The 144,179-nt window shown below is 35.2% G+C and overlaps 7 protein-coding genes and 1 pseudogene across 7 annotated transcripts; 4 read left to right on the top strand and 4 right to left on the bottom strand.

The window, feature by feature from the left end:
- The first annotated feature begins 28,223 nt into the window (after nucleotides 1-28,223).
- On the top strand, nucleotides 28,224-39,185 carry LOC116144440 (bystin-like). The gene is made up of 6 exons (XM_031429889.1): nucleotides 28,224-28,369; nucleotides 36,678-36,824; nucleotides 37,274-37,346; nucleotides 37,454-37,529; nucleotides 38,368-38,480; nucleotides 38,972-39,185. Exons 1-5 carry the CDS (start codon nucleotides 28,224-28,226, stop codon nucleotides 38,445-38,447), a joined length of 522 nt encoding a protein of 173 aa, XP_031285749.1. The 3' UTR covers nucleotides 38,448-38,480; nucleotides 38,972-39,185.
- Nucleotides 39,186-49,911: 10,726 nt separating this feature from the next.
- LOC116144404 (9-cis-epoxycarotenoid dioxygenase NCED1, chloroplastic) lies at nucleotides 49,912-52,149 on the bottom strand. The gene has a single exon (XM_031429847.1). The coding sequence runs from the start codon at nucleotides 52,033-52,035 to the stop codon at nucleotides 50,209-50,211; it is 1,827 nt and encodes a 608-aa protein (XP_031285707.1). The 5' UTR covers nucleotides 52,036-52,149; the 3' UTR covers nucleotides 49,912-50,208.
- A 13,741-nt stretch (nucleotides 52,150-65,890) lies between these two features.
- Nucleotides 65,891-70,521, top strand: LOC116144397 (ethylene receptor). Its single transcript, XM_031429840.1, has 7 exons — nucleotides 65,891-65,964; nucleotides 66,723-67,671; nucleotides 68,271-68,639; nucleotides 68,768-69,034; nucleotides 69,129-69,256; nucleotides 69,457-69,648; nucleotides 69,761-70,521. The coding sequence occupies exons 2-7, from the start codon at nucleotides 66,766-66,768 to the stop codon at nucleotides 70,116-70,118; spliced, it is 2,220 nt and encodes a 739-aa protein (XP_031285700.1). The 5' UTR covers nucleotides 65,891-65,964; nucleotides 66,723-66,765; the 3' UTR covers nucleotides 70,119-70,521.
- Nucleotides 70,522-74,936: 4,415 nt separating this feature from the next.
- LOC116144409 (polyadenylate-binding protein-interacting protein 9-like) lies at nucleotides 74,937-81,186 on the top strand. Its single transcript, XM_031429850.1, has 10 exons — nucleotides 74,937-75,745; nucleotides 76,458-76,568; nucleotides 76,673-76,717; nucleotides 77,681-77,753; nucleotides 77,863-77,975; nucleotides 78,126-78,185; nucleotides 78,375-78,422; nucleotides 78,534-78,602; nucleotides 80,743-80,804; nucleotides 80,906-81,186. Exons 1-10 carry the CDS (start codon nucleotides 75,443-75,445, stop codon nucleotides 80,961-80,963), a joined length of 942 nt encoding a protein of 313 aa, XP_031285710.1. The 5' UTR covers nucleotides 74,937-75,442; the 3' UTR covers nucleotides 80,964-81,186.
- A 1,683-nt stretch (nucleotides 81,187-82,869) lies between these two features.
- Nucleotides 82,870-86,480, bottom strand: LOC116144439 (exopolygalacturonase-like). The gene is made up of 7 exons (XM_031429888.1): nucleotides 86,103-86,480; nucleotides 85,336-85,425; nucleotides 85,212-85,225; nucleotides 84,955-85,075; nucleotides 84,434-84,748; nucleotides 83,524-84,036; nucleotides 82,870-83,097 (listed from the first exon to the last, which is right to left on the bottom strand). The coding sequence occupies exons 1-7, from the start codon at nucleotides 86,478-86,480 to the stop codon at nucleotides 82,870-82,872; spliced, it is 1,659 nt and encodes a 552-aa protein (XP_031285748.1).
- A 2,071-nt stretch (nucleotides 86,481-88,551) lies between these two features.
- On the bottom strand, nucleotides 88,552-89,549 carry LOC116144437 (annotated as a pseudogene).
- Nucleotides 89,550-96,699: 7,150 nt separating this feature from the next.
- Nucleotides 96,700-98,176, bottom strand: LOC116144416 (pentatricopeptide repeat-containing protein At3g25210, mitochondrial-like). The gene is made up of 2 exons (XM_031429861.1): nucleotides 98,079-98,176; nucleotides 96,700-97,864 (listed from the first exon to the last, which is right to left on the bottom strand). Exon 2 carries the CDS (start codon nucleotides 97,846-97,848, stop codon nucleotides 97,348-97,350), a length of 501 nt encoding a protein of 166 aa, XP_031285721.1. The 5' UTR covers nucleotides 97,849-97,864; nucleotides 98,079-98,176; the 3' UTR covers nucleotides 96,700-97,347.
- A 24,899-nt stretch (nucleotides 98,177-123,075) lies between these two features.
- LOC116144391 (VQ motif-containing protein 1-like) lies at nucleotides 123,076-123,687 on the top strand. Its single transcript, XM_031429837.1, has one exon. It carries the CDS (start codon nucleotides 123,280-123,282, stop codon nucleotides 123,592-123,594), a length of 315 nt encoding a protein of 104 aa, XP_031285697.1. The 5' UTR covers nucleotides 123,076-123,279; the 3' UTR covers nucleotides 123,595-123,687.
- The last annotated feature ends 20,492 nt before the right edge of the window (nucleotides 123,688-144,179 follow it).

The raw sequence follows: 144,179 nt of genomic DNA, 5'->3' as shown, positions 1-144,179 counted from the left end.
AGGTCCGATCGGCTAGACGTTAAATGTTTCATATGCATTTAGTTGCATTACATGAGTTATGATGTTATTTACATCATGAGATGATTTATACTCATGTTAGATGATTTTAGATGTTATGTCATGATATGTGATGTGTGTGTACACATTGATGTTTATATAGCCATGGGATAAAATGATGAAAAGCATATGAATTAGTAATAAAAGGGGAAGTATCCCTAGATGTAAAAGATAAGTGATGTGTTAATAAATATGTTTAAATAAAGATCAAATAGTACATTCAGAATGAAACGGATCATTCCTTACTGAGCGATTAGTGCTCACCCTTTCATTGTTGATTGCTTTGCAGGTAGACTAGAAGCGAGGGATGCTAGAGACAGTGGGACTACACGTGAGGGGAGATGATTTATTGTCATCTCGATGTTTTTATCTTGATGTAAATAATGTAAATGATAAATATTTGTGAAATACCTTTAGAAGCTTCCACCCTATAAATATGTTTTGATTGTATAATTTCTTAAAGTTTACAAATTATAAGTTTGGATCCTGCGTGACATTTTATATGCATGTTTTGGATATTATTATTATTATCCTTACATAGATTTTTTCTAAATACAACTCGTTCTCCAGACATGTATCATCAGGATTCTCATTGAGGGATACTCAGAGGATACCTGACTGGAGGGGGGTTTTACACACTCCCGCACTTGGTTCCCTGGTACCGAGAAGAACTTCCTTTAACACAAGGTCACCGACCTGGAAGTCTCTTCGCCTAACCTTTGAATCGAAGAACCTCTTCGCGCGTTGCTGATAGGCTGCTATCCTTAGCGAAACCTTGCTGCGATGTTCTTCAACAAGGTTTAGGCTTGCTCCCATAAGTGCTTCGTTGTCGGCCTCATTGTACAAGTCCCTCCGAAGTGAACCAGTTCCTACCTCTACAGGGATCATCGCTTCGCATCCGTATGCTAGCGAAAAAGGTGTTCCTGAGGTGGAGGTTCTTAGAGTTGTTCTGTACGCCCATAGGACTTCGGGGAGGTCGTCGGCCCAATTCCTTTTGGCTGTGCCAAGTTTGGCCTTCAGAGTGTGCTTGATGGTTTTGTTGACAGCTTCAACTTGGCCATTTGCTTGCGGTCTTGCGACTAAGGCGAATTTTTTATGGATGCCCAACTCGTCACAAAATTGCTTGAATTTCTCGTTGTTGAACTGTTTCCCATTATCCGAGATGAAGGTATGAGGAATTCCGAAGCGGCACATGATATTCTTGAAAACAAAGTCTTTGAGCTTTCTGATCGTGATCACGGCTAGCAGTTTGACTTCCACCTATTTGGTGAAGTAATCTACCGCGACCACAACATATTTGACTCCCCCTTTACTAACTGGCATGGGACCAATGAGATCGATCCCCCACATGGAAAAAGGTCAGGGGCTAGTCATGGTTATCAGTTCGTGGGAGGGAGCTCGCGGTATATTCGCGAACCGCTGGCACTTATCACACCTTTTGACAAAGTTGTTGGTGTCATCTTGGATTCGGGGCCAATTGTACCCCTGACGAACAACCTTGTTCGCAAGAGATCGCGCGGCGGTGTGATTACCGCAGATCCCTTCATGTATCTCCCTCATAATGTAATCCGCTTCTTCGCTAGTTGCACATCAGAGGAAAGGGGCACTAAACCCTCGCCTGTATAACTAGTCTCTGATGAGGGTGTAGCGAACAGATCTTGTTCGCAGAACCCTTGCCTCGACCTTATCGTCAAGCAAGATCCCATCCTTGAGATACCGAGTAATGGGGGTCATCCATGAGTCTGAGCCCGTTACATTCACGGCCTGTTCGATTGGGCTGATACTGGGGATTTAGATGAATCGAACAGGAATGTTCTCTGGTACATTCGAGTCTAATGATGAGGTTATCCTTGCCAAGGCGTCCGCCACAGAATTGTTTTCTCTAGGAATCTGAGTGATCGTGAAGTGCTTGAACGGCTCGAGTGCGGCCTTAGCTTTCTTCAAATAATTGATCATGTTATCTTCCTTGGCTTGATACTCTCCCAAAATCTGGTTAACAACCAGCATGGAGTCACTGTGGACGCTGATTGCGATTGCGCCCATTTCCCCTAGCCAACCTGAGTCCAACGAGTAGAGCTTCATACTTGGCCTCATTATTGGTTGCTTTGAAACTGAACCAGAGAATGCCATGAATGCGGGCCCCTTCGGGACTTAACAAGAGAAGACCCGCTCCGGCCCTCTTTCTGTTTGATGATCCATCGACGTAGAGGTTCTAGGTCAAGAGATTTTGAACAGTTTCCTGGATGACTTCATTGGGCTGTTCTGACTCGTTCGCTGGATGATGCGAGAACTCTGATATAAAGTCAGCAACAGCCTACCCTTTAATAGTTGCTCTTGGTTTGTAATGGAGATCAAACTGGCTGAGTTCCATGGCCTATTTGAGCAATTTACCCGATGCCTCCAGTTTTTGAAGGACTTGCCTGAGCGAGTAATTAGTCAATACGTGAACTGTATGGGCATGGAAGTAAGGTCGCAACTTTCGGGAAGCGATCAGCAGGGCATATGCTAATCGCTTCATTTTTGGATACCGCATCTTGACATCCAACAGACGCTTGTTCGTGTAATATACTAGCCATTGCGTTCCGTTCTCTTCCCGAACTAAAGTTGCACTGATCGCGAACTACGAGACGGACAGGTACAAAATGAGGATCTCTTGTGGGAAAGGTTTGGACAGAAGTGGTGGCTTCCCGAGGTGTTCCTTTATTCTTTGGAAGGCTTGTTTGCACTCGGAAGTCCATTCAAACTTCTTATTGGCCCTGAGTACATTGAAGAATGGCAAGCAGCGATCTGTTAGCCTCGATATGAAGCGACTCAACGCCGCTATACGCCCGTTCAGGCTCATAACTTGTTTTTTCTTGGTCGGCCTCTTCATATCGAGGAGAACTTGGATTTTTTCGGGGTTGATCTCAATTCCCCGCTGGTTAACCATGTACCCTAGGAACTTTCCCGAGGATACTCCGAATGAACATTTGACAGGGTTTAACTTCATTCGGTACTGCCGGAGGATGCCGAACATCTCAGCGAGATGTGCTACGTGATTTGAAGCGACATGCAACTTCACCAGCATGTCGTCTACGTAGACCTCCATCGATCTGCCTATATGTTCAGAGAACATTCGGTTAACCAGTCGCTGGTAAGTTGCACCAGCGTTCTTGAGGCTGAATGACATAACTTTGTAACAGTACAATCCCCGATCTGTGATAAAAGATGTATGTTCTTCGTCTGGCTTGTACATCAAAATTTGATTATATCCCGAGTACGCGTCCATAAAACTTAGTAGCTCGTGCCTCGAGGTGGCATCCACGAGCTGGTCAATTCTTGGTAAGGGGAAGCTGTCTTTAGGACATGCCTTGTTGAGGTCGGTGAAGTCGACATAGGTCCGCCATTTGTCATTAGGCTTCTTTACTAGAACCGGGTTGGCAACCCGAGTCGGATAGAGTGCTTCTCGAATGGATCCATTTCAGAGGAGGTTGTCCACGTCAAGCTTCAAGGCAGCATATCGCTCCGGGTCCATCGCTCTCTTCTTTTAGCGAACTGGCTTGGCTTCACTGTCAATGTTTAATGCATGGCAAATAACATTCGGTCTGATCCCGACCATATCTGCGTGTGACCATGCGAACACATCGATGTTTTCCCTGAGGAAGCTGGTCAGTTCGGTATCGAGCTGGGGATTGAGATTTTTACCAATTCTTAACACCCTGCTTGGTTCGTTCTGGTTGACCAGTACTTCAGTCAGGTCCTCAACTGGCCCACTGGAAGGGCAGTCCTGAATGTGAGGATCTATATTATCCTCGGCTGGGCCAAGCTGTGGCTCGATCCAACTAATCACCATTGTCTGGTTGTGATCGTCGCGTGTGGTGCCTTTGCCTTTGCACGCCATCTGTACTGCTTTCACATAGCAGTCCCGAGATGCGCACTGAGACCCACTAACTTCCCCAATCCCCATCGGGGTGGGGAACTTTATCTTCAAATGGTATATTGAAGTGACCGTCTTGAAGTGTCTCAGCAGAGGTCGGCCTAGGATTCCATTAAAGGCAGCCGGGCAATCCACTACCAAGAACTCAATTACCCTTGTTACCTCATCGAAGTCACCCAGCGTGACTGGGAGTGAGATCGTGCCCTTGGGGAGCAGGTGGTCCCCTGTAAAGCCATATAGAGGGAACGAGGCAGGCTTCAGGTCTGCCTCGTCCAAATTCATTCTTTCGAAAGTTGAAGCGAACAAGATGTTCACAGCACTTCCGTTATCCACTAACATTCTCTGGATATTATGGCGCCCTATGAGGGGCGTGATCACAAGGGCATCATCGTGAGGATGATGCAGTCAAGCTGCATCTTTTTGGAGAAGAAAATTTTCTCCTCTCGGCAAACCTTCTGTGGTCGTTATGCCACGCTCATCGTTCTGATGGGCTCGTGATGTGCCTCGCGAGCATACCTTTCTTGGGCACCTCGCGAGTTCACCGCGAAATGCTGTCCCCCGAAAATTAAATTGAGGGTGCACACTCCTTTCTGATCGCGGCGCTTCTTACTTGGTTCCCCCTGATTTTTCTCGTGAGGGAGCAAAGTCATTAATATACTCCTTGAAATGTCCCTGCTTGATGAGGTTTTCGATCACCTGCTTGAGAGCTCGGCATTCATCGGTATGGTGCCCATTGTCCCGATGATAGCGACAATATTTTTTATTATTTTTTGCTGTCGCGGGAGTTTTCATGGGCTCAGGCTCTCCGAGCGGGCTGGCCTCCTCGGATTTATCAAGAATAGCCGATACAGATGCGTTCAGTAGAGTATATTGGTTTCTGTCGCGATCACGAAGAGGGACGGGAGCATAGGACTTTTTGGGCTCGTAACGAGGTTTCTTCCCTCTTCGCTGATTGTCTACGTTCCCCCTGCGATCAGCTCTTCTACTATCTCGCCGACCAGGTGTACTGCCCGAAGCACCGGGGTCGCGACGGCGGAGTGCTGCCAATGAATTTTTCTATCCGGAGGTACTTCTCTGCAAGGTTGTAGAATCCAGTGAGGGAAACATCGTCCTCAGCCTGTAATTCTTTCCACAGGTCAGTCTGTGGACGAACTCCGGCTATGATGAGAGTCCGAACAGACTCTTTGGGAGTATGAGCCACCTTTTTGAGTTCTCTGTGGAAACGGTCAATGTAAGACTGGAGGGATTCATCCATTTCTTGCCTTATATTGCTGAGGTAGCTCAAAGGCATCGAAAACTTTCGATTTGCTTGAAAATGCCTTAGGAACGTCGCGCTCATCTAAGGCCACGAACTGATCGATCCCGCTGGGAGCAACCTGAACCACCGTTTGGCATGAAAGGTCAAAGTCACTGCCAAACAAAAGCATTTTGCTAGATCTGAGACCTTGTGAAGCTCCATTAGGTCGTTGAATTCATATAAATGCTCCTGCAGATCAGAGTTTCCATCAAACACCTGCATGTCGGGCATCTTGAATCCTGGTGGGAGTGGAACGACTAACACTTCGGTAGAGAAGGGGGACGCAGATGCGACCTGCCCCTGCTCATTTTGCTGAGCTCGTAGCCTGTCTAGAGCTCGTTGCAGCTCCTCAATTTGTGGCAATGGAACCGCTTGGGGATTGATTTCACCCATGCGAGTTCGACCCTCGCGATTATGATTGAGGAAAGTCTGGAGGTCGGGTTCCTCTTCGCCTTGGCCAGCGGTTCCGGCCACTCTCGACACACGCTAGCTAGAGGTGTGTGATGGCGATGAAAGGTGCGATGTATTTTCACGACCTTCGCAGCGGTAAGAACCACCCCGCGAAGTGTGGGACCCTCTCGCATGGTGATGATCAGGATCGTTTTGCTGGCAGTGATAAGAATCGCCCCGTCCAGCACTTTTATGGGACAGCTCGGGCTGCGTCTTTTCACCGAGTCTCAACGAGACTGGTATTCTACTTAGGGCGCGGTCGGTGTTTGTTGGCCCTTTCGAGCCCGTGGGCTTGTTTTTTGCCACTTGCTTACCCTTTCGTCTACGCGCTGCAGTGCTTGCGACCTGGGCTATTTCTCTTTGCCGCGCTTTCGCGCGACCTGCAGGCGTTTTTTGCGGTTGCACCATCGTAGCTGACTTGGATGGCACGTCTTGGTCCAAACGGTCTAGCCTTTGGTTGACCATCTGGAGAGTATTGTCAAACCTCTCCAGGTAGCTTCTAATAGCGGGGTCAAGCTATGAACTTGATGGGATATCTCCTGCAGCATTTTGCAGGGCTGAAGGTTTTTGGGAAGAAGTGTCCCCCTGAACTTGGGGGAGCCCCTCAGCGCCCTAGTTGGTTTGCTCAAGTTCTGGTTGGCAGGCCATTTGTTGTTGTAGGACCAGTAGGTTGGAGATTCTCCTGATGAAGGATGAACACTAAATCGGCCCTCTTTCTAGCGCCAAACTGTTGATGCATGATTTTGACACCAACGAAACGCACATGTGAAATGTTGAGTTGGCCCAAAAGACACACGTGAATGGAAAGGAAAATGACAGTAAATGCAGTGAGAAAGGAGTTTTAAAGTGGTTCGGATGCTAATGAAGCAAGTCCTACGTCCACTGATGTTTGCATTAATGATAAGGGTCAGGTCGTTTTAGACGACTGACTTTACACTGATAATACAAGGTATCAAATGTTGTCTATTCTAGAGAGAGAGAGTGGCTGGTCAAGAGTAAAAATGTGCGAATCCTCCTTAATGAGAGAGGAGCTCTCAACTTATATTGGGATGCATTGAGGTAATGATCACTGAATCTGTAAGTTTGTGGGATGATCCGTGCAAATCCTTCTTTATGTCACATTATCCATCTTCTAGAGTAATTCACGTGATTTGCTACAGGGATTGGACACGCGGGATCATCACAGCTCCTAGCTGGCTTGACGTGCACCCACTATTCTGACGGAAATAGGCTATGGGTGTACCCATGATCACACGACGCGGTTGTGCCAGAATGTCAGTAAACTCTTCCCGAAGTCCGACCTTTCGTAGCTAACTGGATGTCACGTCAACCCTATTTTTCGAGGCATAACAAGATTGATGATGATGCATTGCAAAGAGCCTATGACATCAGTTTACATATTAAATCAATTTTCCGATGGAAATTTATAAATCTAAATCAAACCCGGCCAGTAAATTAAGTAAAATAGATATACTAATTGCCGTTCGGTGCATGTCCTTCTCCGAATATGAAAGTTGATGTAAAATATCTAATGAGCATCTATTAATGTGTTCAGTGAAATTAGTTGACCCGAAATATTTGGGAAAACTCTAGACCACACATGAAGACGAAAATTAGATTTTGGCATCTGCACGAGGGCACGTCATAAATCCCTATGCATGACATTGAAAATCTCAGACCAAGCTGGATTTTGAAAGTTCAAAGAAATTGTAGACCACCCATTTAACGTTATATTTACTAACACTTTTTACTAATCTTTTCTTACTAGCATCACATGTTAGGTCATAATTCATTAATTTATATAGAGTTTGTCTCTCTAATAATAGATCTCACCTAATTAAACTAATCACAAATTCTTATATAAGATTAGTAAAAAAGGTTAATGAGAAGGATTAGTGAGGTTACTATTATTGTTTTTGATAAATATGCATATTTCAACTATATCCATGTCAAAACTGAGAACCAATGTTCTAAAAATCGGATCGAGAGTTGACCCGGCCAAATGGCCAGTTCTCGGTTCGACCAGTCTGACCGGTCGGTCCAACCGATGACATCAGTATGATGTCATGCTGACATCAGCATACTAAAATAAGCAAAAACGCAAAAATGGCAAAAAATTCAGATTCTCCACCTAATTAATGTTTAAAAACCATCAAAACCAAGATAAAAAACAGAAAAAGTTATAGACTGGAGAGTGGAGGAGATCGCGAATGTTACTGCAAACCAAGATGAAAAAGTCAAAAGTGATAGACTGGAGAGTGGTGGAGATCGCGAATGGCAGACTGGCAGCAGCAATCTAAGATGAAAAACTGAAAAAGCTGAAGAAAGGGCAAGACCGCAAGAGTGCAAGACGGCTCTGTATCTGATCTGTAGCTCAAAACTCAAAAGCAAAATAGCAAATTGAAAAACGAAAATTAAATTTGTTAAAGTCTGACACTTTGACTTTGTGAGTTTGTGTGTGCGGCTGTGAGCAATTGAGCATTGAACAACTGTAGTTTTTAATTTTTTTAATTTTTTTTTCTCATTTCATGTGTTAAACCGGATGGGGTGTAGATCGAAAATTTGTTAAATATCGATTGAACCGTCGGTTTGCTATAGTGAGACGGTCCAACTACGGTTTGAAACGGTTTGACCGTAAATTCTGGTTATTTGCTCTCTTTAAATTAAAAATACAAGCAGGTGACAATTGGATCGATTCAACTGCCCGGTCCGAGTTTCAGAACCTTGCTGAGAACGTCGACCATGCACGTGAGCATAGTATTTCTCACTGATAATTAGAGTTTTGAAGTTCGGCGTAATGCGAGTCAATGTTATTCTATTTTCCACCAAACGACAGTGTTGTCTGTAAGAAATTTATTGAGTATTGCTCACTAGAGGAGTTTAGATGGTGTAATCTGGATAAAAAGTATGGATGTCTATTCTTTTATAAGAAAGTTTGTCGATTAATATGCCATTTTATGTTCCAATCACTTGTTCTCAACTAATTGTTTTCACAATACATATTAGAAAAGAGTTGTGTTTCATTGAATCTGGATTGGACAAGTTTAATGAGACCTCCTTTCTTTTGGACTTGGTGGCAAAACCCAGAAAGAAAAAATACCCTAAAAAATGGATTGCGTGGTTAAGACTTTAAACCATTTAATTTTCATTCAAGGGATGAGGAGCAACTTCGTTGTTTATTAAGCTATAATGGTCCAACAGTGACTTATAATTTATAATTTGATGAAAAAAAAAATATGTTACCACTGTCACTAAGAAAATATAAGTAATGTTTTAAAACCCAACCGGGGGTGAAACCCAGCAAAGTTTCCGGATTCCCAGGTTGACTGGTTGACAAAAACTTTTAAATTTATGCAAATATACCCTGAAACTTTTAAATTATTTGCAAATATGACCCTAAAAATTACATGTAAGTCTATGTGTTTGAACTTTATCAAACACACCCCAAATGCAAATCGACCAGCGACTGATTGGCAGCGTCGGCACCCCAGATGCAACCCAATCGTCCCTTAAGCTCATTTCCATTAAAATCTACCCAAGATCTGGCCGAAATAGGTTCGATTTCGGCCAGATCTCACCGAAGCCGGCGTCGGCATTCCGAGCCAGATCTCATCCACGTTGGCGTTGACAACCTCCCCATCACCAGGAAACACTCCCCTATTCCTCCGACCAAAACCCACCTCACCCAAACCGTTAGCTAGCCAATCGCTGGCAAAATCCCATTGTTGCGGCCAGATTTATCGATTTCCGATCGATTACTCATTGGAAATCAACGTCGTCACACCATTACATTCACCGACACTTAGTCTTCAAAAGCCCAACCTTCCGGCTGTCGATTGTTCGCTGATCATCCTCCCAAATCTTAGGGTTTGGGGTGAATCAGAAAAGTTAAACCCGGCCCGTTGAAGCTTCCGGGTCCAGTTGAACCGGCCAGGCGGGTTGGGTTTTAAAACACTGAATAAAGCTATAGCTTTTTGATAAATGAACTAGCTTTAAACTCTAAAATTAAACTGACAGTTTGTTTATAACTTTTTTGAGCTATAAGCAAAAAAAAAAAAAAAAAAAAAAGTTGGGGGGAGGTACTTTATTTATTTTATTTTATTTTTTATAAGTGTTTGACCAAGTATATTACCATATATCTGTTTAATTTTAAAATTTCATAGTATATCCTTGTTTAATGTAGTACATTTTTTAGTCATTTTATAATAAATGTACTTATAGCCACATTTACCAAACACGTCAACAACTTATCATTCACTTATAAGTACTTTAACCAAACACGAAATTGCTTAAAATTTCAAGTTATAAGTTTAAAAATTAGTTTATAAGCACTTGTTGCTTATAAACTAATTTTCAAAACTAACAAAACATCCATTTACAAACATGGGATGCATGATTGGACACAAGAACAGCACCATCCCTGTTCCACATTACCTCAAAAGGGTCTCTTTTTATTTCATTTCTTATCATTTTCTTGCATTAGCATTTACAATCATTTAGAAGCTAGAAGTTTGAACTCCATATCTTTAACATTATGATCTATAAAAGTTCAGTTATAAACTGACATTTTATACTCCTTTTGTTTTTATATCAATCCACTGATATAACCAGTCTGGCCTTTTTATGTCTTGGATGGCTGCATTTGATTTTGATGCTTATTGTTTATCTTACTATTAATTAAATCCAATCCCAATCACAGTATTATTCTTTCTGGCCTAAGAGTTGCCACGTTGATCACTCAATTATTAAAACTCAGCATCATGATTATATTATATATCACCATGAAACAAAAAATTTTTTTAAATGATGAGCAATCAAATACAAGAAACGGAGGAAATGTAATGTAGATAAGGTGATGTAAAGAATATATTTTGGGAATATTTGTCATGGGGTGAGGCATGCCTGAAGTCATCAAAATATAAGCAAAAGTGAGTTGGATTTCGAACAATCACTAGAACTTATACACGTAGCACTTCTTTCAGTAAAAAGACCAAAGTTCTCTTTCAGTATTGCAAAAAATATGTCACAAATCCTTCCAAAGGGGACCGTTTTTCCTTCCATTGACACGTACACACTGTTTGTCTCTTTTGTTAATCTTTTTTCGTGGATTCTTTGCAGCTTTCAAATGTTTTCCGGTGAAAACAGCTGGTATATGCATATGCAATGAGTCCAATTTCAGTGCTTTTGAGGTTGAGAATTTTTATGGAAATTTTTTTTTATTTTGAATGGTCTTGTGGGCCAAAAATCTTTAGATTCTCTCATAAGAGAGTGTGGATGTGAGCAGTGAATATCTATTAATATTGTTTGGTACATCATCATTCATTCACATGTCTCTGAAAAGGTATTTCATATATTTACCATTCACACTGCTTGATTTATCAGTTTTTGTTTCTTCAGGGATTCATTGGAGTCAATAATATTAAGCTGAAATGTCTTTACTTGTCACTTGCATGCGCCGCCCTTTTGGTAATGCAAATGCAAGTAACTCAATTTGTATCTTCCTGTGTCGGCTAACTTGTTTGACTCAAGTTCATGTGCATCTGATTTGATCTTCTAGACTTGCAACTCTCGCCTTGTTGGTGCTTCAAGGCCAAGAGTTTTTAAAACCCATGTGAACTTCATAAAACTACAGCTGCTGATCAAATCAAAACACGCCCATAGAAAGCTTAGGCTTTACGAATGAAAAATACTTCTAAAAGACATACAAAGGAGCTATAAAGTGACATACTAAGAAACAAACAAAAAGGAAAAAAGAAAAGAGAAATCAAAGATGAAGGTGAAATTGTCTTTGTATGACCTCTTGTTTTTGTCTTGTAAGGTAAGTGTATTCTTACGAATATATTATTCTGTGGCTGAACATCTCTCAGTCACACCTGTTGCTTTGTTTCAAAGTTGACACTATTCCGACTCTATGATCCCAGAATATATATTTTCGTATCCATATACAATTTTGGCTGACGAGAAGGTGGGGGTTTAAAGTCAAGCGTGATTGTGTTTATTTATTATTTATTTACTTGTTATGTATATAGCTAATGTTTTCTGTTTTTTATGAGGTGTTTTTATTTCTTAATATCTTTTCCTTTTACAGAAAATTGAATTTAATTGTCAAATCTTCTTATTTATTTTATTTTTTTCCTTTAAAGAGATTTCTTCAGAATTGCTCACCATTGTAACCTATTATTTATGTCTTTTTATTCATAAAAGTAGTCATATAAAAAATGTTGGTTTCTTTCATACTTTATTCTTTATTTTTTCATGTATTTGAGCGGGGTTTAATCTCTCTTTGTCTCTATCATCAAGTTTTTACTTGTTATCTTGTATCAATAGATAGAGAAAGAAGGCCGAGAAATCACGTCTCTGCAAGGAGCCATCCCTTCTAAAGCAAGTTGTTTAACAAGAGCAATGGGGCGTTCAAAAAAATTTGTCTCCTCTTGTCAGCTCAGTCACAACGATTCATTCCAACCATGTCATTGGTACGAAACTTGACTTACAAAGATAATTTTTTTAGCGCATTTACTGTGGGTTAGAAAGTAAAAAACCTTGGATTGTGGACTCAGGAGCATTGATCACATGAGGGAGATGCAAGATGTTTGACACATAGCCCATTCCAAATAATTTAAAGGTTCAATAGTGAATGGTTCGCATCAAAGTTATCAGTACAGGTTCAGTTGTGCTATCAAAGGACCTTACTCTCAACTCTGTTCTTTTGTTCCTAACTTGGAATGTAATCTATTGTCAATTATAAACTCACTAAGGAAAAAGAGGTGGGTTATTAATTTTTCCTCACTCATTTGAATTTCGGATTTGGATTTGGGGAAGATGATAGCATGCTGAGGAATGCTCTGGACTCTACATCCTTAAGAAGCGCACTATCACAAGAACAACCTCAAAAGCAATTAGTGGTAATTCTTTTCTGTTTCTTGTCAAAATAACGTATATGAAATCTGTTTGGCACTATCGCTTAAGTCATCCAAATTTTATGTATGTCAAGCATTTATTTCCATCTTATTTAACAAAAATCCAAATCCTTTGAGTGTGAAATCTGTCAATTATCAAACATGTTCGGTCTCATTTCCCATTCAACCCTCAAAGCGTCTAGTCCATTCTCTAATTCATAGTGATATTGGGGTCCATTAAAAATAAAAATGAAAGGTGCAGGTGGTTTGTCTCATTCATAGATGATCACATTAGATAACCGGGTATTCCTCATGAAAAAATCAGAAAACGTTCAAATATTCAAAAGTTTCAAAATAATAGACTCAATTCCAATAAAAAATACAAATCCTAAGTCTGATAATGCTGAGTATTATTTCGACTTAGCCTAGGAGAATTTCGGAAAAAAGAATAGTTCACTTAAGTTCATGTATAGATACCCTACAACAAAATTGAATGTTGAAAAAAAAAAATATACATTAATAGGGTGGCTAATCGTCATGTTGCAACAATGTACCAAAATATCTTGGGGGAAGCAGTTTTACGCAGCTTACCTTATCAAAGAATGTCGTCTAGGTTCTAAAATTCAACACACCTTGTCACACCTCCTAAAATCCTTTCCAACAACTCACCTATTTCCACCATCCCACCCAAAATTTTTGGGTGCTCTGTCTTTGTCTAGTCCATCAACAACATAGAAGTAAACTTGATCCTAGTCCTCAAGTGCATCTTTCTTGGGTATTCCTCAAATCAAAAAGGGTATAAGTGTACTCTCAGTCACATGAAAATTCTACCATTCGATGGACGTCACCTTTTTTGAAAACAACCTTACCCAAAACTGATATTCAGGGGAGAATTCAACTCAGGAATATCAATTTTGGGACTTTGAGTCACCCATCACCAAGAAAATCACATTTCTCTAGACTCCTAATCAACTCCTACCTATCAAAAAATTGAGTTTATTGTTAACTTTCGAGATAAGGAGCACATCCAAAAGAAAACAGAGGAAGGAGCACTTCCTCAACAAATCCATGAGAGCAACCAAGTCCGAATTCGAGCAAAATTCCAAGTAACAATATTTCTGACTTAGATAGTGTGTTGATTCCAAGTTAGAAAATGATATCCTGAATATGCCCATAGCTTGGAAAAGGAGTTAGATCATACATCACATCCCATTGGGAATTTTATTTCATATGATAAACTATCACCTTTTTTCTGCCTTTACTGCTAGTATCACAAGGATACAGGTTTTGCATACATTCAGGAAGCTTTCAAGTGTCCTAAGTGGAAAACTGTGGTTGATGAGGAAGTTCAGGCTCTTGAAAAGAATGGTACTTGGGAATTATTAACTCCCGAGAGGGAAGAAACCGTTGGGTGTAAATGGATTTTCACAGTAAAGTACAAGGCAGATGGGAATGTGGACAAATACAAAGCGAGGTTGGTGCCAAAGGATTTACTCAATCATATGGCATTGACTATCAAGAAGTTGCTCCCGTTGCCAAGCTCATACCAGTGTACTGTTATCCTTGGTGGAAATCTTGATTGGTCATTCACAACTCGATGTAAGAAATGTCTTTCTCAATGGTGACAAGTAAAGCGAGGTTGGTCGCCAAAGGATTTACTCAATCATATGGCATTGATATTAAGAAACGTTTGCTCCATTGCCAAGCTCAATACCATTGTTGTATGTTATCCTTGGTGGCAAATCTTGATTGGTCACTTCACCTACTCGATGTAAAGAATGTTTCTCAATGGTGACTTAGAAGAAGAGTGTATTGGAAATTCTTGCAGCCTAGAATCAAGATTCAATGTAAAAAGGATGTCATCTCAAAAATCCTTGTATGGCTTATAAAAAATTCCTTGCCTGTTTGAAAGATTCACTAATGCAGTGAAAAGGTATGGGTACTCTTAGTGTCAGTCGGATCACAATTATTTGGAAGACTCTTTGTATGAAATTGGCTGTTATCATTGTATATGTGGCGATATCATTCTGACAGTGATCATGAGGAGGAACTATTAAGATTAAACAATTCCTTGCAAAGGAATTTGAAATCAAGAGCTTGGGAACCCAAATTTTTTCTGGAATGGAGATTGCACGTCAAAGAAAGGCATAGTAGTCTCAAAGTAAATATGTTATGGATTTGCTAATGAAACAAGATGCTAGGATGCAGAAACTCCTATGGATTCAACTGTCAAACTTGTTAACAACAATGAAAGTGCACCGGTTGATAAGGAAGGTATCAGCGCCTTGTAGGGAAGTTCATATATCTATCTCATACAAGGCCAAACATAGGTTTCTCAGTAAATGTGGTAAGTCAATTATGAACAATCCTACTGAGAGGTCACATGACAGCTGTCTATAGATATTGAGGTACCTCAAAATGACACGGTAGGGTCTTTCTTCCAAAGAAGATCAAGAAGAATATAGAGATATTTTATATGCAGAGGACAGGTTCAGTGATAGATCGCAAATCAACATCGAATATGTTTCTATGTGTGGGGAAACTTGGTGACTCAGAGAAGCAATCTATTGTAGCCCTAGTAGTGTAGAAGAGAATTCAGCCATGGCACAAGGAATTTGGTTACAAAAATTATTGTCATAATTAAGGTCCCTGGATCCTATAAATTATATTGTGACAATCAAGTCACCATCAGTATAGTCAAGAATCTGGTTCATCATGATCAACTAAGCATGTGGAGATGATCGACATTTATCAAAGAAAATATTGAAAAAGAATTTTTAAGGGTCAGCTACACTCCGACAACGGTCAAACTGCAGATATTCTCACAAAAGCTCTTGCTCGAACCAACTTCGAAGACTTTGTAGAAACTTGTATGATCAACATCTATGCATCGCTTGAGGGGGAGTGTTGAAAGTCAAGCCGTTGATTTGTTTATTTGATTTTTTTGTTTCCTTGTTAGTATAGCTAGTATCTTGTTTTTAAGAGTTTTTTATTTCTTTGTAACACCTACTGAAAACTAGTACAATGCATGCAATTAACAATGGAAAATTGGGCCCAAAAAGTTTCTTTCATTACAATTCACAGTCTTTATACACAAAGGTTACTGTTTACAAAAGCGCATTTCAAAGACAAATAGGGGAACAGTGTAGCTATTGTCCTCGCGCGCCGACGCCCCTCCAACCGCACAACACCTAGAACCTGCATCCACAAAGGAAAATACGGGGTGAGCACAAATAATGTCAGTAAGTAAACTCTCTAACTGTCTGTCCCCGTGTGTGACTCTTAATTCTTTCCTTTCTAATTCTGTTTCTATTTCTGTTTCTATACATCATTGCCTCATCACCGGAGGTACGGTCGCCGAATGGCGTTACACAGCACCATCTCACTCTATGGCTCGGGTGGAATCACACAGAACAACAAGTTCTGTAGTGACTAACGAGTGAGGATCCAAGCACCCAACTCGGTTCTCCTAACTATCGGTGGGGATCACCTAGCCCTACCCGTTCCTCATGAATTTTGGGTAACGATCACCAAGCATTTACCCGTCTTAGTCACTATCGGGTGATGATCAAAAGCATAACCCGCTTCTATAGCCATTGGATGATGATCACAGCATCAACCTACATATCTCTATTTAATCGGGTAGTGGTCACAAAGCAACACCTCCTACTACTCATGGGTGACGATCACTAAGCATCGACACCTCTCTAAGGGCCATTCGGATGATGATCACAAAGCATCAACCGATTCCCATAAGGTGGGTGATGATCACAAAGCATCATCCAACCATACTACCTTTCTAACCATCTATTGTAGCATTTTTCAATGCTCTCTACCTTGAGTAAATTTTACCCACTAAGCTCTCACTCAAGGGTATTCTATACACAAAGTTTCCTATCTTCCTTAGGTCACTTTTCAATGCATATAACAATGCACATAGATGTCATCTCTACTAATGCACTGTGAAATGCCAACATGCAATGTTGCAAGAATTAAGGTTCATACTCACACTCAAACCTCATTAGGCATTTCATCAAACAAACATGGCACTATAAAATCTATCATAGCCATGAATCTAAAACTTTTCCTAACACAAAAATGGGGAAAGAACCTTCACAAAGTCATAATAACGTCAAATAAAACACTTCCAAAAAGGGTTCATAACACCCCTTCAAATCCATCTCAACTACCTTGCCAATCCAACAATCATTTCTCATATTTACAAGGTATTAACATCACAAAGCATAGAACTATTATTCATACATCCATACATGGCATATCACATGTATTCACCATACATACATCTTACTATTAAAACCTAATCAAGAAATTTCATAATCTCAATTGGGTTGGTTTTACTTACTTGCTATGGAGAGACTTCACAAATCTTCTTTCACTTGTTTCTTGGCTAATCTCTCTACTCTAACCAAAAGAATGAAAACCCTCAAAAACCAAAATGAACTAAAATCTACATATCACACAAACTTAAGGAGAAATCCTACCTTAGGAAGCCTTAGGTTGCTTTCTATACCCCCAAATCACTTCAAACCCTTGAAATTCCTTGAACCAAGAAAAGAGAAATTGAGAGGAGAAGAAATGAAGAGTCACGTTTGAGAAGAAGAAATGAGGGGTTCTTGATTCTAATTCCTTTAATGAAATATAACACACTCATTCCCATTTTGCCCTGTTCTATTTTGGGAATTCCATCCATATCCTTTGATTATTACAAACTCACCCCATATCAACATATTCTCCATGTAAAACCTTACAATTCACTCCCACTTTCCTGCTAATTAGGGGTAGAAGGGTCAAATTGTCCTTAGGGAAGAAATGTCTAAACTCAACCAACATGAATTCGGCCCGTGCCGCGGCGAAGAACATTTGTCGCCGCGGAAATGTCCAGAGAGTTCACCTTGGTTCAACCATCTTCGCCGCGGCGAAGATTCTTCTCGCCCCGGCGAGCTTGTACCCTCAATTCTTCTATTTTTCAACCAATTTCAGGGCAACAATCAACATAACATTCAAACAAACAAATATAACAAAAACCAACTCGATTAAGGGCGAAAGAGGAAACAATAACAACGTACCTCAAGCGGGGCGTTACAATTCTTCCCCTTAAAAGAATTTGTCCCCGAAATTCAAACAAATAACTCTGGGAACGATTCTGCATGTCCCGTTCTACTTCCCAAGTGGCTCTTCCACTTTGTGATTCCTCAAAGGACCTCACTAGCGGAACACTTTGTTCCGAAGTCTTTAACCTTCGGTTAAAATCTGAACTGGATGTTCTTCAATACTAGATTCTGCTACTTCAACGTCTTCTATGCTCAGGATGTGGAGGGGATCCTTACATTTTCCGTAGCATCGCAATGGAAGACTCGTGGCACCTTGCCATGCTAGGTGGTAGTGCCAATCTGTAGGCCACTTTCCTACTCGTTGCAAGATCTCAAAAGGACTACATACCCGGTGCTAACTTCCCTTTGGTTCCAAAACGCATAACTCGTTGTAAGGGGAAACTTTCAGAAACACTTTGTCGCCCCCACTGGAATTTACCTCTTTCTCTTCAAGTCGACATAACTCTGTCGATCTTGGGTTGTTTCATTCTACTTCGGATTACCTTACTCTTCTACTAGTTCTGAGTCATCTCTGGCCCAAGAGCGGTACTCAACCATCTCTCTCTCCTACTTCATCCCAATGAAGCGGAGACTACATCGTCTACCATACAAAGCCTGTAAGGCGCCATTCTAATTGTAGACTGATAACTGTTGTTGTAGGCAAATTCCACTAAGGGTAACTCTCATGCCAGGTAACTCTATAATCCATGCAACAGGCTAACATATCCTCGAGCACTGATTGTTCTCTCGGTTTGGCCATCTGTCTGAGGATGATAGGCAGTACTGAATGCTAAACGAGTACCAAACTCCTCTGTAAACTTGTCAGAAGGCTGAAACAAATTGGAATCTCTATCTGATACTATAGTTGGGCCCACCTGCATCTGACTATCTCCTTGAGGTAAATCTGAGCCAACTGATCTGTAGTGGTTGCTTCCTTACATGGGAGGAAATGGGCTGACTTGGTTAACCTATCACAATCACCAATAGCATTAATCCTTTCTGCACTAGGGAAGACTGATAAATCCATTGAAATGCTCTCCATTTCCACTCTGGAAACTCAATGGTGAAGCAACCCTGACGGCCGTTGAGTTCTGCTTTCACCGCTGACAAGTTAGACATTTAGCCAAAAAATCGGCGATGTCTTTCTTCATACCTGACCACCCATAGCCTTTCGATATCCTGATACATCTTGGTTTGCTCCCGATGAGCGGGGTACGGTGTGTCATGAGCCTCTATGAGGATTTTCTGTTTCAACTCCTCATTGGAGGAATGCACAACCGATTTCTGAAATAGAGGACACCATCTCTCACAAAGAACTCTGATGTCTTGCCCTCATGCACTTGCTGAACTATTTTGACACCACTCATCAGCATTTGCTTTTCTCTAATTTCCTCTAGTAAAAGAGACTGTACTACAAGGTGGCATTCTTTCTGGAACCACCTCAATGCTCCTTAGACAATTTCTATTAACTCTGTCTGCCTGGTAAGCCGGAAAACATGAGCTTTTCTACTCAAGGCATTGCTACTACATTGGCTTTCCCTGGTTGGTACTTGATCTCAAATCATAATCCGTACCAGCTCTAACCACCTTCTCTGCCTCATATTCAACTCCTTTTGAGTGAAGAAGTACTTCAAAATCTTATGATCGGTGTAGATATTACTCTTCACACCATAAAGGTAATGCCTCCAATCTTTAAAGCAAAGACCACGGCTGCAACTCTAGGTCATGCGTAGGTATCTGGTCTCGTACTCTTCAATTGAGAGAAGCATAAGCTATAACCCTACCTAACTGCATCACACAGCACCAAGTCCCTGTAAAGAGGCATCTGTATAAATGTCATAATCTACACCCTCCTGCGGTAACACCTAGCACAGGAGCTGATGTTACCTCTTCTTCAACTCTTGAAAGCTTTCTTCACATGCAGTTGACCAGACAAAAGGAGCTTTCTGTTGGTAAGAGCTGTCAACGGTTTAGCCAACTGGGCGATCCCGCACAAATCGCCGGTAGTAGCCTGCTAAGCCTAAGAAACTCCTGATTTCTTTCACTGTTCTCGGCTTCTGCCATTCCAGAAATTGCCTGCACTTTACTCGGATCTACCGAGATCCCTTCGACACGGTATGACCCAGGAATATCACTTGGTTCAGCCAAAAACTCACACTTGGAAAAAATTAGCACACAACTTCTTTCTCTCACCGTTGCAATACTAATTCCAAGTGTTTCTCATGTTCTTCTCTTGACTTTGAGTAAATCAGAATGTCGTCGATGAAGACAACAATAAATGATCCAAGTACTCATGAAATACCCTGTTCATCAAGTCCATAAAACTGCTGGGCATTAGTCAAGCCAAAAGGCATCACTACAAATTCTAATGCCCGTACCTGGTACGAAAGGCAGTTTTAGCCACATCTTGCTCAGCCACTCTTACCTGATGATACCCGGACCTCAAATCAATTTTGGAGAACACTGCTGCCACTTTCAAACTGATCAAAGAGGTCATCTATCCGGGGTAGCGGGTACTTATTCTTCACTGTAACTTTATTCAACTCCCTATAATCGATACACATTCTTAGTGATCATCCTTCTTTTTCACAAATAGGATTGGAGCTCCCCAAGGGGAATGACTTGGTCGGATGAAGCCTTTATCTAGAAGTTCTTGGAGTGCGTTCTTTAATTCTTGGAGCTAGATGGGGCCATCGCATAAGGGGCTTGGAATTGGTGCTGTCCCTGGTGCTAGTTCGATACTAAATTCTACCTCTCTCTGGAGGCAAACCGGTAACTCTTCCGGAAACACATCTAGAAAGTCTCGAACTACTGGCACCCTCTGGATCTCTAACTGTGGAACATCACCATCTGCACTACATGGGCAATACCCGAACACCCCTCTCAACATCTTCTGGCCTTCACTATAATCAGCATGCCAACTGATGGCCTTCTCCAAAACTAAACTTATCTCACAATCGAGTGTAAACCTCGCCTTCTTTTTCCGACAGTCAATCTCTACTCCATATCTCCCTAGGAAGTCCATGCCCAGAATCACATCAAAATCGGGCTATCAAAAACTATTAAGTCAACTGTTTAACTCTCTATCCTGGATCACTAAGGACTCTCTTAACAAAATCTCTTGAGTCACAACACTAACCCCATCGGGTAGTTCTATCTTATGGCTGCGGCTCTAGTAGGTTTCAAACTAATCTCTCAAGCATCCATAAGATATAAACGAATGGGTAGCACCCGAATCAATTAAAGCATAAAAGGGACTGCATGAAATATAAACTGACCAGTAACGGCTGATGACTGGCCGTCTGCTTCCCCTTGTGCCACAGTTAAAAACTCTGGCACTCGCAGTACCTCCTGAACTCTGAGCAGTTGGTGGAAGAGGAGCTTTGCAATCCCTCATCAGTGCCCTGGTGCCGGCACTATAGAATACTCTCTGATCCTTCAGACACTCTCCGGGTGGTTCTTCACACTTAGGGCAAGAGGAAACCCTTCCGTTCGAGGCCGCTTATCTCCACTCCTTTTTATTCTGTCTATACTGAAATTTCTTCTTCTGATTCTTCATGTCTTTACCTTTATCACCTCATGTTTCTCTCTCTGAGAGCGAGGGTAGCTCCTTGGTCCTTGTTGAGGATCCTACGGGGAAGATTTTTTCTCAAAATCTCCGCTTCATTGCCCGCCTCAAGGCTCACTGTAATTGCGAGGAGGTTGGAGCTTGTCATAATATCCGGGCTATCTCCGGCTTCAATCCTGCAAACTTATCCCTTCTCAAGGCCGGAGTGCTCACTATTCCGTGCAAACCTTGCAAGAGCGAACTTCACTGAGTATTCTTTCACAGCGCTAGTCCCTTGCTGAGACTGATAAATTCTTGGACCTTCTCATGAACTTGGTCCTCTGATCTATACTCAGCCTCAACTCTTGACTCTTCCCACGTCATTACGTTGCGTCGTGAGTTCTCATCAATTCCCACCAAATTCGGGCATCACCCCGAAACAAGAAACTCGCATACCGGATTTTCTCCCGGTCTGACATGGGAAATAAACCGGGGCTCGTTCTACTGACCCAAGCCACTCCTCTGCTACTACTGGATCGTAGTACCCTTAAACTCTGAGGGCTGATGCTGACTGGAAAGACATAAATCGGTTCAACTCTGTTCGGTACTGGGGGAGGGTACCGGTTGTCCTCTCTCTACGGGCGTAACTGGGGGTACTTGTACGGGGGGTACCACTCTCCCTGAGTCAGCCATAACTGCTGTATAATTCCCCGATTCTAGCTTATACCAAGGGAAGGGGCGTAGACTCTGGTGGTTTAGAAGGTTCTCCTCATTCACCCACACCTTTACCGCGATTTCGATAACTACGTCTCATCTACAAAATGATCACATAATGACTCAAGAAACAATTACTGTAAGGAAAGAATTACTCACACAGTCGGTTAGAGGACGTCGTGGCGATGAGAATAGTACACTGTTCAATCCCAAAATCTTTGCTCTGATACCAAAAATGTAACACCTACTGAAAACTAGTACAATGCATGCAATTACAATGGAAAATTGGGCCCAAAAAGTTTCTTTTCATTACAATTCACATGTCTTTATTACACAAGGTACTGTTTACAAAAGCGCATTTCAAAAGACAAAATAGGGGAACGTGTAGCTATTGCTCCTCGCGCGCCGACGCCCCTCAACCGCATCAACACCTAGAACCTGCATCCACAAGGAAAATAACGGGGTGAGCAAAATAATGCTCAGTAAGTAAAACTCTCTAACTGTCTGTCCCCGTGTGTGACTCTTAATTTTCTTTTCTAATTCTGTTTCTATTTCTGTTTCTATAACATCATGGCCTCATCTTACCGGAGGTACGGCCGAATGGCGTTCACAAAGCACCATCTCACTCTCTATGGCTATCGGGGGGAATTCACACAGTACCAACCCGTTCTTAGTGACTACGAGGGAGGATCACAAGCACCAACTCGGTTCCTCCTAACTATCGGGTGAGATCACCTAGCACCTACCCGTTCCTCAGAATTTGGGTAACGATCACCAAGCATTTACCGTCTCTAGTCACTATGGTGATGATCACAAAGCATCAACCCGCTTCTAACTAGCCATTGAGATGATGCACAAAGCATCAACCTAATATCTCTATTAATCGGGTAGTGGTCACAAGATCTACACCATTCCTACTACTCATTGGGTGACGATCATAAGCATCGACCCATCTCTAAGGGCCATTCGGATGATGATCACAAAGCACTCAACCGATTCCCAAACGGTCGGGTGATGATCACAAAGCATCATCCCAACCATACTACTCTTCTAACTCATTCTATTGTAGCATTTTCAATGCTCTCTACCCTAGAGTAATTTTACCCACTAAGCTCTCTACTCATAGGGTATTTCTATACACAAAGTTTCCTACTCTTCCTTGGTCACTTTTCAATGCTATAACAATGCACATGGATGATTCATCTCTACTAAGCACTTGTGAAATGCCAACATGCAATGTTGCAAGAATTAAGGTTCATTACTCACACTCAAACCTCTATTAGGCATTTATCAAACACTATGTGCACTATAAAACTCTATCATAGCCATGAATCTAAAATTTTCCTAACCATCCAAAAATGGGGAAAGACCCCTTCACAAAGTCATAATAACGTCAATATAAACACTTCCAAAAAGGGTTTCATACACCCCTTCAAATCCATCTCAACTACCTTGCCAATCCAACAATCCATTTCTCATATTTACAAGGTATTAACATCACAAAGCATAGAAATCTCTATTCATACATCCATACATGGCATATCACAGTATTTCACATACATACATCATACTATTAAAACCTAATCAGAAATTTCATAAATCTCAACTTGGGTTGGGTTTTACTTACTTGCTATGGAGAGACTTCACAAATCTTCTTCCACTTGGTTTCTTGGCTAATCTCTCTACCTTACCAAAAGAATGAAAACCCTAAAAACCAAAATGAACTAAAATCTACATATCACACAACTTAGGAGAAATCCTTACCTTAGGAAGCTTAGGTTGTTCTATACCCCCAAATCACTTCAAAACCCTTGAAAATTCCTTGAACCAAAAAAAAGAGAAATGAGAGGAGAAGAAATGAAGAGTCCCGTTGAGAAGAAGAAATGAGGGTTCTTTGATTTAATTCCTTTTAATGAAATATTAACACACTCATTCCCATTTTGCCCTTGTTCTATTTTGGGAATTCCATCCTATCCTTTGATTCTTACAAAACTCACCCCATATCAACATATTTCCATGTAAAATCCTTACAATTCACTCCCACTTTTCCTGCTAATTAGGGGTAGAAGGGTCAAATTGTCCTAGGGAAGAAAAAGTCTAAAACTCAACCAACATGAAAATTCGGCCGTCGCCGCGGCGAAGAAACATTGTCGCCGCGGCGAAACGTCCAGAGAGTTTCACCCTTGGTTCAACCATCTTCGCCGCGGCGAAGATTCTTCTCGCCCGGCGAAGCTTGGTACACTCAAACTTCTTACTATTTTCAACCATTTCAGGGCAACAATCAACAAAATTCAAACAAACAAATATAACAAAAACCAACTCGATTAAGGGCGAAAGAGGAAACAATAACAACGTACCTCAAGCGGGGCGTTACATTCTTAATATTATTTCCTTACAAGAAGATTGAATTCCTAATGTCAAACTTTGTTGATTATTTTTATTTTTTTCCTTTAAGAGAGATTCCTTTCCGAATGTGCACCATTGTAACTTATTTTATGTCTTTTATTCAATATATAGTAGATCACAGAAGAAATTGAGTTGGTGTTTTCATACTTTCATTCTTTATTTTCTTCAAGGGGAAATGGTGGCTAAAATTTAGATATACATGATTTATATTTCCATGTTTTCGGAGTCTTAGTTTTTGCTGAACCATGGAGAAAACCTTGGCACAATTTTGATATGCATATTGTTTATATAAACACAATGCAAGTTGTTTCACTTCTGTTTCAAGTTAATATCTCAAGCTTTGTGTTTAATTGCACATGTCTCAATTAGAGTCACAAATATTTTACAGCTGCAAATTGTGTGGGTCAAGTCCAGGCCACAGGTTGCTTATGCAAGCTTTGCTAACTGTTTACTAGTGTTTCAAAGTTACAACTCATAGAAATTTCTCGATAGTTTGATGAGGTAAAGCGTGATAATTGCAGCATTTGTCATTCACCCTTCGATAGTCATCGATTGTGGGTACTTAATATGCATTATAGATTTGTTGATGCGTGATTTTGACACCAACAAAAGCACGTGTGAATGTTGAGTTGGCCCAAAAGATACACGTGACTGGAAAGGAAATGACACTAAATACAGTGGAAATGAGTTTTAAAGTGGTTCGGATGCTAGGAAGCAAGTCCTACGTCCACTGATGTTTATATGATAAGGGTCAGGTCGTTTTAGACGACTGACTTTACACTGATAATACAAAGTATCAAATGTTGTCTATTCTAAAGGAGAGAGTGGCTGGTCAAGAGTAAAAATGTGCGAATCCCCCTTAATGAGAAATGAGCCTCAACTTATATTGGGATGCATTGAGGTAATGTTCACTGAATCGATAAGTTGGTGGGATGATCCGTGCAAATCCTTCTTTATGTACATTACCATCTTCTAGAGTAATTCACATGATTTGCTACAGGGATTGGACACGCGGGATCATCACACGTCCTGGCTGGCCTGACATGCACCACTATTCTGACAGAAGCAGGCTGCTGGTGTACCCCTGATCACACGACGCGGCTGCGCCAAAATGTCAGTAAACTCTTCCCGAAGTCGACCTTTCGCACTTAATTGGGTGCCACGTCAGCCCTATTTTCCCAAGCATAACAAAAGTCCCCTAGTTTTAAGGTTAAGAATTGAACCTTGGAAACTACAAGTCATGCCGCAATTAGGTGATTTATGGAAATTCTGGAATTCTAGTGATTTAACCTGTTTGAAAGTAGGTCGGGACGACACTTTTTGTGAACACGACCTCGCATGATCATTGTTTACAGAGACGAGCCACCTGATTCGTCAGTGTCACCTGTTGTGCTTTGATATAGGCGATTTAATAAAACAGTCTCTGCGCTAACAGATGCGCTTGTGCGTGATAAGTGCCAGCCAGATGCATTAAATATTGTACGTTGACACAGTACGCCTTATTAGGAACATTAAGCGTGGCATGTTGAAACGACCCCCCTTACCAGAGCATTAAATGCAGATTGAGGCGCAATTAATGCTCTCTGAGAGAGATGGCCGTCGTTTGAGCTTTTAACAGAAAGATGAATGTGACTTTCTCAGTCATGACGCTCACTCTTTCCCTTCCCGCTTATGAGTGACACGTGGCGTGATCAACGGTGAGAAACCTTTGCTGCCCAAACGCCGTTCGATTCCAAGAAATCCAACGCTGATTCATACGTTATAAAACATCAAATCTTTCTCAGGCAATGTCACCAGAGCCTTTTTCACAGAGAGTAAAAGATTTTCGCAAACCTGGAACCTCTGCCTTCCAAACCAGCATTTTTCCAGTATTCGAAGCGGAAGCTATTCTCATACTCCGAGAGGTAAGAGCTTTTCTCTGTTTTTGTTTCATTATTTTCACGGTTAAATGGCGTTGTCTTCGGTAGCCCATCAGAGACGAGATGCTTAGGTCAGGTTCGAGCCATGAATGGCGGCTCGAATCATGCCGTTAGGGTTTCCTTTGGGATTTAGGGAGTTTGTTTCCTCCCAGTCATTGTACGAAATAAAGTACGGCCGCTAAATGACCCTTCTGCTTGTCGTTTTGCAGACCAGCAAAATAGATCCTCAACAACCAAATCTAAGCAGGGAACCGGTTTGTCCCCGCAGGGTGCTTCGAGTATCCCTCTCGAGGTTTCTTGGTACTTACCAGGGATGAGCTTGAGAGGGTAAAAACAGCACGGTATCGAGGTAGACGCTTTCCCGACATGAACACTATCGCGAAACCCACTAAGTGGTTTGGCCGCGATCTCCGAGGAGATCATCAAGGGTGGGGGGCTGATCCCCTTCCACCCTTTCATCAGGTCGCTTTTGGACACTTCGGGGTCGTGCCGATGTAGCTGACTCCGAACGCGTACGTCATTGCCATGCAATGTACATCACGTGTCGAGAATAGACTGGGCGAGCTGACGTGATGGAGCCTCGGTTGCTCGTATTTTTTGAAAAAGAGCAGGACAAGGATTCTTATTACTTGTCAAGCGACCTACTATTGCCGAGAAAATAAACAGTTACCGAGCAACGGGGGGCCTATGAAACAAGTTTTTCTTCTTTCACTATGAAGGTCATTGCCGTCCAGGAAACCGAGTAGGCCTCTTTTTCTTCTCTCTTTTTTTTTGGGGGGGGGGGGGGGGGGAACAAATTCATTACATTCGAAAGTGCTCTTTTCAACGAATGATTCCTTTCTGACGTTTACAAGATGACCACTTAGGGCTGCTCTTCGATGCAAGTAGGATCGTGCATTTGGCTCCCTACCTGAGGACAAGCGCGACGTGAAGAAACTCATGACGATCGCGAATTTACAAAAATACGGTTTCTTCAACGCAAACGCGTCGTTAGAGCCCCTTAAGTAAGTCCTAAAAACTGGTCCTTTTCTGGTCATGAAATGAGATATTTGCTAACGTGCTTTGCAGCCACCATGCCTCCGAAGGAGTCAGAGCAGCTGCGATGAAGGCCGCTCAATTTTCCTCGGTCAAGAAAAGCTAAGGCGATCAATGCTGCTTCGACCATTCCCTCCGTGAAGGCGCAACATCTGACCCACCGAAGCGACACTTCTGGAACTTCTCAGCCAAACTGTCAGAGGACTCACCAATACAAAACCACGAAGGTCTCCCAGCCATCGCCTGCTCGCCCGGGCTGAAGACAACGGCCCAGCGAAAGAAAAAGAGACAGGTCAGGTCGAAGAGTCAGAGACCGAATTGAGGGCGATCAACCCAAGAGGTCACGGCCAGACGTGAGGAGGTCGGGTAAGAAATCGATGGACGACACGACCACTGCTGAAGGCATGAAGAAGAATACTCCAGTGTTGGACTCGTTGGGGAACCTGTCGGAGTACCTGCAGCGGTGGTCTACGCCTTATGGAATGCGGACTCTCGAAATCATTTGAGCAGTTGCAGATTCCCGCGACGTGGACCTAAAGTCCACAACGATCTAACACCCAACACTAAGCAAGGTGAACGAACTGTCCTCGACGTGGACTACCCTTAGCTTCTTTGATTAGCTAACTCTATCTTTCTTTGTTCGCAGGCTCTTCTTTCCATGCGAATGTCCCTGAAGAAGGTTCAGCTAGGAGCCGCAAAGGGAGAGGTTGCTCTGAAGGAAAGAGAACGCAACGCTCAAGCGAAGCCTGGAAGTCGCCGAAACAGAGAAAAACATGTCTTCTGAGTCGGCGAAATGGTACTTGAACGAAAGAGACGCGGCTCTTCGCACGGTGGACTTTCAAAAAGCGCAGCTTGAGAAGCATGGAGAGAAATAAATGAGCACAAAGGACCATAGCCCGACTCTCCAAGGAGGTCGGGGAGAAGGACCAGGAGCTCAAAGCGACCTCTCTGCAGGCCTTGCGAACAGAACAAGAGAGGAGGTGCCTGAGAAGCGAAGGCAAGCTTCGAAGTTGAACTCCAGGCAAGTCGGGGAAAAGTTGCTTCCTTGACAGAAGAGATGCAGAATCAGGCAGGGAAGGCCGAGGGAAGGCTGTCGAATGGGCGATCGAGTCTATCTATGCCTTGCGACAGAAGAATCGCGACTTGATATGTCCAACCTCCTGGAAGACTGGCGGGATACACTTATATCCATGGCGCGGGAGGATGATGAAGCGGCGGCCTCCCGAGCAGGAGGTTCGGGACATGCCTTTGATAAACCTCAGCCGACCAGCCCTAGGCGATGAGGTCAACCTTTTAGGAGCCGGATTAGGACTTTTAGTTATGTCATTTTGCCTGTTGTACTCCTCATTAATGAAATACATTTTTGCTTTTACAATTTCTGTTCGCTTATTATACATGAGTACTTCCTGAGTGTTAATTTACTAGAACAAGTGTGATAACATAACATATTCACACGAACAAGATTACATGCGAAGATTGTTACAAGCGCACAAAATGACACTTTACAAGGAAATATTACACAATGCAAGTTATTTACAAGGAAAAACTGATCAGAATTACTAATAGTATGGTCGAAGGTGCTCAGCATTCCAGGCTCGGGGTACTGGAATCTAGTCTTTTGAGATGATAAGTCCTCGGTCTTATCACTTTGTCGATGCGGTATGGACCTCCCAGTTGGTCCTAACACTCTGTAATACCCAAGATGTCAAGGTATGTTCTAACTCAAAATAGTCCTTTAAATGTTTATTTTATGTTAAAAAGCATAAAATCTAACTAAGGGCAAAATAGTCAATTCATTTGGAACGGTATGAATCAATTACCATAGAAAGGCTTGGGGGCAAAATGGTTATTTTGCCTATAGATAAGCATTGAAAAAGTCAAGGATGAATAGGCTTCATTGCATTTAAGGCTAATTAAGTAATAATTATGTCTAGTGTGAAATGACCAAAATGCCCTTATATGAAGAATTAAGGACTTATAAGTTATACAATTAAAATAATGGGCCAATAGCATAATTTTGGAAAATAAAAAAATATTTTCATAAATGAGATGAAATTCGTTCAAGCCAAGGGAGAGAGCATTTCTTCAACATTTCTTCCATTTTCTCTCAAATCCCATGAAACAAGCTTTCTTCTCTAGGTTTTCAAGGGGTTTGCATAATTTTTCAAGGAGAACAAGCTAGAAGCCTTGGATCTTCTAGAAGGGTTTAAGGTAAGGATTAAAAACTTTAGTTTTGATGTGATTTGAAGATTTGAAGTAGAGTTGAGGTATATGTTATATAGGATAAGGTGTAAAAGAGTCAAAGGCAAAGGATTTGTTGGAGGAGTCTTAAAAAAGGTAAGGAAGAACCTCCCATGACTTAGGGTTTATGCTAGGGTTTGTATTTTTATAAAACCTTAAATTAAGGCTTTAAGGCATAGAATTAGTTGATGGCAAGTGTAGTTGAACTATTTATTTACTTATTGACTTGAATTCATTGTACATGATGGTTATTGCTATTTATGTTTTATGAGTTGTGATGTTTGATTGAAGAATGAAGTGTGGATACTGAGTGCAAAAATTGTAGTATTGGAGGCCACATGGTGTTGAATGGTTGCTATTAGAAGTGTGTGGTGTGTTTGCATTAGCTTACAATGTTATAGCATAATAGATGATTATGGGAATGAGATTTTACACTTCCTTTAAGATGTTAAAGACTATTAAGGGAGGTTATTTGATCCATAAGTTAACCTATTGGTTAATGTTATAGGAATTGATGTAGCATAGTTAATATGAAAATTCGGATTTAGTGAGCTTGGAGGTTTTGTAACCCTGCTTCTGTATTTCGACCATAACTTGAGTTATAAAAATCAAATGAGATGTATTGAAGCATTAGAAGATAAGACACAGACCTATACTTTTATGTTTATGCCAAGAGCCAATTCGTTTGAGAAAAGGATGGAAAATGCGCTGAAGCAAAACTGGTTATAAAGTTTAAGATTTAACATAATCAATTCTTATGATTAGAATTGATTATTAAGTATTATTGTAAGTATGCCATGTACTAATGTTTACCCATGTTTAGATGATTTGGAAAGATATACATGGTCATGATGTTAATACATGATTAAGTTATGAAATGGCATGAAGAGCAATATAATACATGTTTTAAGATGAGTATGTGAGCAAGAGGTAATGTAAAGGATTGTAATCCATAGATGAATTAAAAGTATTAAGCTCACCAAAATATGTATTTACATGCATAAGAGTTAGAGATGCAAATGACATGATAGAGATGCATATAGACACGATGGAAAACGGTAGCTATCCTCGTATACCGGTTGAGGAAAGATGAATATATGCTTTAGATGCTAAATAACGCATAAGCAGCTCCGATGATTAGGTCTAGATGAAATTTGAGGCTAGATGATATGAAGTGCTTAAGATGCTAAGAAAGGTCTGATCGGCTAGACGTTAAATGTTTCATATGCATTTAGTTGCATTACATGAGTATGATGTTATTTACATCATGAGATGATTATAACTCATGTTAGATGATTTAGATGTTATGTCAGATATGTGATGTGCGTGTACTATGTACATACTTATTTGTATGTGTACACATTGATGTTTATTAGCATGGAATGAAATGATGAAAAGCATATGAATAGTAATAAAAGGGGAAGTATCCTAGATGTAAAAGATAAGTGATGTTTAATAAATATGTTTAAATAAAGATCAAATGTACATTCAGAATGAAACGGATCATTCCTACTGAGCGATTAGTGCTCACCCTTTCATTGTTGATTGCTTGCAGGTAGACTAGAAGCGAGGAGGCTAGGACAGTGGGACTACACGTGAGGGGAGATGATTTATTGTCATTCGATGTTTTATCTTGATGTAAATAATGTAATGATAAATATTTGTGAAATACCTTTAGAACTTCCACCCTATAAATATGTTTGTGGTATAATTTCTTAAAGTTTACAAATTATAAGTTTGGATCCTGGTGAACATTTATATGCATGTTTTGGATATTAATATTATCCTTACATAGATTTTCTAAATACACATCGTTCTCAGACATGTATCATCAGGATTCTCATGAGGGATACTCAGAGGATACCTGACTGGAGGGGGGTTTTACACACTCCCGCACTTGGTTCCCTGGTACCGAGAAGAACTTCCTTTAACAAGGTCACCGACCTGGAAGTCTCTTCGCCTAACCTTTGACGAAGAACCTCTTCGCGCGTTGCTGAGGCTGCTATCCTTAGCGAAACCTTGCTGCGATGTTCTCAACAAGGTTTAGGCTTGCTCCCATAAGTGCTTCGTTGTCGGCCTATTGTACAAGTCCCTCGAAGTGAACAGTTCCTACCTCTACAGGGATCATCGCTTCGCATCCGTATGCTAGCGAAAAAGGTGTTCCTGAGGTGGAGGTTCTTAGAGTGTTCTGTACGCCATAGGACTTCGGGGAGGTCGTCGGCCCAATTCCTTTGGCTGTGCCAAGTTTGGCCTTCAGAGTGTGCTTGATGGTTTTGTTGACAGCTTCAACTTGGCCATTTGCTTGCGGTCTTGCGACTAAGGCGAATTTTTTATGGATGCCCAACTCGTCACAAAATTGCTGAATTTCTCGTTGTTGAACTGTTTCCCATTTCCGAGATGAAGGTATGAGGAATTCCGAAGCGGCACATGATATCTTGAAACAAAGTCTTTGAGCTTTCTGATGTGATCACGGCTAGCAGTTTGACTTCACCTATTTGGTGAAGTAATCTACCGCGCACACAACATATTTGACTCCCCCCTTTACTAACTGGCATGGGACCAATGAGATCGATCCCCCACATGGAAAAAGGTCAGGGGCTAGTCATGGTTATCAGTTCGTGGGAGGGAGCTCGCGGTATATTCGCGAACCGCTGGCACTTATCACACCTTTGACAAGTTGTTGGTGTCATCTTGGATTCGGGGCCAATTGTACCCCTGAGAACAACTTGTTCGCAAGAGATCGCGGGCGTGTGATTACCGCAGATCCTTATGATCTCCCTCATAATGTAATCCGCTTCTTCGCTAGTGCACATCAGAGGAAAGGGGCACTAAACCCTCGCTGTATAACTAGTCTCTGATGAGGGTGTAGCGAAAAGATTTGTTCGCAGAAACCTTGCCTCGACCTTATCGTCAAGCAAGATCCCATCCTTGAGATACCGAGTAATGGGGGTCACCATGAGTCTGAGCCCGTTACATTCACGGCCTGTTCGATTGGGCTGATACTGGGGTTTAGATGAATCGAACAGGAATGTTCTCTGGTACTTCGGTCTAATGATGAGGTTATCCTTGCCAAGGCGTCCGCCACAAGAATTGTTTTTCTAGGAATCTGTGATGTGACGGAAGTGCTTGAACGGCTCGAGTGCGGCCTTAGCTTCTTCAAATAATTGATCATGTTATCTTCCTTGGCTTGATACTCTCCAAAATCTGGTAACAACAGCATGGAGTCACTGTGGACGCTGATTGCGATTGCGCCCTTTCCCCTAGCCAACCTGAGTCCAACGAGTAGAGCTCATACTGGCCTCATTATTGGTTGCTTGAAACTGAACCAGAGAATGCCATGAATGGGGCCCCTTCGGGACTTAACAAGAGAAGACCCGCTCCGGCCCTCTTTCTGTTTGATGATCCATCGACGTAGAGGTTTAGGTCAAGAGATTTTGAACAGTTTCCTGGATGACTTCATTGGGCTGTTCTGCTCGTTTGCTGGATGATGCGAGAACCTGTATAAAGTCAGCAACAGCCTACCTTTATAGTTGCTCTTGGTTTGTAATGGAGATCAAACTGGCTGAGTTCCATGGCCTATTTGAGCAATTACCCGCTGCTCCAGTTTTTGAAGGACTTGCCTGAGCGTAATTAGTCAATACGTGAACTGTATGGCATGGAAGTAAGGTCGCAACTTTCGGGAAGCGATCAGCAGGGCATATGCTAATCGCTTCATTTTTGGATACCGATCTTGACATCCAACAGACGCTTGTTCGTGTAATATACTAGCCATTGCGTTCCGTTCTCTCCGAACTAAAGTTGCATGATCGCGAACTACGAGACGGACGGTACAAATGAGGATCTCTTGTGGGAAAGGTTTGGACAGAAGTGGTGGCTCCGAGGTGTTCCTTTATTCTTTGGAAGGCTGTTTTGCACTCGGAAGTCCATTCAAACTTCTTATTGGCCCTGAGTACATTGAAGAATGGCAAGCAGCGATCTGTTGCCTCGATATGAAGCGACTCAACGCGCTATACGCCCGTTCAGGCTCATAACTGTTTTTTCTTGGTCGGCCTCTTCATAGAGGAGAACTTGGATTTTTCGGGGTTGATCTCAATTCCCCGCTGGTTAACCAGTACCCTAGGAACTTTCCCGAGGATACTCCGAATGAACATTACAGGGTTTAACTTCATTCGGTACTGCCGGAGGATGCCGAACATTCTCAGCGAGATGTGCTACGTGATTTGAAGCGACAGCAACTTCACCAGCATGTCGTCTACGTAGACCTCCATCGATCTGCCTATATGTTCAGAGAACATTCGGTAACCAGTCGCTGGTAAGTTGCACCAGCGTTCTTGAGGCTGAATGACATAACTTTGTAACAGTACAATCCCCGATCTGTGATAAAAGATGTATGTTCTTCGTCTGGCTTGTACATCAAAATTGATTAATCCCGAGTACGCGTCCATAAAACTTAGTAGCTCGTGCCTCGAGGTGGCATCCACGAGTGGTCAATCTTGGTAAGGGGAAGCTGTCTTAGGACATGCCTTGTTGAGGTCGGTGAAGTCGACATGGTCCGCCATTTGTCATTAGGTTCTTTACTGAAACGGGTTGGACCCCGAGTCGGATAGAGTGCTTCTCGAATGGATCCATTTCAGAGGGGTTGTCCACGTCAAGCTTCAAGGCAATATCGCTCCGGGTCCATCGCTCTCTCTTTTAGCGAACTGGCTTGGCTTCAGTCAATGTTTAAGCATGGCAAATAACATTCGGTCTGATCCCGACCATATCTGCGTGTGGACCATGCGAACACATCGATGTTTTCCCTGAGGAAGCTGGTCAGTTCGGGATCGAGCGGGGATTGAGATTTTTACCAATTCTTAACACCTGCTTGGTCGTTCTGGTTGACAGTACTTCAGTCAGGCCTCAACTGGCCCACTGGAAGGGCAGTCCTGAATGTGAGGATCTATATTATCCTCGGCTGGGCCAAGTGTGGCTCGATCCAACTAATCACCATTGTCTGGTTGTGATCGTGCGTGTGGTGCCTTTGCCTTTGACGCCATCTGTACTGCTTTACATAGCATGCCCGAGATGCGCTGAGACCCACTAACTTCCCAATCCCCATCGGGGTGGGGAACTTTACTTCAAATGGTATATTGAAGTGACCGTCTTGAAGGTCTCAGCAGAGGTCGGCCTGGATTCCATTAAAGGCAGCCGGGAATCCACTACCAAGAACTCAATTACCCTTGTTACCTCATCGAAGTCACCCAGCGTGACTGGGAGTGAGATCGTGCCCTTGGGGAGCAGGTGGTCCCCTGTAAAGCCATATAGAGGGACGAGGCAGGCTTCAGGTTGCCTGTCCAAATTCATCTTTCGAAAGTTGAAGCGAAAAAGATGTTCACAGCACTTCCGTTATCCACTAACATTCTCTGGATATTATGGCGTATGAGGGGCGTGATCACAAGGGCATCATCGTGAGGATGATGCAGTCAAGCTGCATCTTTTTGGAGAAGAAAATTTTCTCCTCTCGGCAAACCTTCTGTGGTCGTTATGCCACGCTCATCGTTTTGATGGGCTCGTGATGTGCCTCGCGAGCATACCTTTCTTGGGCACCTCGCGAGTTCACCGCGAAATGCTGTCCCCCGAAAATTAAATTGAGGGTGCACACTCCTTTCTGATCGCGGCGCTTTTTACTGGTTCCCCTGATTTTTCTCGTGAGGGAGCAAAGTATTAATATACTCTTGAAATGTCCCTGCTTGATGAGGTTTTCGACACCTGCTTGAGAGCTCGGCATTATCGGTATGGTGCCCATTGTCCCGATGATAGCGACAATATTTTTATTATTTTTTGCTGTGCGGGAGTTTTCATGGGCTGCTCTCCGAGCGGGCTGGCCTCCTCGGATTTATCAAGAATAGCCGATACAGATGCGTTCAGTAGAGTATATTGTGTCTGTCGCGATCACGAAGAGGGGGGAGCATAGGACTTTTTGGGCTCGTAACGAGGTTTCTTCCCTCTTCGCTGATTGTCTACGTTCCCCCTGCGATCAGCTCTTCTACTATCTCGCCGACCAGGTGTACTGCCCGAAGCACGGGGTCGCGACGGCGGAGTGCTGCCAATGAATTTTTCTATCCGGAGGTACTTCTCTGCAAGGTTGTAGAATCCAGTGAGGGAAACATCGTCCTCAGCCTGTAATTCTTTCCAAGGTCAGTTGGGACGAACTCCGGCTATGATGAGAGTCCGAACAGACTCTTTGGGAGTATGAGCCACCTTTTGAGTTCTCTGTGGAAACGGTCAATGTAAGACTGGAGGGATTCATCCATTTCTTGCTTATATTGCTGAGGTAGCTCAAAGGCATCGAAAACTTTCGATTTGCTTGAAAAGCCTTAGGAACGTCGCGCTCATCTAAGGCACGAACTGATCGATCCCGCTGGAGCAACCTGAACACACCGTTTGGCATGAAAGGTCAAAGTCACATGCCAAACAAAAGCATTTTGCTAGATCTGAGACCTTGTGAAGCTCCATTAGGTCGTTGATTCATATAAATGCTCCTGCAGATCAGAGTTCCATCAAACACTGCATGTCGGGCATCTTGATCCTGGTGGGAGTGGAACGACTAACACTTCGGTAGAGAAGGGGGACGCAGATGCGACCTGCCCCTGCTCATTTTGCTGAGCTCGTAGCCTGTCTAGAGCTCGTTGCAGCTCCTCAATTTGTGGCAATGGAACCGCTTGGGGATTGATTTCACCCATGCGAGTTCGACCCTCGCGATTATGATGAGGAAAGTTGGAGGTCGGGTTCCTCTTCGCCTTGGCCAGCGGTTCCGGCCACTCCGACACACGCTAGCTAGAGGTGTGTGATGGCGATGAAAGGTGCGATGTATTTTCACACGACCTTCGCAGCGGAAGAACACCCCCGGAAGTTGGGACCCTCTCGCATGGTGATGATCAGGATCGTTTTGCTGGCAGTGATAAGAATCGCCCCGTCCAGCACTTTATGGGACAGCTCGGGTGCGTCTTTCTTTTCACCGATCTCAACGAGACTGGTATTCTACTTAGGGCGCGGTCGGTGTTGTTGGCCCTTTCGAGCAGGGGCTTTATCTTTTTAATTTTTTGCAGCTACTTCATAAAACTTCTTTTGGAGAAGAAATATGGTTTGCCATATCGTGTAGTCGATGCTATTGTTGCTCATTTCATGAGATTTATTGAGGATACACGAGTAATGCCTGTAATTTGGCACCAGTCACTTCTTGCATTTGTGCAGAGGTTAGCAATCATTCAATAAGATTTTAGTTATGCTTCTGTTTGTTTCTTATAAAAAAATAAAAATAAAAAATCTTGTTTTGCCTATTATCATCTATTTGTTTCACTATCATTTAAATAGTTGTTAACCACAAAAGAATTTATAGATGTTTTGATTTTAGAGTCAGGAATAGAAGAAAAATAAGGATGTAAAACGTCTTAGGAATTTATAAAGTGATCATTGTGTATTGACTGGTTTGGCATTCACATTCATACTCATTGAAACATATATCAGAATATTTATTGACTGTTTACTATCATTGTGCAGTATATGATTAAAATTCTCACTCCCTATAAAGTTCTTCTATTGTACTTTAAGCTATTTATGCTATTTTATTGTTAATTATCTTTTATAAAAATGAGTGGAACCAGGGCTTTTTTCTGATAGACTGCCCATTTGAATTTTTCTGCAGGTACAAGAATGAACTGCGGAAGGAGGATAAAGATGACCTTAGAATTCTGCTTAAAAGGCAAAAACATAAATTAGTACGAGCATTGTCTCATCTCTCTCTCTCTTTCTTTGCTGTCTTGAAAATCCTGGTTTATTTAAAATAAGTTGAGCAGATTATGACTTTGCTCGCTGTATATATTAGGTTACGCCTGAAATTATCAGGGAGCTTGATAGTAGCCGCAATCGTGGTGAGAAGGAGGACAATCTTATGTTGATTTATATCCTTTGCTTTGTGAAAAGCTTTATATTGCCAACAATATTCTTTTGGGTGTTTGTGAATATCACATATTCTTGCACATGGATTATTGTTCACTGTGGTTTTTTTGTTTTACATTTACGAAAATTTCCATGTTTTAACTCTTGGGATGTTACGTAGCCGTTATGAATTGGCAAAACTCACTCTTGGTTCTTCCAATTCAAAAAAATAAGAAAGAAACAAAAGTTATTGGAAATCGTTGCAAAATATTTGTTAAAACTTTTGAGTTTTCAAGTGTTACGGTTGTTTTTTGTGTAGGAATGTCTTATATTGATTCATGTTTTAAAGAATAGCTGCAATATTTGCTTCAAGCTAGGAATTACCAGTGTCCTGAATAAAAACATCATGGAAGAAGTTTGACATCACTTGGGAAGGCTAATGAAAAATACTTGTTAATGTTGTAAAATAGCCTTCAATACTTTTGTCTTTAGATAAATATACTCATGGTTTAGATATGTTTCCTTTGTATGATTATAGAAATGTCAGTAAAAGTTGGTTAAGAGAATTACTGATGCCTGCCAAAAAATGAAATTGATATTAGATATTTATGAACGATGCTAGTTTTTAAATTTTTAGAAGTTGGTATAGAAATTATATTATTTGTAATACTAGCAATAAAATTCATGTGGATTGAATCATAAGGCAATGTTTGCTGCATGAACGCACTCCACATTTTAGCTTTTTGATAGTTTTCAGCATGAATGGTCAGACTTCAAGAATGAAAGTAAGCTAGGATTCATCATGATACATTTTATTTTTTGTGGTCATATTCAAAAACTGGATTCCTTGACTTCTCTTACCAAGACCTATTTCTGTGATCAATAAAACAATTGAGGAAGACAGGTTTGATATTCCAGATGTACCTATGGAGGAGGATTGAATATCTACTACCGCTGATGTGGTTGATTGCTTGGTATGTCATTGGTTATTCTGCTTTTTGCTTTACGTTACACCAGTGTAATCCTATTTGGAATTGATAAGACTTAAATTTAATAATCGTATTATTTTATTCTGTGTTTGCTTGGATACCAATTTTGCCTGAAAAATTAAAGCCTTAGGACTGTTTTATCCCCTGTTTCAATTTGTTTCCTACAAGTCTCTGGTCACAAAAACAGTTTTTGTTCTTGAATAGACAACTTTTTTGGCTTACTTTTCCAGAGGATTTTTCAAGAAAGTTTTCCAGAACACCTTTATGAAGGAGGTAGAAAAAAGCCCAAATTTTGATTCTGAAAATTGACTGATACAAAGAAAAAATTATATGTATTCTTATATTTGTGAACATTTTTTCAAGAACAAGACTAGGAAAGATGCCGATGTGCCATTATCTTCCCATGGAAGCTAGGTGGTTTCCATCTGTTTTCTAAATACTATGTAAATAAACTTATTTTCTTAAGCTGATTGTAGGTTTACATCCTGGTGCTGTTCAGCAACTGAAATTCTTAAAGAGACAGCTTCAGATATTATTGTTTGAGGTACTGCAGTTTTGTTCTTGTATGTATGAAGGATTCTCAAAGCAAGAGATCCAGATTATAGTTGCAGAGAGCTTTGAAGTTCGGCGTAATGCGAGTCAAATGTTATATCTATTTTCCACCAAAACCAGAGTGTTGTCTGTAAGAAATTTATTAAATTTATTTGAGTATTGCCTCCACTAGAGGAGTTTAGATGGTGTAATCTGGATAAAAAGTATGGATGTCTTATTCTTTTATAAGAAAGTTTGTCGATTAATATGCCATTTTATGTTCCAATCACTTGTTCTACAACTAATTGTTTTTCACAATACTATTAGAAAAGAAGTTGTGTTCATTGAATCTGGATTGGACAAGTTTAATGAGACCACCTTTCTTTTGGACTTGGTGGCAGCAAAGCCCAGAAAGAAAAAATACCCCTAAAAATTGGATTGAGTGGTTAAGAATTTAAACCATTTTAATTTTCAATTCAAGGGATGAGGAGCAGCTCTCCTTTGTTTATTAAGATAATAAGGTCCAACAGTGACTTATAATTTATAATTTGATGAAAAAAAATATGCTTACCACCGTCACTAAGAAAATATAAGCTATGGTTTTTTGTATCAATGAATCTTACAAACATGGGATGCATGATTGGACCCAAGAACAGCACCATCCCAGCCTCCACATTCACCTCAAATGGGTTTCTTTTTATTTCATTTCTTATCATTTTCTTGCATTAGCATTTACAATCATTTAGAAGCTAGAAGTTTGAACTACCATATCTTTAACATTATTGATCTATAAAGTATTAGATATAAACTGACATTTTTTATAAACTCTCTTTTGTTTTGATATCAATCCACTGATATAACCAGTCTGCCCTTTTCATGTCTTGAATGGCTGCATTTGATTTTGATTTGCTTATTTGTTTATCTATTACTATTAATTAAATCCAATCCCATATCACAGTATTATTCTTTCTGGCCTAAGAGTTGCCACGTTGATCACTCAATTATTAAAACTCAGCATGATGTATTATTATCATATATCACCATGAAACCAAAAATTATTTCTTAAACTGACGTGAGCAATCAAATTACAAGAAACGGAGGAAATGTATATGTAGATCAGGTGATGTAAGGAAATAATATTCTTGGGAATTATTGTCATGCGGGTGAGGCATGCCTGAAGTCATCAAAATATAAGCAAAAGCTGAGTTGGATTTCGAACAATCACTAGAACTTATACACGTAGCACTTCTTTCGGTTAAAAGACTCAAAAGTTCTTTCAGTATTGCAAAAAATTATGTCACAATATCCTTCCAAAGGGGACCGTTTTTCCTTCCATTGACACGTACACATCACTGTTTGTCTCTTTTGTTAATCTTTTTTCTGTGGATTCTTTGCAGCTTTCAAATGTTTTTCCGGTTGAAAACAGCTGGTATATGCATATGCAATATGAGTCCAATTTCAGTGCTTTTGAGGGTTGAGAATTTTTATGGAAATTTTTTTTTTTATTTTGAATGGTCTTGTGGGCCAAAAATTCTTTAGATTCTCTCATAAGGGAGTTCCAGAGCATGAATATCTATTAATATTGTTTGGTACATCATCATTCATTCACATGTCTCTGAAAAGGTATTTCATATATTTACCTATTCGACACTGCTTCTGATTTATCAGTTTTTGTTTCCTTCAGGGATTCATTGGTAGTCAATAATATATTAAGCTGAAATGTCTTTACTTGTCACTTGCATGCGCCGCCCTTTTGGTAATGCAAATTGCAAGTAACTCAATTTGTATCTTCCTGTGTCGGCTAACTTGTTTGACTCAAAGTTCAATGTGCATCTGATTTGATCTTTCAAGACTTGCAACTCTCGCCTTGTTGGTGCTTCCAAGGCCAAGAGTTTTTAAAACCCATGTGAACTTCATAATAACTACAGCTGCTGATCAAATCAAAACACGCCCATTAGAAAGCTCTAGGCTTTACGAATTGGGTAACTGAATAACACTAGTCTTACAAAAAGGTATATAAAAAGTCATACAAGAGACAATTCCTACTCTTAAAATTTATGATTGTCTCTCTCTCTCTCTCTCTTTCCCTTCTTTTAAGGGTAGAGATTGTCTCTTTGTATGACTCTTTGTTTGACTCTTTGTAAGGCTAATGTTATTCTTACGAATATATATTATTCTGTGGCTGTAACATCTCTCAGTGACACCTGTTGCTTATGTTTCAAAGTTGACACATGTTGCCGACTCTAAATGATCTCAGAATATATATTTTCGTATCCAGTTATACAATTTTGGCTGACGAGAAGGTTGGGGTATTAAAAAAAAAAACAGATGATTGTGTTTATTTAATTATTTTATTTACTTGTTATGTATTAGCTATTAGCTAATGTTTCTTGTTTTTTAGGAGTTTTTTATTTCTTAATTATTCTTTTCCTTTTACAAGAAGATTGAATTCTTAATTGTCAAATCTTCTTGATTTATTTTTATTTTTTTCCTTTAAAAGAGATTCCTTTTCAGAATTGTCTCACCATTGTAACCTATTTATTTATGTCTTCTTTATTCAATAGAAAAGTAGATCACATAAGAAATTAAGTTGGTATTCTTTCATACTTTCATTCTTTATTTTCTTCATGGTATTAGAGCGGGTTTAATCCTCTCTTTGTCTCTATCATCAAGTTTTTCTTACTTGTTATCTTTGCATCAATAGATAGAGAAAGAAGGCCGAGGAAATCACGTCTCTGCCAAGGAGCCATCGCCTTCTAAAGCAAGTCCGTTTAACAAAGAGCAAATGGAGACGCTTCAAAAATTATTGTCTCCTCTTTTGTCAGCTCAGTCACAAATCGATTCATCTTCCAACCATGTCATTGGTACGAAATCTTGACTTACAAAGATAATTTTTTTAGCGCATTTACTGTGGGTTAGAAACGTAAAAAACCTTGGATTGTGGACTCAGGAGCATCTGATCACATGATGGGAGATGCAAAGATGTTTGACACATATAGCCCATATCCAAATAATTTAAAGGTTCGAATAGTGAATGGTTCGCCATCAAAAGTTATCAGTACAGGTTCAGTTGTGCTATCAAAGGACCTTACTCTCAACTCTGTTCTTTTTGTTCCTAACTTGGAATGTAATCTATTGTCAATTAGTAAATTCACTAAGGAAAAGAGGTGTGTTATTAATTTTTCCTCTACTCATTATGAATTTCGGGATTTGGATTTGGGGAAGATGATTAGCAATGCTGAGGAATGCTCTGGACTCTACATCCTTAAGAAGCGCCACTATCTACAAGAACAACCTGAAAAGGCAATTAGTGGTAATTCTTTTTCTGTTTCTTGTCAAAATAATTAACGATAGTGAAATCGTGTTATGGCACTATCGCTTAAGTCATCCAAATTTTATGTATGTCAAGCATTTATTTCCATCCTTATTTAACAAAAATCCAAAATCCTTTGAGTGTGAAATCTGTCAATTATCAAAACATGTTCGGTCTCATTTCCCATTCAACCCTACAAAGCGTCTAGTCCATTCTCATTAATTCATAGTGATATTTGGGGTCCATTAAAAATAAAAATGTAATAGGTGCAGGGTGGTTTGTCTCATTCATAGATGATCACATTAGATTAACCTGGGTATTCCTCATGAAAAAAAAAAATCAGAAACGATTCAAATATTCAAAAGTTTCAAAAATATGATTTAGACTCAATTCCAATAAAAAATACAAGTCCTAAAGTCTGATAATGCTAGATATTATTTCGACTCCAGCCTAGGAGAATTTCTAGTGAAAAAATGAATAGTTCACTTAAGTTCATGTATAGATACCCTACAACAAAATTGAATCGTTGAAAAAAAATATATACATTTACTAGAGGTGGCTAGATCGCTCATATTCGCAACAAATGTACCAAAATATCTTTGGGGGGAAGCAGTTTTTACGGCAGCTTACCTTATCAATAGAATGTCGTCTAGAGTTCTAAAATTCAACACACCTTGTCACACCCTCCTAAAATCCTTTCCAACAACTCACCTAATTTCCACCATCCCACCCAAAATTTTTGGGTGCTCTGTCTTTGTCCATGTCCATCAACAACATAGAAGTAAACTTGATCCTACGTCGCTCAAGTGCATCTTTCTTGGGTATTCCTCAAATCAAAAAGGGTATAAGTGTTACTCTCTAGTCATACGAAAATTCTACCATTCGATGGACGTCACCTTTTTTGAAAACCAGCCTTACTACCCCAAAACTGATATTCAGGGAGAGAATTCAACTCAGGAATATCAATTTTGGGACTTTGAGTCACCTATCACCACAGAAAATCACATTTCTCTTGAACCTCCTAATCAACTCCTACCTATCAAAAACATTGAGTTCATTGTTAACTTACGAGATAAGGAGCACATCCAAAAGAAAACAGAGGAAGGAGCACTTCCTCAACAAATCCATGAAGCTGAACCAAGTCCGAATTCGAGCAAAATTCCAAGTAACAATATTTCTGACTTAGATAGTGTTGTTGATTCCAAGTTAGAAAATGATATCCTGAATATGCCCATAGCTTGGAGAAAAGGAGTTAGATCATACACTCAACATCCCATTGGGAATTTTATTTCATATGATAAACTATCACCATTTTTCCTTGCCTTTACTGCTAGTATCACAGAGATACAGGTTCCTCAGAACATTCAGGAAGCTTTCAAGTGTCCTAAGTGGAAAACTGTGGTTGATGAGGAAGTTCAGGCTCTTGAAAAGAATGGTACTTGGGAAGTTATTGAACTCCCGAGAGGGAAGAAACCGGTTGGGTGTAAATGGATTTTCACAGTAAAGTACAAGGCAGATGGGAATGTGGACAAATACAAAGCGAGGTTGGTTGCCAAAGGATTTACTCAATCATATGGCATTGACTATCAAGAAATGTTTGCTCCCGTTGCCAAGCTCAATACCATTTGTGTACTGTTATCCTTGGTGGCAAATCTTGATTGGTCACTTCACTAACTCGATGTAAAGAATGTCTTTCTCAATGGTGACAAGTACAAAGCGAGGTTGGTCGCCAAAGGATTTACTCAATCATATGGCATTGACTATCAAGAAACGTTTGCTTCCATTGCCAAGCTCAATATCATTTGTGTACTGTTATCCTTGGTGGCAAATCTTGATTGGTCACTTCACCTACTCGATGTAAAGAATGTATTTCTCAATGGTGACTTAGAAGAAGAAGTGTATATGGAAATTCTTGCAAGCCTAGAATCAAGATTCAATGTTAAAAAGGCATGTCATCTCAAAAAATCCTTGTATGGCTTAAAAAAATCTCCTTATGCCTAGTTTGAAAGATTCACTAATGCAGTGAAAAGGTATGGGTACTCTTAGTGTCAGTCGGATCACACATTATTTGTGAAGCACTCCTTTGGTATGAAATTGGCTGTTATCATTGTATATGTGGACGATATCATTCTGACAGGTGATCATGAGGAGGAACTATGTAAGATTAAACAATTCCTTGCAAAGGAGTTTGAAATCAAGGATCTTGGGAACCACAAATTTTTTCTTGGAATGGAGATTGCATGATCAAAGAAAGGCATAGTAGTCTCACAATGTAAATATGTTATGGATTTGCTGAATGAAACAAGAATGCTAGGATGCAAAAACTCCTATGGATTCAACTGTCAAACTTGTTAACAACAATGATAGTGCACCGGTTGATAAAGGAAGGTATCAGCGCCTTGTAGGGAAGCTCATATATCTATCTCATACAAGGCCAAACATAGGTTTCTCAGTAAATGTGGTAAGTCAATTAATGAACAATCCTACTGAGAGTCACATGACAGCTGTCTATAGAATATTGAGGTACCTCAAAATGACACCTAGTAAGAGTCTTTTCTTCCAAAGAACGATCAAGAAGAATATAGAGATATTTTCAGATGCAGACTGAGTAGGTTCAGTGATAGATCGCAAATCAACATCAGAATATTGTTCCTATGTATGGGGAAACTTGGTGACTCAGAGAAGCAAGAAGCAATCTATTGTAGCCCGCAGTAGTGTAGAAACAGAATTCCAAGCCATGGCACAAGGAATTTGGTTACAAAAATTATTGTCAGAATTAAAGGTACCCCTGGAGATCCTATAAAATTATATTGTGACAATCAAGTCGCCATCAGTATAGTCAAGAATCTGGTTCATCATGATCAAACTAAGCATGTGGAGATAAATCGACATTTTATCAAAGAAAATATTGAAAAATGAATTTTTAAGGTCAGCTACACTCCAACAACTGGTCAAACTGCAGATATTCTCACAAAAGCTCTTGCTCGAACCAACTTCGAAGACTTTGTAGATAAACTTGGTATGATTAACATCTATGCATCGGCTTGAGGGGGAGTGTTGAAAGTCAAGCCGTTGATTGTGTTTATTTGATTGTTTTGTTTCCTTGTTATGTATTAGCTAGTGTATCTTGTTTTTTAGAATTTTTTATCTCTTAATTATTATTTTCCTTTTACAAGAAGATTGAATTCCTAATTGTCAAATCTTCTTGATTTATTTTTATTTTTTTCCTTTAAGAGAGATTCATTTCCGGAATTGTCTCACCATTGTAACATATTTATTTTTGTCTTCTTTATTCAATATAATAGTAGATCACAGAATAAATTGAGTTGGTGTTCTTTCATACTTTCATTCTTTATTTTCTTCGAGAGGAAATGGTGGCTATAATTTAGATATACATGATTTATATTTCCATGTTTTCGGAGTCTTAGTTTTTGCTGAATCCATGGAGAAACCTTGGCCACAATTTTGATATGCATATTGTTATATAAACACAATGCAAGTTGTTTCACTTCTGTTTCAAGTTAAAATATCTCAAGCTTTGTGTTTTATATGCACGTCTCACTTAGAGTCACAAATATTTTCCAAGCTGCAGATTGTGTTTTCAAGTCCAGGCCATCAAGGCTGCTTATGCAAGCTTTGCTGACTGTTTACTAGTGTTTCAAAGTTACAACTCATAGAAATTTCTCGATAGTTTGATGAGGTAAAGCTGATTAATTGCAGCATTCGCCATTCACCCTTTCGATAGTCATCGATTGTGGGTACTAAAATATGCATATATAGATCGATGATGATGCATTGCAAAGAGCCTATGACATCAGTTTACATATTAAATCAATTTTCCGATGGAAATTTATAAATCTAAATCAAACCCGGCCAGTAAATTAAGTAAAATAGATATACTAATTGCAGTTCAGTGCATGTCCTTCTCCGAATATGAAAGTTGATGTAAAATATCTAATGAGCATCTATTAATGTGTGCAGTGAAATTAGTTGACCCGAAATATTCGGGAAAGCTCTAGACCACACATGAAGACGAAGATGTATTAATTAGATTTTGGCATCTGCACGAGGGCACGTCATAAATCCCCATGCATGACATTGAAAATCTCAGACCAAGCTGGATTTTGAAAGTTCAAAGAAATTGTAGACCACCCATTTTCATAAATCTGCATATTTCAACTATATCCATGTCAAAACTGAGAACGTCGACCATGCACGTGAGCATAGTATTTCTCACTGATAATTAAATTTGTAGCTGCTTACGTTTCCATTAATGTTGACGTGTGTCTCTGAGGATTAATTGAATTCTTTCTGCCATTGTTTTGAATTCTGAAATCTTTATATTTTTTTCTATCAGGCTGCCGAAATCCTGGACAAGTTCCAGTCCACGCCACTGACTGCGATGAAAATCCTGAAATTAATGGAAAGAAATTTGTGGCGTACGTGAGTTGTTAAAGATTCTGGAAACTTCTAAATAGCTCTAGCCTCTAGGTATTTAATATTTGTATTAGTTATTAGCTTACGTAGAGAACTGCATTCAATCAGAATTCATATTTTGATTTGCTAAATTTATGCCCACTCCTTCCTGTCTTTGCTTACGTGCACACTATATAGTATATATGTATTATCATTATTCATTCATCCAACTCATCGTAAAAAAATTGTATTTGTCTTTAATTACAGAGCTTCTTCTGATAATTTTGCAGTAAAATGTAAGGTTTATGCTGAATTGATGTCCATTCCTTCCCATTTATGCTTATATGCATACTTATTCAATGCAAAAACTCTATATAAAAAGACTTGAGAACACTAAAATACAAAAAAAATTAATATATCGATACATAAAAAAAATTATCTTTTTTTATATAATATGCATTAAAATAAATAAATTTTTATCTCTTAACATGTAAGAAAACACGTATTAAATTTATTTATTGCTATATATTCATCTAACTCGAAGAGCTCATTGTAAAAATTGTATTTGTCTGCAATTACAAAGCTGGTGATGCTAATTTAGCATTTTGATTTTCGGAAGTGGGGTTAGTTCAATGGTTGATTATTAATTTTAATCGGAAATAATTTATTATTAGATGAATGCATCATTTAGTTTTGTCATATTCCAAAACATGACTAATGAGATTTTTTTCTCCTTTTGCAATCAATATACGCTAAAGCTCCTGAATTTTTAACACCTGCCAACAAAAATAGCCACACATTCTAATATTCTATTATATTTACGCATGTGATATTTTAATTTCCTCTTATGCTTTAAATGTTTCACGTGTGGCTAATGAAATTAATGAGACAGAATTTGGGTTTATGATGTTCGTAATCTTTGAGAAGATCTTTTCTCACTCACCATAATAATGCTATTCAATTTCCCCTGGCTTTATCTGCTATATACATATATACAGTAATGCTCCATGTTTTAAGGCTTAAGCTAATGTTATTAATCTTTATTATTTATTATTTTTGTCACAATCTTCAACTTTAAATATAATTAAAAACAAAACTTAGATCAGAAGATTATTTTTATTATAGTTTTATATATGTGACATTTCATATATATTATAAAGGTGTTGTTCTTGTAAACAAAAACAATATTTAAATATATAAAAGTTTTTCGTATCAATCGAATAAATCTTGTCGGTTTTAAATATTAAACAACTCTTCCATTCAAAGCACTTTACTAAATAAAAAACAGAATTTAAAAATTCATAAACTAATTAATTCGGATCAGAAATAGTTAATAACATGAGATGTGACATTTTAAGTCTTAATATTGTATTATGAATCAATCCTGCTCAAGAAAGCTACAAGATGAAGATGATGATAAATTGATGAAATGGTTGGAATTTTCTGAAACTGGGAACCATTATGAACCGTCGACATTGAGATTGCCAGAGAAGAGAGGGTTCATTCATAAACTTGCCAAGTGCCAGAGTTTGTTTGTATACAAGGAAAATTATAATAAGTTTCTCTAGGTAACATGGGTTTGAGCAAGAGGCAAATGACATTTCACTTTCATTTCATTCAGTGATTCATATCCAAGAAAATCTACAGACCAAGGATGGATTGCTGAGCTTCTACATGGATAATGCTTCACGGGTTTTAATTTTCTTTCAGCTAATCAACAAACTAGATTACATCAATTTCCATGAAAACATACATCATTTGATTTGATTTATCCTTCTAGTAGTTGGTTTTAATTTTATCAGAAGAGGGCCAAACCATCTTAGCATAAACGCTTGCTTTATCTTCTGTAATGATGTGGATGTGACAATAAACGTCATTAAAGACAATACTGCTTTGTAATCGGTTCGACAATCAGGCCAAGAAGGCATTGAAATACTAGAAATTTTAAGAGAAAAATTGATAGTATGTGTATGCAAGTAGGGGAAAATGACAGTCGACAAAGTCTGAGTGAAACATATGTTGGATTTGAACCTCACAGAATGGACATTCCTTGTTGACATAAAAACAAAACGAGGCCATGACTTTGCCTGCACTAAGGTTATTTGAGGGCTGATAGAAAAGACACTTATCCTACATGCTGAATGAACACAATCCAAACTCAACGATGAGAGGAGCCCCATCTGCGTAGTGGCGAATGACATGATGATAAAACCTCATTGCAGATGAATTTTTTTTGTATGGAAAATGGAAAAAGGAAAATGGACCCTCCAACCACCAATACCACTATTAAATGGGAAGAGAAATTCCTTCAATAATTGAGATTCATGCATGAAACCACAATTCGCGATGCATTTTATCATCAACAATTGAATGCTGCAAACTCGATCTGGGGTGTGTTTTAGCTATTATTCCGAAAATGGAATGGCAACTATGTGAATTCTGATCTAGCTGCATAAAAATTATCTTTCTCCACAATGAGCCAATAATTTCAATTAAAGAATCGTTGATATTTTCATGAGTTGATTGATATTTTAAGCCATGTGCATTGGTGCATATCTTTTGTCATTCCCATTTACATTTTTTGCAGCAGAAAAATAATGTGGATTGATGCTCACCATTGTGCCTAATCTAACCTCATCCACAGTTGAAACTTTGCAAAGTTGACTTATATTCTATATTGAGTTTTTATGGAGTCAAATCGACCTTTAGGCGCCAACTGACTGATTGTCTAACCTTTCAGGTGATGGATTTGCTGGTACCATGATGTTTCATGATGCGGTTGGCAGCTTCATCAACCCAACAATTGAAAGTCTGCCAATCAAATGTTGCCATTTTTCATTTCCCAATTGGTAATAGTATTGAATTCAGTGAATCATAATGCTATCTTTCATCACTCGAGGGACACCCAGCCTTTTTGATGTCAACGTGCTTCAATCTCTTCTCATTTCTTCATTGTTATCATTCTCAAATTCTTGAAATGGACCAACTGTCAAGTATCTGAATAAATAGACCAATCACCATTTCCATCTACATACAAATATAATCTGATACATCATTAAGAGATCACCGATCAAATCCATATCTCGAATAACATTGGCCCCGAGTTTGACATTATGCAAATAACATTTACACATATAAACAGAGAGAAACAGAGCATGAAAATTGAAATACAGAATATTACATACATTTCCATTGTAATTTATGTACTTATGCACAAATAGTGAAACAATAAGCAGAAACCAGCTGAGCTTCAATTCTAGCTACAACCAAAAGCTACAAGCTGGTTCCTCAAAACCTCTCACTATTAAATAACAAAAACAAACAAACAAACAAACAAAAAAGCTAAATATTTTAGTCAGAACCCCACAAAGGAGGAGATTCCGGGGAAGTATATGCAAGCATCCCTCTGGTAAATCTCCCTCCTTTCATAGCCTAAACTCTACAAACTTGAATTTAGACTTGCTTCTCCAAATCTTTGCCGCTTATGAAAGTGCCATGAAAGCCATAAGGAACTCGAGATGGAAGCTTAACTGTGGCTTCCAGCTTCAAAGTCATGGCATTAACGATTTGCAGCTCGGATTTCCACTCCTTTTCGTCATGAACGAAAGCGAGAATGAAACCATCATCTTCATTTTCTGAATTAGACCCTCTTGGGAAAAAGAGAGGCTCGCCGCCGTACCTTTGGTCACCATATATGTATTTGCGGACTTCTCCAGTTGAAAGATCAACTTTGGCGAAGCCGGAGACTTTAGGCCAGGGCTCAGCAAGGGCTAAATATGCATACCGGGTTTTTCTTCCGAGCAAGTTCCGGTTAACCATTCCGGCCTCTAAATTGACTTGTTCTGACTCGGAAATTATCTGGCGGCGAGTGGACTTACCAGTCTTTAGATTGAGTCTTATTTCAGATAAAACACTCTTCAAATTATCATCACATTCATTGAAAATAGAGTCCGGGGGAGTCATACATGAACCAATCACAACAACTTCCTCAGTTTCAGGCTCCTCCCACGCATTCCAGAGATGGAAACAGAAACAATCAGGAGCTTCAATCCATTTAATCCCAGAAGCATCAGTAGCATTCTTGTCTAATATCCCGAATCTTGACATCTTGTTCTTATCATAAATAACCGGTGAGCCACCGCGGATCATTTCAGGGAGTTTAAACACAATTTGTTGATCAGGAACCACAACGAAATTCTCAGTAATGGCGAAATCATGCATCATTGTTGGTTCATCAATAGGAATCTCAACATCCGGAGACTTGGAGCCATCCGGAGAGAAACGAAAGTACTTCAAGTAAGGCTTCTGAACAACATCATAACTAAGAGCAAACAATTTGCCCGAAACAGGATCAACTTTTGGGTGAGCTATCATTGTTGAATTAAGCTGACCATCGAAGTCAAAACGACCCACCGTTTTGAGATCACCGGAAGGAGTGACACGAACATGGTAAGGTAAATCGTCTTCAGACATGGCCAAAAGACGATTGTTGAAGTAAACCAGTCCGGCGTTGGCACAACCAGAGCCATGGCTGGGATCAACAAGCCCGAAGAGAGCTCTACTGTAAAAAAGAAGCAATCTTGCTACGCCTGAGTGGCCGTGGAGTTCGCCAATGGCTTTGGGAAACACTGGGCGGCCTAAACTACGTTCTTGAACGAAACGGTTGGTTTCAGTGAACCTACAGGCGTAGCTGACGGAGCCTTTATTGAACTGAACTGCGTGAACCATGCCGTCTCCGTCGAAGAAGTGGTGGCCAGCGACGGGTTCGTGGAGAGGATTAGCTCCGTTTCGGACATAGACACCTTGAATGCAATCTGGGATTTTCCCGGTGACCGGAAGGGAGTGAGAGACGGGGTTCTCTGGGACGGGGGCGAAGTTCCCGGCGATTTGGACACGTGGGTCAGCTGCTTTAGGGAGTGGGTGTTGACGCTCATGGGAAACCAAGGCATTTTCTATGGCGTCCAAAGCTGAAGCCGCAGCTCTTTGTAACAAGTTCCAGTTTTGAGGAAAAGAATTCGAAGAAGGAGATGAAGAAGTACTTAAAGAAAGAGAATTGGAGTCATCTTTAGGCTGTTTTGATGGAGAATAAGTGGGAGATTGTTTAGGAAAATGAAGAACTGAAGGAGTTTGAAGTGAACAAGTGATGTTATTTTTAGGCCTTTTAGAAGTAGTAGTACAAGTTTGTGTTTTGAAGAATGAATTTGAGGCCAAGTGTTCCAATGAAGAAGAAGAAGACTGAGGCTTAGCCACCCAAGAGCTATTTGCCGCTGGTGCCGCCATGATGATCTATATTGAGAAACTTAGAATCCAATTTGGTGAAGAAGTGAGATTAGTAATGTGGGTGATGTGTGTTTAAATTAATTAAGAAAGTGGAGATCAGAAATGGAAGAGTGTTGAGAGTGTTGAGAGGGTTGAGGAGAGAAAGGGCAGAGAAGGGGGTATATAAGGAGAGAAAGGAGGTCCACCATGGACACGTAAAAGAAGACCACGTGTTGGTTTAAACAGGGAGGAAGGATTTGCTTTGCCAAAATATTTTTAAGTGATTGAAAGGAGGTGTGGGCGACGATGTGAGAGACATCAGTTTGCTTAATAATGTGACACGCAAGAACACAAATTAAGTCCTCTTCTCTCTCTATCGCAGCCTCAGCCTCAGCCTCTCACTTTCCCTCTCTTTGTATAAATCTTTTTAAGTCTGTTAAACAATTGGATTTGCATCTTGGGGAGAAGGACAAAGTTCCATAATTGTATTACAATAACAGATTTTTATTTGTTTTTGGTGTTTGATACACGTCTAGTTAGAAAGGTTTTTGTAATCCCGCGTTCATACCTCAATTGACTTGAGTTGAGAAGAAGCAATGCAGTACACGTGGCGATTGTTCTTGGTTGGTTTTGGGTTTTGCTTTTCACTCTCATGTCTATTCCACATCAATTGCCCCACACGCTCTCTTCTTCTTCTTCTCCTTCTTCTTCTTCTCTTATGAAAATCATGCTCTTTTTCTTTCATTTTAAAGGTTAACCCTATCATAAAATAATAGTAAACACTCTTTAAATTCTTGATTAGGTTACTTGAAAGTTGAGAATGTTGTAGCGGTGGACGAACTCAAGCCTTTGAAAAAATAAAATAAAAAAAATAATATTTGGAAAATGATAGTAAACACCCCCATTAACTGGTCCCAAATAACAGTACTAGATATTTATAATCTTCCCTCAATAAATAAGTGGTTTACTCCTGAATTGGGAGACAAGTGACAGTTAGGTGACCTTCTTCATTTGACATTGTCATCAAAATCTCCCGCATTTTTTTTTTTTTTTCTTTTTTTTTTATGATTATGACTATGACTATGATTATGATTGTGAGTGTTCGAATCAGTTTATACTTACTTTAATTAATCGGATAAAACTCTAATAGTCATCCCTATTAGTGGCCGTGGTGGATCAAACTCAAGACCTCTCTTAAGTAGTATACTCAAATGTTTTAGTTAACCACTCAACCTCTTATGCATAAATAAACAATTTTTTTTTTTTTTTAATGATCAATTATGGCCATTAGGTAAAGGTTCCTTCTTCACTCTTCTCTTCTTCCTACACCTCTCATTTGTTTAATTAATCAGTTTGAAGGAAAGCTTTTAAAAGTTCCAATCATGGGTTAACAGCCCAATCTTCTTTCAATTAAAATTTTACGAGTGGGATTAGACTCCCTAATGTCATGGATGACCTTTAATTAAACACATTCATTATTTATTATATGTTTGGATGATGACCAGATCATTTAACTACTACCGAACTAAAACAACATAAATTTTACTTCATTTTTTAAATAAAAAATAACATGTCTTGAGACATGGGATTATTCTTTGCAATGTCATGGATGACCTTAATTAAGGGATTAACATTTCCCATCAGATCTAACCTTTAATTAAAACTAATACAATACAACATTCTTAAGATATCTACCTGTCAAATTTCTGACAGCGATCTCATCTTTATTTTTTAATAAATTAAGGATACATTGAGCTTAACTACCTTCATACCTCAACTATATCTTTCTTTTCATCAACTTTATAGTTATTTAATATTTCTAAATCGTTTTTATTTTCCTTTTAATTATAATTGTTGATGGTGATTGTGACACTAACGACCTAGCACGTGCAAAGTGCTAAGCAGATCGTAAAAATTACACGTGATTAATTTATAGTTAGGACAAGATTATAATAGAGAGCAAAGACTTAATAATAAATAAGATAACGAAAATTTTATAGTGGTTCAGATGCTTAAAGCGATTCCTGCATTAATTTACTGTTTCTTTTATATAAGTTTATTACACGTATAACAAATAATGAATATAGAAACAAGAAATATTCAAAGAGAATATTAAGTTTGTCTCTTTCCTGTGGATTGTCTTTGCTATTAATTGTTATGAAAATCAGAGATCGATCTCGAATTTGTGAGGGGGAGTCTTCTATTTATAGCTGCTGAAATCAAGGTGATGATTACAAGTCTGTAAGTGAGTAGGTGTTGTGCAAGTCCTTCATTGCGTCTCATCGGTATATAACTTAGGAAATATCCTCAAATTATCTAAGACTTTGACAGGTGTACAATCCTCATTCACTTGTAGACAAAATCTAAATCTGATGAGTTGGTGACAACCGTATTCTCTCTGTCTTAGGGTGACATGACAGATCTTGAACGGCATAAAGTCTTTTTAAACTTCGATTGGTGTTTGTTAAAATAAGCTTACGCCAGTCCTGATTTTTTAGGTATGACAATAATGAAATAATCTATATATACAAATAATATGATACACAATATATATCTCATCTAAGTTGTTTGTCGGTGAAAGTGTGAACACGGAAAGGATATTATAGATATACCCTACCATAAAGTAGAAAAATTTGGACGTAGCAAGCACTACTTTACCATGCAAATGCATACTGGAATACAGAGGCTAGCACTGTGGTCAATTATATATATAACTTTCCTGGAGCCATTAACCGACCCACCATTCATTTTTCCAAATTTCCAACGTTCTACTGTTTTCAACATCATTACACTACCCCTCATTGCCCTCAACCTGCTCTTTATTTCTCACTATTTTCTTTTATGTATGCTTTTTCAATCAATTATTTCTCTCCATTGCATTTATTATTATATAAATTGTATTACTCTATCCATTATTGAAAATTATCTTATAAATACAATTATCACTACAAGAAAAGTGGGTTTTAAAACACAATGAAATAACTCTATTTTGACAATAAAAAAATCGTATAATATCAATTGTGGAACACTTTTTCCAACAGTAAGCACTAGCGTTGCGACTATCTAACCGACCCCAATGCAAACGTGTCAGAGCACAACGAGTGATCAAACAGTTTAGTAAAACCTGTTTTGATGTTACATAAAGTTGGAAACCAATTATATATTTATTATCATACTCGACAATACACCAATATTGAATTAATAATAAAAGTAAAATCATAATGTCAATCGAATTATTTCAAAAATCAATAATGTGATTTGAGTAGTGAGTTCAACAATGATCAGGTGAGAGATGTGATTACATAGTATGGGAATTGTGATCCATGAGAAGTGGGAGATCACATGATAATTAGTGGTTTAATTAATTAAATTGTTTAGAGTGTGTGGCCAACTAGGAGTGATTCATGTTAATTATTAAGAATTAATTATTTAATTAAGGGTTGGTATTAATTTGATAATGATTAGGAAATCGAGAAGTTGGTTAATTATTATGGATCTTTGTTTGGATATGAAATGTATTATTATTTGAATTTCTGAAAGAAAATCTCTGACTTAGAACTAAATCTAGTTAATTACTATAATGATTTTCAAAGCATGTGGGTTCTCACTAAATTTTTCTAAATGGTTGATCGAATTTGGGAAACATGTACACAATTATTTTTGAATTTATTCACAAAATTAAAATATAATTACATAATTAAGATGCAATCTAAAACTTTAAACTATATTTTTTATATCATGATTAAAATTTCATGATTTTTTTTTTTTAATTAAAATTGGGTGTGACATAAACGTTTTGCTAAATGGGTTTGAGAGAAAGTCACGTGCAGAACACGTGCAAAGGAACCACCCATTATTTGAGCTTTCACAAGTGTCGTGCAGGCATGGTTCACGTGTGCACATGGTAGCACATGTATATCATCCCTAATCATTTGATTATCTCAAGATTGATCTTCAAAAACTAAAATTAATCTTCAGTTTTGGAAGTCTAATTATGAGTTTCAACGTTAAAATTAATTAGGCTAATTTAATTAAAGGCAAGTTGTTCTTAAAAATTCTAAAATACAGTATCTTAATTTTAAGAGCATGGAGTATCAGTGCCTCCATTGGTAAAGGAAAAACAATTCTAAAGAACATATAATTAATTGGAATGATGGACCAACCGACTTTACCAGAAAAAAACTGCCAACTACCAATTCCAACGAACCTAGCACTAATTGTATAATTACTATTCTTAATCTTTAATTAACGTTGCTTTCTATGATTAATTAGGATGGCTCCACCATTCAAGAAACTAATCAGATCTATCCTTGGATTCTTTAATTTGTTCTGTGCATGCATGAATTAATTCCCATATATATAATTAAAATAAATAATTAGGTCAATACGTAACTTCTAAAGTTAGTAAAAAAAAAAAAGTTAAAAAAAACAAACATGATATATCATATATGAAAATTGTTACATCGGTCGTGTGTCAAAATTGAATTATTTCGTTATTATGAGGACGAGATTGTTTTGTACGGTATAAGATGTATTTTTACGTCCATTTTGTGTCGGTGTACATTTATTATGAAATTTGTCCGATGTAGGTGTTAAACCAAGCTAATATTGTTCCGACTTGCGAAAACATGAATCCCTGACATTGTATTGTTCATCGCTAATGCAAAGGACGTCAATCAAAGACATGTGTCGCATCTTTTAACACTATTGTGCCATAATGTAGACTCTTATCGATGATATTATTGTACGACGGATGATACATGACAAATTTATGTAATGACAATTGGATGTTAAATTAACCATGAAAGATGGAAATCGCAAAGAGAAGACAAATGAAGTTTAATGAGTCTGTCGAACTCAAAGCATGTATGGGCCAGGTGAGGGGTTGTTAGGGAAGGCCACATCGATGGAAAATTTTAAAGGTAAAAGATGGAGTTGGGTTTGGGATTGGATGTGATATGAAATAAAAATAAAGAGTGAGACATCTTGATGTAAAAAATTTGTCACCCCAAGATAGGGTTTGACTTACATTATTTGATTTGATACAAAGTTTCTAACCACATTATTGGTTTAACTATTGTAGCAATCGTAGTCGTTACTTTCACACAATTATTGATCTTTTTTTCCGAAAGTAAATTTGATATAAATTTATTATTACTAAAATTGGTCCATATTGTACTATGAATATCTAGATAGTGATCGATGTTTTTGGCCCCTACTATTTGCTATTTATTAATAAAGCCAAACAATGTAGTATAAGTGGCACCATTGTTCACCATTAAAATGGCAAAAATCGGATGCATGAAACGAAGAAAAGGAAGAAGAAGAAGAGGAGGAGGAAGAGAAAGTAGAAAAGAAGAATTTGGCTATCTAAGGGAAGTTTCTGTGGATTCCAATTGGGTGAATGGGGACGTCGGTGGCCAAAATGTGGATGCCAAGTGTAAAATTGAACATGTTTTGTTGCTAGAAATTGAACTAAAATTGCATGAAATGATGAAAAATATAACACGATCGCTTCATTACAAAACACTTGGTGTTCAATATATGTATGAAATGCATGAAGTGGACTGTCTGGAATATACCTTACGTGGCAAGTTGTGACAGGTCAAAAAATGGGCACTTCGATTTCTTTCTTTTGAGTCATCCCACTTATAGTATAGGAAGAGGGGGATGTACCTAACACTTCACTCTAGAAATTATGTAGATAAATAATTATTTTTTGTTTCTATTTATGGAAATAAAGTCTAAAATTAATTATCTCTAAATAATCGAGTAATTCGATAGAGACTCTTACTCAAAAAATCTTAAGTTCGAGTCATTCATTGATCGTTAATAAGATAGTCATTGAAATAGTTTTAAGATCTCAATAGATTAGTTAAGATGCATATAAACTATTCTTGGTAGCTAATTCATCAAAAAAACTAAAATTAAAATTTGGGAATTCCATGTGCTTCCCCTGTATAAATTAAATTATTGCCTTTTCATCTTCTCATGGGTCAAGTTTCTGAATCAAGTACTGTGAACAAAGTTTTAGATAGAGATGAACCTACTATAATACGACATTATTGAATATGTATATGTGCCAATCTATTCCAATTTGAAGTTATAATTTATTATGACATTATTTTTCAGGTATTGGGATTTACCCTTTGTAATAACCCAAAATTTATTTTAAACCAACCATTTCAAAACATTAATTTAAGGGTTTAAAGTTCGTGTAATAATAATAACTATTATTATTATATTTAATTAACGGGTTTAGACTATATTAACTTAAAATTATAATCCTTTAGATTGGATAAAAAAAAATATTAACTTGAAAATAATAATAATATAAGTAGAGAATGTTTATCATAGTCAAGACCAAAATGATGTTATTCCCAAATAATTGGGGGAAAGAGATAATATAAAAATAAGAAGAGAAATAGCATATGATAAAATTGGAGTGTTAGTAAGAGCCAAATGGGCTTGCAGTAGTGGGCCCACTCCAGACACATAGACTTTGGAATGGAGCCGTCCTGCCAATTGTTAATGAGAGAAAGCAGTAACTTAGAGTTGGGACATGTTTGGGACGTGTCAAATCAGATCAACGCCAACCGTGGATAGAATGGCCCACTTTCCACTTTTCCAAAACAATGCCTTATTTTGTGTCGATACATAGATGGCCTTCTTTACTTTTTCTTTCCACTCTTAATTATTATTTGATATAGCATGAACTCCCCGTGGAATCATCCTCATCTATTGACACGTGTCACGAGGGGCAGTGGCATGAGCTTTTTTTATACATCTTTTATTGGTAGAGCTAGATATTTTAATATTCCAATTTACATTCATTTTGAGTTATTGATTAATCTTAAAATATTATCCTTTTTTTTTAGGTGATCTTATTCTTTGTATTCTCGTGTAAATCTATATCATTTGTTATGCTATTAATATCATTCATAGGCTTTCTCTTACATTATTTTTGAATGAAGAATTCAAATATAGCGTGATTATAATTTTTTTTTTAAATTTATTAATTTAAGGTATGTTTCTATCCTAACAATTAATTTTCGATATATATTATATTTCGACAAATAAAAATCCTCCATGGAGGAGAAGGGATAAGCTACATTTACGGTAAAATCCTCCACAATTCTAATTTAAGTCAAGTCTATTGTTTGAACACTCAAGATACTTATTGGAAGAAGTATTCATTTTTAAGCATCAAACTCTTTTTCTGTTTTGTTTTCCTAGTAATGTTAGAGTAAAGTTTACGTCAAAGTAATATTAATAAGAGTAACGTTTGCGACATTTATAATTATCAATAAAGATTGGTTTACAACTTAATTTTATAAAATTTCTTTTAGAATTTTGATATAACAACTCGTAATTTAATAGATAATACTCTGACAAAGAAAATATGTAAGAATGGATTATAAGTATAATATTATCCTTACAACTATTAATTATAACTAATCCCTTCATATCATGTGTCTATTTTTATTATATTTATTTTAAACATATAATCTTATGGGAATATAAGGATTTGTTCAAAAGAATATCCGACGGATGCCAATCTAATCAAGAAACATGAAGACACTTGGCGATTTATGCTTCAAAGAGCTTTACTCTTTGTCCCAGACATACTCCTGCTTACTTCCTTTTTATCTTGTTTCATGTGGGACTACACAATTTTCTGTTGTTATTAACTTATTATTGATTCAAATAAGCCAGGTTCCTAAGAAGTATACAAGAAATATAAAATATTATTATTGATTCAAAAAAAATGATGGGATTATGTGTCGCTATGCTATTGGATGTTAAGACAAAATTATTGAATGACAATTGGACCATAGTTTTGGTTTTATATATGTATGTCCATATCCTAAGATTATTCACTTCCTTCTTCTTCTAGTGAACACATGACAGAATGTTCATCGATTTTCACAAGATGATAGCTGAGTCTCCACACTTTAATTCAATTTAAAATAAGATCAAATTATCTTAAAAACACACGTTAAAACATAATAATTTCACCAAAAATAATTGAATATATCCTTAACCAACCCATTAACACTCAAGAATGTTAACATGATCATTTCTTTTCATTCATTCAATCATAAGTAGTAACAAGATATTTGTTCACATTTATCTCATATATATAATTTATTTCCATTTCAAAAAATCAAAATGTTCATTCCAGAAAATTATTATATGTGACACCAGGGCGAATCCAACCCCTTTGAGGATAGGCCTCAGATTTTAAAATAAAATTACTAATATATTAGCCCACCAAAAATTGCTATTAATATATATATCTAGACTCAACCTTAGATTTTTTAAAAAATGAGAATTATTATACATATATCTAGGCCTACAAAAAACTTGTTATTAATATATATATTTCAAGTCCATATCATATTAAAAGTTTAAAACTCTCTCTACTATTTTTCTCCACGGCTCCACCTGCTTTTTATGAATTTATCCCCAAAATTCTTTACTCTCTCATTCTTTTTCTCATGCTATTCGCTTTTAAAACTTTTAAAAATTAAAATTATTGAAGCTTTCACTTTTCAAAGTGTTATAATTAGCTTCGTTTTCTCTTTTATCAGTTTTAGGTATGTATATTGCTCATTTCAATTTAGTTTATTTTAGAATTGAATCATACTTTTTTTTTTTTTTGAAGGTTTTTTATTCTAATTTGAGAGAAAAAGACATAGATCTTGTGAGTTTATTTTGTATTTTGTATCTAAGAATGAACCTGTTTTTCCAAATCAAAACTTTAAATATATTTTAAAGGACGTTATTCTTCACCATTCACCTACCACTTTCTTACATTTCAAATGTCACCGTTCAGCTGTTCAAAATTATTAATAAAATTTGAGTTACTAACTATGTTTATATCAAGGAAATTCTTTTTTTTTTTTTTAATAATTCATATTAAAAGTCAATGTAACATTGACTTGACTTAAGTTTTGGTTAACTTTAACTTAGGTTAAGTCTGATCAATGTCATGAAAATTTATATTATAATATTTGGAAGCCAAAAATATAAAAAAATTAAAATTAAAAGAAGGTTTTGATCAAGGTTTACTCAACACATTTACTCATTTCGCATAGATTTATTTAAGTAGGGATTATTATGTTATTATATTATTTTCTCTCATATTCTTGATATAGTATTATTTTCTTTGTTTTAGGTTTGATTTTTTTTTTAAGTTTTCACTAGTTGTTTGACAAACATTGGTGAAGCCGCCAAGGTCCCCCGGGCAAAAATCTTAGATCTGCTATTGTGTGACACGTGTTGAGATAATCCAATAATATAAATATAATGATCTAAACGTGCGTATATTATATTTTATATAAAGAATAGGAGTTTGTCGGCATAAAAGCTAATGAGTTCCCATTCAACATTCAACAATGTTGAAAAAAAGCATTAATTAGAGGGATTAAGAATTTAATAATAAAGCTTGTGCCTTGTGGCAATCACTAATTAGTGGAATACATTAATTAAACTTTTTATGTGATCTAAGATGATACTTTGACCACCCTACCTAACACATCAAATGACCTTCATTATCATCATCACGATAAATACAAATTAATTAAATTAAAAATAGCCAAACATAATTAATTCTTTCTTTGAGTTTTGTGGTCATACATTACTTAATATAGCATTTAGCCTTATCTTTCTAATCTTGATTTGGGTGCTTTAACCTTTGTTAATGCTTACTTTATATAAAGGATTAAGATAATTAATCAAATGATAACGTTTATAGAAACTCTCTCTCTCTCTCTCTCTCTCTCTCTCTCTTTTCTTTAAGTAATTGAAACTTTAGACGCAATCAAATTAATGGGACCCGATTTTTATTCCAAGATTATTATTTTTTTAGTTCAAACTTTATGCTTTTTCCTATATCATACTATACTATACTATATTTATAACACTCAAAAATAGCGTACTAGAAGATTACAGAAGATGTGGGAGTGGAACTCATGTAGAAGATGTGGGAGTGGGACTCATCTTTACATCACGATTAACTAAAAAAAATTATAATTAAAAATGTAATACTTATCTAATATCCATAATTTCTCTTTTAAGATATCTCTATTTTATTAAATAATATATTATAATAAGGTTCATTTAACTAAATAATTAACGAACCATTAATGAGTTATCAAAACTTATATTCTTTATCTGATTATTGTTTTGTCGTTTATTTTACCTCAAGAGGATTTCGGTTATTAATTTAATCAACTATAGTTTTTTTTTTATACATATATCTTTTTATGATCAGGGGTGTTCAAGTCAACTTACTCGCATCTTAACTAATTCTTCGAGACTCTGAAACTATCGATCGAGTACGAACTTCAATGGTTATCTCTATTAATAATTATGAAGACTCAAACTCGGGAGGCTATGTCATATCCTCCTTTTGGTCTTTTACCCTCAAAGGAATTTGAACTTGAAAGATTATGTTCGATCATCTTTTTAGAAGACCATGTTAGATCATCTTCTTACTCTTTTACCATCAAGGGGATTTGAAGTTGAAAAACTATATTAGAATCTCATTTGTTGTTTTACTAAAATCAATGACAAAATAGGGTGTTGTTAGATATTTTTTTATATGTAAATTAGTATTTAATATAGGTAATGAAAGAATAAGAAGTTTCCTTCACGTCATATTAACTCAACAAATGGATATTGATACCGCTATCAAATACTATAGTAAATCAACTGAAGATCGTGTGTATCTAGGTTTGTTAATGTAATGAAAAAGATTATTTAAAGCATGAAACAATGACACATGATAACAATAATGGGTGTCAATATCCATGGTGATTGGTGGTAGGTTGATTTTGTAAAAGTTGACGTTTTTTTTGTAATTAAAAAAAAAAAAAAAAAGGGCCAAATCTCAATTTTGCTTCACGGCTTAAAAGTTAAAAGTTAGAAAAACAAAACTGCCGCCAAACTAATTAGGCCGTTAATTTAGTGCCACGTTGTTCAATTAGATTCTCCGACAGGCACAATTCCACACCTAAAAACTAACACCTGCCCACTCCTTAATCTCCGCGTGTCAATCAAAAAGCAGGACAAAAACGACTCAGCGTTTTGACTACTTTAAGCAAGTAAAACTAACGGTCAAAAGACAAAAAGTTAACCTCAACTTTTTAAAACCGACCAAAATCATTTTGTTTTGTCTTTAAGAAAAGTTTATTCTGTATTTTCCTTATCATTATTTGACACATGTCACAAGATTTAAAATAATCTAAAATTAGATAAACCCAAGTAAGTTTTCACTATTTTCAAAATATATTCCAATTAGATTATTACAACACAAATGTATTTATATTTTAGAGGAAGAAAAGAAAGATATGGTTAGGTGTATGGAATGTTTCAGATTTGTATTGGGTTTTTACCTACCTTGACGATTGTTGATGCTTGGGGAATGATTTGAGTGGAAGAATGAAATAGGTGTTGGAAATTTCTAAGAAGTGTAAAATGAGAAAGTGGGAGTGGATTTTGGGTAGTCCAACCATGCCATAAAAATATTATTCTTTTGGAATAAAAAACATACATAAAGACCATGGTGAAAACTTGGCGTATTGAATAACGTAACCTAACATCATTTGGAAAAATATATAGAGTTAGGGGGATGAACTTGGTTAGATAGTCAAAATAATTATTAGTTTCTTTGACCTAATTACATGATAGATAGAAATCATATATGAAGTCTTTAAATGAGAGTAAATTTTTTTCAGATTTATGATGCCCATATCTCGTTTAGAAAAATTGCCTAATGCTTGGAACTAATAGAAATAGATGTGGAAGTTGGAAATGGGTACCGTTTTGGCTTGGGTTAGGCCCATTTATTTATCAGTTCTATGGGCCCAAGTACTTCAGCACAAATAAAGGACAAGGTGTAGGCCAACAAGAACAGCGTCCCAGGGCCAAGCTCGTGGTTATAATAGCGCCATGTACTTGAAACAAAAGTTGTAGAGGTAAAAAGTTTTGGAGGAGTTACTTAAAAATTCTAGAAAATTCACACTATTCATTTAGTAATTAAATTGGAAAAGGAAAAAAATATAATTAAATTAAACGATTAGGATCTTCCAGTGGCACGATTATGATTCATTTAGTAATTAATTGGAAGAGGGCCCATTTTGTTTTCATTTCATTTCTCAACCCTTATATTCCAATGAACAAGCCAATCATATCTGGTGGGCCAAAAGCCCATTGAATTTAGTATAGTCGGATCCTTCAAGCCCAACCAATTTAGGCCCAATTTTCTTTGCCATGCAATGGGCTTATGCCTACTAAATATTCCACATGCTGGGCTTTTAGACCGAATGGTTGTACAATTATTTTAATTCGTAATTTAGCTTCTAGTTTTTATAAGTTAAAGAATTAAATAGAGGAGACAAAAATGATGTACAAAAGTACAAGAGACATATCCCGATATACAAAGATATGAGGGTCATATCCAAAGTGAATGTAGATATTTAGCCTATTCCTCAAAATTCTCATATTTTCAAATTTGTGAGCATATGTAGAAATCTTTTCACATTATTTCGATGAATAACACATTCTTTCTTTAGAGTCTATTGATTGGGAAATAACTTATTTAAAATTATAAGCATTTTTTATTTTTATTTCTTAATCTAACAACTAACAAAATGTTTCATAATAATTGTAGTATCATAAACTCTTGTTTTATAAACTATACTTAAATAAATCGTAACAAACAAACCCTAAATCGTTAGCCTCAAAATTGTCTTATCAAATTAGTGCATATGTGTGAAGATTTTTTACACTGTTAAATCGAATTCTCGATTAGGTTGATTTAACATTCAAAAGCTTCAAAGGAGAGCTTTGATTATATATAACAGGTAGATTTAATTTTTAATTAATTATAAATGAATAATTATGATATCTTATAATTTCAAAATTCTTGATATATGATAAATAAATATAAATACCAATGAATCTAATTTAAGGTAAGGTTGCACGTCATGTAAGATTATGAGATCCCACAGCATCTTATAAAATACTAATATAACAGGGTTAATAACAATAATCCCCCTTTAAGGATAACTAAATAACAAAAATCCCTCCTAAATTATGGTACTAACAAAAATCCACTTAAAGTGTTGAAATAAATGGTAGAGAGACAATTAAATAAAATATTTATTAATTTATCATATTATAAATTCTAACGAAACACTAACAACTTTACTAAGATAGAGAAATTTATAATCTCCGGAAAAAATTTGTTATTTGATTAAACATCTCAATATAATAATACCAATTTTTTTTTTTTTTTTGTATTTTTTCGCAATATCTAACATTACAATATTAATTTTTGATTACTAATTTACACTAATACCTGATGTAATATATTTAGATAAAATCTTATCAAAACATTATAATAATTGTCCAAAGGAAAACACTTTTAGAGTGCGAAGGTCAAGGCAATTGGGTCCTGAGTTTTATTATCCTTTAGCCAGATCCATTGAATCCTTCCAAGTTCCATCTCTTATCAAAATCATCATTCATTATTTCCCAAATTTCCCAAACCCAAAAATTTAATTTAAATATTACTTTATTTTTTTGTTTTTCATTAATTAAAATAAAAAAAGACATTTACTTATCTCTTCTTCACACCAAACTAAAGCAACTGAGCATCAATTGTCTGATTTCGGACAGCTTGTTCACATTCATGAACCAGGATACAAACGTCACGGGCCACCATCACCATTAAATCTACGCTGATCTGATGAGCTGTGATGGAAGAAAGGTCACAGGCGGGTAATTCTGCGTAGCCACCAGTTGTTTCTAGTTTCTACAAGCCACTTACCTCGCTTAGAAGAAAAAGGAAGAAAGAGAAAAGGAGAAGAGAGAAGAGACCCCCCAAAATCGAAAGCAGATCGTCGAAGTGGGTCTCATGAATTATTCACGGGCTTAAAGGTTTGTTTTTTGCCCTGAAATCTTGACTCTTTTTGAACGTGTGATCTTAAATGGGTTTATTTTAATTGGTTCTCTATGTTATGAGCCTGTTTCTGCCATCTGGGTTTCTTCTTTAATTACTTTTTTTGGGGAATCTAAGTAGATTTTTGTGTTTTTTCATCTGGGTGTTGCTTGTTTTTTTCGTTTTTGTTAATGTTTTGGTAGAAGTTGTGTTTGTTAATTCTATATAACTGAAAATTAAGCTGTGTTAAAAAAAAAAAAAAAAAAAAATTTCCCATTGGTTATTTTTGTGCCAAAAATGGTATGAGAACTTGGAAGGGCAACGGTTATCTGATTTGTTTTTGTTGATGTAATTTGAGAAAAGAAATTGATAGAAGGATTAGAGTTTGTTTGGGGTGTATGTGTTCCGATGGTTTGATCTTGTATTGTAAGGATTTGAGGTCATTTGAAAAGAGCGAGTTTGAGTCTTTTTGCATGAAAAAGTGAAAGCACCTTCTTTCTCTCTCTCTCTCTTGGGGTTTTGAAAATGGAGGCTATTTGAATGAAGCTTGTGTTTGGTGTGGCTATGGTTTTTGCCTCAAAATTTGTTCTGCTGAAGACCATTAAATCTGTGAATCAGAGCAAATAGCCCTGCTGTTTCAATATTTACTTTTTGGGTAATTACTTTTAAGAGATATTGAGTTGAGTTTCTGCTGTTTCTTGAGTGTTTTTGTTATTACTAAGGGGGATTGTGTTAATTGTTGTATCTTCTGTTGCAGGCATGTAAAGGAGTAAGTAACCAGCTGAGGTGGTTTAATCAAGATGGAGTCTTGCAACTGCATTGAGCCACAATGGCCAGCTGATGAATTGTTGATGAAGTATCAATATATTTCAGATTTCTTCATTGCACTTGCTTATTTTTCAATTCCTCTAGAGCTGATCTACTTTGTGAAGAAATCTGCCGTGTTTCCATATAGATGGGTCCTTGTGCAGTTTGGCGCTTTCATTGTTCTGTGTGGGGCAACGCATCTTATTAACTTGTGGACTTTTAGCATGCATTCAAGGACTGTGGCAATAGTAATGACCACTTCTAAGGTCTTGACTGCTGTGGTGTCTTGTGCGACGGCCCTTATGCTTGTACATATTATTCCTGATCTGTTAAGTGTTAAAACCAGAGAACTATTTTTGAAAAACAAGGCTGCAGAGCTTGATAGAGAAATGGGCCTGATCCGCACACAGGAAGAAACCGGTCGACATGTTAGGATGTTAACTCATGAGATCAGAAGCACTTTGGATAGACATACCATACTAAAGACCACTCTTGTTGAATTGGGAAGAACTTTGGCACTGGAAGAGTGTGCCTTGTGGATGCCAACACGAACTGGTTTGGAGCTTCAACTCTCATACACGCTTCGTCAGCAGAATCCTGTTGGATATACTGTACCCATCCAGCTTCCTGTGATCAGTCAAGTATTCACTAGCAATCATGCAGTAAAGATATCACCAAATTGTCCTGTGGCGAGGTTAAGGCCTCTCGCAGGAAAATACATGCCGGGCGAGGTGGTCGCTGTTCGTGTTCCACTCCTGCATCTCTCAAATTTTCAAATTAATGATTGGCCAGAACTTTCAACAAAACGCTATGCTTTGATGGTTTTGATGCTTCCCTCAGATAGTGCAAGGCAGTGGCATGTCCATGAGTTGGAACTCGTTGAAGTGGTTGCTGATCAGGTTAAAAACTTGTTTACCAATCTATATCTTATCTTTGCTAGTAGTAACTTCCCTTACTTTGATGCCCATTTATATTATTTTTACCACGTATACTGAGTTATTGAGGGAATGTTTGTTCTGCATGATGTTGTTGAATATGGGATACAATGGTGGGTAGTACCACTACTGATACCAGGATCCCCATTTCTCTAAGTGGTAAGCAGTATGTTGTCTTTGTTAAGTTTCTATTAAACTCAAAAGTTTTGAGTATATGGAGAAAGGCCTTATTATTAGTATTAAGTTTTAAAAACATAATCATGTGATAGACCAGTTGAAAATGTGTGTGCCCTCTTAGTTACATCAATCTTGAAGAATATGTTTGGTTGGCATTTGTATCTAACCCTCTAATAAAAATGAAAGACGAGAATTTGTCCAACAGCTTAATCATGTGTGTATTTAACCAATGAAAGAAAGAGAATGTGTCCAACCGTGCATAAATTAAGTGTTTTGGGTCACAACTGACTGCTCTTTTTCCATTTTGGGATCACATTTGACTAAGATTGTAATATACTATATAGTATTTAAAGGAGCTTATTTGTAGAATTTCATGATTATTCTAGGTGGCTGTTGCTCTTTCACATGCTGCCATCTTAGAGGAGTCAATGAGGGCTAGGGATCTTCTTATGGATCAGAATATTGCTCTTGACGTCGCCAGGAGAGAGGCAGAAACGGCCATTCGTGCTCGTAATGATTTCCTGGCTGTTATGAACCATGAGATGAGAACTCCAATGCATGCAATCATTGCCCTTTCTTCTTTACTGCAAGAAACTGAATTGACACCTGAGCAGCGACTGATGGTTGAAACAATTCTTAAGAGCAGTAATCTCTTAGCTACTTTAATAAATGATGTATTAGATCTTTCAAGGCTTGAAGATGGCAGCCTACAACTTCAACTCGGAACTTTTAACCTTCATGCTGTATTCAAGGAGGTAGGTTTAGAACTTGGCTGATTATAAATTGTCTTTCATTGCTTTATGAACATGACGAACTGTATAAAATTTCTTAAATTGCTGACTATTGTTGGTTGATATGGTGATGTGTTTATTGCTCATTACAGGTCCTTAATCTGATCAAGCCTATCGCATCAGTCAAGAAGTTGCTGGTTGCATTGAATTTGGCTCCTGATCTTCCAGAGTATGCTGTTGGTGATGAAAAGCGCTTAATGCAAACTCTCCTAAATGTTGTTGGCAATGCTGTGAAGTTCACAAAAGAGGGCAACATCTCAATCACTGCTTTTGTTGCAAAATCAGAGTCTTTACGAGACTCTCGAGCCCCAGAATTTTTTCCAGTGCCAAGTGATAGTCATTTTTACCTGCGTGTACAGGTTGGTTTTTCTGTGATGCTCAATTGGAAGCCTTCTTAGGATGCTCGGTGATACAGAAGTTAATTACTTAGATTACTTTCCTCTTTTGTGATAGGTGAAAGATTCAGGATCAGGCATTAGCCCCCAAGATATTCCCAAGTCATTTACAAAATTTGCTCAAAATCAATCAATAGCCACCAGAAATTCCAATGGCAGCGGACTTGGCCTTGCAATTTGTAAGAGGTATTATGTTGTTGAAATCTTACCATGTGTAACTTTCATTTCATGTATCATGTGCTGTAAATCAGTTCCCATAACTCTGCCAATTGTTTGGCATGGTAGTTTGTAAATTTGGGAGTAAATTTTTTTAAGGGATTATGATTATATTATTGGTTAACAAATACACATCTGCGATGTTTTTAACCATTGTATTATGTGACCAGGTTTGTTAATCTTATGGAGGGACATATATGGATTGAAAGTGAAGGTCTTGGCAAGGGTTGCACTGCTATCTTCATTGTGAAACTTGGGATCCCCGAGAGCTTAAATGAGTCTAAGCTCTCTTTCATGCCGAAAATGTCTGGACCACAGACAAATTTTACAGGGCTCAAAGTTGTTGTCATGGATGATAATGGGTCAGTAATAGTGCAATCCTTTTATCCGTTGCTTTAGTTAGGACGTGCATTACTAAATACTTTTAATGGGTCATGTCATGCAACTGAATGTCGAATGCATTTTGTTATCCAGAGTTAGCAGGTCTGTCACGAAAGGGCTTTTGGTACACCTGGGATGTGATGTAATGACAGTCGGCTCAAGCGAGGAGTGCTTGCGCGTTGTATCTCAGGAACACAAGGTGGTCTTCATGGATGTCGGCTTGCCTGGTATGGATGGTTATGATCTTGCCATCCACATACACCAAAAGTTTACTAGGCGTCATGAAAGGCCATTGATAGTAGCTCTGACCGGAAATACTGACAAAGTAACCAAGGAGAACTGCATGAGGGTTGGAATGGATGGTGTTATATTGAAACCCGTTTCGCTAGAAAAAATGAGGAGCGTTTTATTGGACCTTTTGGAGCATCGGGTTCTCTTCGAGGCCATATAAGCACAGGGGAGCAAGCTGCTGGATGCCATTTAACCTGGAAAAAGATAGTACAGGTAATGCGCGTTTATCCATAGAGATATATGATTTTGTGTAAATACCCAGATGGTATTAGAGCATTGGAGTGATGACAAATAACAAAGTAATTCCAAAGGCAAGTTTATGATTTCCTCTTTTGCAACTTGCTATTACAAAAGTCAAAGAGAATTTTTATCGATTTGTGGAAAAATTTGGCTACTGTTTTTACTTTGGGTTGCAAACTTAATTGATCTGAAATGATCTCACTTCTACTCTAGAATTACCTGGGACTTTAACCCACCAAAATAGAGGTTGCAAAAGATTCTGAATTCTGATTTATGTTGTGATAATATTGAGTGCTTTAGTCTTGACCAGCAGTCTCTTATAATCAGTAAGCTTTGGAGCCATGGGATTTGTATAAATGATACTTCTTGTTGAGCAGCCATAAATATTTGACCTGTTTTATTGATAATTAATTTAATGTTTGAATAATTTCTCTCTTAATTAAAGGGCTTAATTTGAATTATTATTATTTATTTAGTGATAAAACTTGTAATTTGAAATTATTTATTGTTGGGAAGTGAATAAAATCAATATTTATCAAAACCTCTTTTCAAGTTTCAAAAATCATCACAATTATCTTTAATCCTAACTTTCACTCCAAAGATTTTTCAAATAGTTAACTATCTATTTAAATGGCTGGTTGTTACACTTTTTGAAAAATGTTATTCTAAAAAGTGTTTTAAGCGGAATTGAGTTGAATCAAATCAAATTAGATTTTAATCTGAAAATGTGTTTTGATAAAATATTTGAAAATTATATTAGAGTTGGATAAAATGTTAAATAGTTGTTTAGTACATTTTTTGAAAAAAAAAAAATTAAGACTGAATAGTTGTTTGATATATTCTCTCAAAATATTTAAATTATTATTTTTTTATTCCGTACATTTGTTAATACAGTTTAACATCTACGCAATAAAAGTTTAAAAATTAACTAAAACACCTTAGCTATTTAAGAGGATAGATAGCTGTTGGCCATCATCGTTGGATGGCAATCGGTAGTCGTCAGAATGGTGTACGATAAGTTAGATCTGGTTGGTCTGGGTCGATGTCGTTGTTTTTGACAAATCTACAATCAAAATTTGGTTGTCGTTAACGGCTAGAAATTGGTTGTTAACAAAATCTGACCATCAATGTTGAGATCTCTGGTCATAGATCTAGTAAAAAATAACCAGATCGATGCACAATCAGTAGATCTAATCGGTCATACATCGTTCCCACCATGTGAGTTGGCAATGGTGATCTCGCGTAGATTAATTTTAAAATTGGAAAGAGAGAAGAATTAGGGGAGAAAAAAATTGTTTTTAATTGAATAACTTGAAAACAAGATCCACAATTTATTCATTTTTAGACAAACAAAACTTATTTGAGTTTGATTAATTTTCATATCGATTAGCCCAATAATTAAACAAACATATATTCTATTTTTAATCTAAATAGGATAACAGAATAATGTAACAAACAGGCTAATATTTTGAAAATCTGTCTGCTTTATTCTTCTTACTCATTCACTGGTGTTTGTATACTTCAATTGATATTAATTAATATAATAAATAAATTATTAAAATGCAAGTGGATTGGCCGCCTCCTCCTCAAACTCACCTAACCATTCAACTCAAAAAACATTCCGGTTCTTACTATAAGTATTAAGTCATAAGATTTTATTATTTTAATAATTTTATTATTTTGTTTCCTTATGGGCTTAGAAAATTGACATCTTACCCCTTTAATCACTATTTCAAAGCTTCAATTAATAGTTGCCAAAATTAAAAATCAAAATAAGGATAGAGACAATTAATTTATTAAAAAGAATTAAATGAAAACAATTGGTATTGTTGATACAGAAATCTGCACCAACCAAAGAATTCCGATTGATCTTGTCGAAATCAGAATGTATGTGCGCGTGATTATGGATAACCAGCAGTGGATGAATAATAAATGCAATAAAGTAAATGACAGAGAGATTTTTAAAACGGTTCGGCAAGTTAGAACGTCCACTGTTATCTTATTATTTTTTAGAGCTTACAAAGAACAGTATAATTCATAGGAAAATTTGCTTAGAACAATTGCCCAACCCCCCTGAAAACAAGTTATGATGGGTTTATACAGCATCCATTACATGATATAGTTGAGATAAAATTCAAATACATAGGATTAAGAAGTTACATGATCTTCGGCTACTTGAGTTGAAATCTAAGTTAATATGAATTTCTTCCTTCCAAATTAAGTCAATTTAAATATCTTATCTCCTAATAGAGAATTAATTATCCTCTCCAGATTGACCGTACAACAGGTATTATTAAAGAGAAATCATGAATGGTAAGCATATAGAGAAGAATATAGAAGAGATAATAATAATATTATATAGCTGTGGGAATTTGGTGAATATTAATAGCAAAAAAAGAACCCAATGCCAACAATATTAAACAAATAAAGGGTTAGGTTCAATGTGATTAATGAATAATTAATCAATGTAAACACCCATTTCAAGGGCACATGTTAAATTCCCACTTTCATAAAGCCAAGAGAAAGCTCTCAAATCATATACAAATAAAAATAAAAAAAAAGTTAAAGTAGAGTGGCAGTAGAATATAAATCTTGTAAGCACTTTTTTTTTTTTTTTTTGAACTTTCATGAAATTCCTCAAATTTCATCCACTAAAATGCTGTACTTTTGTAGGGAAAAAAAGAAAATTATTCTCATAATAGAATTAGAATGTCTCAACTATCACCAAACACAATCATTGATTTTTTTTTATTTTTTTATTTTTGGGAAATTGGTTACTCTGCAAAATTTGGCAAATAAGACAAATAAATTTTGCTTTAGGGATTGAAACTTCATTTCTATTTGTTTGTAGGAATAATTATTTATTTAATATTATGTAAATAACAACTTATAAAAGTAAATAGTGACTAACAAATAAGAAATGATTTTATTATTAATTTAAAAAATAATAATTTAATTAACATGAGTGAGAGATTTGATATCCACTTGCAGGAGAATATTATTTAAAAAAATATTCTTAATTAAAGAAATAAATAAACTTGAAGAAAAAGAGAGATGATTCTGTTTGTCAGCAATTGTTTGATTAAATTATTGATCTTGTAATCACCACAACAACAAAATATTGTTGCACTTTTGCATTTATTTATTACAACAGTTTTTGTTTTATCTGCTTTCATTTCACAAATGTTATGGCTTGCTGTTTGGAACCATCACCCCTTCCCCCTCCCTTGTCAAAACTACTTTTTCTAAAAGCGCTTTTCACTTGTGAAAAGCACATCCAAATCACTCTTGTCACATTAGAAAGTGTTATCGAATTCTACACTATTTGTAGATATTTTCTTTTTTGTTCCATTTTACAAAAAAAAAAAACGCTTGTGGAAACTACTTTTTGTAAAAGCACTGTTGAGTAAATATACTACTTTTGAATTTTCTTTAGTTTAATAAAAGCATTTATAAATCAATTATCAATTAGATAAGTGTTTTTCTAATTAAGAATAAGTAGGTGATTTCTTTATATATTTCTTATTCAAAAAAAAAAAAAATTGAGAATACTTTTAAATTATTTATTTAAAAAAGTTTTTTCAGATATATTTTATAACAAAAAGCTGAGATAAGAGATATATTTTTTATATTGATATTTTTAAACTATGAAATTATTTGTAAAATGGCTTTGTTGAGTCCCGTATCAGTTATCGACCAAATCCCTATAATTATAAAACCCATATGAGATATGGAGGAATAAGCTATTCTTTTCTAAAAAAAGAAAAAAGATCTATTGTCTAGGAGATGTGCTAGCGGAGGCTGTAGGGAAGTCGGAATAGGAGAGCACTCATCTTGGGGTGGGTTTATTTTAGATGCTTTCAGCAGTTATTCGCTTCGCACTTGACTATCCGAATTTTACCGTGGACACGATAAGTGATGCGTCATTTCCAATCCTCTCGTACTAGGGAAATGTCCTCTCAATGCTCTAACGCCCACACCGTATATAAATATACAAACCTTTTATTCATCAATAAAAGAATAGAAAGACTCCAGTAAATTGTTCTAATTTTGCATAGAAAATTACTTTGTACAAAATATTTTATTTTATTAATCAAATAGGTCTTGACATTTTCACTATTCCTATGCAACATTGAACTATTGATTATGAAATTATTAAATGTATTGATGCCCTCAATCCAAGGGTTAGGGGAACCAAATTTGGACTTGTGGCAATAAATTTTGGGCCCCACCATACAAATCCACAACCAATTTGTCAACTAATTAATTAGAAGTTTGAGCATTTAACTTTAATTAAACACTTAATTTACGTTTCAATTAGAATATCAAATCAATAAAATGATGTGGATGCACTTCACGCATCAAATGTGTTTGGTTTTATAATACTTGAGTAGAATTAACAACAGAATTTGAAAATTCAAAGTATAATATCTTATTGAAATACCAAATAAAATAAGGGCTACATTGATTTTAGCAATAGTATCACATGAAATTCAATTGATATTTATATAAATTCATAATGAGTAAATGAAATGATCAAAGACAAGAAGGAAAGATATGGAGATAGGAATTACAATCCCAACAAACCGAAATAGCAGTTCTGGGGATGACAATACCAAAATAATTGAATATTGAAATAGGCAAAACAAAAAGGCTTTGACAATTTTGTTGTATAGTGTATTCAATTATAAAACCTGCTTTGGTGGCTGAAGTCATCTTTACGTTAGCTGTCCTTCTTGCCATTTTTAACGTCCCTCAATTTAATACACTTTCAACTCTCTCTCTCCCTCTCTCACTACTCTCTCTCTCTTCTCTTTCTCTCTAAACAGACCAAACAAAACAAAAATCATCCAACAAAGAAAATCAGAGTACAAAGTTTTTAACTTTATCACTCTTATTCTTCTTTCTAATAAAACTTTCATCTCCATCATCATCTATCAACACTGCCATTTTCTTTCTTCTCTTTGTGTTAATAAAAAATAATAATCTTTTTGATATTTTGTTTTCATTTCTTGAGAAATTTTCCATTTGGGTATCTGTTTATAGACTGCATTTTAATAAATCAGAATTGGGTAGTGTGTATTTCTTGTATTTGTTTTTCTTTACTGAGTGTTGAAGAATAAAACTCCAAAAAATAAAAAAAAAATAAAAAAATAAAAAAACTAAACTTTTGTAATTTAATTTGATTCATTTCTTTTGTTTTCTTGTATTTACATTCAAAGTTTTATACCTTTTTTTGATCCTATGGCTGCTGTTGCTGAAATTGCCGGTGAACAAACCGCCGCCAACACAACCACCACCACCACAACAACCAACACAAAAAACACCACCACCAACAACGACACCAACGAGAAGAGCAACAATAAGTTGGAATCGCCGAAATCGGATTCGGAATTCAATGTGCAAAAGCTGGTTGATATGTTCACAAAGTTGAATCCTTTAGCTAAGGAATTTTTCCCTTCTTATTATCATCAAAACGGTGATGATCAGAACAACAATTTTGCTAACAATAATAAGCATTCTGCCAATGATAATTTCCCCAGAAGGGTACTTCACTCATCATGTTCATTTCAAGCTATTGTTGTAAAATTTGTTTCCTTTTATACTTTCTGTTTAGTTCTCATGATTTTATTTGATGGGTTTGGCTCAATTTTTTTTGTTCTGTTGTGATAGTTTGATGATATCGATTTTGATCAAGTTCGTCTAGTGGTTTGGGAAAATGGGGTTCTGGGTTTTCTGGGATTTTTCATTTTCTGGTTTTTGATTGATGATCAATAAAAAATGTTTTGAGTATGAGAATTCTTGTTGCTGTGCATAGTAATTTTATTGTGTCATTATTGATTAGTATTAATTGATCATTATTAATTTTTTTTGGGGTGTGGGTGGAGTTTAATTGTATTTATTATGCATTATTGATTTTTTTTTCTTGTTAAATATTTTCGGCAGTTTGATTAATGTGGTTTGAATTAATTATTTAAAGTTTATCATTGTTCTTATGGAGGTTTGTGTGCAAGTTGGTTCCTTTTCGTTTACAAAGTGAATAGAATAAGGTTTCTGGGTTGGTATTTTGTAATTAATACGTTTTTATAAATTTGTTCTTGCTTTCGTTATGCATTATTCTTAATTGTGGTATGTTTCAGTCTTTGTATGACTCGAATTATTGTATAATGTTTTAATTTTTTGGGTTGCAGCAACCCATATGCAAATGTCATGTTTCTTGTATATGTTATGTATCTTTGTTTCTTTCTTCCCCTTTCAGAGGAGAAACAATTATACTCAGGGAAGGAGGAGGTTGAATGGGAGAGCTTTTAGAGCTCAACGAGAAGATAGTATCAGACGTACTGTATATGTTTCTGATATCGATCAGAATGTATGTTATGATTGATTACTATTTTCATGCCTCAATGTAAAAGTATTCCTCTAGTTTTATTTTTGGATTCTAATTTTGGAATATGTGATCCTTTTTCATTTTAGATTACTGAAGAGCGGCTTGCTGGGTTATTTAGTAGTTGTGGACAAGTAAGTTTTACTGCATATGATAGTACTGTTAACGGTTTGTGTTAGATGTTTCCCTAAATGGGTATTTCAAGGCTTGAATAAGTTCCAACCTGCATACTCCGTATTTATTATCTTATTACTTCAGTATAATGTTTTACTTTAATCATTTTTTCCAAGCAAAAGTTCAGTTTCATGTTCTTTGTTCCTTGTACTCATTTCACTTTTAACAGATGGGATACAGTTGCTGAAAATGTTTTAGGATTTCTGTCCGTTCTTACTTTGGCGTTTTGCGTTTTGACTTTCTTTAATGTGTTTCCAGTAAAAAATTAGTTGAAAATAAATACATTTGCTAGCTTTCCGGAGTGCATTATGCATAATTAAGATGCTCTTAACACGTGTTGTTCTGCAAGATAGTTTGAGCTTGCTTGAGACTTTAATTAGGGAATATGCTTCTGACGTCATTGCGCATAAGTGCATGGACAAATCACACTATAAAATGAGTGATGCAGGACAATCCTTTGAACAAAGTTCAGGAGCTCTCTATAATCTATATCTGTAAATTACTGTTTACTTGTCAGAGCTACATTGTGAAAAGTAGATTAACGTTGAGGTTTAAACTGGTTGAGCACTAATTCTACTTTTGTTTCAAGTCAAAGGAACAGGTTTGCTGGGTTTCTGGGCAGTGAGTACAAAAGGCTAGGTTTAAGGCTAGATGATTGGGTATTTGTAGTTTGGGCATAAATGTATGGTTAAAAGTGGGCTGCTTTAGAGTATTGGGAACGAATAAATATGGGAATGGTTTTGTGGTTTCAAACAAGTGCATAAAAGATGTTGTTTTGCAAATTTTGGTGATTTGCTTTATAAGTTGTTTTATCAAAAAATGAAACAGTAATCTTAAAATTGCCGAATTTTATAAATTTCTTAACAAAAGAAGAAAAATAATAAATTGACATCACTAAAGTGTTAAAGAATTTATTGTTGAAGGTTGTTGATTGCCGAGTTTGTGGTGATCCACACTCAGTTCTTCGTTTTGCATTTGTGGAGTTTGCAGATGAGCGTAAGTATCGACTTTCCTTGCGTTAAAAAGTGTGTTATTGACGTTTTTGGAACCAAGATGATTTATGATAATTCATATTTTATAAGTTGATTGAAATTTGTTTCCACAGATGGAGCAAGAACAGCTTTAAATCTTGGTGGGACAATGCTAGGGTACTATCCAGTTAGGGTGTTACCATCAAAAACTGCGATTCTTCCTGTGAATCCTACATTTCTCCCTAGGGTATGAATGAGTAATTCTTAGTCTATTCTTTCTTGCATTAATTTATTGTGATACATGGATTGCATATTTGTATTGTTTTGACCATTATCTTAAGATTTTGTTCTAGGTTGCGTTTTCTTTATAAATTCTTATACTTGTAATGAAATGCAGTCTGAAGATGAAAGGGAGATGTGTTCTCGGACAGTTTATTGTACAAATATTGACAAGAAGGTGAGACTACTTTTCCTTGTTGAGAATGCTGAATGTTTAAGTGGTTCTGCTGTTGTTTCCTGATTGTATCTTTGTGTTCCATTTTTTTGCACACAATATTGGTCATCATGCTGATCTTCTTTCCATTTGTATGGGGTAACTTCATTCTACTTGGTATGCTTCCAGCTAAAGATTTCATTGTAAGTGCAGGTTTCTCAAGCTGAGGTTAAAAATTTCTTTGAGACAGCCTGTGGCGAGGTTGGATTTTACCAAAGTTGCCTATCATTTATCTTTAATTTCGTTAACTAGCTAAAAAGTGTGTGGCTATAAAGAGCTCTTTGATAGTTAAAATTATCTTTTGATTTACAGGTTACTCGTCTGAGACTTTTGGGAGATAATGTGCATTCAACTCGTATAGCTTTCGTTGAGTTTGCTATGGTAATTTATTTTTACATCAGTGATTTGGAAATGCATTCTGTTTGAATATGTTTATTATGTCATGCAAACTCTTTTTTCCACTCAGGTTTTAATGTTTATATATTTCAATATGGTTGCTTTATATTATAAATCTTGCAATATCTGCGTTTATGTATTATTCTTGGTCTTATAGCTGATCTAGATGATCTCGCTGTCTGCTATCTTATTCCATGTGTGGGAGTGGGGGAGGGGAGTGGGTTAGGAGTTCATTTCCAACCCATATAGGATGCTTGTTTCGACTTCTCTTTTTCTGATCTGGTTAGATCCAGTTAAGTGGAAATACTATTAAAAGGGGAAGAGGAATGGCTGTTCTTTTCCATTCGCAGAGTATGTTAAAGACACCTTCTAGCTCATGAATCTTTGTCCTTTACTATTTTCTCCACCATAAGAAATATGAAGTCCCTAATGACAGTTTTTATACTGCTTGAAAGGATAGCTGGAATTTTGGTGTTCCCTGTTACAGTGAATATGCTTCAGTATAACTTGATAAAAATAAAATAAGAAGTTGTTGAGTCTATTGTTAGTTGTTCATTATGTGTATGAGGATCTTACCAAAGAAGATCATCCTAAATCTTTAGGCATACCTGAGTCTTCATGGTGTTTCAATTTGACATGATGTCTCCTTCCTAGTTGGACAAGTTATGTTGTTATGTGGCATAGCTTTCAGTATTCATCTCTAGCAGTTGGATATATTTAAAAAGAAATGAAGAGATAGACACTGCATCTCATTATGCTACTTCTTGTGGGATGATTTCTCTATGTTTGAGATGTTAAAATAGTTTTGATACCTAAGATAAAATTAGATCTATCCTCCCTTGATTTTGGAGTGATAATGAAGTATATCACGGAATTGTTCTGTTAGTATGGGGTTCTGCATTTACAGAGTTTTTATTCTGGGTACGACTGATTTGCAGTGATTCTCTAGTGAGCTAAGAAAGCTGAAAAAAAATTTGGTCTTTCTGGGTGGCTGGTTAACAAAATACGGTAAACTTTCGACTTTCAAGTAAAAATTCTATAATTGATCCACTGGTTAAGTTTCTTAGTCTTCCAACACTGCGACTTTTTAAGTTAGTTGGTGAATTTAGGTATGATCTTCACCTTCATTTTCCTTTCAACAATAAGAGGAAAATTTGAATCTTCTGCTCCATCTTCTTCAGGAACTATTGCAACACAGCTACTCCAGCAGAATAATGCTATACGGCAGCCTGTGTTTCCTGTTATCAGTCTTGGTAATAGCGTCTGTGATGCTTGAGAGTTCAATACATTAGACTATCTGGCCTAGTACTGTTGAAAAGCAATAAAATTATGGAAATATATGTTTACCTTTTATGTTGCAAAGATGTTCTCTTGACATGGTTGATTTGGTGAGTCCTTGGGTACATGTTGAACTCCTTTTTGGTATGTGTTTAGAACTTGTCTGTGCAGAGTAGTTATTTATCAAAACATTATTATATCACGAAATTAGTTATTGGTGTAACAGTAATGATTTCAAGCCAGGAATTCTGAAAAGCCTGAACTGCATACACCTAATGGATAGGAAGCTGTAACTTCATGGAGGCATTGTGGTCATAGTTGTTTTTTGTTTTTTATAGTATTTTTTCTTATAGTCATGCATTTAATTAACATCCTGAAGGTATTCATGAAATTTGTGCATTGTTTCATTGTTATATGATCTTCCAGTCTATATGTTTGTATAGAGGGATTGTTTTGTGTTAACCAAGTCAAAAGCAAGGTTATTTATTTCTGGATAAGATGTCTAATAGTTAATGTTCTTCCATATTGATGTGCCCTTTTCGTTTTGCTATTATTTGCGATAGCCCAATATGTTTACGATAGCCCAATATGTTCACTTATGTACCTGAAATCTTGTAGATTCTGAGAAAACATTGTGGCATTCTTAAATTCTCTTACCAATCTAATTTAAGACCAAAGTTCATATCAAAGGTGTTGAACCATCAACATTTCTACGTGCCTGGGCTGAGGATTATCCATTCTATCATTTAGCATTTCGTTCTTGATGTTCAATTTCATCGTATTGTGCCTGTTGAGAATGACAATTCCTGTCTATTACGCGGTCTAATATTTTTGTTTGCATCAACAGGCGGAAAGTGCCATCATCGCTCTGAATTGCAGTGGGATGGTCCTTGGAAGCCAGCCCGTCAGGTGTGGATCCTTAAACTCTTGCTTTTATAAGGGTTATATACGTAAATAATTTGTACTATGAAGCTAATGTTACTCTATTTTGCACCTGGATAATTTATCAGGGTAAGTCCATCAAAGACACCTGTGAGGCCTCGAGTTACTCGCCCGGCAATGCATTAGCTGACAATTGAGTTTCTTAAGATCCATGGATGGTATCGGGTGACTTTACAAGTTGAGAGTAGTAACTTTTTGTGTTGAAGGGATGGTGAAACTTCCCTTTGTTTCAGTATTTCCATCTTTTCCGTCGTAACACTAACTTTTTTATGTGACTGAACATATGGTTACCTGCTTCTGAATTGAAGTTTTTACCAGACCATCTTTGATCTTTTAAGAAATTTTCACAAATTCCAACTCCCTTTTTTTTTTTTTTTTTTTTTCATGGATATAAGTTTACAATGCCTGCTAAGTTTCAGTTTCTTCTGTTTGTGTTTCTGATTATAGCCTTGGTCATGCCAGTAATGTTACATTTACAAAGTTTTGAGATTTTAATTTGTATTTTAACATTACCAACCCAAAAAAAAAAAGTATTTTATCAGAATCTTTCTGATATGAACATCCATTTGCCATCCTGGAATTGCGTTCCATTGCTTAATGGATTTATGGAAGTACTCTTATATGGAGACCATATGGCCCCACTGATCCTGTTGGCTCAAACGATGAGTGAGATTAAAACAAATTCACCGATAAGTTTGAGTAAAGCGACAAATATAACTAGAGGATTTGGAAAGTGATAAACCCATCTGGTCTTTTATTTGTCATTTTTGGGAATCCTCTGGGTGTCCCTTTACTGAAACCGGTTGAAAATGTGGTTAATTTCCCCCTTGAGTTAAATTTTAACCAATCTAAAAAGTATTGTTTTGGGTCGAAGTTTAACCAATCTGATCAATTCTGGGTTGATTGAGTATGGACGGCCACCATTAATTAGACTTTCTATCAACTCAAATTTTTAGGCGACGATGGTGACAGTAAAGAGGGTGATTGAACTAGATGCAAAAGTGGACAGAGATTTCATCTTTAATAAATAAAAAAAAGAAGCGATAAAGAGATGTTGACATAAATCAAATCTGAATGCGAACCAAATTATACAATACATGTGGAGACAAGGAATAGTGGATTGATTGGGTTCCTTGGAATATTTTGCTTTTCTTTTTCGGTATTTGAGACGTGTGAACTTAGACCAACCGTTCAATTGACTTATCATAATGATACATCCAATCAAGACTAAATATTTTTTTGTCTTCTAACTCAAATACGTGGTTTATCTTTATCTTCCTTGTTATGCTTATGCATACAATTTTTCCTCTATAATTAAGTTGATAGTAATGTGAATTTTTTTTTTTTTAATGACCGAGGAGTGTTTGGACCAATTTACATACACTTTAATTAATCTCTCAATACCCTAAAACTATCGACCGAGTAATAAACTCTAATGGTCATCTCTATTAGCAATCGTGGAGACTCGAACTCAGGAGATATGTTAGATCTTTATCTTGCTCTTTTACTATCAACAAGATTCAAATTTGGAAGACCATATTAGATCATCCTTTGCTCTTTTACCATCATGCTACCAAGTAATGGTTATAGTGATGTGATATTGCCGAAGGAAAATACTATATCCACAACATCTTCTTACAAACTTCTTCTCACAACCTTAACGTGACAACTTATAATTGGTCAACTCACAATGAGTTTTATCTAATAAATTACGACTAACCAATTATAAGCTATCGCGTCAAAGTTGTGAGAATAAATTATGAGTAAGCTGCTGCGTCAAAGTTGTGAGAATAAATTACGGGTGTAATATTACTCGTCGCCAAATCATTCACCATCTTATTGTAGTTTCATTATTTTCTTTTTCTTTTTCATTTGAATTACACATGGAGGCATGGAATGCGTTGACGTATACACATATACCCAACGCACAGGCTGCGTCAGAAAAGATTTTTACATGATAATAGATAAATTAAATCCCCAAAAAGTCTTTGTTCCATAAAAAAAAAAAATAACTCCAATTCGAAATGAAGGATTATACACAAGAAGGTGGGGAATGTCGGCCATAAGAAGCTCCGTTGACATTAGAGCACTCTGAAATTGTAACATCATCGACGCCATTGTAGGATAAATTGATATCAGTCAGAGCTACATTCTTGCATGGAGAACTCTTGCTGCATTCAAATTTTACAGCAACTTTTGTGCTCGAAACTCCCCATATGTTTTTGTATGTTATGTCTTTTATTTGGACATGCGAGGGGACCTGTGTAAACCAAACAAGTCACAAATAATTCAACTTCATCTTTAACTGACTTGCAACTATGGTGTAACTAAAGGGAAGATAGTTAGTAGCATTAAAGTAGTATCAATTTGATGCAACAATGGACTGTTTTAGGGTACATTTTGTACGGTTTATGTGAATAAAGCTTATGGAAGTAGAGTTTATTAGAGTAAAGCTTTTACGAAAAATGTATTAATTGTTTGGTTTGAAAAATGTATAGTAGTTTTAGTCTTAAATTACCCAAAAAAAGCTTTAATATACGACAAATATAAAATCAAAGTCATAAAATAGTATAACTCTTTCTACGTATGATAGTGATATTATATAAAGTTTTTGTATCTTATGATTGAATGAATGAACTTGTAGTTTATTATTTATAACAAGAACAAGATAGTTTATCATAAATACCTGTAGACAATTAGGTTCTGGGCAATACTGTTGATCAATGATGATAGGATTCTCGACATTATTCATGAAAATGTTTTCAAAGGTAAAACCTGCAGCAATACTGGCAAAAGAAGAACCCCATGTTTTGATCCTTACACCATTTCTCGTGCGACTAAATGTGCAGTTCTTCACAGTCAGTCCATAAACATTCTCCTCATTCGGATACTTTCCGAGACTCCCGACGCTGATTCCATGGCCAGGGCCGCAAAACACATCACAAATGTCGATGTAGGAGCTTCCAGAGAGAATGGAAACACAGTCGTCACCCGTGCCAATCTGAGTACGAGAAATTTTGATTCTGTTTGAGCTTCCGATTTTGATTCCATCGGTGTTGGGGCTGTCGCCGGGGGCTGATATTACGACGTTGCTTATGTTGATGTTGCTACATCCGAACATCAGGAAATGGTTGGTTTTGCTATCGAGTGATGTTATGTCATTCACCTTTGAATTGGTGATGAACTCGAATCTTATTGACTGAAACAAGAAACCATAATATACCACAATTAAGTTTTAATTTGATAACTTATATTACTGCAAATATATTTGACTTAATTCAATGAGAAAATTAAATGTAAAATGGAAGCCATTCCTTGTCTAACATATTTAAAGAATTTCAAGTTATAATTTGGGGATCTTTCATACAAAGTTTGAAAGTTCTTATTTAAAGTAATAAACACTTTCGAAATTTTCTTAGGTTGTTTAGTTACGTTTTAAAATAGGTTATAGAATTTATACAAGAGAAGGTCCTCCTACAAACTGTTTTGAGTTTATTTAAAGCATTGAAACTTAAATTATATATTAAAACCCTCTTTATAATTTTCTAATCAAACAACTAAATTCAATGAGAAAATTTAATGAAGCATGAACTTACAACTGGAAATTCTCCGCAGTTGGAGCTGCCCTCGCGGCATGAATTTCTCGTCCAAGCAGAGGATCCTTGGCCGTCTAATATGCCGCCTCCGGTGACCACCAACCGATTAGCATGTCTAGAAGTTATCCATCGATCACTTTCCATAAATCTCAGATTATTAAGAGACTTCAACGTCCCTTTAATTAAAAACTGGATTGCGTTCTTGCATGGACCAGTAAGTGTCACTGAGTTTAAGTAAAATGTTCCAATTGGTACATAAACCCTAGCCTTCCCCTCTTGCCATTTACATGCATCGTCCCATGCTTCCCGAAATGCCTATAAAAAAAATACAAATAAGTTCAAAGAGTGTCATTACACAAATGTCGGTGTCAAAATAAACCACCACTCCCGGCGCAATATGATGTCGAAAAAGATGCTTTTTCTTTTCCGGCGCAAAGAGTAATCGAGATATACTTTTTAGCTTTCTGCAATGCAATATAAAAGATCGTTACTTTAAAGTAGACAGGAGATGAATGAATTACCTTTGTGTTGTCTGTTCGGCCATCAGCAACTGCACCGTATTTTCTTACGTCAAAAATCTTGATGCGGCGCTCCTCTTGAGCATTTGTGGCTCGTGCAAACAAGAAAATGAGAAAGAAAACACTAGAGAAACCCCGTGTCAAACCCATATGTTATGTAAATCCACAATCAATTCTCACCTAATCACATGCACAAATAACACACATAACACACACACTACAAAATCAACAATCAACCAACTCAAGAACACCTAATATACCGTGGTTCACCTTTCTACAAAAAAAGAAAGATTACATTCACATTGAGCTCCAGGAATTTTTGGGGTTCACTGCACTAGGAATAATCGTTATTACAGATTACAGGAAAAACTCTCACTGATTTACCCAAAGATCAATCAAGAACTCACTCACACAAACCTGACAAAAATCCCTAGAGATGACCTGACCCAGTCTCTCTAAACCTGAAGGAACAACCTGCCCTCACCCAGGATTACACAGATTTACAAATCAAAACAAGATTGAAACAAACTCTAAAAACAAAGGGGCAAAAATCAGATCTGTCGTGCAAGAGAAGGAGCAATAGAAAAAAATCAGTTATGTGTAAAAAACTCACGTTTTATAGTCTGACCTTGTGTGCTAATTCTGGCCCTTGGATCTGATTGATTTCAGTGGCTGAGATCTGCTCTTAATCTTAAGTGAAACTGCAGCGTTTTGCTTAATAAAATTCTACAGAAACGTTGCGTTTTGAGCTTCAGATATTAACAATTCTCCACCTTGAAGCTTAAAACTTCTACAAACCAAATTTCCTAAGTGCAGCTCACCATCCTAAACTCCCTTCATAGCTCAGTTGCTACCTGTTACTTGACAAACAATAGGTTCAAGCAATGCTTGAACTTGGCAGCAATGACAATCTTGGTACCCATATCAGTAGGATTATCTTCAGTTGGGACTTTCTTCAAGATGATCAATCCTTGGGCAACAAGATCTCTGACAAAATGAAATCTGACATCCACATGTTTGGTCCTATCATGATAGACAAGATTCTTGCTCAGGTGAATGGCGCTTTGGCTGTCTGAATAAATTGTGGCTACTCCATCAATCAAATTCACTTCAATTAGTATTCCTTAGAGCCACAGTGCTTCCTTGAATACATCAGCAATAGCCACATACTCTGCCTCAGTTGAGGAGAGTGCCACAATAGGCTGGAGTTGAGATTTCCAGCTCACACAGTTTCCTCCCAATGTGAAGACATAAGCAGTGGTTGATTTTCTTGTGTCTTTATCCCCTGCAAAATCAGAATCTACAAAGCCCACAAGATCAAGTGAATTATACCTTTTACAATATTCCAAACCAATATGTGAAGTGCCATTAATATACCTCAGAACCCATTTAAGGGCTGACCAGTGTTCTGACCTAGGATTTGACATAAAACGACTTAGTAATGACATAGAAAATGAAAGGTCAGGTCTGGTGCTAATCATGGCATACATAATTGACCCTATTACATTTGCATAAGGGACTTGTTCCATCTTTACTAACTCAGAATCTGTTTTGGGACATTGGTGTTTACTAAGTGTGAAATGACTTGCTAAAGACATAGATACAACCTTTGATTCAGCCATATTAAATTTAGAAACTAATTTTTTCAAGTGAGAGCTTTGAGTTAATCTTAATTCATGGCAGTTTCTATTCCTATGTATTACCATTCCTAATATCCTTTTAGCACATCCTAAGTCTTTCATATCAAACTCAGCCTTAAGTTTACTCTTTAGCCCATCTATCCTAAATTTAGATTTGCTAATCAAGAGCATGTCATCCACATATAAGAGTAAATACAAAGGCATATCATTATCCAAAACAAAATAAAAGCAACTATCGTATTTGCTCCTATTAAACCCAATGCTTAAAATAAAAGAATCAAACCTCTTGTACCATTGCCCAGGGGACCGTTTCAGTTCATACAATGACTTATGAAGCAAACACACATAATTTGGAAGTCTTTTATCAACAAATCCAACAGGTTATCTCATATATATTTTCTCTTCTAGGTTTCCATGTAGGAAAGTAGTCTTAACATCTAGTTGCTCTAGTTCTAGGTCATAATGTGCAACTACAGCCAACATAATCCTAATTGTTTTATACTTAACTACTGGTGATAAAATTTCATTAAAATCAATGTCTTCCCTTTGTGTGTAACCTTTAGCTACAAGTCTAGCCCTATACCTAGGAGGGTCAGAAGAGTTTATACCTTCTTTTACCTTGAATAGCCATCAACATTCAACTAGTTTCTGATCCTTTGGAGTTGGGACTAAGGACCAGGTTCTGTTGACCTTCAGAGACTGCATTTATTCCTCCATTGCAACCTGCCATTTGTCCTTGTCCTTTGATCTGATTGCTTCTTCATAGCTATCAGGTTTTGATCTTAGTACTTCAGCTCTAGCCACTAGTGTAGTGAAGATCAAATCAGCATAGGAGTATCTTGCTGGAGGTCTGGTCTCTCTACGGGTCCTGTCTCTGGTTAGCTGATACTGTGCCAGGGACTCTTCTTGGGTTGGTTCTAAGATCTCAGCTGGTTCACCCTCCTGGTCATGATCCAAGGCTGCCATTTCAGTTTCTTCATCTGATTTTTCTTCATCAGGTTGAATACTTGAGGGCTCCACCTCAATTTCTGTCCCTGCATTTGGTTCTTGACTCATAAGATCAATGCTAGAGGTACCTGCATCATGGTTAGTAGTTTTGCAAGAAAAAATATCTTCATTAAAAATAACATCTCTACTGATTATTACTTTAACCCTTGGTGATGTTCTTTCCCATAATCTAAACCCCTTAGTGCCTTCTTGATAACCAAGGAAAACACACTTTAGTGACTTAGGTTCAAGCTTCCCTTCATTTGTGTGTGCATAGGCTGCACACCCAAAGACCCTAAGGTGGTCTAGGTTTGGCTTTCTTTTGGACCATCTCTCCTCGGGATAGGTGAAACCTATGGCACTAGGAGGGCTTCTATTGACTAAATATGCAACAGTATTAAGGGCTTCTCCCCAAAAGGTCTTGGGTAATCCTGATGTGAACAGTAAGCATCTCACCTTTTCTAGCAAAGTCCTATTCATTCTATCAGCTACTCCATTTTGCTGAGGAGTTCCCCTGACTATTCTCTGTCTCAAAATACCTTGATCACTACAGTATTTATCAAACTCTGAATTGAAAAACTCTAACCCATTATCCGTCCTAAGGGCTTTAACCTTTCTGTCCACCTGATTTTCTACAAGTGTTTGCCAATTCTTGAACCTATCTAAAGCCTCATTTTTAGATCTAAGCAGAAAAACCCAAACTTTCTTACTGTAGTCATCCATTATCGACAGGAAATAGCTGCTGCCCCCATGAGTTTCTATCTTTTCTGGCCCCCAAAGATCAGCATGTAAGTATTCTAAACAGTTAGTGGCCTGGTGTGTCCCCTTATGAAAACTTAGCCTATGTTGCTTCCCCATTATACATGTTTCACAAAACTTCAGATCACTAATGACATCCTTGCCAAACAACCCCTGTTTACTTAGAGTATCTAGGCCTTTTTGGCTCATATGCCCTAAACTCAAATGCCATTTTTCAGTGTCTGTCAGATTTGTAGTAAGCAAACAATCGGAACAGTAACCTCCACTCAAGATGTACAACCCATTCCTCTTTACCCCCATCAGCCACTCCTTCACTAAAACTCCTCAAGCACTCAAAACCCTCATTACTCCTCCCTTCCCTACACATACCATCTAACAAAGTTTTATACGTTAACAAATCCGGCCCCATACGGTTCCCAACTATCAAACATAACCTCAATTGCATCCTCAAATCTCTCTCAATTGCAAGACTACAATCAATCAAATCAACAATCATAATACTACTCGACCACGCACCACCCCTTCTCCTTCATTTCCTTATAAAACCCTAAACCCTGCCCCACCCTCCCCTTTTCACTCACCCCTTCACATATAACCCATACGTCTATGCATTGGGCTCACATCCGTACAACCCCATCTCCCGAAAAACCCTTATAGCTTCATCCACCTGAAGACCTTAGATCAGCCTTAATGATCAGATTCAACGCGAACGTGTCAGGTATAACTCCTAATGATTTCATTTGCTTCGTTAAAGACCTAACCCCATGCAAATAAACATAACAAACATTCAACTTATTGAACCTCCTAAGCAATGATTCAACAACAAGTAAACGTCTCAAGCGTGGCTTACAATTCTCTGATTTCAGCATTTTCTTGTACACATCAAGGCGCGATTAAATAACAGGTTGCGACCGCAACAGAATTTAATGATGCAATTATATAAAGGAATAGACATTTGACAGTTACCACAATGACTTCTTCGATTAGGGTTTCGGTACACGGTATCGCTTTCCGGAGATTAAAAGCTTGATCATTGTGTGGTAGGTCTCGTAGTTGTGTCTGTATCCGTGTTGCTGGGCCGTCCATCGGAAGATGTCGAGGGCGAGATCGGGGTCTGATTGGGCTCGCAAGGCATAGACGACGTCGGATGGGGTGAGCCGGTTTGAGGTGTTGGATCCAGGTTTCGAATTGTTTTTCAAGGGAGTTCGGGTTCGGGTAGGATTAACTGGTTGAGTGAGGAAGAGAAGGAGCGATGGTGATAGAGTGACCGATGAGTTGAGGGAAGTAGAGGTACGTGGAGAGAGGAGAAATTTGGAGTGTTTGAGAGCAGAGTTAGAAGGCGACGGAAGGTCAGGGACATTATTACAGACTGAATATGGGAAAAGAGAGGTAGCATAATGAGCTTAGACACTACCGACGACGGCGAGAGATTTCTATGCTGGGCTTTTACCGCCTCGGCCCAATAGTATGCCCATTAAAATGGGCTGCTGACAATACCCAACGTAGGTAGGTTTGGGTTAGTTCAGTTGAGGCCGTATAGTGATACTCATTTTCGATTGAAATTCAAGTTTAATGAAGAAGATTTATCGAGAATCTTGACGTCTTTTTCTGTGGTTTTTTGCGTTTGGGGCTTGTAGGTCATGATTGTGACGCATAGCATGAAAGAATGGCAATTGGCATCATGACATATTAGTTTTCTTGGCGGATAATGACTGTATGTGAAGATTCCATTTCATAAGAGTTATGTAAGGTACCGCCAAACTTGGAAATAGGACTTAGCGTTCCGAGAATATTATATATCACATCGATAATAAATAAATAAAAAACGGATATATTGTTCAAAGTTAAGGGTCACACATTGTTAAAATACTCAAGAGTAGTATTGATCTCCACTATGAGTATGAGTTGTAATGTTATGGTCCATAAATGGGAATATATAATCTAAACGCCTCATCCTTTTTGTCTCCTATTTGAAATAATAATAGAGTTAAGGACATGTTACCACCCAACAAATGCCCATTGAAATTTTCCCACCATCAAACTTTTAAAACACTCTTTTACTACTCAAATATTAGGCTATCCTCTGATTGAGGTGGGAACCAAAATAATTTACTAAACCCCTTTCTTTTTTCTTCTCTTTTCAACCTTTTCCATTGTCGGCATTGGAGAGTGTCGATGACCAAAAATTAACAACAAACATTCTTCATTTATTTCAACCCAACAAACACAAACATTTGAAACAAATCAATTAAAACTCAAAAAACCCTAAGGAGGAAGCTTCAATCGCTGACAATTGGTAGCAAACAGGATTGGGAATGTTCGAGCTTTTGGAGAGGAAGATTCAGGAGTCGATTATTGGTGGCAGGGACACATTTTCGCACAAAAAAACAATCGAAAATCTTACTTGAAGAGTCGATCATGCAAATGGAGTGGTGGTGGAAAATGGTGAGTGATGACGACAAATGGAGGCTTGAGCTTTGTAGAGAGTGATGTGGATTCTTTAGGTGGTGTCGAAGCGATTTTGAACGCTGAATAGGTCGAAAAATGGCAAAACCCTCCTAATCTGACGTTGCTAACTCATGCCATCTTCTGCTAACGTGCACCGTTCTTCTTCTCCGACAACCACTGTTTGGTGACCATTATGCCCTCATTAATTATGGACTTTTGACCATTTTACCCTTTCTGACAACAAAATTACTAATAAAATTATGTTTAGGGTACTGAAATGGTATTTAAAATGTGGTGTGTATGAATTTGTCGATGGGCTATTTTTTTGGGTGGGAACATGTCGATAACTCATAATAATATGATGATCGTATTGTCAAATTTAATAACTTTAAATTATATGTCTAATTACCAAACTAGAAGCATGTGTTGATGAAGAATAAACTGACATTATCTGCTCAGCAAGTTCGCAAGTTTTAAAATTTGTTGGGTATGCGCTTGCAAATCATTTTGACTGCACCAATTCGATGATAGAATTTGAAGTAGATCTGACTCCTCACTCAATAGACCTTGTTGAATGGAGGATTACGCCCTCTTATAACCCAATAGGTTTGAGCATGTCTAGTCATGTGAGACTCTAACACTCCCTCTCACGGTCAAACCCATATGTGGGTCATGCTTGTTAATGGGGTAGTTGTTGGCTCTAATTCCTCATCCGCTGGTCAAACACTCGACCAACTAACTGGGCTATGATTTATGATATAATTTGAGGGCGGTCAGACTCCTCACCCAATAGGCTTTGTTGAATGGAAGGATTATCCCCTCTTATAATCTAATAGGTTTGAGCGTACCTAATCGATGTGAGCACTCCAACATCCAGATTTTTAGACGCTAATAAGTTTTTGCAAATTGAATTTCATTATTTCTACCAAAATATGATATTCTTAAAAAGCATTGATATAGCAGCTTTCTTGCTTTTCTCAATCTTTTTTTTTTTTTTTTTTTTTTGGTGTTATTAAGCAAATTCACATATTCAATTAATCCAGCTTACTTTACTTTTGATTTCTCATTCTTTTCAATGGGTCGTGTTACATGTAAGGGTTTATTTTTCTCTTGATTCTGATAATTCTGTTAATAAATTCAAATATTAATATTCCATCAATTTAAATATCAAATATGCCTTTCTACCAAATACGCCAATATCCTTCCAACAATTGGATCACGTTGAAATGGTGGCACACGTGCCTTATTATTTCTTAGCCAAAAAGTTACAGCCATCAGTTTCCATTAATTGGATCACGTGTTCAAGCATTCAACTTGGTTATTACCACTTTCATTTTTAGTCTCTTTCATATTCATATTGGGAGCATAGATTTGTTTTGTTATTTTGTTAGATGTCTTACAAAAATTTATGGATACATGATATCACACCATAACTACTAACATTAATAAAATAATTTCTCAAAAATAATAACACTAATAATAAAGAAAATGCTAATTTCCCTCTCATAATTTCTTAACTTTAACTTTTTTTAATATATGCAAACTCAACAAATATCAAAATTGAAATTGATAGTTTTAATAGCTGAAATTCTAAGTATATATAGTTAGATGGAATTTTATCATGTGTTAGTCATTGACCATGCATGTTGCCAAAACACGTAAATCAAACTTCTTAGAAAAGGCATTAATAAATAACATTTAAAAGTTAAAGTATATGCTGTAAGATGTATATGGTCAATAAATAATATTCTCTTTTATGAATTTACAAAAACAAACTTATTTAGATTCATGAATAAGACCATTAGTCAAAATATCATTTTATTTGATGCAATTTTTTATTTTTTTTTTTAATCTTATGACCATTATTAGTCAAAATTCTTACATTCAATTATATATGCAAATAAAAAAATAATAAATAAAGACAATGGCTTCAAGATAATTTGACATTTTACTTCAAAAAAAATAAATAAATAAAAAACATAACTCTTCGGAAAAAGATCCAACGCCCATTTATTTATTGATTAAGATAAATCTATTACATGGGACTCTTTTCAAATTGGTCTATGTTACATGTAAGGTTTTATTTTTCTCATAATTATTGATTATCATAAATCTTGTCATGTTGATGTCAGAAATTCATCGATTCATCATTTATGATCCTAATAAATTCAACAATAATGTTACGTCTACGATTAATTGGCAATTTCAACTTATTTGATACGTTGAGATTATGAAAAAAGTTTGTGAGATTGATTATAGATGTAACATTATTCTAAATTCAAATAAATTTCCAACAATTTAAAGTTTGAATATAGTCATTCTACCGATACCAGATATCCTTCCAATAATTGGGATCACATTGAAATGGTGATAGACATAGTGCCTTATTATTCTTAGCCAAAAAGTTACAGCCATCAGTTTCCTTAATTGGTATCACTGTTCAAGCATTCAACTTGGTTATTACTACTTCATTTTTAGTCTCTTTCATATTCATATTGGGAACATCATCGTTTTTGTGAAATGGAAGATACAACAGCGTGATTTGTGAAATGTGAATGACCCTAATCCCACCACGCAACATCAACTAACAGCTTAACCAGTAGCCCCGGAACGGCTAATTGTACTTTTGTGCATCTAGCCTTTTCTTAGCGCAATCTACACTTTTATTTATCCTTCCTGGAAATTATTAAAGCTCATCTCTCTAAATCCAATAAGAATACGACATTGTAAAGAATACAACTTAGGATAAATACTGAAATTTGTGTAACACATATTTTCTTAGAACAGATTCATCTTCCTCACTTGGGTAATAAGAATTTAAATAACGTTTGTTTATCAAATATAACGATAGATGAATAGCAGAGAAACACCAGTTTTCTATTCTAACCAATTGAATTAAACCTTAACTTTAATAAAAGATAAATTGAATTTTGGTGTGTTTGAATAAGAGAAAAGACACTTTCTTATACTATTCAAAGTGGGACAAACATTAAATGTCACCATTATTTTCAATCTTTTCATTTCCAACTTTAAAACCTCCTTCATTAATCTATTAACATTTCATCTTTCAACTCCTAATTTACATTACCATTTTCATTCCATTTATTTTATTGCATTCATTAAAATATTCCAACAAATATATGGTTATGTAAATTCCTCAACCAATTTACTGCTAATCACATGCACAACCCACAAATAACACACACAACAGAAACAAATCAAACCAATCACAAGACACCTAATATACCGTGGTTCACCTTTCACAAGGAAAGATTACATCCACGTTGAGCTCCAAGAATTTTTGGAGCTCACTGCCTAGGAATCACTGTTATTCAGATTACAAAAACACTCTCCAAGATTCACCCAACTATCAATCTTAACCCGCTCACTCAAATCTGAAAACTATAGAGAATACCTGATCCAGCTTCTCTAAACCTGAGAAAACACACTTCTCACCCAAGATTATACAGATTTCACAACCCAAAAGATTGACAACAAACTACCAAAGCTGCGAGCAAAAACTGATCTGTCGTGAACACAAAGAGGAAGCAATTTTTTCAGTTTTGCGCACAGACTCTACTTTATATAGTTTGACTTCAGAGCTAACCTGGCCGTTGGATCTTCTTTATTTCAGGGCTGAGATCTTTTTCCCATTTGTAGGAAACGACAGTGTTTTGATAATGATTCTACAGAACTGTAAAAAACGGGCTTTGCGCTTCAAATATACAAACTCTCCACCTTGAAGCTCAAACTTTACAACCAATTTCCTAAGTGCAGCTAACCTCCTCAACTCTCTTCATAGCTTGTTGCTGCTCGACTTGACAAACATAGGTTCAAGCATGCTTAACTTGGACAGTGACAATCTTGGTACCCATATCAGAGGATTATCTTCAGTTGGGACTTTCTTCAAGATGATCAATCCTTGGCAACAGATCTCTGACAAAGAGAATCTGACATCCACTGTTTGGTCCTTCATGTAGACAGATTCTTGCTCAGGTGAATGGCGCTTTGGCTGTGAATAAATTGTGCTACTCCATCATCAAATTCACTTCAATTAGTATTCCTGGAGCCACAGTGCTCCTTGAATATACATCAACTCCACATACTCTGCCTCAGTTGAAAACAAAAAAACTGTATTTAAATTTTATATAAATGAACCCTTATTTATTCTTTACATGTTAACATTGAGTTTCTTTAACATGTGCCCTACAAATGGATCAATTTTTTATCATATCAGTAGATTATTTTTTTTTTTTTCCATTTTGTAAATAAAATGCATCAAAATATAAAAAATTGCTTGTTTTTTATTTTAATGTATACTGATATAATTTAAGACAATACTGTTAACATTCTGATCATTCTAATTATATAGGATATAAAATAGTACTAAAATAACAGGAGATTGGTATCATTTGGTTAAATATGGGGAAAGATCTACCTAGCGGTTTATTAGTCAGGCAACGTACAGAGATGACCATGTATCATATTTCTCTATCGATTTGAATTTGTCATTTATACCACCGGAATATGAACAAATAAATTTGGACCATTTTTCCAATTACTACTAAGGATTCAAGGAATTTTAATATGGGCTCATAAACTTGTTCGAAGAGTACAAAGATTTTATAAGTATAATAATACTCGAAACAAATTTTATAAGATGCTTTATATAGATGTCCATTCCAATTTTCCAATATTGTTTTGGTTCTTATTCTCTTCAAAAATTTCTAAATTTTTCCATTGCTTTCTTTTTTGTTCTTCTTCTCACAAAAATTTAAAATGCTTAAAGATAGATCTTGCTATTCTTGCCAAAATGGCAGGCAAGGAAGAGAAAAAGAGCCTAGTGGTAAAGGAAGTCACGTGGGCAGCGTGCATGAGACAGAAGGTTTCGAACTTTCGATTCAAGATGATACGAGATGCTTGTATTAATTTGTCTTACAGATTTATATAGAAAGAGGAATAAAGGAAGGAAAAATAAGAAGCAAGTCATCGGGAAAATCAAGTTGAAGATGGAGGGAATTGGAAAGATTGTAGTTGATAGATGGTGGAGAGCGAGCAAGAACCAAAATCATCATATAAGGCTACTAGTAACCAAAGCACCCAACCGAGCAGCTGTACACTTCCCGTCACCGAAACAATCAACGTACGTTTCATTTGATTTAGCTTTACCAATATTTGATATTATTTTCAAAATGGAGTTTTTGTTTTATATGGCTTTCTGTTTGCAGAAAGAAGAAGCTGAAAAGGAGATCGATAAAGAGAGAGAAAAAAAAATTAACAAGCGGCAAGAAGCGGAGCAGACACTGGACTCTCATATCAACCACTCCGATCTGATCTCTAATGACAAAGCTACCTAGCTTTCGTAAAGATATATTTAATGTTTCTGCCTTGTATAGTTGGGTTGGACCATACAAGTAGTAGAATTTCTTGATTATACATTATGTGGTGCAAACTGCAAATGTTAAAGTTAGCATATAGTCTATAAAATCCAATGTGAATTTAATAAAATTATAAATGTAACTAAGAATTCTCTCTGTTAACCCATTCAAAGGTTAGTATTGTCTTCAATCTCGAAACAGATAGATTGTACAGCCTTTATAAATATCCCACATTCCCACCAGGCCACCACAATGCAAAACTGATAACACCATAGCAGCTTTCAGCTTTAGTGCAGAATAAATAAATATAAATTTCATTGATTTTAATATTTGGACTCTTTTTTCGAGAATTCTTATAATAACTATAAATGATATACGAAGATAATCACATATTCTTCTTTAAGAATTCATGACTTTCCATAAATCTTGATATTTATTGGCTTAAAAATGTATAAAAGGCTTGTGTCCATCAAGGTTCAAGCTTCTAAAAGACTAAAAGTCAGACCATATTCTGTAAGTTTGAGTTATTATTCTTGTGAGAAAATAACTTTTCATAAGATAAAAATCTATAAATGTTAAAAGGTACAATCTAATTCACGGTTTGGATGCTCCCAACATATAGCATCAATAAATAAGATACTATATACTACAAGTTAAGAACATTCTCCCGGCTTTCAACTTTTGCAGCAGCAGCAGCAGCTCAAACGCCTAATATGGCACAAAATCTTCTACAGCCTGTTCCCGTTCAGCTGATATCATACACGTCTTCGCTTCAGAGATGAGAGGGAGCTTCCAAAACAATGCAGATCCCTTCCATCTCCATTTTATAATGCCCCATAAGAAAGCGAAATGGCATGAAATGGTTCAAAGAACTTTGCCTCTTTAAAGAGTTGTACCATATGTCTCAAATTATGAGCTTTCAACAAATAGCGATCAGTTCACCATCCATAGGAACTGGTAATTGAACAAATATCATTTCCACTGATAGCATATTCATTTATATGTAAGAAAGACAAATAAAGGTGAATTTCTCTAGAGAATATCTGGTTAGGATCATGACACCATATCCAATCTTATATCCAGAATTTGGAAGTCACTACAAAATCACTCAAATGGGAGATATTATCTCATTTAATAGCTTTGAAATATTTGCTTTCTCTTGAAGTTCTTATAACAGAAAACAGCTATCCCTGACGAAGAAAATGCAATCCATTCAACAAAATCTTGTAATTCTTGTCACCCATAAGCACATCCCTTCTACGAAACTCCTCAAGCAACTCAAAACCCTCATTACTCCTCCCTTCCCTACACATACCATCTAACAAAGTTTTATACGTTAACAAATCCGGCCCCATACGGTTCCCCAACATATCAAACATAACCTCAATTGCATCCTCAAATCTCCTCTCAATTGCAAGACTACAAATCAAAATCATATAACAAGTACCACTTGCCACCAACCCCTTCTCCTTCATTTCCTTATAAAACCCTAAACCCTGCCCCACCCTCCCCTTTTCACTCAACCCCTTCACAACATACCCATACGTATATGCATTGGGCTCACATCCGTACAACCCCATCTCCCGAAAAACCCTTATAGCTTCATCCACCTGAAGACACTTAGCATAAGCCTTAATGATCAGATTCAACGCGAACGTGTCAGGTACAACTCCTAATGATTTCATTTGCTTCGTTAAAGACCTAACCCCATGCAAATAAACATAACAAACATTCAACTTATTGAACCTCCTAAGCAATGAATTCAACAACAAAGTATACGTCTCAAGCGTGGGCTTACAATTCTCTGATTTCAGCATTTTCTTGTACACATCAAAGGCGCGATTAAATAACAGGTTGCGACCGCAACAGAATTTAATGATGCAATTATATAAAGGAATAGACATTTGACAGTTACCAGCAATGACTTCTTCGATTAGGGTTTCGGTTACACGGTATCGCTTTCCGGAGATTAAAAGCTTGATCATTGTGTGGTAGGTCTCGTAGTTGTGTCTGTATCCGTGTTGCTGGGCCGTCCATCGGAAGATGTCGAGGGCGAGATCGGGGTCTGATTGGGCTCGCAAGGCATAGACGACGTCGGATGGGGTGAAGCCGGGTTTGAGGTGTTGGATCCAGGTTTCGAATTGTTTTTCAAGGGGAGTTCGGGTTCGGGTAGGATTAACTGGGTTGAGTGAGGAAGAGAAGGAGCGATGGTGATAGAGTGACCGATGAGTTGAGGGAAGTAGAGGTACGTGGAGAGAGGAGAGAAATTTGGAGTGTTTGAGAGCAGAGTTAAGAAGGCGACGGAAGGTCAGGGACATTATTACAGACTGAATATGGGAAAAGAAGAGGGTAGCATAATGAGCTTAGACACTACCGACGACGGCGAGAGATTTCTATGCTGGGCTTTTACCGCCTCGGCCCAATAGTATGCCCATTAAAATGGGCTGCTGACAATACCCAGACGTAGGTAGAGTTTGGGTTAGTTCAGTTGAGGCCGTATAGTGATACTCATTTTCGATTGAAATTCAAGTTTAATGAAGAAGATTTATCGAGAATCTTGACGTCTTTTTCTTGTGGGTTTTGCGTTTGGGGCTTGTAGGTCATGATTGTGACGCATAAGCATGAAAGAATGGCAATTGGCATCATGACATATTAGTTTTCTTGGCGGATAATGACTGTATGTGAAGATTCCATTTCATAAGAGTTAATGTAAGGTACCGCCAAACTTGGAAATAGGACTTAGCGTTCCGAGAATAATTATATATCACATCGATAATAAATAAATAGAAAACGGATATATTGTTCAAAGTTAAGGGTCACACATTGTTAAAATACTCAAGAGTAGTATTGAATCTCCAGCTATGAGTATGAGTTGTAATGTTATGGTCCATAAGATGGGAATATATAATCTAACGCCTCATCCTTTTTGTCTCCTAGTTGAAATAATAATAGAGTTAAGGACATGTTACCACCCAACAAATGCCCATTGAAATTTTCCCACCATCAAACTTTTAAAACACTCTTTTACTACTCAAATATTAGGCTATCCTCTGATTGAGGTGGGAAACAAAATAATTTACTAAAAACCCCTTTCTTTTTTCTTCTCTTTTCAACCTTTTCCATTGTCGGCATTGGAGAGTGTCGATGACCAGAAAATTAACAAACAAACATTCTTCAATTTTATTTCAACCCAACAAACACAAACATTGTATGAATCAAATCCAATTAAAACTCAAAAAACCCTAAGGTGAGGAAGCTTCAATCGCTGACAATTGGTGAGCAAACAGGATTGGGAATGTTCGAGCTTTTGGAGAGGAAGATTCAAGGAGTCGATTAGTGGTGGCAGGGACACGATTTTCGACACAAAAAACAATCGAAAATCTTACTTGAAGAGTCGATCATGCAAATGGAGGTGGTGGTGGAAAATGGTGAGTGATGACGACAAATGGAGGCTTGAGCTTTGTAGAGGAGGTGATGTGGATTCTTTAGGTGGTGTCGGAAGCGATTTTGAACGCTGGAATAGGTCGAAAAATGGCAAAAACCCTCCTAATCTGACGTTGCTAACTCATGCCATCTTCTGCTAACGTGCACCGTTCTTCTTCTCCGACAACCACTGTTTGGTGACCATTATGCCCTCATTAATTATGGACTTTTGACCATTTTACCCTTTCTGACAACAAAAATTACTAATAAAATTATGTTTAGGGTACTGAAATGGTATTTAAAATGTGGGTGGGTATGAATTTGTCGATGGGCTATTTTTTTGGGTGGGAACATGTCGATAACTCATAATAATATGATGATCGTATTGTCAGAATTTAATAACTTTAAATTATATGTCTAATTACCAAACTAGAAGCATATGTGTTGATGAAGAATAAACTGACATTATCTGCTCAGCAAGTTCGCAAGTTTTAAAATTTGTTGGGTATGCGCTTGCAAATCATTTTGACTGCACCAATTCGATGATAGAATTTGAAGTAGATCTGACTCCTCACTCAATAAGACCTTGTTGAATGGAAGGATTACGCCCTCTTATAACCCAATAGGTTTGAGCATGTCTAGTCGATGTGAGACTCTAACACTCCCTCTCACGGTCAAACCCATATGTTGGGTCATGCTTGTTAATGGAGGTAGTTGTTGGCTCTAATTCCTCATCCGCTGGTCAAACACTCTGACCAACTAAACTTGGGCTATGATATTATGATATAATTTGAGGCGGGTCAGACTCCTCACCCAATAAGGCTTTGTTGAATGGAAGGATTATCCCCTCTTATAATCTAATAGGTTTGAGCGTACCTAATCGATGTGAGACTCCAACATCCAAGAGTTTTAGACGCTAATAAGTTTTTGCAAATTGAATTTCATTAATTTCTACCAAAAATATGATATTCTTAAAAAGCATTGAGATAGGCAGCTTTCTTGCTTTTCCAATCTTTTTTTTTTTTTTTTTTTTTTGGTGTTTTTATTAAGCAAATTCACATATATCAATTAATCCAGCATTACTTTACTTTTGATTTCTCATTCTTTTCAATGGGTCGATGTTACATGTAAGGTTTTATTTTCTCTTGATTCTGATAATTCTGTTAATAAATTCAAATATTAATATTCCATCAATTTAAATATCAAATATGGCCTTTCTACCAATAACGCCAATATCCTTCCAACAATTGGGATCACGTTGAAATGGTGATAGAACAGTGCCTTATTATTTCTTAGCCAAAAACAGCCATCAGTTTCCATTAATTGGATCACGTGTTCAAGCATTCAACTTGGTTATTACCACTTCATTTTTAGTCTCTTTCATATTCATATTGGGAGCATAGATTTGTTTTGTTATTTTGTTAGATGTCTTACAAAAAATTTATGATACATGATATCACACCAATACTACTAACATTAATAAATAATTTCTCAAAAATAATAACACTAATAATAAGAAAATGCTAATTTCCCTCTCATAATTTCCTTAACTTTAACTTTTTTAATATATGCACACTCACAAATATCAAAATTGAAATTGATAGTTTTAAAGCTGAAATTCTAAGTATATATAGTTAGATGGTAATTTTATCATGTGTTAGTCATTGACCATGCATGTTGCCAAAACAAGTAAATCAAACTTCTTAGAAAAGGCATTAATAAATAAACATTTAAAAGTTAAAGTATATGCTGTAAGATGTATATGGTCATAAAATAATATTCTCTTTTATGTAATTTAACAAAAACAACTTATTTAGATTCTGAATAAAGACCATTAGTCAAATATCATTTTATTTGATGCAATTTTTTTATTTTTTTTTTAATCTTATGACCATTATTAGTCAAAATTCTTACATTTCAATTATATATGCAAATAAAAAAAATAATAAATAAAGACAATGGCTTCAAGATAATTTGACATTTTACTTCAGAAAAAATAAATAAATAAAAAACAACTCTTTCGGAAAAAGATCCAAACGCCCATTTATTTATTGATTAAGATAAATCTATTACATGGGACAATTCTTTTCAAATTGGTCTATGTTTACATGTAAGGGTTTATTTTTCTCATAATTATTGATTATCATAATCTGTCATGTTGAATGTCAGAATTCATCGATTCATCATTTATGATCCTAATAAATTCAACATAATGTTACGTCTACGATTAAAGTTGGCATTTCAACTTGTTGATACGTTGAGATTATGAAAAAAGTTTGTGAGATTTGATTATAGATGTACATTATTCTAAATTCAAATATTAAAATTCCAACAATTTAAAGTTTGAATATAGCCATTCTACCGATACGCAGATATCCTTCCAAATTGGGATCACATTGAAATGGTGATAGACATAGTGCCTTATTATTTCTTAGCAAAAAGTTACAGCCATCAGTTTCCATTAATTGGATCCATGTTCAAGCATTCAACTTGGTTATTACTACTTCATTTTTAGTCTCTTTCATATTCATATGTGGAACATCATCGTGTTTTGTGAAATGTGAAGATACAACAGCGTGATTTGTGAAATGTGAATGACCCTAATCCCACCACGCAACATCAACTAACAGCTTAACCAGTAAGCCCCGGAACGGCTAATTGTACTTTTGGCATCTAGCCTTTTCTTAGCGCAATCTACACTTTTATTTATCCTTCCTGGAATAATTAAAGCTCATCTCTCTAAATCCAATAAAGAATACACATTGGGATAAGAATACAATCTTAGGATAAATACTGAAATTTGTGTAACACTAATTTTCTTAGAACAGATTCATCTCCTCACTTGGGTACATAAGAATTTAAATAACGTTTGTTTATCAAATATAACATAGTGATACAAGAACACCAGTTTTCTATTCTAACCAATTGAATTAAACCTTAACTTTAATAAAAGATAAATTGAAATTTTGGTGTGTTTGAAATAAGAGAAAAGACACTTTCTTAACTATTCAAAGTGGGACAAAACATTAAATGTCACCATTATTTTCAATCTTTTCATTTTCCAACTTTAAACCTCCTCATTAATCTATTACATTTCATCTTTCAACTCCTTAATTACATTACCATTTTCATTCCATTTATTTTATTGCATTCATTAAAATTCCAACAATAAATGTTATGTAAATTCTCAACCAATTTACTGCTAATCACATGCACAAACCCACAATAACACACACAAAAGAAACAGACAACCAATCACAAGAACCCTAATTTACCGTGGTTCACCTTTCACAATGGAAAGATTACATCCACGTTGAGCTCCAAGAATTTTTGGAGGCTCACTGCACTAGGAATCAACTGTTATTACAGATTACAAAACACTCTCCAAGATTCACCAACTATCAATCTTTAACCCGCTCACTCAAATCTGAAAACATAGAGAATACCTGATCCCTTCTCTAAACCTAAAAACACACTATCTTCACCCTAAGATTACAGATTCTCAACCCAAAAGATTGACAACAAACTAACAAAGCTGCGAGCAAAAACTGATCTGTCGTGAACACAAAGAGGAGCAAAATTTTTTTTCAGTTTTTGCGCACAAGACTCTACCTTTATATAGTTTACTTCAAGAGCTAATCCTGGCCGTTGGATCTTCTTTATTTCAGCGGCTGAGATCTTTTTCCCATTTGTAGTGAAACGACAGTGTTTTGATAAGTGAATTCTACAGAAACTGTAAAAACGAGGCTTTGCGCTTCAAATATTAACAAACCCACCTTGAAGCTCAAAGCTTTTACACTCAGATTTCCTAAGTGCAGCTAACCATCCAACCTCTCTTCATAGCTTGGTTGCTGCTCGTCACTTGACAAACAGTAGGTTCAAGCAGTGCTTGAACTTGGTAGCAGTGACAATCTGGTACCCATATCAGCAGGATTATCTTCAGTTGGGACTTTCTTCAAGATGATCAATCCTTGGGCAACTAGATCTCTGACGAAATGAAATCTGACATCCACATGTTTGGTCCTGTCATGGTAACGATTCTTGCTCAGGTGAATGGCGCTTTGGCTGTCTGAATAAATTGTACTACTCCATCAGTCAAATTCACTTCAGTTAGTATTCCTGGAGCCACAGTGCTTCCTTGAATATATCAGCAACATCCACATACTCTGCCTCAGTTGAGGAGAGTGCCACAATAGGCTGGAGCTGGGATTTCTAGCTCACACAGTTTCCTCCCAATGTGAAGACATAAGCGTGGTTGATTTTCTTGTGTCTTTATCCCCTGCAAAATCAGAATTTACAAAACCCACAAGATCAATGAATTATATCTTTTACAATATTCCAAATCAATATGTGAAGTGCCATTAATATCCCTCATAACCCATTTAAGGGCTGACCAATGTTCTGACCCAGGATTTGACATAAACGACTCAACAATGACATAGAAAGGAAATGTCAGGTTTGGTGCAATCATGGCATACATAATTGACCCTATTACATTTGCATAAGGACTTGTTCCATCTTTATAACTCAGAATCTGTTTTAGGACATTGTGTGTTTACTAAGTTGAATGACTTGCTAAAGGCATAGATACAACCTTGATTCAGCCATATTAAACTTAGAAACTAATTTTTTCAAGTAGGAGCTTTGAGTTAATCTTAATTCATGACAGTCTCTATTCCTATGCATTACCATTCCTAATATCCTTTTAGCACATCCTAAGTCTTTCATGTCAAACTCACCCTTAAGTTTATTCTTTAGCCCATCTATCCTAATTTAGATTTGCTAATCAAGAGCATGTCATCCCACATATAAGAGTAAATACAAAGGCATATCATTATCCAAAGCAAATAAAAGCAACTATCATATTTGCTCCTATAAACCCAATCTAAAATAAATGCATCAAACCTCTTGTACCACTGCCTAGGGGACTGTTTCAGTCCATACATGACTTATGAAGCAACACACATAATTTGGAAGTCTTTTTCAACAAATCCAGCAGGTTGTCTCATATATATTTTCTCTTCTAGGTTTCCATGTAGAAAAGCAGTCTTAACATCTAGTTGCTCTAGTTATAGGTCATAATGAGCAACTCAGCCAACATAATCCTAATGTTTATACTTAACTACTGGTGAGAAAATTTCATTAAAATCAATGCCTTCCCTTTGTGTGTAACCTTGCTACAAGTTAGCCTTATACTAAAGGGTCAGAAGAGTTTATACCTTCTTTTACCTTGATAACCATCGACATTCAACTGGTTTCTGATCCTTTAGTTGGGACTAAGGACTAGGTTCTGTTGCCTTCAGGGCTGCATTTCTTCTTCCATTGCAGCCTGCCATTTGTCCTTGTCCTTGATCTGATTGCTTCCTCATAGCTATCAGTTCTGATCTAGTACTTCAGCTCCAGCCCACCAGTGCAGTGAAGATCAAATCACATAAGAGTATCTTGCTGGAGGTCTGATCTCTCTACGGGTCTTGTCTCTGGTTAGCTGATACTGTGCCAGGGACTCTTCTTGGGTTGGTTCTAAGATCTCAACTGGTTCACCCTCCTGGTCATGATCCAGGGCTACCATTTTAGTTTCTTTTATCTGATTTTTCTTCATCAGGTTGAATACTTGAGGGCTCCACCTCATTTGTGTCCCTGCTTTGGTTCTTGACTCATAGGATCAATGCTAGAGGTACCTGCATCATTTTAGTAGTTTTGCAAGGAAAAATATCTTCATTAAAATAACATCCCTACTGATTATTACTTTAACCCCTTGGTCATGATGTTCTTTCCCATATCTAAACCCCTTAGTGCCTTCTTGATAACCGAGGAAAACACACTTTAGTGACCTAGGTTCAAGCTTCCCTTCTTGTGTGTGCATAGGCTGCACACCCAAAGACTCTAGGTGTGTCTAGGTTTGGCTTTTCTTTGGACCATCTCTCCTCGACAGGTGAAACCTAGGCACTAAAAGTGCTTCTGTTGACTAAATATGCAGCAGTATTGGGGCTTCTCCCCAAAAGGTCTTGGGTATCCTGATGTGAATAGTAAGCATCTCACATTTTCTAACAACGTCCTATTCATTCTCTCCTCTACTCTATTTTTGCTGAGGAGTTCCCCTGACTGTTCAACCTCTAAATTGTAAAATTCTAACCCATTATCTGTCCTAAGCTTGAACCTTTCTGTCCACTTTGATTTTCTACAAGTGTTTGCCAATTCTTGAACCTATCTAAAGCCTCATTTTTAGATCTAAGCAGAAAACCCAAACTTTCCTACTGAGTCATCCACTATAGGAAATAGCTGCTGCCCCCATGAGTTTTTATCTTTCTGGCCCCCAAAGATCAGCATGTAAGTATTCTAAACATTTAGTGGCCTGGTGTGTCCCCTTGTGAAAACTTAGCCTATGTTGCTTCCCCATTATACATGTTTCACAAAACTTCAGATCACTAATGACATCCCTGCCAAAAAACCCCTTGTTTACTTAGAGTATCTAGGCCTTTTTGGCTCATATCCCTAACCTCAAATGCCATTTTTCAGTGTCTGTCAGATTTGTAGTAAGCAAACAATCGGAACGTAACCTCCACTCAAGTGTACAACCCATTCCCTTTACCCCCTACTAAGTACTATGCTGTTACCCTTATAGACATTTAGCAAGAACCGTTTTCTGCCTTATACACACCCCGATTCATCCAAGGTTCCTAAAGAAATCAAGTTTCTCTTAAGATCTGGAATGTATCTAACCTTAGTAAGTTTGACTATTTTCCATTATCATCCTAAAGATATCTACCAACTCCTTGAACCTTACAGCATTGTTATTTCCCATAAACACCGTCTCACAGTCATTTGGTTCAAATCTTGGAACCAATTTTTTTGGGCTCATGTGGAAAGAGCAACCAGAATCTAACCCCATTCTCCTATGGTCAGCCTTAGAAACTGTTAGGACCTCTGATTCTTCATGCTATGTTTAGTGCTGGCTAAATTGCTCTCAGTGTTGGACTGTTTCTGTTTCCTAATCCACTCAAAAAAGTTTTTCTTTAGGTGACCAGTCTTATTGCAATAGAAACATTTCTTTTCGGGTTTCCACATTTGGTTTTTATGTGTTTTTACCCTTCTTTTTGTTCCTAGAGCTACTGCCGTGATGAGGATTACTACCCACCTGACTAATTTCACCCTTACCTTTAACAAACGGCTATTACACTCCTTTTCTGACCCTAAGTTCTAACTCCCTAGCTTTTAACCCAGCAACAATTAAATCTACACTAGGTACAGTGCCAGTGTATTGCAAGCATTCTTTACTACCTGATATTCATCATTCAAAGAATTTAAAATAATCATGGCAAGGCTGGAGTCACTGAGTTCTAGATCAGTAGCCTTGAGAACCAAGGTCATTTTCAAGAACTCATCCAGGTTCTCCTCATATATCCTATTACTATCCATTTTATACGAAATAGAGCACCTTTTAAGTATGCTAGATTAGGAGCTGATTGTAAAGCATAGAGAGTTTCAAGCTTACCCCAGAGGCCGATTGGGGTTTCAAACCCATCGACCTTGCGTAGCACACTGTCGGCAAGGTTCATGAGATTAAATTGTAGGCCTCTTCATTCCACTTCGGCCTTCTTCTTCAGCTTCTCCTCCGGCCACTTGTGGAATCCGTCTCCAACGCCATTGACACTTTGTGTGGGACAACAAAGCTTTCATCTTCTTCTTCCAACTGCCAAAATCGATTTTTCATCATACTGGGCGATCTCCACCCTAGTTGTACTCATGACTGAATGTGTTTTTGTTTTGTGTTTTGGTGATTACAAACAGACCCCAAGAAAAAAACCAAGATTAGCCTTTCCTTCTCAAATTGATATCCCGAATTTACAGAATTTCTAATCCTAGATCTCCCAAGCCTTTAATCAAGAAATCCCCATTTATGACCAAACCCTCGATTTTGAAAAAATCAAGAAACCCTAGGATTGCACACACTAACCGTGCTCTATACCACTGTTATGTAAATTCTCAACCAATTTACTGCTAATCACACCCACAAACCCACAAATACACACACAAAAGAAACAGGATCAAACCAATCACAAGAACACCCAATTTACCGTGGTTCACCTTTCACAATGGAAAGATTACAATCCACTTTGAGCTCCAAGAATTTTTGGAGGCTCACTGCACTAGGAATCAACTATTATTACAGATACAAAACACTCTCCAAGATTCACCCAACTATCAATCTTAACCCACTCACTCAAATCTGAAAACTATAAAGAATACCTGATCCAGCTTCTCTAAACCTGAAGAAAACACACTATCTTCACCCTAGATTATACAGATTCTCACCCAAAATTGACAACAAACTAACAAAGCTGAAGCAAAACTGATATGTCGTGAACAACAGAGGACAACATAAATTTTTTTCAGTTTTTGCGCACAAGACTAACCTTTATATAGTTTGACTTCAAGGCAATCCTGGCCGTTGGATCTTCTTTATTTCAGCGGCTGAGATCTTTTTGTCCATTTGTAGTGAAACGGCAGTGTTTTGATAAGTGAATTCTGCAGAACTATAAAAACGGAGGTTTGCGCTTCAGATATTAACAATAATATATAATATATAGAGGAGAGAGAGAGAGAGAGAGAGAATGCTAGTCTTACAAAACAATACAGAAGCATACAAAGACAATCTCCATCCTATCTTTATATTTCTCTCTCTCTCTCTTTCCTCTTTTTCTGTTTTTTTCTTATTTTTTTCTTCGCTTTGTAAGCTTCTTTGTATAAGTATTTGTGTATATATATATATACATACATATATATCAAGTAGTAGAGTTGGGTTAGTTCAGTGGAGGTCGTGAGTGAGTGAGTGACCCTCATTTTAATTGAAATTCAAGTTGATAATCTTGACGTCTTTTTCTTGTGGGTTTTGTGTTTGGGCGTAGGTCTAATTGTGACACATAAAGCATGAATGAATGGCATTTGGCATCATCACATTTTATTACTCTCTTCACGGATGATGACTGCATGTGATGATTCCATTTCATAATTGTTCAAAGTTAAGGGTTACACATTGTTCAAATATTCTCAATAGTATTGAATCTCCAGCTATGACTATGAGTTGTAATGTTATGGTCTTTTTGTCTCGTACTTGAACATGTTTGGTTCATTATTGCTGCCCATATTCCCAATCCTATTCTCCAAATAATCTTTGCCAAATTATTCCAGAAATATTACCCAACTTTTTTTAATTACTTTTAGACCCCATAAGGTTATTAATTTCATTAAATACCCCCCTGAAAAAAAGTTAAAAAAATAATAAAAACACCCCCGTGACCCATACTTGCCAGATTCCGGCAACCACCATCGGTGGTAGCCAGAATCTGCCACAACGGTGAATTACCGACCGGAGATGGCCGGTAATTCACCGATCTGGCATTTTCTAGCCAGATCTACAGTGGATCTGGCCGGAAGCGACGGCCAAAGAAATGGCCGTCGTTGAGGGTCAACGACGACCAAATCTGATAGGGTTTGGGATATAATCTGTTTATATGAGGAACAGAGACCTCCAAGAACAAGAGATAGAAAGACTAATTGACAAATTTCTTTATTGATTCTCACAATCTATATTTAGGCTATTATATAGCCTTACACTTAACTCTATTGACTCTCAAAAGGACTCTAATTATAAAAGAGATAATAAGATAATCCTAATTCTATCCTTATAAGATAATAATATAATTATAAAAGATAATTATAAAAGACTTAACATAATCATAAAAGATAATAATAAAAGACTTAACACACTTATCCTAATTCTAATTAACACACTTATCCTAATCCTAACAAAATCTTGGACATCGTTGACTGAAAACGACGGCCATATCTTTGGCTGTCGCTGACGATCAAAGATGGCCGTCGTTTTGGCCTTTTTCGGCCGTCGACTGCCATAACAGGCCGAAGATCTGGCCTTTTTCGGCCAGATCCGTGATGGATCTGGCCGGAAAAGGCCATAACGACGCGTTACGACACAGATCTGACCGGTCTGTGTTGTAACGCGATTTTCTGGCCAGATTTCGATGGTGCAGGTGGTAGGAGTATTTTTGTCATTTTACATGTTGGGGGTGTTTAATTAAATTAGTAAACCTAGGGGTTTTTTTATAAATTTTTAAATTTTACCTCGTAATACTCCCCTATTCAACTACCCAATATTATTCTCAAAATCCTATCCAAAATAATGAACCAAACGCACTCAATATTATTGATTGTATTTTCTGAATTTAATAACTTTAAATTATATGTCTAATTACCAAACTAGAAGCATATGTGTTGATGAAGAATAAACTAACATTATCTGCTCAGCAAGTGTGCAAATTTTAAAATTTTTTGGTTACGCGGATGCCAATCATTTTGACTTTACGAATCCGAGAGTTTTAGAATAATAAGTTTATGAATTTTATTTATTTCTACCAAAAATATGATATTCTTAAAAAACATTGATATAGCAGCTTTCTTGCTTTTCCAATCTTTTTTTTTTTTTTTTTTTTTGGTGTTATTAAGCAAATTCACATATATCAATTAATCCAGCATTACTTTACTTTTGATTTCTCATTCTTTTCAAATGGGTCGATGTTACATGTAAGGGTTTATTTTTCTCTTGATTCTGATAATTCTGTTAATAAATTCAAATATTAATATTCCATCAATTTAAATATCAAATATGGCCTTTCTACCAAATACGCCAATATCCTTCCAACAATTGGGATCACGTTGAAATGGTGATAGACACAGTGCCTTATTATTTCTTAGCCAAAAAGTTACAGCCATCAGTTTCCATTAATTGGATCACGTGTTCAAGCATTCAACTTGGTTATTACCACTTCATTTTTAGTCTCTTTCATATTCATATTGGGAGCATAGATTTGTTTTGTTATTTTGTTAGATGTCTTACAAAAAATTTATGAGATACATGATATCACACCAATAACTACTAACATTAATAAAATAATTTCTCAAAAATAATAACACTAATAATAAAGAAAATGCTAATTTCCCTCTCATAATTTCCTTAACTTTAACTTTTTTTAATATATGCAAACTCAACAAATATCAAAATTGAAATTGATAGTTTTAATAGCTGAAATTCTAAGTATATATAGTTAGATGGTAATTTTATCATGTGTTAGTCATTGACCATGCATGTTGCCAAAAACAAGTAAATCAAACTTCTTAGAAAAAGGCATTAATAAATAAACATTTAAAAGTTAAAGTATATGCTGTAAGATGTATATGGTCAATAAAATAAATATTCTCTTTTATGTAATTTAACAAAAACAAACTTATTTAGATTCATGAATAAAGACCATTAGTCAAAATATCATTTTATTTGATGCAATTTTTTATTTTTTTTTTAATCTTATGACCATTATTAGTCAAAATTCTTACATTTCAATTATATATGCAAATAAAAAAAATAATAAATAAAGACAATGGCTTCAAGATAATTTGACATTTTACTTCAGAAAAAATAAATAAATAAAAAACATAACTCTTCGGAAAAAGATCCAAACGCCCATTTATTTATTGATTAAGATAAATCTATTACATGGGACAATTCTTTTCAAATTGGTCTATGTTACATGTAAGGGTTTATTTTTCTCATAATTATTGATTATCATAAATCTGTCATGTTGAATGTCAGAAATTCATCGATTCATCATTTATGATCCTAATAAATTCAACAATAATGTTACGTCTACGATTAAAGTTGGCAATTTCAACTTAGTTGATACGTTGAGATTATGAAAAAAGTTTGTGAGATTTGATTATAGATGTAACATTATTCTAAATTCAAATATTAAAAATTCCAACAATTTAAAGTTTGAATATAGTCATTCTACCGAATACGCAGATATCCTTCCAATAATTGGGATCACATTGAAATGGTGATAGACATAGTGCCTTATTATTTCTTAGCCAAAAAGTTACAGCCATCAGTTTCCATTAATTGGATCACATGTTCAAGCATTCAACTTGGTTATTACTACTTCATTTTTAGTCTCTTTCATATTCATATTGGGAACATCATCGTGTTTTGTGAAATGTGAAGATACAACAGCGTGATTTGTGAAATGTGAATGACCCTAATCCCACCACGCAACATCAACTAACAGCTTAACCAGTAAGCCCCGGAACGGCTAATTGTACTTTTTGGCATCTAGCCTTTTCTTAGCGCAATCTACACTTTTATTTATCCTTCCTGGAAATTAATTAAAGCTCATCTCTCTAAAATCCAATAAAGAATACGACATTGGGATAAAGAATACAATCTTAGGATAAATACTGAAATTTGTGTAACACATAATTTTCTTAGAACAGATTCATCTTCCTCACTTGGGTACATAAGAATTTAAATAACGTTTGTTTATCAAAATATAACGATAGATGAATAGCAAGAGAAACACCAGTTTTCTATTCTAACCAATTGAATTAAACCTTAACTTTAATAAAAGATAAATTGAAATTTTGGTGTGTTTGAAATAAGAGAAAAGACACTTTCTTATACTATTCAAAGTGGGACAAAACATTAAATGTCACCATTATTTTCAATCTTTTCATTTTCCAACTTTAAAACCTCCTTCATTAATCTATTAACATTTCATCTTTCAACTCCTTAATTTACATTACCATTTTCATTCCATTTATTTTATTGCATTCATTAAAATATTCCAACAATATATATGTTATGTAAATTCTCAACCAATTTACTGCTAATCACATGCACAAACCCACAAATAACACACACAAAAGAAACAAGATCAAACCAATCACAAGAACACCTAATTTACCGTGGTTCACCTTTCACAATGGAAAGATTACATCCACGTTGAGCTCCAAGAATTTTTGGAGGCTCACTGCACTAGGAATCAACTGTTATTACAGATTACAAAACACTCTCCAAGATTCACCCAACTATCAATCTTTAACCCACTCACTCAAATCTGAAAACTATAGAGAATACCTGATCCAGCTTCTCTAAACCTGAAGAAAACACACTATCTTCACCCTAAGATTATACAGATTCTCAACCCAAAAGATTGACAACAAACTAACAAAGCTGCGAGCAAAAACTGATCTGTCGTGAACACAAAGAGGAGCAGAAATTTTTTTTCAGTTTTTGCGCACAAGACTCTACCTTTATATAGTTTGACTTCAAGAGCTAATCCTGGCCGTTGGATCTTCTTTATTTCAGCGGCTGAGATCTTTTTCCCATTTGTAGTGAAACGACAGTGTTTTGATAAGTGAATTCTACAGAAACTGTAAAAAACGGAGGCTTTGCGCTTCAAATATTAACAAACTCCACCTTGAAGCTCAAAGCTTTTACAACTCAGATTTCCTAAGTGCAGCTAACCATCCTCAACTCTCTTCATAGCTTGGTTGCTGCTCGTCACTTGACAAACAGTAGGTTCAAGCAGTGCTTGAACTTGGTAGCAGTGACAATCTTGGTACCCATATCAGCAGGATTATCTTCAGTTGGGACTTTCTTCAAGATGATCAATCCTTGGGCAACTAGATCTCTGACGAAATGAAATCTGACATCCACATGTTTGGTCCTGTCATGGTAGACAGGATTCTTGCTCAGGTGAATGGCGCTTTGGCTGTCTGAATAAATTGTAGCTACTCCATCAGTCAAATTCACTTCAGTTAGTATTCCTTGGAGCCACAGTGCTTCCTTGAATATATCAGCAACATCCACATACTCTGCCTCAGTTGAGGAGAGTGCCACAATAGGCTGGAGCTGGGATTTCTAGCTCACACAGTTTCCTCCCAATGTGAAGACATAAGCAGTGGTTGATTTTCTTGTGTCTTTATCCCCTGCAAAATCAGAATTTACAAAACCCACAAGATCAAGTGAATTATATCTTTTACAATATTCCAAATCANTTTTTTTTTTTTTTTTTTTTTTAATGACCGAGGGGTGTTTGGATAAGTTTACATACACTTTAATTTATCTCTCAACACTCTAAAACTATCGACCAAGTAATAACTCTAATGGACGTCCCTATTAACAACCGTGGAAACTTGAACTCAAGAGATATGTTAAATCTTTATTTTGCTCTTTTACCATCAAGAAGATTCGAATTTGGGAGACCATATTAGATCATCCTTTGCTCTTTTACCATCATGCTATCAAGTGATGATTATAGTGATGTGATATTGCCAAAGAAAAATGTTATACCCACAACATCTTTTTACAAACGTCTTCTCACAACCTTAACGTGATAGCTTATAATTGGTCAACTCGCAATGAGTTTCATCTGATTATGAGCTGCTACGTCAGAGTTGTGAGAAGAAATTATTGGTGTAGCATTACTCTCGTCAAATCATTCACCATTACACATGGAGGCATGGAATGCTTTGACGTGTACACATATACCCAACGCACAGGCTGCGTCAGAAAAGATTTTTACATGATAATAGATAAATTAAATCCCCAAAAAGTCTTTGTTCAATAAAAAAAAAAAATAACTCCAATTCGAAATGAAGGATTATACACAAGAAGGTGGGGAATGTCGGCCATAAGAAGCTCCGTTGACATTAGAGCACTCTGAAATTGTAACATCATCGACGCCATTGTAGGATAAATTGATATCAGTCAGAGCTACATTCTTGCATGGAGAACTCTTGCTGCATTCAAATTTTACAGCAACTTTTGTGCTCGAAACTCCCCATATGTTTTTGTATGTTATGTCTTTTATTTGGACATGCGAGGGGACCTGTGTAAACCAAACAAGTCACAAATAATTCAACTTCATCTTTAACTGACTTGCAACTATGGTGTAACTAAAGGGAAGATAGTTAGTAGCATTAAAGTAGTATCAATTTGATGCAACAATGGACTGTTTTAGGGTACATTTTGTACGGTTTATGTGAATAAAGCTTATGGAAGTAGAGTTTATTAGAGTAAAGCTTTTACGAAAAATGTATTAATTGTTTGGTTTGAAAAATGTATAGTAGTTTTAGTCTTAAATTACCCAAAAAAAGCTTTAATATACGACAAATATAAAATCAAAGTCATAAAATAGTATAACTCTTTCTACGTATGATAGTGATATTATATAAAGTTTTTGTATCTTATGATTGAATGAATGAACTTGTAGTTTATTATTTATAACAAGAACAAGATAGTTTATCATAAATACCTGTAGACAATTAGATTCTGGGCAATACTGTTGATCAATGATGATAGGATTCTCGACATTATTCATGGAAATGTTTTCAAAGGTAAAACCTGCAGCAATACTGGCAAAAGAAGAAACCCATGTTTTGATCCTTACACCATTTCTCGTGCGACTAAATGTGCAGTTCTTCACAGTCAGTCCATAAACATTCTCCTCATTCGGATACTTTCCGAGACTCCCGACGCTGATTCCATGGCCAGGGCCGCAAAACACATCACAAATGTCGATGTAGGAGCTTCCAGAGAGAATGGAAACACAGTCGTCACCCGTGCCAGTCTGAGTACAAGAAATTTTGATTCTGTTTGAGCTTCCGATTTTGATTCCATCGGTGTTGGGCTGTCGCCGGGGGCTGATATTAGGACGTTGCTTATGTTGATGTTGCTACATCCGAACATCAGGAAATGGTTGGTTTTGCTATCGAGTGATGTTATGTCATTCACCTTTGAATTGGTGATGAACTCGAATCTTATTGACTGAAACAAGAAACCATAATATACCACAATTAAGTTTTAATTTGATAACTTATATTACTGCAAATATATTTAACTTAATTCAATGAGAAAATTAAATGTAAAATGGAAGCCATTCCTTTTCTAACATATTTAAAGAATTTCAAGTTATAATTTGGGGATCTTACATACAAAGTTTGAAAGTTCTTATTTAAAGTAATAAACACTTTCGAAATTTTCTTAGGTTGTTTAGTTACGTTTTAAAATAGGTTATATAATTTATACAAGAGAAGGTTCTCCTACAAACTGTTTTGAGTTTATTTAAAGCATTGAAACTTAAATTATATATTAAAACCCTCTTTTTAATTTTCTAACCAAACAACTAAATTCAATGAGAAAATTTAATGAAGCCTGAACTTACAACTGGAAATTCCCCGCAGTTGGAGCTGCCCTCGCGGCATGAATTTCTCGTCCAAGCAGAGGATCCTTGGCCGTCTAATATGCCGCCTCCGGTAACCACTAACCGATTAACATGTCTAAAAGTTATCCATCGATCACTTTCCATAAATCTCAGATTATTAGGAGACTTCAACGTCCCTTTAATTAAAAACTGGATTGCGTTCTTGCATGGACCAGTAAATGTCACTGAGTTTAAGTAAAATGTTCCAATTGGTACATAAACCCTAGCCTTCCCCTCTTGCCATTTACATGCATCGTCCCATGCTTCCCGAAATGCCTATAAAAAAAATACAAATAAGTTCAAAGAGTGTCATTACACAAATGTCGGTGTCAAAATAAACCACCACTCCCGACGCAATATGATGTCGAAAAAGGTGTTTTTTCTTTTCCGGCGCAAAGAGTAATCGAGATATACTTTTCAGCTTTCAGCAATGCAATATAAAAGATCGTTACTTTAAAGTAGACAGGAGATGAATTAATTACCTTTGTGTTGTCTGTTCGGCCATCAGCAACTACACCATATTTTCTTACGTCAAAAATCTTAATGCGGCGCTCCTCTTGAGCATTTGTGGCTAGTGCAAACAAGAAAATGAGAAAGAAAACACTAGAGAAACCCCGTGTCAAACCCATATCTTTTTATTTATCTTCTTCTCTTGCTATTGATTATTATAAGTTTTCGTCTTTCTCGATCTTCTTAATTTATACGTATATAAGTGATTATAGAGATGCAAAGAAAAATATAGAATAACTGGTTTCCATATAAGGCTTGATAAATTTTGGTATGTTTTTTTCGTTTCTTGCTGTTTCCTTTCAAAAATGTCAAAACTCAAAGAGTTGAAAAATGGAGGAATTTACTACTGTATATATGGTAATGTAATCACAATCACAATCAAAATGTAAAATTATATTTTGGGTATCGCGCTATTTTCTACACCACGTTGTTAAATTTCAAAATATATTTTTGTATTTACCTCAATCATATAAAAATTTGGGTATGTATTTAACTTCATCCATCCTCTTATCTACCATTTTCTTTGGGGAAAAAAAAAGTTGCCTACATCAATTGCATTGCATGTGTCTTCAAGGAATTGCGACTTTGTTATATCAACATTTATGATATCTATTGTGATTGATCGAATACATATACTTCGAAGTATTAGGTTGAGAAGTTGTCTTCCCTATGTTTATCATTTTATCAGCCATTTGATAGGATTGCATTACAAAACATATAGATTGGGTTAAATGATTTATAGCAGCTTTTACAATTTAGTGCAATCTGCTAGTCTTCATGATATCTATATGTTTGTCAAATAACTTTTCCGAATTTGAGCAGTGGTGATCAATATGTTATTATTTCTCGGCTTCATTACTTCATAAGCTACCGAACTATAACTTTTTTCTTATTGAAAGCATCAAACTATTTTTTTTTTCTTATTGAAGATACCAAACTATCAATTATTTTTATTGAAGGTACTAAACTTGTACACCGTCAAACACTTTAGAGGCCAATCTCCAACACCATAACGTGAACTTTTTTAGGACTGATATGTATATTTTCATATTTTAAATTCTTCAAATTTACCCTTTCCTTCAATTTAAATTCCACAAAAAGCATAAAATGCACCCAAAATAACTAAAACCACCTGGAACGAAAATATTAAAATAACAAAAAACACAAAATGCACCCAATAATTTCATAAAGATGCGTCAAAAGAGGATCCCGAACTCTGTTAGGCTATGAAAGGTAAAAATCGTCTTTTTAGTTTTCTGTCTAATTTTTTATTATTATTTATCTTCTTTTCTTTTTTCTTCCCCTCACCTCCCTTTGTTTCTTCTTTCTCATTTTCTTCCCCACTCTACTTCTACATTTATTCCCTTTCTGTAATCCTCTTTTCATTTTCATTTTTTGTACCGGTGAATCTAATCAAAACTCTAACACAAACGAAATCAGAACCTAATCAATGTACAAATCAAACCCTACATCTAACATGTACACAATCACAAATCAAGCAAAAATCAAACTGGATACAAAAAAATACCCAAAAACAAACCCAAATCTTGTACCATGAAGAAATCCAAATCTTAAACCATGAGTAGTGGAAGAAGAAGAAGTGGTGGAGATGGAAAGAAATAGGGAAAACAAAAACGGAAAAAAAAAAGAGGCTGAACAAAAGAAGAAGAAGAGATAGTGGAAAGAAATAAAGAAAAAAAAAAAGAGATAAAGGGTTTTAATTAGGATAAGCTTTCATTCTAGATGGTTTTTGTGGTTTTTAACTTTTTATTGAAATAATAAAAAAAAAAGGGTTAATTTGAGACTTTTTAGATTATAAATGTCTAAATCAACCTTAATTACCATGTCAAAATGTTCAGTCAGCACACCAACATTGCCATGTCATCGATTTTTTTACGGCAAAAATGTCATGTCATCAATATTTAATACAGTATGTTATGCCTCAAAAGTCAAGCCTATGTCAGCACAATTAATGTCTCTCTGTACCAGCTGCTAAGCCCATATCTCCAAAGATATTCTCACCAACTTTATCTCATTTCAAAGAGATGAATGGACGAGAGCCTTCCATGTGTCAAGGCAGCTTGCAAAACACTCATTGCATTAAGTGCAAATGTGAATAAATGGGCATTTCTCTTCCCGAAGAAGAGGGGAGGCTGGGGCGAATTTCATCTTCATTTATTTCTCTGTAAAAACACTGTATTTCTTCATCTTTGTATGCTTTAGGGGCAAAATCATAGAAATAGTCAGAGATTAATAAATAACAGTGGAGTAGGAGTCGTTGTTGCATCCGAACCACTATAAAAACCCCTCTTGCCAATCTTCATTTATATTTTCTATAAAACATAAATCTCAGCTCCTATCAAATCTCATGGATCCATCACGTGTGATTCCTAAGTCGCTTAGCGCTTCTCACGTGCGAGTCGTTGGCGTCCAAAATCAAGGTCACACGTTTGGTGGCCTATGCAAGTTGAGGCTGTTTTGCTCATTCAGGTCGTTTTGACCTTTCAAGTTAAGGTCGTTTTGCTCATTCAGGTCGTTTTGACCTCTCAGGTTGAGGAGATGTCGTTTTGACCTCTAAAATGAGGTCGTTTTGCTTTTGAGCTCGTTTTGACCTTCAAGTTGAGGTCCTTTTGCTCATTGAGCTCGTTTTGACCTCTCAAGTTGAGGTCGTTTTGCTCATTCAGGTGTTTTGATCTCTAAAATTGAGGTCGTTTGCTTTTTGAGCTCGTTTTGACCTCTCAAGTCGGGTCGTTTTGTTCTCAAGTTGAGCTCGTTTTGACCTCTAAAATTGAGGTTGTTTTGCTTTTTGAGCTCGTTTTGACCTCCAGATCGAGCTCGTTTTGCTTCAAGTTGAGCTCGTTTTGCTCAGATTGAGCTCGTTATGACCTTTCAGGTGTTCTCCTACCAGATTCAGGTCGAGCTCCTACTAGATTTTTGCTTGTTTTCCTAACAGATTTTGGTGTTTTCCTACCAGATTTCTGGTCGTTTTCCTAACAGATTTCTGGTCGTTTTTCCTAACAGATTTCTGGTCGCTCCTAATTAATTTCTGGTCACTCTAACAGATTTCTGGTTGTTTTCCTAACAGATTTCTGATCGTCTTCCTAACAGATTTCAGTTCGAGCTCTTCAGTTGAGACTGCACAATTCAGATCAAAGACTTAGTTTCTGAAGCGCGATTACGCACTTCAAAAACTGGGGGGCTTCTGTTATGCCTCAAAAGTCAAGCCTATGTCAGCACAATTAATGTCTCTCTGTACCAGCTGCCAAGCCTATATTCCAAAGATATTCTCACCAACTTTATCTCATTTCAAAGGATGAATGGACGAGAGAGCTTCCATGTGTAAGGCAGCTTGCAAACACTCATTGCATTGAGTGCAAATGTGAATAAATGGGCATTTTCCTTCCGAAGAGAGGGGAGGTGGGCTGAGATTTATCTTCATTTCTTTCTCTGTAAACATTGTATTTCTTATTTTTGTATGCCTTACGGGCAAAATCTAGAAAATAGTCAGAGATCAATAAATAACAGTGGATGTAGGAGTGCTTGTTGCATCCGAACCACTATAAAAACCCCTCTTGCCAATCTTTCATTTATTTTTCTACAAAATATAAATCTCAGCTCCATATTCAAATCTCATGGATCCATCACGTGTGATTCCTAAGTCGCTTAGCGCTTCTCACGTGGAGTCGTTGGCGTCCAAAATCAAGCGTCAACACAGAGAAAAAAATATGAAAGTTTGATACTTAATAGGAAAAACTTAAAGTTCGGTATCTTCAATAAAAAAAAAAGTGATAATTCTGTACCTTCTGATGTAATTAAGTCTTATTTCTCTTTAATTATCTATACTACTGAAGAAAGAAAATTAGGGTTTTATATAATATGCGCATATAATAATGGTGCTTTTGGTTTTGAGTGGTGATGTATATGTAAAAACTAAGTATACAAACTCTTGATAAGCACAGTATTTTTATTGTACATAATTCATTATAATTAATTAATATTTATTGAGTTAACTTTTATATAAAGTCCCGTTTACTTTGTGTTGTCTCAATTGTATGGAAGAGTTTATACATCTTATTATTCTTTAGAGTTTGCTTGGTTTTTTGATGATTCGAATAAAAATTGGAAAGAGAAAAAAATTAATAAAGGTCAACTTACAACTCCGACGTGGCAGTTCGCAATTGGTTAGTTGTAATTAATATGCAAGACTAATGCGAGCTATCACGTCAGAATGTTAGAAAAATATTATGAGATTGTTTGTAAATGTAATCGCTCCCCTAAAAAAAAAAAAAAAAAAAATTATGTAACTTGTGTTGCAAGACATGTCATTTAAGCATACCTACAAATTTTGATTCAAATAAGAGAAACTTATGTCATTAGTCACGTGACTCACGTGTATTACTATTGCTTGACAATTTTAAAGTGCCAAATAATAAGCAATATCTGAGACTACATAATCAAAATAGGGAATTAAGAAACTTCCATTTTTTTATTGTGCCCACATATTTGATATATCCTTTTTTTTTTTTTTTTTTTTTAAGTGAATAACAGAAATTTGATCATTTCAATTTTCTATCAATTCTACGAACTAAAATAATATATTCATGGACCAATTAAATCAAATACACATAGACTATAATTAATTTGATTTTAGTTGAAATAAAAATAATATAACTAAGGGTGGATTTTGATTAATATATTTGAGAGACCTTCCTTCCAATTTCGAAGATCACCGTCATCAATTGATAATGGTTTCTTTAAGAAATGGATGCAAGATTACAACTAGGACATAGGCAATAGTGACGACCTTTCTTAATCAAAATTCTAAACCATCGTTTTCTTTAAATGGACGTTAGACCATTTGTTGTGTGTCTTAATTATAAGTATTCCTTGGTGGTTACGCTTTGACCTTATCAGTTGATTATAATTTGACATTTTACATACATGCACCTATCAATCAAATATAAACTTTAACTTATTATATACCGCCAATTCCTAAAATCAATAAACGAGTAAAAGACTTTTTCCCACCAAGGTTTGGCCTAATGATACTTTCTTACTCAAAAAAAATTTAATATAATTTTATTACCCATAACTTAAATCCATTAATAAATTTTGCTGTGAAGAAAGGTAAGATGGTCAAAAGTTGATAGTCAATTAACCAACATTAAATAAGAGCAAGATTGTAAAAGAATGTTATAAATAAGGACAAATTGTATTTTTTTTGGTATCAATGAAAGGTAGTGGATTACATGATTTCCCAAAAAGAATTTTGTAAATATTATGTCATAGTATTGCAATTTGTTCAAAATTTATAACACAGCACATGTCACACTGCTAACAATATGAGATTCAATGTCCAAGACTTGGGTTCCCGTAGTTAGGTAGATGTTTTTGGGTGAAGAATGCTTGTGTGAAACGTCGGGTTGAAAACGTAATTTTGCCTAGTTGGACCGACTTGACACATAATTAGATATGAAAGAGTAAACGACTTTCCCACCCAAGGTTTGCCTTCATAAACTTTCACCCAAAGTTTCAAAAGACCATTTCTCACCTAAAAAGTTTCAAAATATCACTTTTCCCCCAAAATTAAATTTCTACTATCCAAGCCAATTTCGACAATTATGGTGGCAAAAATTCTCTCCATCACCACCATTTGAACCTTCGATCTCCTTTCTACAAAACCATTCCACTCAGTACTTAATTTTTCGCTAATATTAGTCATCACAAAGCTAGAGTTTTTGTTCATAAGATTTTTGGCTAATTCCGACGGGAATATTCAATCAGTCATCACCATTCGATCCACTGACATCCACTCTACAAAACCCTCTTACCTGACTCTCGAACTTGCGAACATGGGCTAAGAAAGTAAGATATTTTGGGGGATTAACGGAAATAAATGTTGGGTGAGAAAATGGTATTTTGAAAATTGGGTGGGAAAAAGTCGTTTACTCGAAGTGAAATTCATAATTGAAGTGAAATTCATAATTTGTGATCTTATCTTAAAGGCTATTGTTTATGCACAACAATTTTTGAATATTTTAATTTTAAAATATTTGTAATATAATTTAGATTTTTAAAATTATTTTCCAAATAAAATCAACTTATTAATATTTCTTAGCAGATAATTATGTTGAATCATTGGAATACAATGCAATGAGGTTCTAGATTAAAAATTTCCAGTGGATGCCAAATGACAAGTGTATACAAAGGCTGTTGCAGGGGAAGTTACACGCCTACTTTCAAACATCTTTGAAATTTTGATTTGTGTAATTAATAATTGGTTGGTATTTCTATAAACAACAGTAATATGTAAGTTTCTTTGCTTTTCTTTCTTCATTCCAATAAATAGATTATGACTAACCATCATGGGATGACATAATGGTAAAAGGATAAAAGAGTTTTTTAAGCTTTTGAGTTGGAATCTTCCAAACCTTAATAGGGATAATCATTAAAGAACTATCTAATCAACTTTCATGATCTGAAAATTATTGAGATGCGGTGTGTATATATATATAATATATATATATATAATATGCAAGTTAACAGGAAAAAAATTATCTATTTTACTGATTCTGGGTTTGAAAATGTTCCATTTGTGTCTAAACCATCATTACTTTAATTTCCTCTTCAATCATGCAGCTAATTGATTAAACAAAATTATTAATTAATTAATTTCAAGATCGAACAAGTGTCCTTTTGTACGTAAATCTTTGACTTAGTGGCAATTCACAAACCGCAGTCAAATCATGCAACTTCCAGTGAGATGCATAGAGGATTATAATTTCCTGAATGGCATGCTATGACCCAATCCAAAATTGGTATTCATTGCATTTATCCTTCTAGACCGCAACATTTTTCCACAACATTAACATAACGGTCAAACCTGTCTCAACTCTCCTTAACTTTTCTTAACTGTCAAATCCTCCGTACACTTTCCGTCCTTTTAATCTCTCTATAAATATTTGTGTTCTATAGTTGATTCTGAATTAGTTAAGCTTTTACATCGAGAAAATTAGTCGAGCAAGAACTGTTTGGAAGAAAACTGAGAAGCAAGTGCAGAGGATTTTTTGGATGTCAAGTGGTGGTGAGAGAAAGCCGGTGAAGATTGTGTTGATAAACACGCAGTATGTGGAGACGGATGAGACGAGTTTCAAGTCGGTGGTGCAGTCATTGACGGGGAAAGATTCTCGGGTTGAAGCGGAACCGACAGGGACGACGATGAGGAGGAAGAGGGAGGAGGAGATGGTGATGAAAGGTGGTGTAAAGAGGGTTGAAATGAGGAGAAATAATTCGATTTTGATGAGGGATTTGTCGTTTAAAGAGTTTGATAGATTGCTTGAGGAGATGCCGCCAGTGGATGAGCTATATGGGATGTGGGCGAATTGATACATTGATTCATGTACATCATGTATGGTTGATTTTTATACTGTATTTTTATTAGATTATATTCGTTTGTTCTCTCTCTCTCTCTCTCTATATATGCATATATTTGTAAATAATATTGAATAGTCTCTTCATTATATATTATATAGAACTATTTGGTAATCCCATGCAGTTGCTGTTTCTTCACGAGATTTTAGAATACTTTTGCTGATGGATATGAAAAGATTAGTGAATAAGTTTGGTATAACGTATAATTTGGTATTTCTTGATTCTAACTTGACGGCGATTGAGCTTTGTGTTTTGTAGGAGTGGGTTCTTTGCCGAACCTCTCCGTGAATAATATTTGTATAGATTTCGGTTAATTATCTTCTGTTCACACTCCGATGAAGGCTGATAAGAGAGAAAATAGTAACAAGTAATGTTAATGCATTGATTAATGGTATGTTAATTAACGATAGAAGTTGATCTAATTTTATCTTAGAGTTGTAACCCATACAGCGATTCTCAATCTCATCCTCGTCCCAAAATAGGAATGTGATCTCATCATCCTCATTTTTATACCAAGTGTGATGGTGTGACTCTTGTCGAGTTATGTATCTATTTCTAAAAATTTAAACTATATATTATATTGATTTTGGACACCTGATACAAGAGGGATTAGTACTAGCTAGGGGTGGGATAATCCGGTGAATCGAACCGGATAGGGCAAACCGGAAACCGAACCGACTATTCGGTTTAGACAAAATGCAAACCAAAACCGGACCGGTTTATGGAATAAATCGATTGTAAATTGAACTGAATATTCGATTTGGTTAACCGGTTTTCAAATTTACCCCTAAAATTCTTCAATTTTTATATTCAAAATAGACGAGCAGTTGAGGATTGCATATCTGAATAGCGGTGAAAATTGGAGCTGTGGTCAACTATCATGACATCGTCGCTGTTCCTGGTTCAAGGAATATATCAAGTGCAACGCAGCAGCTATGGACTGTGGTCTGTGGGTGGTTGTTGTGAACTACACGGCAATAGTTGTGGATTGTGGTCGTCGCTGGTGAGTGGGTGGTTGTTGTGGTGAATGGTGATGCTGGGTGTCGACGAAATGGATGCTGGATGGGTTTGGAGTTTGAGTTTGGTGATGGCCTGATGGGTGTGGGTGGCGCTGCTGGCGAAGTGCAAAGATGGATTCTGGTGTGGTCTGGTGTGGTCTCGTCTACTTATTTCTTTCTATATATTTCATTTAAATTTGCTTTCCTAATTCTAAATTAAAAAAATATATGAAAATATTAAAATTCTAAAATAAGGGTAATTACCTATTTTCCCTTATTTTATGTGACCATTGATTGTCCAGTTTCTAAAGAATTTGAAACTTTTGTCATTTATTTAAAAAAAATTATGAAATTTTAGTATCTCAATTAATAACATCTTCAATAAAAATTGGGTATATAATTTCTGTTATTATTATTAGTTATAATACAATTTTTAAGGCCACGATAATTTAAATTTGTTTCTACGAACTTTTTCTATTTTTCTTAAGAAGTAAAAAATAAGATTGTTAATTAATTAAATATATAAAAGTTATAAAAATAAATACTAATTCATAATTACAATACACACACATTCTGCATATAAAATTCAATTAAAATATAAAAATTCATCAACTTAATTTGATAATTATATGTGTTTATATAATTCATGATGAATATACTTGATTTAGACACTTATGTATATACATTATTTATGGTGAATAATATACATAATTCATAATTAATTTACTTGATTCATTACGTGCATTATAAATTAATTCATGGATAATTTAGAATAACAAGATTCATGAACCGATAACTCATGAATACCATTAAGATAAACTTCTATTAATTAATTAATTAATTAATCAATTGATCTATTAATTAATTAATTAATTAATCAATTGATCAATTAATTAATTGAATCTGGTGTTATATGGATACACACAATACTCATTGATAGTGTTTATGTCAATGGACATTGAATTAATCCATTTAATGTTTAATTAAGCTGGCTAAAATATGTCACATATTAATGATTGGAAACATGGATGTGATAATACTAATCTAGTAATCTACATATATAAATTTCATTTTCAATACCTAGATCTCACATTCCACTACAAATCCCACCATTCAAAACTATCTTTTCACATAAATACTTAAAAAATAATAACTATATCTGATAAATTAAAGATTGTATAATAATATTTTATATAAATAAGAATAATAGAACATTGATCTTCACAATAACTAAGTAGGTCCGAGTGGGGGCTTTTGACCCCACTCAAAATTTCTTAATTAAATTTATTTTAATTGTTTAAGAAGATAAGTCTTTTATTAATTAAATTTAAATTGAAACATGGTTAATGAGCTCATATTTCTCCAAAAAGAGTTAAAATGTTAGGTAGAATGGACAAAAAGAGATGGCCCATAATGGTTCAGAATGGATGACCATGCATGGTTCACCCTCCTTAACCAATTTGGGTGAACCAAATCAAAGCCTTCTTCAACAAATACTTGATTACAAAACATAACACTGTTGTCTTATTCAGTGCTTTCTACGTATATTAAAATCATATAATAAAATTTTATTGAAGATCAAGACTTTGGGTGGCTTGGAGATAATATTACTAATTGAATGTAACTCTGTTCATTTGATTTTATAACCTAAGACACGTTTCAGATTTTATAGATTTGGGTCAACCAATTAAAAGGTCGTATAATGTATCATTATAATACAGTAAAAAATAACTAGACAGGAATGACCGTCAAATGGGTCATCTTGCTTACTTTATCATAAAAATTAATTCAGATGCCCACTCAATTCATTGGAGCGTAAAGCACACTCATATGCTTACATGTTACACAATCACAAATCAAGCAAAAATCAAATTGGATACCCAAAAATACCCAAAACAAAACCAAATCTTGTACCATGAAGAAATCCAAATCTTAAACCATGAGTAGTGGAAGAAGAAGAAGTGGTGGAGATGGAAAGAAATAGGGAAAACAAAAGGGGAAAAAAGAAAGGCTGGACGGAAGAAAATGAAGAAGAAGTAGTGAAGTGGAAATACATAGAGAAGAAAATAAAGGAAAGGCAAAAAAAAAAAAAAAAAAAACAAAAAAAAAAAAGAAAGAGCTGACAAAGGAAGAAGAAGAGATGGTGGAAAGAAATAAAAGAAAAAAAAAAAAAAAAGATATCGTTTTAATTAGGATAAGTTTTCATTCTGGGTGGGTTAATTTGGATTTTTTAGATTATAAATAACTAAATCAACCTTAATTGTCATGTCAAATGTCCCGTCAACGCACCAGAATTATTATGTCAACGATTTTTTACGAAAAAAATATCATGTCATCAATATTTAATGCAGTAGAAAAATATATAAAGTTTAGTACATTCATAGAAAACTTAAAGTTCGATACCTTCAATAAGAAACTTAAAGTTCAGTACTTTCAATAGAAAAAAAGTGATATTTTGTACCTTCTAATGTAATTAAGCCTTATTTCTCTCTTAATTATCTATACATATATAATATGAGAAAGAAAATTAGGGTTTAATTATATGCGTATATAATAATGGTGCTTTTGTGTTTGTGTGGTGATGTTATTGTAAAAACTAAGTATCAAACTCTAGATAAGCACAATATTTTTATTGTCACATAATTCATTTATTTTAAACATTTATTGGTTAACTTTTTATATAAAGTCCCGTTACTTTGTGTCATCTCATATTGTATGGAAGAGTTTATACATCTATTATATTCTTTAGAGTTTGCTTGGTTTTTTGATAGATTCGAAATAAATTGAAAGAGAAAAAATTAATAAGGTTAGCTCATAACCCCGACGTAGCAACTCGCAATTAGTTAGTTCGCAATAGATATACAAGACTAATAGTGAATTGTTACATCGGAATTATAGATTTATTGTAAGTGTAGTCGCTCCCTAAAAAACAAAAACAAAAAAAAAAAATTATGTTAACTTGTGTTGCAAAGACATGTCAATTTAAGCATACCTAAAATTTTGATTCAAATAGAGAAACTTATATTATAGTCACGTGACTCACGTGCATTACTATTGATTGACAATTTTTAATGCCAAATAATAAGCAATATCTGAGACTACTAATCAAACTAGGGGATTAAGAAACTTCCATTTTCTTATTTGTGCCCACAAATTTGATAATCCTTTTTTTAAGTGATAACAGAACTGATTTGATCATTTACAATTTTCTATCAATTCCGCGACATAAAATAATATATTCAGGGACCAATTAAATTTATATACATATGCCTATATTAATTTTGATTTAGTTGAAATAAAAATAGTACAACTGGCGGTGGATTTTGATTAATATTCGAGAGACCTTCCTTCCAATTTCAAAGATCACCTCATCATTTTATAATGGTTTCTTTAAGAAAATCGGTGCAAGATTACAACTAGTGACATAGGCAATAGTGACGACCTTTTCTTAATCAAATTTTCTAAACCATAGTTTTCTTTATGGAAGTTTAGACCTTTTGTTGTGTGTCTTAATTATAAGTTATTCCTTGGTGGTTACCTTTTGACCTTATCAATTAATTATAATTTGACTGTTTTACATACATGGACCATATCAATCAAATATAACTTTTTAACTTATTACCAATTCCTAAAATCAACGACTTTTTCCCACCCAAGGTTTGGTCTAATAACACTTACTTACTAAAAAAAGTTTTAAAAAACTTTATTACACACAACATAAATCCGTTAATAAATTGTTGCGAAGAAGGTAAGATGGTAAAAAGTTCATTATAAATAAGAATATGATAGCTAATAATAGGGGTGAGCGGTTTTGAATACCCTCCATTTTTCAGGAAACCAGAATCAGAACCGTACAGTATAGGTTCTCAAAAAAAGGAACCGGAACCGGAACCGCACAGTACAGTTCTTCAATTCAAGGAACCGAACCTAAAATGCAGGTTCTAGTTCCTTTCCAGGGTACCCTGTAAAAAATCAACTACCCCCTATTAGTTTAAAAAATGATAAAATACCTTAAAAGTTTACAAATACACCCCTAACAAATATACTATTTGGTTTAGGGTTTTTATAATGTAATATATAATTATTAAATTGTTAATCATTTAATTAGTATTGTAATATTGTTTATAATTGAATGTTAATTAATTAAGTAATCATACCATAAATTTATAATGTAATGTTATATTAATAAAATTTTAATCATTTAATTAAGTATTGTGTAAATTAGTAAATTACTAATGTTTATAATTAATGTCATAATCAATTAAGTAATCATTTAATTATGTAATGTTATATTAATTATATGATCATACTATAATAGTATATGTAATGTTAATGAATTAGTAATCATAATATAAATCTATATTTAATATTATAATTATTAATTCAAATCATTTAATTAATATACTAATGTTTATATAGAATGTTATAATTGATAAATAATCATATTATATATATAAGGTAATGTTATAATTAATTAAATTTTTAATCGTTTAATTAATAATGTAATATATATAATTACTAATGTTTATAAGTATGTTAAATTCTAACTAATTATGTAATCATTTAACTATATATGTTATAATTAAGTAAGTGATCATATATATATAATATATAATTGTTATAATTTAATTGAGTAATTATTTAACTATAATGTAATGTTTAATTAATGTTATAATGAAATGTTTTAAGGTTACATTATAATTAATTAAATTTCTAATCATTTAATTAAGTATTTGCTAATGTTATGTAGTAAATTAGTAATTACTAATGTTAAAACATAATATCATAACTCATAATCAATTAAGTAATCATTTAATTATGTTGTTATAATTAATTATGTGATCATACTATAACGTAATGTTATAGTGAATTAAGTATCAGATTTATATCTTTAATGTTATATTATAATTAATTAAAATTTTAACATTTAATTAAGTAATGTAATAAATAATGCAGGAAATTACTAATGTTTATATGTGTTGTTAAAATTTATAACTAATTATATCATTTAACTTGTAATACTATAATTAATTAGTAATCATAATATAATTAGTAATAATGTTATAATTAATTAAGTAATTATTTAACTATAATGTAATATTTAATTAATTAAATTCTAATCATTAATTAAGTAATCATTGTTTATATATAATGTTATAATTAATGTTTATAATAAATGTCATAATCAATTAAATAATCATCTAATATGTAATATTATAATTAATTATGTATAACTAATCATATTATATGAAATAGTGAAATGTTACAATGAATTAGTATTATACTATAAGTCTTTAATATAATATATATTAATTTGTTTATCATAGATATTATAATTAATTTGTTTTAATGAATATTATAATTATTAAGTAATCATTTAATTAAATGTATGTTCAATTAATTACATATCATATTATAAATTTATAATGTAATGTTGCAATTAATTAAATTTCTAATCATTTAATTAAGTATTATGCTAAGTTTATGTAGTAAATTAGTAATTGCTAATATTTATAATATAATGTCATAATCAATTAAGTAATCATTTATTATGTAATGTTATAATTAATTATATAATCAACTATAATGTAATGTTATAGTGAATTAACTATTAAGTAATCATACTATAATTTTTAATGTAATATATATTAATTAAATTTTAATCATTTAATTAAGCTTGTATTAATGTTTATAATAAATGTTAATTGACTAAGTAATTATACTATAATCTATAGTAATGCTATAATTAATAAATTTCTAATTATTTAATTAAGTAATATACTAAATGTTATAACATAAGTCTTAATTAAGTATAATTAATTAACGTAATGCTATAATTAATTATACATAAATCAATTAAGTAATGTTATAAATTATAATAATTAAGTAATCATTTAGCTATAATGTAATATTATAATTGATTAAGTATGATATTTAACTAGTAATTAAATTTATTAATGTTTATCATTTTCATATATAATTAATTAATTACTAATTTATTATAGATATACTTAGAACTTGATATTGAAGTAAATGACTAAATATATTATTACTCAATCAAATATACTATTTTATTCAAAAATAATTCTTTAATAACATTAAAAATGTAAACACTTTTAATTGGATCTTGATCCATTATTCACTTAATTAATGAAAACTTTAATATTAATGTATTATAATTACTAAAGCTTTTAATATGGTGTAATTTATATGTAATAAGTATAATTGTTTCGTATATTTATTTATTTAGGTTATTCTAAAAATTTGACTTTCTATTTTAATTTTTTATATGTAAAATAATAGAAACCCCAATTTCACATTTCACAAATATTTCATGGTAGTCCAAGTTCCAAAACAGGTTCCAAACAGGTTACGAAAATCGGTTCCAAACCGGGTACCCCTACAAGTTCCAAACAGGATACCCTTTTTACAGGTCCGGTTTCGGTTCTGGTTCCTCCACACACAAGAACAGGAACCGGAACCGCACAGTATCGGTCCAAAAATTGGAACCGAAACCTACCCGCATTGTACCGGTTTCAGATAGGTTTCGGTTCTACCCCCCAGTTCCGTTTCTACCTGCTACCCGTGCTCACCCTATTATTAACCAATATGAATAAGAGTAAGATTGTAAAGAATGTTATAAATAAGGACAAATTGTTCTTTTTTTTTTTTTTTTTTTTTTTGTATAACATGAAAGGTAGTTGGATTTACATGATTCTCCCAAAAAGAATTTTGTTAAATATTATGTCATTGTATTGCCATTTGTTCAAAATTTTATAACACAGCAAATGTCACACTGCAACAATATGAGATTCAATTTCCAAGACCTGGGTTCCCGTAATTATGTAGATGTTTTTGGTGAAGAATGCTTGTGTGAAACCGTCGGGTTGAAAGCGCAATTTTGCCTAGTTGGACCGACTTGACACAATAATAGATATGAAAGAGTAACCACTTTTTCCCACCCAAGGTTTCCTTAATGACACTTTCTCACCCAAAAGTTTTAAAATACTACTTTCCACCCAAAATTTTAAAATCCACTTCCCACATAAAGTTAATATTTCATTACTATTCAAAACTAATTTCGATTGATTCGGGCAAAAATTCATTCCATCACCACCATTTGAACATTCGGTCTCCTCTCTACAAAACTCTCTCACTTCAACACTTATTTTCGTCATTATCGGTCATTGTAAAAGCGAGTTTCCTGTTCTTAGTTGATTTCTGGCTAATTCCGACGACATATATCAACGTCATCCCATCATTCGATCCACTGACATCACTCTACAAAACCCTCTTATCCTGGCTCTCGGTAACTTGCGAACACCGTTAAGAAAGTAAGTATATTTTGGAGTATTAAAGAATATAATGTTGGGTGAGAAAATGGTATTTTGAAACTTTGGTGGGAAAGTGTCATTACGGCAAACCTTGGGTGGGAAAAAGTCGTTTACTCGAAGTGAAATTCATAATTTGTGATCTTTATCTTAAAGGCTTATTGTTTATTGCACAACAATTTTTGAATATTTAATTTTAAAATATTTGTAATATAATTTGGATTTTTAAAATTATTTTCCAAATAATCAACTTATTAATATCTCTTAGCAGATAATTAATGTTGAATCATTGTGAACACAATGCAATGAGGTTCTAGATTAAAAATTTCCAGGATGCCAAATGACAAGTGTATCACAAAGTTGTTGCAGGGGAAGTTACACGCCTACTTTCAAACATCTTTGAAATTTTGATTTTGTAATTAATAATTGGTTGGTATTTCTATAAACACATTAATATGTAGGTTTCTTTTTCTTTCTTTATTCAATAAAAAAGATTATGACTAGCCATCATGGATGGAATGACTAATGATAAAAAAACAAAAAGTTTTTTTTAAGTTTTTGAGTTCGAGATTTCTCCAAACCCTAATAGAGGTAATCACTGAAGATAATCTGATTGAACTTTTATGATATTAAAAAATTAATTGGATGCTGCAAACTGGTGATAATATATATATATATATATATAATTATATATATATTATATATATATATATATATATATATATATATATATATATATATATATATATATATATCTCCTGCAAGTTAACAGGAAATAAATTACCTATTTTACGATTCTGGGTTTGAAATGGGACGGAATATTACCTATTTACGATTCTGGGTTTGAAAAGGTTCCCATTTCGTGTCTAGAACCATCACTACTTTAATTTCCTCTTCAATCATGCAGCTAATTGATTAAACAAAATATTATTAATTAATTTCAAGATCGAAAATGTCTTTTGTACGTAAATCTTTGACTTAGTGGCAATTCACAAACCGCAGTCAAATCATGCAACTTCCAGTGAGATGCATAGAGGATTATAATTCCTGAATGGCATGCTATGACCCAATCCAAAATTGGATATTCATTGCATTTATCCTTCTAGACCGCAACATTTTTCCAACACATTAACATAACGGTCAAACCTGTCTCACCTCTCCTTAACTTTTCTTAACTGTCAAATCCTCCGTACATTTTCTCCTTTTAATCTCTCTATAAATATTTGTGTTCTATAGTTGATTCTGAATTAGTTAAGCTTTTACATCGAGAAAATTAGTCGAGCAAGAACTGTTGGAAGAAAACTGAGAAGCAAGTGCAGAGGATTTTTTGGATGTCAAGTGGTGGTGAGAGAAAGCCGGGTGAAGATTGTGTTGATAAACACGCAGTATGTGGAGACGGATGAGACGAGTTTCAAGTCGGTGGTGCAGTCATTGACGGGGAAATTCTCGGGTTGAAGCGGAACCACAGGGACGATGATGAGGAGGAAGAGGGAGGAGGAGATGGTGATGAAATGGTGTAAAGAGGGTTGAAATGAGGAGAAATAATTCGATTTTGATGAGGGATTTGTCGTTTAAAGATTTGATAGATTGCTTGAGGAGATGCCGCCAGTGGATGAGCTATATGGGATGTGGCGAATTGATAATTGTTATCATGTACATCATGTATGGTTGATTTTATATACTGTATTTTTATTAGATTTATTCGTTTTCTCTCTCTCTCTCTCTCTATATTGCATATATTTGTAATAATATTGAATATTCTCTATTATTATTATATAGAACTATTGGTAATCCCATGCAGTTGCTGTTTCTTCACGAGATTTTAGAATACTTTTGCTGATGGATATGAAAAGATTAGTGATAAGTTTGGTAAACGATAATTTGGTATTTCTTGATTCTAACTTGACGGCGATTGAGCTTTGTGTTTTGTAGGAGTGGGTTCTTTGCCGAACCTCTCCGTGAATAATATTTTATAGATTTCGGTTAATTACTTCTGTTCGACACACAATCAATTCTCACCTAATCACATGCACAAATAACACACATAACACACACACTACAAAATCAACAATCAACCAACTCAAGAACACCAAATATACCGTGGTTCACCTTTCCACAAAAAAGGAAAGATTACATCCACGTTGAGCTCCAGGAATTTTTGGGGCTCACTGCACTAGGAATAATCGTTATTACAGATTACAGGAAAAACTCTCACTGATTTACCCAAAGATCAATCAAGAACTCACTCCCACAAACCTGACAAAAATCCCTAGAGATGACCTGACATAGTCTCTCTAAACCTGAAGGAACAACCTACTCTCACCCAGGATTACACAGATTTACAACTCAAAACAAGATTGAAACAAACTCTAAAAACAAGGGGGCAAAAATCAGATCTGTCACGCAAGAGAAGGAGCAGCAGAAAAAAATCGGTTCTGTGTAAAAAACTCTCACATTTTATAGTCTGACCTTGTGTGCTAATTCTGGCCCTTGGATCTGATTGGTTTCAGCAGCTGAGATCTGCTCTTAATCTTAAGTGAAACTGTAGCGTTTTGCTTAATAAAATTTTGCAGAAACGTTGCGTTTTGAGCTTCAGATATTAACAACATATCTTTTTATTTATCTATTATTGTTCTTCTCTTGCTATTGATTGTTATAAGTTCTCATCTTTCTCGATCTTCTTAATGTATATGTATATAAGTGATTATAGAGATGCAAAGAAAAATATAGAATAACTTGTTTCCATATAAGGCTTGATAAATTTTGGTATGTTTTTTTCGTTTCTTGCTTGTTTCCTTTCAAAAATATCAAAACTCAAAGAGCTGAAATATGGAGGAATTTACTACTGTATATATGGTAATGTAATCACAATCAAAATGTAAAATTATATTTTGGGTATCGCGCTATTTTCTACACCACGTTGTTAAATTTCAAAATATATTTTTGTATTTACCTCAATCATGTACAAATTTGGGTATGTATTTAACTTCATCCATCCTCTTATCTACCATTTTTCTTTGGGGAAAAAAAAAGTTGCCTACATCAATTGCATTGCATGTATCTTCAAGGAATTGCGACTTGTTATATCAACATTTATGATATCTATTGTGATTGATCGAATACATATACTTCGACGTATTAGGTTGAGAAGTTGTCTTCCCTCTGTTTATCATTTTATCAGCCATTTGATAGGATTGCATTACAAAATATATAGATTGGGTTAAATGATTTATACCAGCTTTTACAATTTAGTGCAATCTGCTAGTCTTCATAATATCTACATGTTTGTCAAGAAACTTTTCCGGATTTGAGCAGTGGTGATCAATATGTTATTTTTTCTCGGCTTCGTTGCATCAGAAGATACCAAACTATAACTTTTTTTTTCTTATTGAAAACATCAAACTATTTTTTTTCTTATTGAAGATACTAGACCTGGCAAACGGGCGGGTATGGTCCGAGTAGCAATGGGTCAAGGGTCAAAAATTCTCACGGGTTGACATTTTCACAATCCGCACCCTCCCGTGTGGGTACGGGTTACCCATGAAAAATGTAGCAACCTTTTAAATTTTCCATATTTTTCACTGTTTTTCCATATATTTGTTATTTTTTACTTTTTTTTTAATTCAAAAATTCAAATTGCATACTAAATTATATTAATTTAAAAACTTGATATAAAATTCATTTATTAAACTTATTAGTTATTAACTTATTATATTAAATAAATGGATGATTAAATTAAATTTGAGTGATAAGTTTTTTATTTAAATTTTTTTTAATTTCAAATTTGCGGGTCTGTGGGTACCCGGTCCACCCGCAAAAGTCATGCGCGGGCCGGGTACGGGTCAGATTCTCACAAGTCGAGGTATGTGTTACCCGTACTCGCCTGTTGGGTACGAGTGCCCGTTGACCCACGGGTACACCCGCCCGTTTGCCAGGTCTAAAAGATACCAAACTATCAATTATTTCTATTGAAGGTATCAAATTTGTACATCGTCAAATACTTTAGAGACCAACCTCTAACACCATAAGGTAGACTTTTTTAGGACTGATGTGTATATTTTCATATTTTAAATTCTTCAAATTTACCCCTTCCTCCAATTTAAATTTCACAAAAGCACAAAATGCACCCAAAATAACTAAAACCACCTAGAACAAAAATATTAAAATAACAAAAAGCACAAACTGCACCCAATAATTTCATAAATGCGTCAAAAGAGGATCCGAACTCTGTTAGGTTATGAAAGATAAAAATCAGCTTTTCAGTTTTCTGTCTAATTTTCTATTATTATTTATCTTCTTTTCTTTTTTTCTCCCCCTCCCCTCCCTTTGTTTCTTCTTTCTCATTTTCTTCCTCACTCTACTTCCACATTTATTCCCTTTCTGTAATCCTCTTTTCATTTTCATTTTTTGTACCGTTGAATCTAATCAAAACTCTTAACACAAACTAAATCAGAACCTAATCAAAGTACAAATCAAACCCTACATCTTACATGTACACAATCACAAATCAAGCAAAAATCAAATTGGATACCCAAAAATACCCAAAAACAAAACCAAATCTTGTACCATGAAGAAATCCAAATCTTAAACCATGAGTAGTGGAAGAAGAAGAAGTGGTGGAGATGGAAAGAAATAGGGAAAACAAAAAGGGGAAAAAAGAAAGAGGCTGGACGGAAGAAAATGAAGAAGAAGTAGTGGAAGTGGAAATACATAGAGAAGAAAATAAAGGAAAGGCAAAAAAAAAAAAGAAAGAGGCTGGACAAAGGAAGAAGAAGAGATGGTGGAAAGAAATAAAGAAAAAAAAAAAAAAAAAGATAATCGTTTTAATTAGGATAAGTTTTCATTCTGGGTGGGTTAATTTGAGATTTTTTAGATTATAAATAACTAAATCAACCTTAATTGTCATGTCAAAATGTCCCGTCAACGCACCAGAATTATTATGTCAACGATTTTTTACGAAAAAAATATCATGTCATCAATATTTAATGCAGTAGAAAAATATATAAAAGTTTAGTACATTCAATAGAAAAAACTTAAAGTTCGATACCTTCAATAAGAAAAACTTAAAGTTCAGTACTTTCAATAGAAAAAAAAGTGATAATTTTGTACCTTCTAATGTAATTAAGCCTTATTTCTCTCTTAATTTATCTATACATATATAATATTGAAGAAAGAAAATTAGGGTTTAATATAATATGCGTATATAATAATGGTGCTTTTGTGTTTGAGTGGTGATGTATATGTAAAAACTAAGTATACAAACTCTTGATAAGCACAGTATTTTTATTGTCACATAATTCATTTATAATTAATTAAACATTTATTGAGTTAACTTTTTATATAAAGTCCCGTTTACTTTGTGTCATCTCATATTGTATGGAAGAGTTTATACATCTATTATTATTCTTTAGAGTTTGCTTGGTTTTTTGATAGATTCGAAATAAAATTGGAAAGAGAAAAAAATTAATAAAGGTCAACTTACAACTCCGACGTGGCAGTTCGCAATTGGTTAGTTCGTAATTAAATATGCAAGACTAATTGCGAGCTATCACGTCAGAATTGTTAGAAAAAATTTATGAGATTGATTTGTAAATGTAATCGCTCCCCCTAAAAAAAAAAAAAAAAAAAATTATGTTAACTTGTGTTGCAAGACATGTCAATTTAAGCATACCTAAAAATTTTGATTCAAATAAGAGAAACTTATGTCATTAGTCACGTGACTCACGTGTATTACTATTTGATTGACAATTTTTAAATGCCAAATAATAAGCAATATCTGAGACTACTAATCAAACTAGGGGATTAAGAAACTTCCATTTTCTTATTTGTGCCCACAAATTTGATAATCCTTTTTTTAAGTGAATAACAGAACTGATTTGATCATTTACAATTTTCTATCAATTCCGCGAACATAAAATAATATATTCAGGACCAATTAAATTTAATATACATATGCCTATATTAATTTTGATTTAGTTGAAATAAAAATAGTACAACTGGCGGTGGATTTTGATTAATATTCGAGAGACCTTCCTTCCAATTTCAAAGATCACCTCATCAATTTGATAATGGTTTCTTTAAGAAAATCGGTGCAAGATTACAACTAGTGACATAGGCAATAGTGACGACCTTTTCTTAATCAAATTTTCTAAACCATAGTTTTCTTTATGGAAGTTTAGACCTTTTTGTTGTGTGTCTTAATTATAAGTTATTCCTTGGTGGTTACCTTTTGACCTTATCAATTAATTATAATTTGACTGTTTTACATACATGGACCATATCAATCAAATATAACTTTTTAACTTATTACCAATTCCTAAAATCAACGACTTTTTCCCCACCCAAGGTTTGGTCTAATAACACTTACTTACTAAAAAAAGTTTTAAAAAACTTTATTACACACAACATAAATCCGTTAATAAATTGTTGCGAAGAAGGTAAGATGGTAAAAAGTTCATATAAATAAGAATATGATAGCTAATAATAGGGGTGAGCGGTTTTGAATACCCTCCATTTTTCAGGGAAACCAGAATCAGAACCGTACAGTATAGGTTCTCAAAAAAAGGAACCGGAACCGGAACCGCACAGTACAGTTCTTCAATTCAAGGAACCGGAACCTAAAATGCAGGTTCTAGTTCCTTTCCGGGTACCCTGTAAAAAATCAACTACCCCCTATTAGTTTAAAAAATGATAAAATACCTTAAAAGTTTACAAATACACCCCTAACAAATATACTATTTGGTTTAGGGTTTATTATAATGTAATATATAATTATTTAAATTGTTAATCATTTAATTAGTATTGTAATATTGTTTATAATTGAATGTTAATTAATTAAGTAATCATCCCATAAATTTATAATGTAATGTTATATTAATAAAATTTTAATCATTTAATTAAGTATTGTGTAAATTATAAATTACTAATGTTTATAATATAATGTCATAATCAATTAAGTAATCATTTAATTATGTAATGTTATATTAATTATATGATCATACTATATAGTATATGTAATGTTTATATGAATTAGTAATCATAATATAAATCTATATTTAATATTATAATTATTAATTCAAATCATTTAATTAATATACTAATGTTTATATAGAATGTTATAATTGATAAATAATCATATTATATATATAAGGTAATGTTAAATTATTAAATTTTTAATCGTTTAATTAATAATGTAATATAAGTAATTACTAATGTTTATAAGTATGTTAATTCTAACTAATTATGTAATCATTTAACTATATATGTTATATTAAGTAAGTATCATATATATATAATATATAATTGTTATAATTTAATTGAGTAATTATTTAACTATAATGTAATGTTTAATTAATGTTATAATGAAATGTTTTAAGGTTACATTATAATTAATTAAATTTCTAATCATTTAATTAAGTATTTGCTAATGTTTATGTAGTAAATTAGTAATTACTAATGTTAAAACATAATATCTAACTCATAATCAATTAAGTAATCATTTAATTATGTTGTTATAATTAATTATGTGATCATACTATAACGTAATGTTATAGTGAATTAAGTATCAGATTTATATCTTTAATGTTATATTATAATTAATTAAAATTTTAACATTTAATTAATAATGTAATAAATAATTGCAGGAAATTACTAATGTTTATATGTGTTGTTAAAATTTATAACTAATTAATATCATTTAACTTGTAATACTATAATTAATTAGTAATCATAATATAATTAGTAATAATGTTATAATTAATTAAGTAATTATTTAACTATAATGTAATATTTAATTAATTAAATTCTAATCATTAATTAAGTAATCATTTGTTTATATATAATGTTATAATTAATGTTTATAATAAATGTCATAATCAATTAAATAATCATCTAATATGTATATTATAATTAATTATGTATAACTAATCATATTATATGAAATAGTGAAATGTTACAATGAATTAGTATTATACTATAAGTCTTTAATATAATATATATTAATTTGTTTATCATAGATATTATAATTAATTTGTTTTAATGAATATTATAATTAATTAGTAATCATTTAATTAAATGTATGTTCAATTAATTACATAATCATATTATAAATTTATAATGTAATTTGCAATTAATTAAATTTCTAATCATTTAATTAAGTATTATGCTAAGGTTTATGTAGTAAATTAGTAATTGCTAATATTTATAATATAATGTCATAATCAATTAAGTAATCATTTATTATGTAATGTTATAATTAATTATATAATCAACTATAATGTAATGTTATAGTGAATTAACTATTAAGTAATCATACTATAATTTTTAATGTAATATATATTAATTAAATTTTAATCATTAATTAAGCTTGTATTAATGTTTATAATAAATGTTAATTGACTAAGTAATTATACTATAATCTATAGTAATGCTATAATTAATAAATTTCTAATTATTTAATTAAGTAATATACTAAATGTTATAACATAAGTCTTAATTAAGTTAATTAATTAACGTAATGCTATAATTAATTATACTATAAATCAATTAAGTAATGTTATAATTATAATAAATTAAGTAATCATTTAGCTATAATGTAATATTATAATTGATTAAGTATGAATTTAACTAGTAATTAAATTATATTAATGTTTATCATTTTTCATATATAATTAATTAATTACTAATTTATTATAGATATACTTAGAACTTGATAATTGAAGTAAATGACTAAATATTTATTACTCAATCAAATATACTATTTTATTCAAAAATAATTCTTTAATAACATTAAAAATGTAAACACTTTTAATTGGATCTTGATCCATTATTCACTTAATTAATGAAAACTTTAATATTAATGTATTATAATTACTAAAGCTTTAATATGGTGTAATTTATATGTAATAAGTATAATTGTTTCGTATATTTATTTATTTAGGTTATTCTAAAATTTGACTTTTCTATTTTAATTTTTTATATGTAAAATAATGAAACCCCAATTTCACATTTCACAAATATTTCATGGTAGTCCAAGTTCCAAAACAGGTTCCAAACAGGTTACAAAATCGGTTCCAAACCGGTACCCCCTACAAGTTCCAAACAGGATACCCTTTTTACAGGTCCGGTTTCGGTTCTGGTTCCTCCACACACAAGAACAGGAACCGGAACCGCACAGTATCGGTCCAAAAATTGGAACCGAAACCTACCCGCATTGTACCGTTTCAGATAGGTTTCGGTTCTACCCCCCAGTTCCGTTTTTCTACCTGCTACCCGTGCTCACCCTATTATTAACCATATGAATAAGAGTAAGATTGTAAAGAATGTTATAAATAAGGACAAATTGTTCTTTTTTTTTTTTTTTTTTTTTTTGTATACATGAAAGGTAGTTGGATTTACATGATTCTCCCAAAAAGAATTTTGTTAAATATTATGTCATTGTATTGCCATTTGTTCAAAATTTTATAACACAGCAAATGTCACACCTGCAACATATGAGATCAATTTCCAAGACCTGGGTTCCCGTAATTATGTAGATGTTTTTGGTGAAGAATGCTTGTGTGAAACCGTCGGGTTGAAAGCGCAATTTTTGCCTAGTTGGACCGACTTGACACAATAATAGATATGAAAGAGTAACCACTTTTTCCCACCCAAGGTTTCCTTAATGACACTTTCTCACCCAAAAGTTTTAAAATACTACTTTCCACCCAAAATTTTAAAATCTCACTTCCCACATAAAGTTAATATTTCATTACTATTCAAAACTAATTTCGATTGATTCTGGTGCAAAAATTCATTCCATCACCACCATTTGAACATTCGGTCTCCTCTCTACAAAACTCTTCTCACTTCAACACTTATTTTCGTCAATTATCGGTCATTGTAAAGCAGTTTCCTGTTCTTAGTTGATTTCTGGCTAATTCCGACGACATTATCAATCATCCCATCATTCGATCCCTGACATCACTCTACAAAACCCTCTTATCCTGGCTCTCGGTAACTTGCGAACACCGTTAAGAAAGTAAGTATATTTTGGAGTATTAAAGAATATAATGTTGGTGAGAAAATGGTATTTTGAAACTTTTGGTGGGAAAGTGTCATTACGGCAAACCTTGGGTGGGAAAAGTCGTTTACTCGAAGTGAAATTCATAATTTGTGATCTTTATCTTAAAGGCTTATTGTTTATTGCACACATTTTGAATATTTAATTTTAAAATATTTGTATATAATTTGGATTTTTAAAATTATTTTCCAAATAATCAACTTATTAATATCTCTTAGCAGATAATTAATGTTGAATCATTGTGAACACAATGCAATGAGGTCTAGATTAAAAATTTCCATGGATGCCAAATGACAAGTGTATCACAAAGGTTGTTGCAGGGGAAGTTACACGCCTACTTTCAAACATCTTTGAAATTTTGATTTTAGTAATTAATAATTGGTTGGTATTTCTATAAACACCATTAATATGTATGGTTTCTTTTTCTTTCTTTATTCAATAAAAAAGATTATGACTAGCCATCATGGGATGGAATGACTAATATAAAAAAACAAAAAGTTTTTTTCAAGTTTTTGAGTTCGAGTTTCTCCAAACCCTAATAGAGGTAATCACTGAAGATAATCTGATTGAACTTTTATGATATTAAAAAATTAATTGGATGCTTGCAAACTGGTGATAATATATATATATATATATATAATTATATATATATATATATATATATATATATATATATATATATATATATATATATATAATATATATATATACTTCCTGCAAGTTAACGGAAATAAATTACCTATTTTACGATTCTGGGTTTGAAATGGGACAGGAAATAAATTACCTATTTACTGATTCTGGGTTTGAAAAGGTTCCCCATTTCGTGTCTAGAACCATCACTACTTTAATTTCCTCTTCAATCATGCAGCTAATTGATTAAACAAAATTATTATTAATTAATTTCAAGATCGAAAAATGTCTTTTGTACGTAAATCTTTGACTTAGTGGCAATTCACAAACCGCAGTCAAATCATGCAACTTCCAGTGAGATGCATAGAGGATTTATAATTCCTGAATGGCATGCTATGACCCAATCCAAAATTGATATTCATTGCATTTATCCTTCTAGACCGCAACATTTTTCCAACACATTAACATAACGGTCAAACCTGTCTCAACCTCTCCTTAACTTTTCTTAACTGTCAAATCCTCCGTACATTTTCTTCCTTTTAATCTCTCTATAAATATTTGTGTTCTATAGTTGATTCTGAATTAGTTAAGCTTTTACATCGAGAAAATTAGTCGAGCAAGAACTGTTGGAAGAAAACTGAGAAGCAAGTGCAGAGGATTTTTTGGATGTCAATGGTGGTGAGAGAAAGCCGGGGAAGATTGTGTTGATAACACGCAGTTATGTGGAGACGGATGAGACGAGTTTCAAGTCGGTGGTGCAGTCATTGACGGGGAAATTCTCGGTTGAAGCGGAACCACAGGGACGATGATGAGGAGGAAGAGGGAGGAGGAGATGGTGATGAAATGGTGTAAAGAGGGTTGAATGAGGAGAAATAATTCGATTTTGATGAGGGATTTGTCGTTTAAAAGTTTGATAGATTGCTTGAGGAGATGCCGCCAGTGGATGAGCTATATGGGATGTGGCGAATTGATACATTGTTACATGTACATCATGTATGGTTGATTTTATACTGTATTTTTATTAGATTATATTCGTTTCTTCTCTCTCTCTCTCTCTCTATATATGCATATATTTGTAATAATATTGAATATTCTCTATTATTATTATATAGAACTATTGGTAATCCCATGCAGTTGCTGTTTCTTCACGAGATTTTAGAATACTTTTGCTGATGGATATGAAAAGATTAGTGAATAAGTTTGGTAAACGATAATTTGGTATTTCTGATTCTAACTTGACGGCGATTGAGCTTTGTGTTTTGTAGGAGTGGGTTCTTTGCCGAACCTCTCCGTGAATAATATTTTATAGATTTCGGTTAATTCTTCTGTTCACACTCCGATGAAGCTGATAAGAGAAAATAGTAACAAGTAATGTTAATGCATTGATTATGGTATGTATATAACGATAGAAGTTGATCTAATTTTATCTTAGAGTTGTAGCCCATGCGCGATGTCAATCTCATCCTCATCCCAAAATAGGAATGTGATCTCATCATCCTCATTTTTATACCAAGTGTGATG

The sequence above is a fragment of the Pistacia vera genome, unplaced genomic scaffold (assembly GCF_008641045.1).
Source record: "Pistacia vera cultivar Batoury unplaced genomic scaffold, PisVer_v2 Contig445, whole genome shotgun sequence".
Lineage (NCBI taxonomy): Eukaryota > Viridiplantae > Streptophyta > Magnoliopsida > Sapindales > Anacardiaceae > Pistacia > Pistacia vera.
Note: the sequence above shows the minus strand (reverse complement) of the source record. Positions and strands in the feature narration are given on the sequence as shown.

What these genes read in the sequence shown, in the direction of transcription:
- LOC116144440 (XM_031429889.1), top strand. Translation starts at nt 28,224, where the DNA reads ATGAGCACAAAGGACCATAGCCCGACTCTCCAAGGAGGTCGGGGAGAA. An exon ending in CTTCTTGCATTTGTGCAGAG is followed by an intron (nt 36,825 to 37,273) that starts GTTAGCAATCAT and finishes ATTTTTCTGCAG; the next exon opens with GTACAAGAATGAACTGCGGA. An exon ending in GGACAATCTTATGTTGATTT is followed by an intron (nt 37,530 to 38,367) that starts ATATCCTTTGCT and finishes GACTTCTCTTAC; the next exon opens with CAAGACCTATTTCTGTGATC.
- LOC116144404 (XM_031429847.1), bottom strand. Translation starts at nt 52,035, where the DNA reads ATGGCGGCACCAGCGGCAAATAGCTCTTGGGTGGCTAAGCCTCAGTCT.
- LOC116144397 (XM_031429840.1), top strand. Translation starts at nt 66,766, where the DNA reads ATGGAGTCTTGCAACTGCATTGAGCCACAATGGCCAGCTGATGAATTG. An exon ending in TTGAAGTGGTTGCTGATCAG is followed by an intron (nt 67,672 to 68,270) that starts GTTAAAAACTTG and finishes TGATTATTCTAG; the next exon opens with GTGGCTGTTGCTCTTTCACA. An exon ending in ATTTTTACCTGCGTGTACAG is followed by an intron (nt 69,035 to 69,128) that starts GTTGGTTTTTCT and finishes CTTTTGTGATAG; the next exon opens with GTGAAAGATTCAGGATCAGG.
- LOC116144409 (XM_031429850.1), top strand. Translation starts at nt 75,443, where the DNA reads ATGGCTGCTGTTGCTGAAATTGCCGGTGAACAAACCGCCGCCAACACA. An exon ending in TATTTAGTAGTTGTGGACAA is followed by an intron (nt 76,718 to 77,680) that starts GTAAGTTTTACT and finishes TTATTGTTGAAG; the next exon opens with GTTGTTGATTGCCGAGTTTG. An exon ending in CTTGGAAGCCAGCCCGTCAG is followed by an intron (nt 80,805 to 80,905) that starts GTGTGGATCCTT and finishes ATAATTTATCAG; the next exon opens with GGTAAGTCCATCAAAGACAC.
- LOC116144439 (XM_031429888.1), bottom strand. Translation starts at nt 86,480, where the DNA reads ATGGAACAAGTCCCTTATGCAAATGTAATAGGGTCAATTATGTATGCC. An exon ending in GCCGAACAGACAACACAAAG is followed by an intron (nt 84,749 to 84,954) that starts GTAATTCATTCA and finishes TTTTTTTTATAG; the next exon opens with GCATTTCGGGAAGCATGGGA. An exon ending in ACTGCGGAGAATTTCCAGTT is followed by an intron (nt 84,037 to 84,433) that starts GTAAGTTCATGC and finishes TTCTTGTTTCAG; the next exon opens with TCAATAAGATTCGAGTTCAT.
- LOC116144416 (XM_031429861.1), bottom strand. Translation starts at nt 97,848, where the DNA reads ATGAAATCATTAGGAGTTGTACCTGACACGTTCGCGTTGAATCTGATC.
- LOC116144391 (XM_031429837.1), top strand. Translation starts at nt 123,280, where the DNA reads ATGTCAAGTGGTGGTGAGAGAAAGCCGGTGAAGATTGTGTTGATAAAC.